Genomic DNA, 130790 nt, shown 5'->3' with positions numbered 1-130790 from the left:
TGAACAAGTTCATCACCTACGATTTCTCTGTATGCAGTGAGTGCTTTTCCATTATCTTTTCTAGTAAATGTTCCTACAAGTTTATTTCCTTATGTTCCAAGAACCCTATAATGGGAAAAAAAACCCAAATATTTTGCAATAGATATGACACTGATTTGATTTAAAGACTGCAGGAATGCTTTAAAAGTGAGAAGAGATTAAAACAGTGTCCTAATGCTTTTTTGGACATTGATGGAAAGGCTGTAAAAATGAAATTTTAATAAAACGACTAGTTTAATTACATAATAGGCAAGCTAGATTTTTTTAGTGCTCAATACACCTTATTTTAATTAATTGTATCAACAGAGGAAAAAGTAATTTCTTATAAATACCCACTCTGCACTCTGGGTGGTGTACTTGAGTATTATAAGAAGTAAAATTGCAATCACCTGGATTTCATCGTGTGAAAATTGCTACATACTCTGCTTTTTGGGCACCCTATGGAACCCTGAGTTTCACGGTACAGTGTTGACCACTAACAGTTAAGACTACCTTGTGTCTTTGTATAAAAGCTGCAAGCATTCCTGAACGGTCCTGAACACTTTAAAAGTAAAATTTAAATTAAAAATGAGGAAGACAAATCATTCATCTTAAAAGTGTACTTTATAAAGTTGTTATCATGTAATAAATATATAATTATATAGAAAGTCTCTTACAGTAAGTTCAGTCCCATCAGCCAGACTGTACTCAAAATTGACTCCCAGTGTGAATTCAATATCTATGGTACGGAAGTTGCTTGATTCTTTGACAGTAATTTTGTTTCCATCTTGTTGAATAGTCATCTTCAAGTTATCATGGGCTCCTAACTTCCTTTTCATCATGTTAACACCTAGGAAAAATCAATTAACATAAATCAGAAAAAAAAAAACCCTAGAGCATCATATTTGTCTCTTTTTAGTGACTTCTATGTGGTCAAGTGAGTTTATTCCAGCATTCTGACCCAAATTTTTATTCTTCCTCACTTTTTATTGAGGCCATATTCACCAGTACAGGTATAATACAAACCATTATCCAACAGGAATGGTTATGTTTATATCCATATAATGCACAGTTTGTACAAACTTAAAGTAAGTATTGGGATGTTAAAATGACTTGAATCATGTGTTTCTATACAATTGAAGAATGATGATTTCCTCCCTGTGTAATTTTTAAACTAGTTTCATGTTATCAAAATAATAGCCCTGCTATAGAATTCTGCTTAAAGTTTATCATTCAAATTCTCTGAGCCTTTTCCTCAAATGTAGACTTAGAGATTCTTTCCTCTGCCGAAATAAATCTGTTGGAATTAGTTAAGTTGCTTAAGATTAACATAATGTAATTAAAATCAGAAAATTTCTCAGTATCTTTCCCCTCTGTGGAATCTTTTGAAAATAAATGCAGTACACTATGGAAGGGCAGAGCAGCAAACACCAAAAGGACAGGCTAACCAGAAGGTAGTTCACAGACAGCTCGAGTTTGTATTCAGCCATAATGGTATTATTCTTGTAGAAGGCACTGAAAAAGTAAGACTTACCCATCACCTCCATGAACTTTTCATAGTTTTCACTTCTGTCTATTTTCCAAGTACCATTAAATGCCATGTTTCTGTCTGTAGGAGGACTGTTCTGAAGTAACAGATCTTTGCAAAGAGAATTTATGTATAAGCTGGCTTATCTTGAAAGCAATTTACTGGATGATGTGGCTGACTAAAGCTCAGCTGAGGCACTGATCTTTTCAAGAAGTTTACTGTAGTTTAATCAAACTTCCAATCGTGACCACACTGCTTGCTGAATCTCTCCCTTATTGCCCCCAGATCATGACAATATCTTTATTGCTTATCTTTAAATAAAGAATTGCTAATCCATTCATTTTATTCACCATATTTGAGTTGTAGTAAAAATCAGTTATCTAGTGAAAGCAATAATTAGACTAAGAAAATTGCTTGACATTTTCTATCTCTGTTGTATCTTCATGCTTGTGGGGAAGTCTTTATGCAACTGGAAGAAATATATTTACCCAACAGACCAAACAAAAATCTCTACTTTGTCTACTGTAATTTGGTAGAGATTTATTCTGCTCAACATAATAAGCATGGGGCAGAGGATTTCCTGAATGCAGGTTCTTTCAGAAAACTATCCACTTGCTTCTTGTTTAGTGCTGAGCTATGAAAATTGGGATGATGTTCTGTATTCATGTGCTCACTCTTTAATATATAGTTTAAATTCTGAGCAGTTTCTATGAATTTTCTTCATTATAACACATTCAGTGAATCCTATGTGCATCTAACCCATTCCTACGACAGAAAAAGATGTGCAGCTAAGTGAATTTACCTGATGTGGTTGATTTCCATAGGTCCCAGATTTTGTCTGTTCCAGGATAATTCAGAACATGAGTCTTCCCTGACTTAGCTGCTTCTTCCCTCACTCCCCTTCCCCTCTAATTGGTGCTACTTGAAACTGAGCAAAACTATTAACCCAGCTTTTGTTTTTGCTAAGTTTAGGGTTATAATTATTCTGTTCACATGGATGGCATCAGCTTTGCTATCTGTTAACTTCAAAATGTAAATGTAAATGCTGAACACAGAATTGGATTTTGCTTAGCACATGGATCGTGCTCTACTTACCAAGTTTTAACAGTGTCTCATGTTATCATGATCTTGTACATCTATGGATTGCAGGCTGGAACAAGAGGTTTTATTGAAGTGTGACTATAAATTTAGAACTTTGCTAGCGATACCAGAATGGTGTGGCTTTTCATTCCAGTTAGCTTCATTTTGAAATCAATAGTAATCTGGCTAACAGACTGGAAAGGAAAAAAAGCTCAACAGGTATTTCTCACTTGATGAAAAGAAAAGAAAAAAGAATGTAGGTTCATATTGTTGCAAGTGATGTAGGGAAAGGTGCCATACTTGCAGCCGAAACAGGGTGCTAGAAGCTGACCATGCATTAGAGTTAATTTTAACTTTTCCAGACTCTTTGGTCTTTTGAAAGATGGGATTTGGTGCAAGCTAGTCTGTTGTAGTTGTGAACACCTTGTGTTCCAACTACAGGTATTCCAGTTAAAGGAGACTCTCCCAGCAGTAATTTGCAGAGGTTATCTCAGATCTGCCAACAGAGCTCCTTTTATGAGTGTTTCCTAATTCATTTCATTTGAAGTGAGCCACCTCCTCTTACACAGCAGATGTTTCAAACCTGGGGGTTTTGCTTAAAGTGTGTGGGGAAGAGAGGGGAATATGAAGAAACTCATTTGCCAAATGAATGGTTGCTGTGAGGGAGCAGTACCCCCAGCATGGAGTCACGCTGAACATGTTGGAGCACTAACCTGGTGAGCCAGTACAGCCGCGGCTGGGAGAGAGCAGGAACCCACAGCCATGTCCCTGTTCTGTGCGGGAAGGTTCACCTGCAAGTGACAAGGATTGGGGTTGTGGACACATGTCCTCTTCAGGCTGCAGCTTGTCCTCTTGTCTTCCACTGTTCCAGCTGCTGTCATTCGCCTTCCTCAAAGCCATGGTCTTCCATCTTAGAAATGCCTTTTTTTTTTTCCTAAGGCTAGGAAGAAGCAGAGCCTGCCACTTTTCCTGTGCTAGCTACATGCTCTTTCCTCTTCCTACCTCTTATATTCCTGTCTTGCAGGGTAAAGAAGCCTGCCAGATGGAAGGCATTCAGGCTGTTTACTCTTAATGGCGGTGAGGGAAGTACATCACAATATCTATTTAACACCACCATTTAAGTCTCATTATGTAGTTTTTACATGCAGTTTCTTCCCACATTTTCATGTAGTTTTTTATCACCTTGACTTACATAAAAGTTCTAAAATAAAATTTGCAAAGAAGTAAGCATAATTTTGGTAGAAAAAAAATCCTGCCTCTATATAAATATTAGAATTCCAGAATTAACAACTTTTATGAAGGACAAAATTGAAATACTGCATCTCACTGTGAACTGGAGCATTGTCAGGTACAGGCAAGACATATGACTTAGGGAAATACATACATGCTAGCCCCTGTAATTGGAACTGGGTAAAAATCAGCCGACTATAAAATGGAACTTGAGTAGTTGTGTTAGCATGGTGCTGAATCCAAACTCAGTGTCTCAAAAAGCGTCATAGCCCATGCCCAGTGCTGTGCTAATCATCGATGCCCATCTTAGCCTTCAGCCAACTCAGAAAATGGGCAAAATGAGTTTCTATTAGAGTCAGATTATCTCTTTTTATTGCATTGGAGTGTATCTTGACCTTTGTAGTTATAATTGTCAGTCTATATTATTTATTTAGTATATATACATAAATAAAAAGACCTGGTGTCTGGTTATAGTTCATCCAATTTATTGTTGCGTAACAAAATTATTAACTCTCTTTACAGTCTTTGCAGAAGTGGTGTAGTGCAACTTTTGAACCACTTCTGTTGTATCCAATAGAAAACTGAGGCCTGAAATAATGTGAATTATTCACATTATTCCAGACATATATGAAATCTAACAAATAGGAAATGACCTTTCATTTTGAGCATTTCAAGAAAACTTTTCTATCTTTTACGTGGGTTCTGCGTTCTCTCCAAGAACCTGTTGATTCATTTCATTTAAGAAATGCTAAAGTATCTGAAGTAGTGTTTATATATTTAAACAAAACTAATGTTACTGATTACTTTTCTCATTTGAATCCAATCTATCTTCTTAACCTCTGAAAAAATAGCTGAGAGTAGTGATGTTCTGCAGGTTGAGTATGAATTCCTACATCAAACTTACTTCAGCAATTTTCTGAACCTTAAAAAAAGGGGGAGGATCTTCTGGAGTGAGTCTAGCAGGAAGATCTCTCAGATGTGCTTTTCTGGTCAGTTATCTCACTACTTGCCTTTCCCGCTTTTTGATTCTTTGGTCTCCCTCAGAAGTCAGGCTAACCAGCCAACTCCAAATCTTTTCACCATGGGAGCAGCAAGTAGCTGGGTCCTGAATTTCACATCAAAGCTTGTTGCTCCGTTTCTGTCCCATTTTTCCCTTCCTTAACATTTCTTTTCACTGGGCATGAATCTTTAGGATCCTGTTCAGATCGCCCCACAGATCTGAATCTCCAGTAAGAATCTCGACAGGTGGTCAATATTTATGAGTTTCATGGTGTCTCTACATTGGTGTAGTGCTGAGACAGCATAAAGAACTGTTCTTCTCTGATGTCTGATGGAATGTCAGTGCTAGAACAAGCAGCCGTCTTTTTAATCTCTCACAATTTACATGAGTTACTTAGGACTATTAACGCACTAAAATCTGGCTTCAGTTTTCTTACACGTACTAGAGTCATAGAATATATACTTTATTCAGAGTTCTTTTGAGTTCCTATAAAGGCTGGGTTTCCTTCTAATATAATAATTAAAATTGGTTTTATAGATTTTTTTTTTTTATGTTTGAATATTCCACAACCTTTTTCCTCCTTCTGTCTACCTCTTCCTTGTGTGGTTTTCAAAACTACAATTTTTGCTTAGGTGGTGCATTGAAAAACTTGTTTTTTAGTATTGCTGGTTGCATGAAACTCATGAAAGCTAAAGGTGTGTATTCTTGGCTTCGTGGCTTTCTTCAATGTGCCAGCTTCAGAACACTGAAAATGGACAAACTTATTAACTTTGAAGTTTGATCTTTAAATGAGGTGGATGGAAATAAATTATTAACTTATATGGTCCTGCCAATCTCATCCTGCCAGTCTGTGATAATCATACCAAGCTGTATTATGATAGTAATGGACAATGAGGTTCCAAAGATCAGGGTGACAAAAATGCTTTTGCAGTGGGTTTTATTTGTCTATCCTATTTATTATTTTGTGGCCTGTCTTCAAATTGTTCTGCCTAAAATTAGCTAGGACAGTAGAATTCAGCTTTACGATGGAGTGATAATGGCTTGGTGCCAGCATAAGCATAATATGCTTATATAAATATTATTATATATAATATTATATATTAAGAGAGAGATGAATCCCTGTTAAAACAAGGCAGATTAACTGGTTTCTGTCAGGTAGTTGTGAAATGATTTGGCAGTGTTTATACATGTTTTCTACTGCGTGATTCTTCTATATGTCTTGGGATGGATTGCAAAGATGGTTGGGCACTTAAATCATTTAAGTGCCCCTGGATCCCTTATTGTGAAGTTTTACTAAGCATTTAAACCACAATACTCAAATTTATATCAATATGGTAAATACATAATTCTATGCCAATAAAGCCAACTTTAGCATAACTATAGGTGGCCTAGCAACAAGGAGCTCAATGGAGCCTAACTAATGCCATCTTTTGGATAAATAATTTCAAAGTATGTATTGCAATTGGATGTTTTATTGCAGCAGGATTAGATCATACTTGAGCTAGATTTTGTCCTACTCCAGCTGCCTGTTTGCTAAGTGTCTGGTTTTATTTTGGTTCAAGGAGAATCTCTTGGATGCTGCTCATACGCAATCTGTTCAACCTGAAGATTCAACATTTGAAGATTACTTAGAAATTTCCAGTGAGTATAGATCCATTTTTCTGATTAGTTGGTAGTGGGCTGTGGATCTTAAAACTTACTCTTAAGTGTCTGTATACACTCCTCCTTAGTTTCTGTGTAATGGTTCTGATCCGTAAAGTGCTGCATGTTTTTGAGAGTTGATTATTGGAGAGAATTGAAGTGCATGAGCTAATAAGCTCCAGGTTAAAAAAATCTAGAAGCAAAATGCCAGATTTTCTTAAAGCAGTAACAGCTTCATCTGTTACTGCATGCTAAAATGAATTCTAGGATTACCTAGAATAGTAGAATCTAGCCTAGTTTCAATGAAGAGGGGGTGACAGTGAACAATTGCCAATAAAAGTAAGTGTGCTTTTCCAGTAAAGGTTATATGAATCTCTGAGTATTAATGCCATTTGTCACTTGTCACATACAGACTGATGTGTCAATTGACCCATAGGACTTTGTGCCAGGCTTATCTAAGGTATTTAAATGTATATCTTAATACTCTCTTCTTGTATTTTCCAGGCAAATACTTAATAGCAGGCAAATTTAGGGAAGTAGTTTCTTTTTGTTCAGAATATGAAATGTGATCAAAGGGTGGGGATGAGTTGTAGTCCAATGAGCTAACAATGTACAGTATTGAAAGTCTGCATCAGTCTTTACAGTTTCTCCAAAATTTGAACTGGACTTTTAGTTCATTTCAACATAGCTATTTGCTAATCGTACACTTTTGCTCTTGATTATGATATAGGTCCAAACTCCACCAAAGATTATTGTGATTATCTGGATTAGTGACTTGAATCTAATCTCATCTGTAAAATAGTGAGCTTCAGAGTTCTTCTGAGCTCAGCATAATAGAAGAGAGCACCCTGTATGGCTCAGATAATTAAATATTTATATATCCAAAAGGAAAAGATGGCATCAAGACAAAGTATTTTTTTCTTCGTGTCTCACATAAAAGCAGAGCGGACACCCAGATCCTGGTTCTATTTCCAGCTCAGAAATGGACTTTCTGTGTGACCTTGATCAAATTAACCCTGCTACTTATCTGTAAAATGAACTTCCTTTCCATTAAAAAGCCATATATATCATAAAATAATGTGCCGGTGACTTGATTAACTACTACAGAAAAGGATTCTGAAGAAATGCCTACATGTGAATGTATCGTGTAAACTAGTGGTATGATTTAACCATGGATTTTACTCTAGTTTTTGTTAAAGATCTTTGATGATGTTAAACAACAGAAACCTGTGTAAAGTATAGATCTATTTATCAGCCATTATGAACCACTGGGTGGGCAGTAGCAGGCTATGGCTGAATTGATTATCCTCATATTTCAGCAGGAAAGAGGATTTTATCTTTACTTGATAGTAGAGATTCAGAACAGAAAATAATGCAGCTGTTTGGAGAACAACGTTCAATTTCTCAGTACTTCTGTTGAAAACTGCGCCACTTCTCAGAAATGAATTCAAACATTCAGTAGGGCAGCGAAGACTAAGCAGGAGCATGACTAGGTTGGTGAGTGGGCTGGAAAGATTGTAGTCCCACCAGCAAATGGTTACCTGATATATGTAGGTATACATAGACAGTTGTTCAGTTGTACTCATAAACTGCAGTTGGTTCAAGCAAACAGTGCCTGTGTTTTGAGCTGAACTAAATCTGGCCCTTCATAACTTTTTGAATGAGACTGTTGTTTGTCAGGGATGTACATACTTTTTGGTTTTGCCTAGAGCTAAAAAAAGTCAAGCCAGAAATGTTGCTGTGGAGAACCTAATAGGCAAAGAACAGAAGTTGCCAAGAAGCCCATTGGTCTAGAATTATTTCTAGGATCAGCAGTTCGCACATGATGGGGCTTTTGTTGTCAAAAATAATTTTTTCACAGTTTTGTTTGAAGTCACTGGGTTGACTATTTCCATCTCTCTTAATGCTACCCCAGGAATTGATATTTGGGGGCAGAGGATGAGGATGGATCTGTATTGACAGTTGTATTTGCTGGTTCTACTTATCTAATAAATAAACTGGGTTCTGACAGCTCCTAGTAAGTGTAGCTGCAGTGCTCTCTAGTGGTTAGTAGCAGTGAATTATTTTTTGCTGTTCTTAAACGAGAAGTACTTTACCACTGGCTCTTCTCAGTAGTGCTTATGTTAGAAGTATCTTGATATTCATAGTGAAGTTTTTCTTTTCAGGATTTCTAGGACCTAGAGAAGTTACTATAAAATATAAATTTACAGAAGCAATGATTTGAATCAGGGAACAATCAGGTGTTGAAAATTCAACCTCAATAATATTAATTAACAAACAGTAAAATTTGACATCGTCCTTTTTATTTTAAAAAGCATGAAAACAGTACAAAGAGAAGAATGAGGAAGTAAGTAATAAGCAGCAGTTTGACCATAGAAAATAACTTGACTCTATATTCTCTATCAGCTGTACAGTAAGTAGGACTAATGATTCTCTTAAGTAATGTAACTAGTTTTACTAAGTAGTCATAGGACAGAAGCAAGCGAGAACACATAACATTCAGAAGACTTTAATACTGCTTAAAGGCAAAACATAATATACAGAGTAACCCCCTTAACCTAGTACAAAAATACTGTGCCCAGAAACTATATATTTGTTCAAATATTTTTAAAAGATAAAAGAATACAAATGGACAAACTCAGTGGCTAGTGACTGTGATTAAGATTTTTATTAACTATAATAGAAATGTATATTAAAACTATTTACAGTGCATTTCACACTACATTCTTTAAGAAACACATGCAGGTGTCTGCCATGTGAATACATAGAGGGCTCAAATTCTAACTTCAGTTACCTCTGTAATGTACCTTGAGCATCAGCAGGAATACCTGAATACAGCGAAGAGCAGGTGAGGCAGGTGTTACCAACGGTAAGAGTTTAGTCCCTCTTTATAGGTAAAAAAGGTGGATTTGACCCATTCTTTCACTTTCTATACAGCTCAATCCAACTCCCACTGAGGTAAATGGGAATTACATAATTGACTTCAAATGGGATTTGAGCATGCCTTAGGCCCTGGCATGATAAGCTCATGCTGTGAAAAGTTAGTGGAAACTAGCTATTATATAGCATTGTCACATAAATATACATTTACAAACAGTGGTACTTAGATATGAGTTTCTCTATGGAAACAAACTACTTTATGTGGAAAATAAACTTTTCCATGCAATTTTCATTCATCTAGCAATGACAAAAGATAAAATATCTTGCTGTCACAATTTGCTGTATTTAGCAAGTGTCACTAATTACGAGGCCAGATGCTGTGATGTTTCTTGTTCCTGTGAAAGTCCAAACCAAAAAATCCAGCCCTCATTATTTATCATACTCTGGCCAAACTAATTTTTTTATTCAACCTCCAATGTTCAAGCTTATCTTTCAAATTAGTGCAAGTCCCTGAAGAAGTACAGCAGGGAACTGTGATAAAGCTAAAACCTTGTGGAATGTAAACTGCATGTGATTTGGCAGGAAGAAGAAACTACAGCATCACAGAGACAAGACTCCTAACTAAAGCTAATGTATAAATTTGCCTGAAATACTAGGTCTCTATAAAACCTTTAAAAATGTATGAGTGAGGCATTTTTTCCATCAAAAGTCTCTACTATCTTCTCATGCATAACTTCAAGGGGCACCAACCAGATCACTCGGGCAACATCCCCTAATTTTAAGGCGCTAGATCTGACTCTTCATAATCTTTCTGTATAACGGGTTGGAAAATTCGCTACCTAGTAATTTTGAAAAATCTTATCTATGAATTAGGCAGTGTTCTGATTTTGTCAGTTCATGCCACTGCCAGATAAAATGCATTGGACTGGAGTTCAAAAGTTTATCTTTACATGCACGCAGTTGTCAGAGGGTGATGCAAAAAATCAGGTTTCAGTCCTCTCTTTTAAAGCGATATCAGCTGGTCATCAATGGAATAGATTATTCACTTTTATCACTAGCCCATTTGTACTTGTATTCTGTGAAGATACGAGAGTAATCTGCTCTTAACTTTAAACTGCTACAAATTAAAAATCAATACCATCTCCAAAATCAACATTACATTATTTTCCCCTCCTTTGTTTTATTGTGTGAGATAATAGAAAACCTAGACATTCTGCAGCTAATACAGGACGTGACTAACTTGTTGGAAAAGAAGTACCACCTACAGCTTAAGAGCCTCACTGTTATTTTTAATTAGAAGAGGTAGGGTTAATCAGTAATTTTATGTATGTCAATATGTACGACAAGTAATTTTTTCAGAAGGGGAACAAAAACAGAAAGAAAAGCATACTTTAAGCATTGAACTGTGCTGTGGAGTGAATTTAAAAGAAAATATGTCCGTGTCTGAGAACAAGTAGGATACTAACTTAGATGTCTTCATTCAGACAAGTATTAAAAATTAGTGGGACAAATTCTGTACCCAAAGACTTAAATAGCAAATTTCACAATGGCTTTAATGGACTTAAGACTGAACTGACAAAGTGATAAACTCCATTTCAGCTTGTTTCTTGTATAATCCACACTGACTGCTTTAGCTACAAGATGTAAGTTGGGGAGAATATGTTTGAGACCCGACTAGAATAATTAGATAAACAACTCATGAAATTAACGGCAGCTGCATGGCTGTAATCCACTAGCTGGGTTTGAAAATGTTGAATTCTGAAGGCAATGAATTTCAGGCAGAAAACAGCCTGGCTTTTTCCATATTGTCACCTATCTACATTATGAAAGGAACGAGCAATTTCTGCAAACAGTTCACACAAAGCTATGACACAAAACCAGCACACTCTGACTTTGCCTTCAGGCAGAGTAAAACACTATATAAACAATTTGATCAGTCTCTGAAATTTCATCAAGTACAGCAATCTATGCTTTTAAGGTTCTTAAGCCAGTAGTTTAAAGGGTTTGGTTTTGTAGAAATATATACAGATACAGGTGTATTATGACATTTAAACAGTTTGTTTACTAGGAACTGTATTTCTATATATGTTCCAATCTTTGTAGTGGAAGAGATTCTGTGGGATAAATGTGTACAGATATGTAATTAAATATATGCATATACTGTATAACTGTGTTCATTTTAAGTGAACCAGTGAAAAAATGCAGTCATGTCCATTTTTTTTTCTAATCAAAGGTATGAATCCATCACTCCTTTGTAGCAGTTATAAATTTATGTCATAATAAAGCTTTGCTGAACACAATATAGCAAAGAAATACCAGGATCTTAATGTAAATGATATGTCACTACACTGTAATATCACCGTAGTTGATTTGCTGTGTTGTCACCATGAATTACTAGTCTCAACCATACTAGCAAGAATACCCCTTTATATACATATACTTTATTCATATTTATATTAAATATGTATCTCATCAGTTAGCGTAATAATTATATTTCAGTATCTCAAGCATTCAAGGAAAAGAATATACAAGGACTATGCAAATCCTGAAGCAAAGTTTCCTATTTATCAAAAAGTACTAAAAACTTTTTTGTTGGGGGGGCAGGCTGCTGTCATTTTTCTGCATAGCTATGCCATGCTACATACATATATTGTAGTGTGTATGCATATAAATACACATATGGAGCACTGCATAACAGTAGCCCTAGAATTCTTATTGTTGAATTCCATACTTTTTTGAAAATCTGGAAAAAAAAGATCAGGAGAAATACTTTTGTAGAAAAATGTTTTCGAATTCAGCTGCAATAATATATTATTGGTAGTCATTAGAGAAGTTTGAGATGGGATTTAATCAGTGACAAATAATTTAGGTTGGCAAAAATGCTGCAGACTATCAGAATACCTTACTCTACATTTAAAAAAAATACCGACTATGAAACTCTGGATCGTCAAACATTTTGAAACATTTGCTTCATCTTTTGTTAGCTTCTGGTATGGTTTACATAAATGCAGAGACTGATTAAAAAAAGGTGGGTTTCAATGTCTTTCTGACCAGCTTTTACAAGAGAGGATTGATAATCTTCTGGGAAGAAGAATTTATTGCAGTTTCCAACTAGAATTTTCTGGATTACTGTGATAGAAATAAACTCCCACACTTCAAAGTACAATCCCAAATGTATTACTTTTGCGTAATACTATTGCTAATTTTAACTGAAAAATCATTACTACAGATTAAAAAAAAATAACATTTTCTGTGTCTCTGTGCAGCCAAAGTTACACCTACTGCTAACCAATCCTAGATTGCTGACATTAATCTCCTAATCCTTTCTACCCAAAGAATAGTACTCTCTTTGTATCACTCTTTTGGGGTTTGTCTAATGTGTATATTTTCTTGAATTGGTTCCCAATTCAAAACAATTTTTATTAGTCATCTTCATTTAAATAAAATATCAATGTTGCTTTTTTTACTAGTGCAAATTAATTGATTTCTTACTTTTCTGAATGTTAATGCCTCATATACAAATGGCAAATCCCTGAAGCATTCTCAGCTATTTTTGCTTTCAATATTTGTTTTTCCTATTCCTTTAAGACGTTGTGAATAATCATTGTTAACATTAAGTAATGGTAAAAACGATTTCTAAAAGATGTTAACATAAAACTTTCTTCTAAGTGGTCATAGCCATTTCATAATAGCACTGGCCTAAAGAATCAGTCATTGATGGTCACCAGAAGTGTGCCATTCCTGCGTCATTCTGATTCAGATTTTCCTCTTGCTCTTGCAGTCACATTCTCTTCTACTCTTCCTGCCCATGATTCAGTCCGTTGGTTATGATGATGTTAAATTCAACTTCCAAACGAAGTTAAAACCAGCATATAAAAATGATCCTGTTTAGCTTCCATTTCTCTGTGTGCTTCTTGCAGCTTTCTATGGGAGCCATTCTTCCATGGCAGCCTGTCAGTTATGTTGTGACATTTCATCAATCTTCAAGCAGTTTTAATTATTCATGGATAATTATGACACTTCTATCACAAAACTCCTAAGACCCCCATTGACTAGTAATTCACAGGGTTTTTAAAAATTTCTCCAAATGTAAGATTTTTGCTAAGACATTCCTCTAATATGGAAAAAACTACTGGGTGCACAGATTCTGGGGCTTTTTCATTTCAAAGTTCTGTCTCCTGGAAGAGGTTAGCATAGTATATGCTGGACTAGGCTCCTCGGAGTTAGTCCCAATCTTTCCTCTGAACCTCTGGGAAGAGAACAGGCAAGACTGCTCATTACTTTTATAACATAACACAGCAAGATTGTAAGAGGAAAAAAGGTGCGAAATGCAGTAGTCTTTAAGATACTGGCCACAACATGATCACTAAACAACTATATACATCTATGAAGTAATAGGCTCTCGGAGACAGTTGAGTAACTGCACTCGTACCTTCTTGTGGAATAGGGTAGCAAAAACTACCCTTGCAGATCTTTTTCCATCTCAATCAGATGCAATAAAAGAAACATACTATCTTCATATAACCTTGGCATATACATGGTCATGCTATATCTTGAAATGTGGAAAAATAATACAGCAGTGGCAAAACATAAGCCAAATTCATACAGTGTTTAGCAAAATGAAGTACTCCCCTATTACTAGGTCTTCTATGTGAACTTAAGCTTGTGGTTGTTAAATCAGCATCTCAGTTCCATTTGGCTTGATTGCTTTCTCTGTTAATCAGATTCTTCTCTTGTTGTTCAGCTAAGGATTGCCATTTCTGTCTGTTTTTTCTACAGCCATCCAGTAAAGGGTAGCAGGCCTCCGACACATGCGTTAGGGCCTGAAATAAATTAAGAACATGTAAAACAGATTACATGTAACAACAAAATGTGTTCTTAAAGATGACCATGAGACAGAGCAGAATGACTGAAATACGAGGTCTATTATAATTGAAATTGAACTTGTATTTTGAACTTCAAGGAAGGCTTCCTGCTGCACATCACAATTAGTGGTCATGCTTGATTACACAAATTACATTTGACACTTGGTGCCTTTTAGGCATAACTGTGACTGAAGTCAATCAAGTATTTTTCACAATGTGGCTGTGTTACTATATCAGAAGGAAGGAAAACTGGATTCTGATATTTAAATATAGAATTGAAAAAATAAATAAAAGAACAATTCATAAGCATTTTTGTATGGTTTTCTTTCCTGGTGGAAGTGATGAAAATGTATCCACACACAGTGGTACAGTCAGTCCTTACTTGCATAAAAGGTTCTGTTGGCTTTTGGAATGAAGTCATACTATTCAGAAGTGTAAAGTGGGAGTTTAATAGTTCAGACAGTGCGGGACAACAAGGTATGGGAAAGTGTGTTTGAGCCCACTGATTCTGTAAACTACTACGCCCGACTGCAAAGTACACAGAGAAGAATCCTGGCCCCTCTGCTGGTTGCTATACAAAATGTAAAATCAATCAGAATTTCACATAGAATTCAGGTCTCATTCAAATAATGTGAGGTAGCAATGTCTAATTCTCCTGTAACTTTACATAGGGACCCTACTGAATTATCAGCTTGTATAAATCTTCATAGTTCCTTTTGGCTTTATAGGCTGCTTTATTAGTTCCAGTAGACTTAATCGAATTATTCTTGATTTATACCACTATAATAAGAATGGGGCTGTCAAATATCTCTGGAGTTTTCCTGTTTTTTTTATCTGAATATATCTAAACAACATTTAAAACTGCTAAATGGTACTTTTTTCAATTAAAAAAAATGAAGAGAATGAAACACATTTCTCTTATTTTTTCAGATTTCTGAACTTAAAGGGAAGACTTGTAGATCATTCCGTTTAACTGCCCTGGTTATCTAGCTAACACAAGCCACAAAGCTTCAGTTCATTGGGATCTGACCTACTCTGAGTAACGTGGTAAGTCAACATACTTGCAGTGCTGTACTGGGAACCATCTCTGTTCGCATTGTGTGTCAAATTCCTACTGACTGGATGAAAGCTAAGAAAACAGTGAAAAGGCTGTCATTACAACCGTGTTTATTGTTTGCTTTTATAGCATTAGAACATTGGAGAGTGAACTGTGCACTTGTTCATTTTCAAGGTAACACTGAAGTTGTTTATATGTTTTACTCACTGAAGAAAACAAAAATCTGTGTAAGCAGGTAATATCCCCTACTTGTACTCCAGTCAAAACAAACAAACACTGGATGAGCTCAAACCATAGCCCCTTCCTTGGATTTACCAGTACTGTTATGGGTGTTGTCACTTCCTTATAGGCTCCCCATCCTCTTTAGTGCTCTCCACCCCTGCAGGTAAGTCACTCTCACTTATCTGTCAGGTTAGGACACATGCTGGCATACTCTGAGTCTATATGAAGTCCCAGGCAGCCTCCTATGTGCTGTTCCAGTTCAGGTCAGACTTTGAGACAAGATGACAAGTAAGAGTGATACAATGAAAGCTGTAAGAGGCAACATGTTCTGAACAAAAAGATGCTGCTTAGACCCCCTCCTGTGAATGTAGCATCTCCTCCTCTCTTCCCAATTAAAGAGAAGGGAGAAGACTCCAAACATTTGAGGGTCCTTTTGACTGCTAACCAGGAATGGCTTTGTATTCACTGTGGCATAACAAAGCTGCAGTTACAAAGCAGGGGCACAGTAGCTAGAAATTACTCATGCACTTCATTTCCTTGCAGGAACTGTACAGGAGCTGGGTACAGTTTGGACTAGTATTAGTTGGTAACTGTTGATGTGCATATTTCAGAGTAAATAATTGAAAATTTTCTGGTCTTTTTATAAATGGAAAGGTAAAGCCCTCCCCTAATGAGAAAAAATATAGAAGTTCAGGCTCTGGAGCTGTAGGCATTCAAACCTGCTTAGGTGTTCTGTTCAAAGAATTTTCTGTTTGTATAGTCTGTACCTTTCCACAGATACTCAGCCTTCTTTCAATGGCCTACCTCCTACTGGAGACAGTTTTCTGAGGCTTCCCAGCAAAGGCTGCCTTATTTTCCTGACAAACAGTTTCTACAGTACAGAAACATGTGAGTTTCAGGGGCAGCAGCTAGTAGCTCCCTCTCCTTCCTCTATCCTTGTTTCCTTCCAACTGGTGGATGTGGATTCCTTTTAGAAAAGTTTACTGTGTAAGAGGGAAAAAATTGAGTAATCACCTTGTTCCTCCCACTGTAAAGTTCTTAAGAGTTAGGCTATCTGTTCTTCACCTTTCTTTTTCTCACCTCAGTTTCTGTAAAATACTTGCTACAGACAGTCTCAACGAACAGCCTTTCACTCTAGTGCTTTACCAGTTTAAAAAAATCAGAAGTCATTATGTTTTGTTTCACACTATATCTGACCAAGCATCTGCTTATACAGTTTGTGACCAGGATGAAAAACATTTCAATGGATTCTCTCATGCACTGCTTTTGTGTGTGATGAAAGAGAAAGAAAAAAATGGGATGGGAAATGTTAAACTCGGGTAAATTTCCTGTACATAGCATATCACCTTTTGCATGAAGAATTCTGAATTCTTTAAAACTCTTAAACAACACTTTTTATTAGTGTATTACATGGATACCATTCTTTTCCTAGATAACAAAACATTAGTTTTGTGACTTTCCCTGATGATCACAGCAGCTCACTGGAGCTGCTGGAATCCAGAATATAGGGGATATTCTATAGGGATCTAACACCAGTGCACAGAGCACAGCAATTACCACCAGGTTTTAAAAATTGTAACAAAATACATTAATCAGACAAACATACCATTAATGAAAAATACCAAAATAATCATTTTTTTAACTGAATAATGAACCATATGTAATACATTACAAAAAAATCTTTTTTAACTAATGGACTAGTTTTTTATTTTATTTTTATTAATTTTAAATCTGCTTCTATTAGAGGCTACAGTTCTGATTTTAAGTATTTGCAATTCTTTCTTAGGCACCATACCTCATACAGCTGCAAACAAACAGCATCTATGAATCCAACCTGCATGCTGGGAATTTTATTTTTCTTCTCTCTGTTCATTAGATCCTGCAGATAAGAAGTAAACAAGCTCTGTGTTTAAATGCATTAAATAAAAAACCCAACCAAAACCAAAGAGACAGGCTGGAATTAAAAAGCAGCACCTTAAAAAGCACAGCAAGCTCAGCACAGCAGGGTATCGGTACATAGGTTACAATGCAGGGGTTTTGACTGCATGACTTGCCTTAGGAGATTGTCTTTGGACTGACAGAGCCCAAATAGTTAGACAAATAGACAAGCTTACTGCTTTTGGATAGGTTGCAAATAGGTACCAACTTAGGAGTGTATTTCCTAGACAATTTAGTAATACCGATTTAGAAGAAATAATGCTGTCTGTGCTTCTGGCTCAGAGACACTGATACGCTGTTGGTGTTTGGGAACCACAGAAGAAAACTGACTAGTAGGAAGACAGGGAAGGAGTTGGTCCTATATTCTGGTCAGTGGGAGAAATTGTGGTTTTTGAAAGGAATGTGAAGTGCTGTTTGTAGAAGCCATTTTGAAAGAGGTGATTCTGCATGATTCTGCCACTTACTGTTGGTTCTATGTTGAGTTCCTTCCGCTCTTTATCTCCTTGATCAAAGAACTCAGTAGCTACAAGCTCAGCAATCTGTAAGAGATTTCACACATTGAGAGCTCTAAAAGTGTGCTTGCTACCTACAATCAAAACTGTTTCCTGTGATTCCTGTCTCTCCTTAGGATATATTGAATTGGGACCCCCCATAATGAGACTCTCCAGCTTAACAGCTAGCTTTCAGAATTCTTCATGCGCACATCTGTGTACAAACAAAACACCTGCGTGTGCTGATACTTACTCTGACAAAGCAAAGTGAATAAAATGGCACACAGGCATCTTGCCACTGATAACAGTTGGAATGATCAATACATAGAAAAAGGTCAGCTGATACTATTGTGTTGTATCAATTGACTGCCTTGTAGTGACAGAATTGTTGGGAAGAACAAAGATTCCTGATTTACCTTCAGATTACTGCTAACATGGTGACATAGCTAAATGCACAGATCTTGCTACAAAGACCTGAGAAAGTCTTCAATCCACATACAGCACTTTGAAGGATTGCTTCCTAAGGCTCTGCATTCCACCACTGCCTTTGCAATAAGGACTGGATGGAGGAAGCAGAAGCTGTTACATGGAGTTTGTATTTAGCAAATCTTAAAATTAAGCATATACCCGTTGCTGAACTGGCCATGGTTTGGTTATGGCTGATAAATCACAAGCAGTCATCAGCATTGCTCTGTAGAAAGAACAGAAAGAAATCTATAAATTACTGTATTGTGAAATGTATGTAGCCACCAAGTTAAGTGATCAGTAAAATAGAATATAAAATTCCAACGAGCATCGAAGTCAGGAAAACAAGTGAAATTAAAGCAAGGTTATAAAGGTATCCAAGGCTCGATGGTGTGGTAGGCTTTCACCTGTGTGAAATGAGCACACAGAAATTAGCAAATCTGGACTGGCTCATTTGGTGGATTCATGTCAAATGAACTGTTTCATTCTATTTGGTACTGGACAGACAGCACATTTATTTAGTTCTGACATTAGCAGTGACTGCCATCTTTATTGACAGGATGAGGGCCAAGGACTGAAATAGAAATAGACATAGAACATGACTAAATTAAGACTGATTTTTAAAGGCACTGAATTTGAAATATAGCATCCTTCCTTTCTGAGACAGCCTATGTAAGCCTGGTTTTCTGTCTCTGTGCATTACAATATGTGTTTCTATTCTAAATCTTCTTTTTCCTTCACTGCCAGTAAGGAATCAGCTTCAAAACAAACTGCCTGTCCTGAACCTTTAGTTATTGGTTTCAGCAATTCAATATTTAAGTATAAAGTATCAACAGCAAAAGAACATGCTACCTAGACAGGAACCCTACACTCTCTAGGAAGAACAGAAATGCTTATATAACTCCATGTGCTACTTAACAAAGTTTATTGTACAGGTTGCAGACTTAGTTATTCAGACACAGGCAGTCATTCAGTGACCTATGTGCCAGTGCCAGTTTTTACAGGCCCAGAGCACACAGATCTGCTGGTTTTAATGAAATTCACAGCAACATGGCATGGAAAATTGGGTACCTAATAATATTAACTGACTTCTTAATCATTCTGCTTTTACTTACAAAAATAGTTCCTTCTGTGTAGGATCTTCCCAATTAAATTGCTTCTTCCTTAGAAGTTCAAAAAATTCTCCTCTCCTCCTTTAACAGAAGTTAAAACAAAAGGTTTTGCAGCATGCTGACACAATGCAAACATCCAGCAATGACTGTCCAGCTAAACCTGCCTCTGACTTACTTTATGTATAGTGCTAGGTCTGTGGCAAGAATGGCTTGTTTTATCATTTTCAGTGTGGCCTTGTATTCTTCAATGGAAAGGCTGCTGAGAATCTGATTTCCCTTTACAAAAAAAACAAAACCAGTGTTATCAGTAAAATGGGCAACAGCACACCAGTTTGCTAAAATGGCTCTTGGATACTAAATCATTATGAGTTGCTTGCTGATATCTGATGTCATTCTTTTACCCTGTTTCCTTTCGCAGATTCCCCAATTTAGAAGTAAAAATTCCAGTCTTCTTGAGTAATGGCAGAAAGCCACACAGCAACAGCATTATAATTGACTATTACAAAATGAAACTGCAAGCAGAGCAGTATCAAAGCCTTTAAGTCCACTTCATTCATCAAAATTAAATCTGCCACTAGCTGTATCATAGCATTTCTCTTTCCTCTCCCGCCCCCTCCCGGAGCAGAGGAATGATAATAGATTCCAGTACCTGCCTATACACCTCACGAAAATATTTTCCTTTTATGAAGCGACATAAATAACAAGCTATTACATAGAAATATAAGCTCAGCAGCCGACCGTTAGACCAAAGCACTATGGAGCTGGTGAAATGGCAAACTTGGCTCCACTTTTTTTCCATATTTTCCTGTCTGAATAGGAAAGAATCATTACAACACAAAGGATGCCGGAAGTACCATACCTGTGATATGAAATGAGCAGTGAAAATACACTGCTTTGAAATGATTGTGCATGCTGAATAACTGGTCTTAGAATTAGTTAATCATATAAAAGAAGAAGAATGTAGTTTTATTTGCATATTTACTTAACTTAGGTTTGGCTTCACTTTGGAATGTCAACATTAGCAGTGTTTGGTTTGGTCTCATCAGGACTGCTTTGTATATGTGTAGGCCCGAATGTTTTTTGAAATGAGAGCAAGGACTTGGGTTTGTTTGGTGGTTCATAAGAGGTCATGCAAATGGCCACAAAGTCTTTTGTTTCCTTTGGTCCAAGGAAGCAGGTAGTCAAAAGGATATTAGCAAGGCTTCCCTTATCAGGCAACTTGGAAAGGTTTGGTGGCACTCAGCAATGGAACTGTGATTTCAAAACTGCTGCATTTGCTTTCTTTACCCAAAAAGGAATAAAGATCACTTAGGAATGTATAAGGGTGGGAATCTATCCAAAAGCTAAAAATAAAAAGTAAAATAGGGAATAGTTTCCTTCAGCATACACAAAAATGTGGCACTCACTGGACTATTCAGGATCATAAGGCATTGATCAAAATGATGATGCTCCATGATTGAGTGGCAATACAGTTGAGCCAGCGGATGTTCGCTTCTGAGGAGTAAAAAGACCCATCAGATGGAGAAATCAAATTAAACATACTACTAATTCAGAAATAACTTCCCTTTTAATGTCCTCTTCTCATTATCTTCTCATTACCTCCACCCACCCATGCTTGTTCTTAACCAGTTCTTTTCCCCCTTCTGTGTAACAGAAATGAATACATTTGGAAGGATGCAGGGGGAGTACAGATAAAAACACAATACAGTTACTTTGTCAGATTACTGACAACTCTATAGTTTTCTGCCTTCCGTTACCTGTAGAGACTAGCTGCACGCAAGGAGTGAGAATGTAATACAAGGTTTTACAAAGAGTGAAAGTTCTTGTATGAAAAGGAAAGGCAACAAGAAAGGCTCATCCACAAGCAAAATTTAAGTGACAGTTTTGGGTTTTGTAACATTTTAAACACCTGCCTGGCGTATTTAGTCAGCTCAACTACTGAGCTTGTAAGTAATAATGCAGGTCTAATCGGAAGCCCACCGATACCACGGGAAGAATTCCTGCTGACCTCAGTGGACTCTGGTGCAGGGCCCAAAATGTTGATCAAGTAATTTCCCAGTGTTAGTAACTGTATTGGTACTTCATTCATCACCACTCTCTTCATGACCAAACTACTGCAATATCGTTACCTACCCTTTGCCTGGGGTAAAATCCAGAAGGGAAACAAGATGTTGGTTGTACTACAGGCAGTGAAAAACAGCGTGAAACCAACTGTGTGGATGGAGAATTTAAAGCTATCTTAGTCTAGAAAATAGAATTTACTGTTTGAGTAGCTTTAGACAAAATACAGAAACTCCTCCTCTCTGAGGATTTCTAATTTCCCCTGTTCCTCATTGCATAATACAGTTCTTAGCTTTTGCTACTGTGTCTTAATTTTCAGCCCCTGGTCCCATGTTGCTTATGTCATCTCTTCAACTAAATTGGGATTCTTTTGGAAGTCTGTTTTGCTGCTGATCCTGAATCTATTACTCTAATTATAATCTGACCCACAAATGTTTAATCATCTCAGAAATTCTTTTTTAGCATATAGTTCCATGGGACTTTTTGTATGGTTAAGGATCATTCACATGAATTAGTGGTTGCAGGATTGTGTCCCTATATAAGTGCACACAGAGACTCAAATAAAAGTCCTAAGAGGAGACTCCAGGGATTTAAGAAGCACAAAAATGTGGAGAGAAAGATGGAAAGACAAACAAAAATGCGGAAAGGGAGATTAAAGGATGCAAGCCCCTGAGGATTATGGGCTGGCTGCCCAGCACCTCCTCTGAGACCACTGCAAAAGGAGTATAGAGCAAATACGCTTGCGTATTTCTGTAAGGAAACAAGCTGTAGGATGGTGCCAACACATGCTGGGTGAAATTCCCATTAAGTGGGATGCATACTGTGTCCCCTAAAGTTCATCCTGACTGAAGAGAGAAATATGTGAGAAATATCTTAGGTTATCTTCCCAAGTACTGCACCAAACTACAGCTTGCTCAGTACTTACAGACCTTAGCTGTCTGGGAAGACACAAGTGCTGGAAATAAACCCGGGTCCTACTTCTGTAGTACACAGCATTTCTGTTAACCACCATGCCAGGCCAAAGGACACCATTGCTTTCTGAACACAGTGGTTTGGTTATGCAGTTTTCATACTCTGTGCTTGCCTACTTTACGTGTGGGTTTAGAAGAAAAAGAAAATAAAACCCCTGCATATCTACCAAAAGACCTTTAAGCAGTTCATTTCCTGTCATTTCTACTACCAGGACCGTTTTGATTTTTGAAACCCTGTTGCTTAAGAAAAGAATCATGTGCTAAGTATCCACTGTCCCTGCTTCCAAGGAAGAAACACAAGGGATCCGTTCCTGGAAAAAATAACTTTTCATTTAGATTTAAAGGAGGGATTTAAAAACAAAATTCATGGAACTTTCTATTGAAAAAGAATTATTAAGCTGTAATCATCTCCACTTCACAGCATGTGCGAATGTTAGATTTTGCTGTCTATGACACTTTCCCAGGACATTTTTGAGAGGAGATGACGCATCTCCAGATGTCTTCCAGGAAATTTATTTTTAAATAAATAAAGCAAAAAATAGCTAACCGGTTCCAATCACTGCAAGGCTACAGTTACTGCTGGAATCCCCTATTAGGGAACTAGAAAAAGGTTACTCTTTCAGTTTGTGGGGCTTGGGGGTTTGTGGTTTTTTTTGCTTTACACATCAGTGTTAGTGTTATTCTGAACATATATCTGAAAGGCAGGAATTCTGCATCAGCTTACTTATTTTCTGCTTTTCAGTATTCTCTGCCTCAAACAAACTTTTCCTCCGCTAGTATCTTACTTTACACACAGCGAGAACAGCAGACCACTTCTTCCAAAGGTAGCTTCAAAACCACTCTCCAACTCTGCCAGAAAAAGATACAAGTATACGTTTCTGCGTATCTTTTCCCCATCTCTGGTCAGATCAGGACACATTGCCATATCACAGTAATCACATTATACCATGTTTTAAGTCAAGCTATTTATTTAATTGAAGAATCATATACTGTCATTTGAAGTGAATACTAAATTCACTGAAAAACACGTTTTGGTCAGATCTGAAATTATTAATAAATTCTAAAAAACCAAGTATTTTTGGTTAAAAAATAAAATATGGAGAAAATTTTAGAAGAGATCAGATGCTTCATTTTGATAACATTTTGTTTAGTAAAAATATTTTGTTTCACGCTTTTAAAACATACTTTGACTTTTTGCGTTGTAAAGGTTTTTCTGTAATTCCAGAATTGATTAAAGAGTACAGATAACCCAAAATCAATGCAAAACAGTCATACATTTTTAATGTGATTTTAAATATGTATCTTATCCAAATCAACTTAGAATTCACGGCTAACTCATGAGTTAAACTATCAGAGTTCAAAATGGTAGGGAGACACCTTTGTATCAGCTGGCTGCAGATCTCAGCTCTGTGCTGTCCCAGGCTAGACGGGGAACAGCTGGTTGGGCAGGGAGCAATCTGAAAAGCTGCATGTTTCCTACATGCTGTCCCTTAGAAGCTGGGAGCTTTCGCTGTCACTGTATGGGAAATGGGGGATGGGACATCTGGAACAGGAGCAGGAAAACGCTGCCCCTGCACAGTCTACAAAGAGTTCACTTCATCTGCTGTCATAGTTAGTCAACAACTGAGGTTGTGCATCTTTGCTTTGGACTCTTGAATGTTTCTGGCTGTGCTTGCACTTAGTGCTTTGTAAAAACCTGCTTCTTTGCACAGCCTCACGTCATCAAATCAATTAGGTTGTACTTAATTTAGCTCTGTGATTTTGATATTCATTTGTTTTTATTTAACTTCTCTCAGACTTACTTACCTTTGTATGTAAGAGTTGTTCACTCCCCTGTGATCCAGATCATGGCTTAGAGTTGCTATCAGCAAAGCCAGTGTTTCTAAGTCAGTCAGTTTGCTCTATATGTGAAGAGTAATACAAGAAGTCAGTTAGCTTTGTGATGGGGATTTATTTTGCACAATGTGTTTTATATCTGCTGTCCTGTCTTTACCCACATAAGCAGATACAGTTCTGGCCCAAGGAGGACAAGGACATAAAATGGTATGCTGAGAATAAGGGGTATCTCTGAAGTTGTGATGCACAGTAATAATCTTCTCCATAGGCTCAATGCAGTTTTCAGAGGGAACATCATCTAGCCCTATATATACTGATGAGAAAACTGATACCGAAGAAGAGGAAGTGACTTGCATAATGTCACCTGGCAGCAAAGAGAGAGCATGAGGAATTTTTTTAAATTCTGGCCCCATGACTTTTAGCTCAGCTCCTCTATTACCTCAAGGGAGTTGCAATAGCAAGCAAGCTATCAGGATCATCAGAGATTGCTAGACCACACACAGAGCAAAACTACCACATCCATTTCAGTAGAGAAGGAATATGAAAGCCTTTGCCTTTGTCTCTTCCAGCACCTTTTGTCTTTTTTTTCAGTGAGACAAAGTTTGTAGAGGAAGGGAATGGCTCTTCATTATTGGTATTGGGTTTTGGTCTACAAATAGGATTTATTTATTCTCTCAGAAGTGCTTACTGTAAAATAGTATACACCAACTAATAACAATTGTCTGTAATCAAACTGAAGAAACACGCTAATTCAGGATGAACAGAAACATTTTGTTTTCTTCAAGAATATAAAAACAAAACCTAAAAACATATTTTGGACAAATCTTCAATCAATATCTTTCTTATTTTGGGTATCATCTAGCCCTTCAGTATTTGTAATAAGCATGATTAGGTTGTTTATTAAATTATTATGTGTCTTTTAAGTGGAAGGTTGAAACATTGTTCAAAAGCATTGAAATGAGCATTTAAATCTTTATTTCCAAAAAGTGTTCTATTGTTTATCTAAAGCTGTACCCAGCTCTGTGTTTGAATTTAAAAAAATTCCTGTTGAGTATTATAAGGAAATATCCTGAAATAGGGTCAGTCCTTTTCTTCTCCACCTTTTTGACTTGCTTGTAGCATAAGCATTTACTTTAAAAAAGGACATCATCATGTATGTGCCTTATTTGAGATATTCCCATTGGGAACATCCACCTGATCATTTCCAGAGGATTTAACTGAAACTGGGTACATAACAACATGACAACAATTTCACAAACCAAGCCCTTAAAGCCGGAAGTCTTCAGCAGAAATACTTTGATTTCACTAGCAATATCATGGAATGATGAACATTTTACTGACATGACAATCAGAAATATGCATCATTATAGAATTTCTTTAGCCAGAAGATTCTTAATGTAGAAACAGCAAAATGTACCTGAATTTTACCAGATTTTAAAGCAGCAAACATGCACTGCGCTGTATTAAAGGCATGTCTCCAATTGTGATAAGCAACATTTTTCCGATAATTTTTCTTTACACTTAAAATCCATCTGCAGAGAACCTTTAAGAAACAGCATCACATAGTTAACTGTAAATGTATTAGAAGTCTATTCTTTTTATGAAAACAAATCTTTCTCTTATCCCGCTTGAAAACTCTCTCTCTTACAGAAAAAATTTCCTTTTAACTCAATTAACCTCAAATATAACATACTTGTAACTGTGAACATAGATAAGAATATGCTTACAGCCACTAGTTCAGCCTCTCATTGAGTATACTTGTGGGTTTGGGTTTTTATTACTAATAGCTAAATGTTAGTGTCAGATGCACTGCTGTTAATTCAGAAACTGAGTTATGTTGAGCTAACTGGGAGGAAAAAATCCTTCTTTATAATGACATATTTGATAGAGAAAATTGATTTTTCTAATTACAGAGTTCTCTTAAGAGCTGTTTTGATAATGAACATGTGGCTTTTCCCTCATATCAGCTTGTCAAAAGACAAGCAGAAGTGGACTTTGGAAAGCAAATAAGTATGATAGAAAGAGAGCGATTACTATATTGCTGGGTAGTATTTTTTTATGCAGGAAGAAAGTATGTCCTGGATGTTTTACACAACAGTATTACAAATGGTGGGTTATACTTTAATTCTAAGAAAGTGAAAGGTATGAAGGTCAGATAGTAATTTGATGTGTACTAGAACAGGTTCCTTGGTTTAAATGGATACAGAATATTGCTCCGTGTTAAATACTGGCTGAGAATCTAGGCCTTGGTTTGTTCAAGAAAATTTTTAGTGTTCCTAGTGAAAGATGTTGTACTGACAGAAATGAAAATCCAGTATCATTCACCCACATAAACAATTCCACACAGACAAAAGCAGCAGTATTCTCTGTCTTTCCACTGTTAAAAAAGGAGTGCTAGGCTACTGCCAGTTTTCTTTAGCTGTAGTATAGAAAGTTGAAAGTGTAGCTTCAAAGCTGTCAATATTCTCTTGCTTCTATTGAGATGTGAAATTATGTGTCTATTGTCATGGTGTTATTTTGATTTTGCAAATCCATTTACAATTGTCCACTAGGAACTAGAAGCCCACCCATTACTGGGCTACCTGACTCCCTTTCTTCTGTTGGGACATATCCCTTAAGGAAGTACAAGTTCTTGGCCTTACTACAAAGGTGAAACTAAGTACTGGGATATTCAAGAGATCAGACTAGGTAATACATTACTCCTTTCGGCCCTTAAACACTACTAATCTAAATTGGTCTATAAACTGATGATCTAGAAAAAAAATACCTGTTCTCTTTTAATAATTTCTTTGCCTGTGAACTCCTCTCAATTAATCTTGCATCTTGACCCTGAATTTTGGAAGTTTTGTTGAAAAATATATAAAGAAAAAAATAAAGTATTTAAAAATGAAGGTTTTTACAAATAGAAATTGTGTGTATTGACTGGAAGAGGCCTAAGAGATTATCTAGTCTGCCTCCAGGGCCAGAAGCAAAATAAGAATACCTGTCTAGATCACCTCTGACAGATGCATATCTACAACTAGATCTATTGGTAAAAGCCTTCAGGGAAATTTCCACAGCCCACGTAAGTAATCTGTTTCAGTCTTTACTATCTCCATAACTATAAAGTTCCCCCTAAGCTCTAATTAATCTTTTGTGGGGGAAAGACTAAGCTAGTTACTTTTACTACCTTATATGGACATAGAGAACAATATTACTGTCCTCTTTATAACAGTCTCTCACTTACTGAGAAGTTGCTATCATCTCCCTCCTCAATACTCTGTTTTCTGGAGAAAACCAGCTTAATTAATTCAAACTTTGCTCAATCTCCTAAATTGTTATTTTTTAAAATTAATGTGTGTCTCTTCAAATATGAGCTACAATATAATTACTCCATGAGTCTTAAATACACTCTCTCAGTAAAGAATGAAATTTGTCCCTTTTTGCTACTATGGCCCATTATTGACTTTTACACAGTTTCTGATACTAGTAGCTGTGAAACGTTTTTTCTCTGTTACCACTGGCCATTCTTTTGTTTACCATTTTTAATTTATGTATTTGACTGTTTTCATTAGTTTTTACATATTTATTCTTGCTGGTTTTGAAATACTGCCACACATTTTCAAACTCATTTGAATTTTAACCAAGTCCACTCCCCAAGTTGTCTAAAAGCATTTTACAGTCCATTAACCAAATTATTAGTCATTCAGTAGAACCAAACTAAACCCCAGTACTGCCCACTTTATATACCTTCCTAGATGCTAACTACTCTAATACAGATTTCCAATTATATTTACTGTAGGCTCGTTTCACTATTCTCCTGATTTTCTAATAATTAAGTTGTCTCTTTATGTGAAGCAGCATTTGACAGCATTCATACCTCATATTTCATTTGGAAATTTTGCACCAGGTTGAGGTCTGTGAACATTCGAATTGTACACAGTGTTGTTTCAAAATCTGATAGCTCAAAATCACTGAAGTTGAAGTCAGTTAGGTTGAGAGATTGTGCGGATGGTACTACAGCAGCCTAGAGAAGAATAAGAGAACACAACTTAGCGCTTAGCTAACATAAATATCTGCTTTTTCAACAGAGAAGTAGTGAGATACTAAATTTTACCTTCACGTTATACTGAAACCTGATGATTACTTCTCATTTATCTTTCTTTAGCCTTTCTTGTTTAACATTACCTTATTTGTTTAGATTTAACACACACTTTTCTATAGATCAAGAGCATAAGGAAAGGATTACCTGGTCAGTCTGTTATCTAAATCATCTAAGGCAAATTGTAACCAAGAATATGTATGAAATTGAGAGATTGAGAAAATAAGGCAGTGGAGTTATATGTTTGTTTTTACGGACGTGCAGACATCAAAATCTGTAACTGTTGTCATTTTTCTAAAAATGGTGAGGAAGAGATGTCAGTAGAACAGAATTCCTAACAGAATCCACATTCAGCACTATGGTAGTCGGAATACGTCCACAGGCAGATCTTTCTGAGGGCTAGAAATCTGAAAAATTAGGGTTCACCTGTGATCAATAATCTTTAAAACCTTTGGACAATGTTTTTGATGTAATTTGAGTACAATCATAAACCTTCAATGTGAAATTTGAAATTATAAAGTAGACAAAAAAATCCAACTGTATACTTTTTAAAAATCTGTAACTTTTATTATCAGCAATATCTCCATGTATTGTATGTATTACAACTCTACATATTACAACTCTACTTTTTCTAATTATAAAATTCAGAGTATAGGTATTGGTTGCCCTTCAAAATACACGTTAAGGTTGCTAACAAAATAAATGGTAAGTCTTACACTATAGAAGAAAAATTAGTATCATTTTTTTCATAAAATAGAAGGTGGAGTTCTTAGTGCTACTTCTTTACAGTTGTTTCACCTCAATATGAGTGTGGTTTAAAAGAAAATCAGGTAAAACTGAAATGGTCAAAGAAATAAACCTATGTGTTTATCTTCCTCTTTGTAATTCTAGGGGAAAACATTTCTCCAGCATGGGGAACTGTGTCTTAGAAGGCTGAGACACTGAAAAGAAGCATGTGTCATAAACTACAGTATTATTACATGTAGCATGCAAATCAGCTCTCCCTATAACTATGTCTATCGATCTCTGTTCCATATAAGTTTGCTGTTATCTTTCCTGCGTGTCAGAATCAGAAAGTCATGAAAGATTATGAAAGATTATGTCAGAATCAGAAAGTCATGAAAGTATTTACACAGGAAAAAAATTCCAACATTCTTACACATTTCTTGTACCAGTAATTTTGTGTCCCTCAGTTTGGATTCATGTGGTTGGTATTTCACCTATAGGCATGTGAAAGAACCACCAGGCCTGTATGTTCAGTGGAAAATAATGCAACCATTCAGAAACTCTAATGACATAATTTTGAAAAACTGCAACTACAGTCTGGTATTTCATGAGGAAAGGGGCTGGAAGGACACAGTAGGAGCTCAACAGAACACCTCATGCCTGTGTTCTGACTTCATTCATAATTTATCTTTCCCTTCCTTGATCTCCTGCTCTTGACAGCCACAACAGTAAGTTTCATTTCAGCTGAGACATAAAAAACTGCACTCTATAGCTATTCAAGTGTTATTTAACTGGATTAGAGATTTCCTCTTTCACTTACTGAAGCCAGTAGGGCTATCTGCCCCCTGTTTTGCAGCATAAAAGTTAACCAGCTATTTTAATTTCAAGTTATTGAGCTATGGTCAGCTTCTGTAAGCACTGACCAAACTACAACCTCTTGCTCAATTCCTCCACCTCAGGAATATTATAAGGAGCATGAAATAGTCAAGAAAAGAAGAAAATGTGCCAATTAATTCCCCTCTTTGTGTAACTGTGACTTTTTAATTACTATTGCTTACTATAGGCATTGTATTAATAGTAATTAGTAGTGAATAATTAATTAGTGACTCCATTTCATTACCTGGTTAAGTATAGAAAATAATTTTAAAAACTTGTCTTCTATTATGGTTGAAAAACCTACAGATAAAGCTTATAACTTCATTTCATACACCAAGGCATTACCTTCAAGGAAAGCCTCAAGTACAAGAATAGTCCATTCTGGCATGCAGGAAGTCAAGCGAGCATGGTAAAAGGCCAGCATGGATGAACAGGGAATTCCTGAGGGAGCTCAAATGAAAAAATGAAGTACACAGAAGGAGGAAGTGGGGATGGGCTACCTGGGAAGAATATAGAGATATTACCAAAGTGTGCAGGGATGAAGATGGGAAAACGAAAGCTCAGCTTGAGTTGGAACTGGCGACGGATGGGAAGGGCAACAAAAATGGTTTCTATAAATACACTGGCAGCAAAAGGAAGGCTAAGGAAAATGTGGGACCACTGTGGTAACTGAGTGGCAACTATAAACAGTTTCGCTTTGTTTCATTTGCTTTATACGATAAAACACAGGTTGCAAACAGTATCCAGACTTAAAGGAGGTGACTGATGCAATATGACATTCTGTAGTATGTGGAAATGATGATGAAAGTGAAAAATTTGACTACCTTTATCAATGCGCAGAAACAGCAAATAGTTTCAGAAAAAAAATGACAGAGGTTGATAGTTGCAACATTTAATTGTGTTCTACTTTGTGTGTACAAAGACAAAGGAAAAAAGGCAGCAATGATCCTGTATCTGAAAGGGTATGTGTTAACAACAGATATTTAAAGAGCAAGATTTGTCTCTTTTCCTTGTTTTAGGAATAAGGTTTTAATTGATTCAACTAAAAGACTGCAGTGCAGGAGTATTAACCATGTGACTGTACCACGTGGGTAAGGGTCTGTAATCGCGTCTCATCATAGGGTAATTAAGAAGAAAACCAAGGCTATTGTCAGTAGGTTGAAATTCTGTCTGTAAGGTTTTGCTCCTCCATTCTAAACCTTTCAGGAGTCCACAAATTAAATGTATTTGAAAGCTATAGTTTTAAATTAGAGAAACCACTTGCTGATAAGTCACAAATTTTACTTGCACACTGCAGTAATTTCTGTTGCCAATGCCATGTCTCACTAATAAAGTATATATTAACTGTAATGATTCAAAGATAGTAAGTACAAGTATCAATTCCAATATTATGCTATAAAGCTCAAGTCCTGTATCGATTTTGATATACCATTGATTCTGCTGAGTAACTTTGCGACAGCATGTGTCCTAGGTAGGGGAAAGCTCTTATACTAAATTTTACACTGTGTTTAGTTACAAAATAATAAAAAGAACTACATTTTTTTTTGTACTACAAAGCTGTACATCTGAAAAGACAAGAGCGTCTTTAGATTTTTAGAGAAGAACAACATAAACATTCAAGGGCTAAGGAGTGCTCTATCCTCAAGGGTCAAGAGCGGCTTCCAAAACTAAATTGAGTTCTGTGATGCCCACTGAAATACTTGAGGATAAATTTTGCCTCATTGCTTTGTGAATTTATGGTCTTCATTGCTCCTAAAACCAATGGGAACTGCCATTAATACAGGTTCTGTCTCTCAGTTGGGGAAGATACATGTTTTGTGGCCATCATTCATCAGTAATTGAGATTCAGTCAGTAATTGAGAAAAAAAAAAAATCAAGGATCAGTGTTTTCTTTTGTGCAACAGACATCACAAATTTCACGTTGAAATCTAAGCTGCTCTCTGTTCTTGAGAAGAAAGAGGAATGACAACTATGAAGAAATTAAATCATTGCAATTTACAAAGAAAAATAAACTGGAAAAAAGCAGAAGAGAACTACTTTCATAAAAGACAACACAATTAGAAAGTCTATATGCCATAAGGGAAGTTCTGAGTAATGAAAGTAGTGGAATGTGGCACCAAAGAAAGAAATTAAGCTTTCTAAAGAAAAGAATAATGCCTAAAGGAGCAATTTTAGGAATGGTCACTGAATTAGGTATCTTGTACACAAAAGCACAAAGAAGAAACCAAATAATCAATGAGGTGGTTAGATCTATACTGCTATATAAAACAGGACAGGGATCATTCTCTAGCAATGAGGTGAAATGCCACAAACTGATATGTCCATACTACATAGCACTTGGTCCATGGTTTGCTTTGGGCTCCGTGTGGTGCCCTGAAGTTGTAATATACCCTTATTTTTAGTGCCTGTTTTCTTTTTTCAGCTCAAATTATCTGAACTAATCTGATTGCTCTGTTAAAATTCAGAGTGATGGCTTCATAGCATGAAAATAAGGGTATTTGTTTCATGCCCTGGGATGTGACGTGAGGATATGTGGAATATCTGAGGGTGCAAAACCTGCTCGAAGAGCGCTGCAAGACCTCAGAGGAAGCCAAATCTGGTGCACTTACCCACTCTGCCTATTGGAGATGGCCTGTGCTATGTGCTCTGGTATCGCCTTAGAAAGTGGTGGCTGACATGGGTCGAGATTGTTCTAGGAAGCACGTGGACAGTTAAGCAGTAGAGGTGGACACTGGTTCAGTGCTAGGTTTATCGTGGTTCTATTTTATTTAGCAGTCTACTTTCCTCTCCATCCCTCCCATTTTTTTTTTGTACAGCAAGGGTGATGCTATTTCCCCAAAATGTCTGCTCCAACAGAGAGAACTGGAGAGACTAAGCACAGGCTGTGCTTTGAACTACGCTTGAAATCATAGCTATAGTTATTCCTTAGGCAGTGGTTTCCAAAAACAGAATTAAACATGAGCGGAACAGGACACTGCACAGAAAAGTAATCATAAAAATAAAAAAATTGTTGCATTAACAATTAAATAGAGAATTTCTGTGTAAGGCCATAAAGCTGCACCCATACTTGGGATGCTTGAAAGGTACCAAAGATATAAAATATTCAACATTCAGACTTAGCTGCAGTAAGAAGAGTTCTCAACATTTTGCTTCTGAAATACTTCATCATTGTGAGTTGATACTAACATTGCATCAGCTGTTACTGTCCCTTAAACTCATGAGAAAGGTGGTCAGTATACTTCTGGTTCGCCTGTAATTGCAGCTCTCTGGCCAACCTGTGTCTCTCATTGTAGGCATTGTAATGTCTCCCTTTTATGTGATGTATTGATTCAACTCAGGAACCGATCAGTTTAAGCTTCACTGTAATTTTTATTTCTGGAAGATGCACTTCTGCGTGTTTAGGGATCACATCTGTGTAAAGGACGCCTGCCCTTTGTTCTATTAATGGAATATTTCTAAAGTAATAGTAAAAAATTCAATTACCGCTGTTACCTGCAGCTCCCTCGTTTCCTCCTCAGCAGCAGAAGCATGGTATGAGAGAACCTACAGAAAGACAAAAGCAGCCCTTACACAAACAAAAGAGCAATGTGATAAAAAGGTACTTTTCCTAAAGCAGAATTTTCAGCTTGCAGTTGCACTGCATTGCATTGCATTGCATTTGCTGATGAAATCTAATGTCCGTGCAGGGCCTGCACTGGTATTAAGGGAGCCCTCTGAAAGCATATGGGGAGATATCTGCAGCTTTCACAAATCTCCCACAGCACAGAATCTTCTTGAGATAATTAGGCCAAGAAAATGTAAATAGTTTCTATAAAAGAGCAAAGAACTCTGATTTTCTCTTTGGAAAGTTTTCATGCCCCACTTTCAAACATAAATAATACATGAAACAGCTATAATTATGAGCCTGACATTGTTGCCATAATAATCCTTTCAGGAGTTTATTCAGACATGAAAGAAAGTTTTGCCTTAACTGAAACTTGGCAAAAAAGTCTGAAAGACAATATGTTTGTTTTAAATTAACAAAATTTAAGCTCATATTTTTTAGCTGTTGAGAACACAGGACGTGAAAATGTTATGGAGTTTTTTTAGCAACTAGAGACCGATTTTTTTGGTAAAGAAGCCATCTTATATACTAACCTGTAATCTGTCTGGACTTCCTGTATTATCTATAAAGTGTTATAGTAGGAGAGAGAATTGCTAATTTGCCATATAAACAAACAGCTCTTTTTTTTAAAGCACTGAAAGTATTTTTACAATAATGTTACCACCTTTTTATTTAACATGACTTAATACAGGTTTATTTGAGAGTTGTAACATTTCTTTTAGAGGCTATGGGGTACAAAATCCCCATTTTAGCAATTCTGCAAATACTCTGTTTACATAATAAATGTTAGAGGAGATCCAAAGGCTACAAAGTTTTCACTTTGAGCTTCAAGTTATCACCTCTGAGTAATTCAGCTTCTCAGACTAAAGCCCTCTTTAGCTATTAAACTTAACAGTAACCAATTCAAAGGCTGAGACCAGATGACATTCATCTTGATATGGTTTGATGGAGCCTGAGGAAATTGCTGAAAACCTACAATAATGCTGCTGTTACTCCAAAAACTGGTTTGTCTAAAAGACTGAGCCAAAATCATCACAGAAAACCTCAGACAAGAAAAGGAAGCCCCCTAATCCCCCAAACCATTTCCTCTTCCTACGCAACAGAACAAACCTGCTATGTTGCCAATGTGTAGCCTCGTGTAGAGGAAAAGATGCCTTCAGCTCACCACTAAATCTCATAAGTAAAGTTAAAATACAATACCAAATCAAATAGTCTGCTGGCAGATACAGAAACAAGCAGAAAAATCCCTGTGCAACTCCACAGGCCAAATGCTGTTCTCCTGGGGGAGAACAATTTCTGTTCAGTATCCATGTGAGTAGCTGCACTTATGTGTAGCACAGACAGGGTCTGCAGAAAATTAGGATCTGTTTTGGGCTAATTAAGGACCACCTAGATTTTGAGCTCACCTCTAATGTCACCATCTGTTTGGCCATGGCTCTTTCTACAGCTTCGTACATCTGTGTGTTCTGGATCCCCAAGCCACAAAAGATGACAAATGCTTCCAGGAACTGTTCATCATTTCTGTTGAAAGCCTTGATTTTGCCCGAGTTTTCTTCCATCTTATTCACAAGCTGGCAAACCCCTATGCCAGGATATGCCAGAAATTAAAAGAAATAATACAGAGAACTGCCAACATATGACGTATTGTTTGGAACATGAGGAGAAAAATTAAGTCTAGGACAGTTTAGCCTACAGTATAAACCACCATAAAAGTGACATACAGGAGTGCTGTACGATTCTCCCTGAAGTTTTTTAGAGTAATTTTACTGTATTATAGAATAAATGCTAAAACGTTATCTATTACTTAGTAGACTCAGAAGTATTTATTAGGATTTGTAAAACAAATATGTAGGGCTTTACAGACTTGATTATCTTGTGAAATTCTGGGGTCGTTTTCATCCTAACTTTTATTATTAATAGTATTCTAGATTGATTTAATCCCTAAAGACAATTTGTCCTTTGGAGGCTAATTAAATTTTTGTAACCATGCCAAAAGAACATTTATGAAAGTCAGAACAGTGGTACACAGAGTTTTCACTTCCTTATTTGAGTCAGTACTGGAAATTTTTTTAAATAAATGAACTAAACAGAGAATACCCAAGTTGAGGCTCAAAGCTGAAGTATACTCGCTGATTCTATGAGGATGTGATTGAATTACAACCTGCTCCAAGAACTACTGAACTCATTGAAAAGCATCTTACTGAATTCAGTTTGTTAGGTTCGAACTTGTTGATAGTTGCATCTGTTTATTTTCTGTTAAGAATTTCTGGACTTTTCTGTGCACGTGCCATTGAAAGGTCTGACATGTAACTTCTACCAAACCTTGCTGCAGCTTAAATCTCTGAGACCATTTTAAGCAGAGGGAAATTCACATATACCTCACTTTAGTTTTACCTACTGGATGGCAGTTTCTGCTAAGAAATCAGAATATTAATTAAAGCAGCTGCATAGTAAGAATACGTTGTCTTTGGCCAAAACTGCTTTGGGGGTGAATATTGTCTTAAATGAGTCCAAATGTCTTCTCACTCATAATCATCCCAGTGAAAATAATAGTTGCAAATTAAAAATTCTGAAAAAAATTACTAAATGAAAAAGTCTTAATTTTCTATACATTGCTATTGCGTCCCAGTTTGTATACTTTATGAAGAACATTTTGCAGCAGAAAGAGTAAAATATTAAATATGTATTTAACTAGCAAAAGAGAAGATAACTATTTAGCATGGTGTTTCCAGAACACTCTTAACAATTTTTAGGTTTTCTTGTGTCAGGAGAGGTACTCCTAATTTACAGAGGACATATGAACAAAATCTGAAGGCCTTACACTTTGCCACCGTAAGGTCAGGGAGGCCAGATTTGCTCTCTGCTTATGGGTAGGGAAGAAATTATAATGAATACTATTTTACAGCAGTACCAACAGTGAACATAATCAGCAGCTACTGTAAGGTCTTGTCAGCGCTAATAATTTTTTATATGAAAGTATTTCCAGCATTTTAGTACTCCATATTTACAGACTAAAAATCTCATTGAGGTTTTTAATTAAAAGGAAAAAAAGTCTTTGAGGGAGCAAGTGTGCATCTTCCCTGTTACAGTAGGTAGAAAAACTGAGGAAAAGAATGTAGCACACACGTGCAAACTGTGTTTTTAGAAGAACACTGGCCTTGCACATAGAGGTTTTAATGTCTGGTGACAATGTAACATTGTCCTGTTTCCAAATTACATTCTGTTTGGGGAACTTACTTTAATATCAGTCTCCTCTAAAGAGATCAGTAAGAATATTATAACTGTAGCTGTAAACTATTGTGGCAGGGATTGTGGTATCTGAATATTGCAGACAGGATTCTGAACCTTAACGGAATGAAATTACTAGATACTTGAATGATAGTAAAAATATATAATCCCAGCAAATAAGGATTCACTAAGAACAAGATTAACTTTCCCTGGAAAAAAGAAGCTGACTTATAAAACTCTATAGGAAAATCTCATGAAACTCACTTTCAGATCTCTGTTTAGTACTGTTTATGACATTATAATTATTTCCATAGCAACTGTGATGTAATGAACACAAGATTAAGACTCAACAGTGAATCAGCCACAAAAGCAAATAAATTCTTAGAAGACACAGCATTTGGATGCACGTAAATGTCTCTTAAAAAAATGAAAGAACTGCAGTAAATATACTATGTACTTACTTAAGACTCTTTAACTGTAACCTTTTTCAAAAGCTTCCCCAAAGCACTGAGGGGTCCATACATTACAGTTAAAGGAACTCAAAAGTCTTTTATTGGGACATAGTTATAAAACCACAGAAAGTTTCTGTAAAGCTTTCACCACATATCTGAAAAATGCACAGGTCAAGAGAATAAAAAAGTTCTTTTCATCTTTCTTGCCAGTAAGATTTGCTTGGTTTTGCTGTGGACAGTTTTTCCCACCCCATGCCCATCTGCTCACCCTACTTCCCAAATTCTGATTTTGGGTATACTAATCTTAAAAATAAAACAGTATAGTTATAATAATAGTCTTACATAGTATATAGTATGCTAAAGGAACTTCTGGGTGTTGTCTCAAAGGCAACTTCTTGACCTTGCCCTATTAAAGATCTGAACATTAGGCAGGCTGTGAAACCTTAAAAGACTTCAAAGAACATTTCCCGAGAATTACTCAGATTTGAAAAACCCATCTAAATGGGTGGCCTGACTGAAACTTTCAGTTTGAACTTCCACAGAAAATAAGAATAGAAAAAACCTGTGAGATCAGATGCAACTGTTTTATCAGTAGCTAACAGCATAGTGAAATATCTCTAATTAAAGCTCACAGTTCAATCTTCATCTTGGTCTTCTAGGGTCTGGTAGAATATTTAAAACAAAGTAATAAAAGAACTCATTAAAGAAGCTGATATCAAAATAAATTTCAGAGAACTCCATTAGGTAAAAATGATGCTTCTCTTTCTGCTTCAGGAGTTAAAAAAAAAGATCTGTCTTCATGGGAAAGGGACCTCATATTTACTATATACATTGGGTTATGCGGTTTTGCCATAATTCTCAAGGAAAATTATTTGAAGACCATTAAAAAAAATGCATTCTTGGAATTCTTAACATTTACTTGCCAAATTTTGTAAAGCTGAGGAAGTTGGATTCATGCTGCTATCTAGGAATCAGTATATTTTATGTTCTGTTTGCTTGTGGAACTTATGATGCCGGGAAAGCAGGCTGACACTCATTCTACTCCTTATGGGTCAGGAAAGTCCTGGTAATTTCCAAAAGCACCATCATCCCTTTCACTGCCTTGTAAAAGATCTATACAAGCAAGAGTGGTAACTGACTCTCTGAACAGGAAGCAATGAAAATAATTTTACGTACAGAAAATTTTCAAATGCAAAGAAGCTATAAAAATGGTGAAGTATCACAAGAGTGTTGCAGACACTTGGTAACTTATTAGGTAAGCAATTTACAGTCAAAGTTGTAGTGGAATTATTAGTTGAAAACATGATAATTAAGGATCTTTTCTCCTGGGTTGAGATTCCATGTTGCTGAGATTTTACTGTGGAGCACAGAAATATTTCTATGAAATGTATAAAAATATTTTTTGTAGAGATACCTACCTATCACTTTATTCTTTTTCCCATTTTTTATTGGTGTACACAGCAAACTCTTTATGTGTTGACTTACATTTTCTGCATTGTCATTCTGTTAAACAAACAAAAAAATACAGTTACAATTTTAAAGACTAATGTTGAAGTGGCTGAAGTGAAAAAGCTGTAGAGCTATTCTTGGCTTACGTACTCCTTCAAAAAGCAACCAGTCTTCAAAGAGTTTGCACATCTTTGGCTGGATGGTATAATAAACACTGTATCTGATACAAGCTTTGGTGAATAATAATACAGGTAATGATGATAATTTTCATTCAGTAGGAGTTTACAGTGACTTGTGTAATTGTGCTAAAAATGTGCTAATTTTATAATAGGTTCTTTCATTAGAAGGTACCACTTCCATGAAAATGACAGCTTTGCACCAAGACAAAGTGTTCCACTCAGTGCAGCTGAAAAGAGATCAGATGGGCTTAGGGCACCTTTTTACTCTCATCAGGTGATAAGCTGTAAAAGGAACTGACCTCTCCCCTTTCCAGCATATCCCCTCACTTGCAGTATGGCAATGTAAAGAACAGATGTCATAAAACAAGAGTAACTACCTGACATTAAGCTAACTGTGCATTTTGTGCCACTAAAATTTTCATAAACTCTTCTGGTTTGTTTGAGATGCCTTGATTAATCCACCAATGCAATGAAAGGGGGCTTAGTGGAGACCAAATTATGATCCAAAGAACAACAGGCCGGAAAACTACTACCAACTAGGTCAACATTCTGCAGTATTCCAAAGACCTTTTATCATGTCTCATGCTCCAAGAGAAGGAAACTGAATTTATTTGGGGGGTGAAAGAGTGGAAGGGTGGAACAAAAAGACAATACATCTTTTTCAAACACCTGGTGAGAAAAGGACCTAGTTCTGCTCTGACTGCTCCCGGAATAACGTAGCAGTTGCCGAGAAGTACATTTGGTCCAATCTTTAATTGTATGTGACACAAAAAAATGGGTACACACTAATATTTCAAAAGGTTATTTTTGGGTTTTTTTACTATTGTTGCTCTGCTCTCTGGTGCTGTGCAAGGATTGTAGACAGTTTCTTTGCAGGCAAATACACAAACACTATAATGCTTACAAGTGGCAATAAGAAATGTGATTCTTTAAAGAAAACATTAAAGGATACATCATGCCAGATACTTTACATATACTTTACATGACTTCAGGAACTTAAGTACTACTACTTAATAGTAGCCCATTATCAAGAGGGTATATGGAATAACTCAAGAGTAGGATTTGCTGTTTTCTGAACTGTGACATACCTGTGAAATCAGCTGTAAAAAGAGATATAAGAATCAGCATCTCTCCCTAGACCTCTCCAGCAAAGGCAGCTGAGAAACACAAAGTCAAGCTTGCATGAAAATTGGTTTGTGGCTACCCTGAAAAGAACCTGCTGTTTCATGGTAAAGTTCAGATGCATTGAAAGTCAAACTGGATTGGAGTGGAGATAAGACCATAGTGCACAGTGCTTAATAAAAATGCCTGACCCAGTATTAATGAACAAGAAGGAGATTAAGAAAAACAGGCTTAAATGCCTTTAAGGAGTCTTGTAGGTATTTGCACTTTGTCTCCACTGCACTAACTTTGTTGGTTCACATACATATGACTGTTGAAGCTTAGCATTTGGCTTCCGTACTGTCCTTGTAAGTGGCCTGAACCTGAGGCAGGCAACATCACGGCTCTTCCACGAATAAACCCAAGCTGTTGTTCTGCCTCATGTCACGATCTAGGTAGCTGAGGCCACCAACACATTTAGAAAGCACAAAGTTATTTTCATAAGGTAAGTATGCTGTTGAATGTCCTCCAAAGAAAGAAGGAAGCCAGGGTTTCTAGGGCACTAGGTACACCTGGGATTTCCTTCATTTCAGGGTTCATCAGATTTCAAAACATTTAGCCTACAGCCCTGCCTTGAGACTGCTCCTACACAGTGGTAGAGATGCAGCCATTGTGTGTTGAAAAACATCTAAAATTCCTTCGAGCAGTACGATTATTTTCTTTTTATGAGTTTCTTTTACATGCATAAGGTGTAAGTCATCTAGGTTCCAGGGCAAAATGCAAAAGAACTCTAACCCTACTGACAAAGTGAAAGGCCTGTTTCAGACAAACAGTTGTTTGGATGACTCTCAACGTATTAATTTTAAAATAAAATGTCTTCAAAATAATCACCTCTTTATTGATCTAATACAGTATATCCGTCTGATTCTGGTTTTACTTCCACTCCTGCAGTAAAGATAGCTTTGGGCCCTGTCCTGCAAAGTGGTGAGCACTCCATTCCTGTGTTGCTCAATCCTTCATAGAAACCCACTCCCGAGCATGCATAAACCCTGCACAGAGAAAAAGGGAAGCAACACAGCTCCCCACCATGAGCCTGCCCCTTCTTTCCAGTCAGTGGAACAATCACATTGAACACTGTATTTTCTGACCTTTTCATTGTGCATCTCAGAACAGAGTTTGGTAAAAACCTATCTGCTGATCATAATAACTCCTCTCTCTCTTATTACCCTCTCCCTGAGCCCCTCTAGCCAACACACTTAAATATAATAAGAAGAGCAGACATCTTTCTAGTTTCTGCATTGACAGGAAAATACAGAATTACAAGTTTGCTTTTTGTTGATGATGACTTTGAAGGCAACCTGACTGTAATCTGAGTCTTGCCAAGTGACCTTCCCTCCTAATTCTCCACTATCTGTATGTTCAGTAGTACGCCATACCAGAAGCTTATGCTTGATGAAGTGTGAAGCAAAAGCTCCAAAAGAAAAGTGAAGTTGTTCCTTCCCCAAAACAGCAAAGAACTTGCATCTATAACATTAATCTTTGCCAGAACAAGAAGGGAAAGGAGAGGATAAAAGGGAAGGAACTTCTGAGACCCTCCTAACACTCACAGTAAACTACTGAGGATTACTATGAAAACCTCCAACTGTTCTTCACTTAAATGTTTTCCATAGAACATATTGCAAGCTCTCCACATTGCATTTTCTATTTACTGACAAATTAATGTTAGGCTTTTTTAATAATGGCTGTAGGGATAAATCCCTCCCCTGGCCACCCAGCTCACTGTGTGAGTATTGTACCATTTCTTCACTGGTAATGAATTTTATCAAGCAAATGTACCTTTCTTTTTGTTTGCATAATTCTAACTGTGACCATTAAATTAGTAGAAATAATAGGGGGGAAACAAAAAAGGTTTGAAAGGTAAACAGAAAAACATTTTCCATTTCTGAATTTCAAATCTAAGCTTATTTTTACTTACTGTCCAGGGAAATCTTCTGTCTTTGCAGACATCTGGGATGTTGAGAGGCTCCATCGTATTCTTGACATACTGAGCATACATGTAATTGATTTTGTTTGTATCATAGTCTCTGAAGGATACAACATTATTATTACGTGCTTAGTATGAAAATGGGTCATTTCATTATGCAAAGCAGGTAATTGTAGTACCTTTCCTGTATGAGGAAAGCATATAACCAATAGATATATAATGGAGTTGAGATCAAATCCTGTATCCTAATCCAGCTGTCATCACAAAACTGCAGAGTGGATTGACTTACACGTTTCACCATTTCTTTAATATTCAACAACGTTAACACTGAACACGAAACTGAAGAAATAAACAAATTTATAGTACAGTTTATGCAGATGACAGATAAAGAATCAACAACTGGGTTTATATTGAAATAAACAGAACTTTTTGAAAACAAACTCCATTCACAAATCTGATACACTTGAAAAATCAATACTGGATGAAATTCACCTGTTCTTTAAACGGAGTGCAGCAGGTAACATTTCTGAATTTTCTGCTTCTAAGTTCATTTCAAACTTGTTTTAAAAGTAAAGGCACAATCCGTTGCATAGGAATTCTGTTACTGAAATAGAACTGTTTATTCCAAATCAGGACAGAAAATATCTTTACAGAATCAATCATCTCCTCCTTTTTTAGCCACGATGTATTTAATTAAGGCATTTCAATTCTCTTGGACCTTTTGCCTGCTTTGGAGCAGGACATATGTCCTAATAATAAACCTACTCCCATCAAGCTCCTGTAGTTTCCCTCTGACATTTGACTTGACTTTAGTTATCCTTCTGGTGTAAAGATGTTCACAGTGCTGGACGAAGGGAATTATTATTTCGCTATTTCGCAAACTTGGTTATACAAGGCAATGTCCCACAATTCTGAAAACCAGTCTGATTTGGGGTTTGATTCAGGGTCCTTGATTACATAATAAGCCTGAAATTTTATTATGTAAAGTAATACTTCCCATCTAATCCATGTTACCATATTTCTGCTATTGCCCAAAATCGTGCCCTTCAAGCACAGCAGAAGTTCTAACTCCAATGGTTGACTCATAGTACAGTCCTTGGCGTATAATTGTGCTGTCTCATGAACAAGATTCAGATAGGTAATTAAGCCTCCAAGATTCCTTCTCTATCAGTTATGAGAAATAATTTACTGATGGCCCATGCAAGCAATAAATTATATTTTGAGTCCATTAACCAGTAACCATGAAAGGGATAATGAATAGGAAGGGTAAATTCTCTTTACCATTCCCATAGTGTAGAAGAGGAAGTAAACAGGAACTTTCTCTTTCACCTTGTGATCTTACTAGCCTGTAGTACCTCTGTACTGTCTGGTTGTACATTGTCTAAAATCATAATACAGCTCAACAGTTTTTATTTGCTCAAGCCACACACTTTGGACATAATTTTCTAATATATGGAATTAAATTTAATATAATAAATGCTCACTGCAAAAAAGATCAAAGGGGTACAGAAATCTCTCTGCACACTGTATCTATAGTAGTGCATTTTATATACAACTGTGTCTCACTCTTTTGACATTATGTGAAACAACTTTTTGATGACAGGGAAAGGTAACCGAGACAGTAATTTTCAAACTTCAATACAGAGGTTCAGACTAAATTTGGAAACTATTTAATCTGGGTATTTTAATTCAACTATTTCTACATTTTTTCCCTTCTTCCCAGTTGAACTTCTTAATGGTTTCTCAAAGATGACTGAAAGTTAGAACTTTAGGACTTTATTCTTGATTTAATCAGTCATGCTCTTTGAGTCAGCTTGCCTATCTATGAAATAAGAATAATGATTAAAGTAATTTATTAAAATCCTAAATAGGATTAGTATCTACTAATGTGGATATGTCTACGCTACAACATAGTCATCTATGCAGATTTCTTACAGATCAGTTTTGGAGTAGACTTTTACTTCAATTTTTACTTCTCACATTTTGTACATTTCCAAAGCTTAGCCTTGCGATACAACTATGCTTAGACCTGACAAAGTGAAGAGATCAGGCCCCACTCCCCTATTCTGCTCAGTGTGACCTTTTTAAGGCAATAGAGTTTGTCTATGTACATTTCAGGGCAAAACCTGCTCTATAAAAATAGCAGTAATACATGGGACCCAGTGGAAATAAGGTCTGTTATTATGAAAAAGAATATTAAAAGCATAGTTTCTTCAACATTCTCCTGGGATGAAAAAAGGTTTGAATTCATTGTTTTACCTCTTCAGATTTTCAGCTGAATGTTCTAATTCCTCAGATTCCATGTGAAACACACTAGAAAATGAATCCTGGAATACCGAGAAGATATTTTAATATATAGGTGTATAAGGTTGCCATAAGTTAGAATAGTAGTATGCATGAAAAGCTTGTTCCAGTTATCAAAACCTATTCTGTAATAAAGACAAGTGTAAATTTATATAACTTCATTTCACATCTAGCAGCAAGCGTACAGGATGCTACCACAAAAATATCTTTTGATACAACTTTAAATATATCATTGAAGTGTCTTGAATCTTTACTGATCACTCTGAAAAGAAATGCCTGTATTTACAAGTTGTGCCAAATTTATCTGTCAGCACAGAACTTCTTTATTTTAACATTCATCCAATTCTAGACCTGCTTTGCTTGGATAAGTGAGAGGACATCAAAACTTTTTAAATATATTGACTGATCTCTGTGTTGCTTTTCACGCAGCTTTTTTTAACAGTTGAGAAGCCTAAATGTAGAGAGAAATTAGATTCTCTCTGTATTAAAGATTCAAACTACAGACTGCAAACTAGGTGCTGGAATTTATCTAACTTGCAAGGACAGTGTGAATATATGAATACAAAAATTATGTCAATTCCTCTTCTGTATTCTTATGTGCAGGAGTGACTCTTTTAAATGCAGTGGGAGTTGGGATTGTGGCAGATGATCATGACTGCTGTGTGTTATTTCTGTGCTACAGAACCTGGAAATGCTTCCTCACTTCCAGATCTTAGTACACCCATATCTGTAACGAGTAGTAAAGGTAAAACTAACAATGCCAGTACAAGACTGAAGCATCCAACATAATATCCTGCTCCTTGTTCTGCAGCCTATTTTCAATAGGAAGGAATTACAGATGGGTAGATTGGAAAGGAGTTGTGCTTTGCTTCAGTGAGCCAGGATCTTGGGACAGGCCATGATTCTGTTTAGATACCTTGTTTAGATTCTCCCTGCTTAGATATACTCAAGAAATAAAAAAGTGCCATCAAAACTGATTCTGCATAGGAAGCAAAGGCCACACTGTTTTTCTCCCAGCCTTTTCCTTTTTTCTGTCCTACACCAGTAGCCAAGAAAATGAGTTATGAAAGAGTTCAACATTCAAGATCCATGCCATAGGAGAGAGCTTAGAGCCATAGTTTACCAACAAGTAATGCAAAAAGGCTGCATAAAATGGCAGTCTGGCCTACACAGAGCTTGAAGACTCCCAAGTCAACACCTAACCTGAGTACACGCCCTAAAAAAAAGGCAGAGGACGAAAATGCAACAGAACATACTATGGGTTGAAAAACTTTTGAGTCAGAATGGAGGGAAGCCCACACTCCTCCCAGGGAATAAGCACTTCTGCCTTTAGACAAAAAACATACTCACAGTACAATCTTCATCCACTATGAAGATGGTACACCTCTGCACTTGCATGAAGGATATTATAGTGGCAGCTATCTTCTTCAGAATTACTTCCAAAGACTGCTGCTCTTCAAAAATCAGGCTGGCAAGATCAAGAAGCACCTGAGGAAAAAGTCTTTTGTGAATTTTTGACTGTGATTTAAGCAATAATTTTCATTACCAGTGTCTTTGATTCTTCCCCTCTTCCCTGAATCAAGGAAGTCATCATGTATGTCTGTGACCAAAATTAAGTTTTGGCTCTCACACAGACTGCAAGGTAACAGTAAATAACAGCCAGTTTGGCACTTTTCATGGAAGAAATAAACAGCATAGTTAGCTGTCTGATGTTTTCAGTCAGAGAGACAGAATAGATTTAGGCATTAACAGTACGTCAAATGAAACCTAAGAAATCCAGACAACACAGTTATCTGTCCTTAGGGAACCTAATAGTTTCCTATGGCTCATGTGTGCATTCTAAAAACAGTGATATTTACATTTCTTACAACTTTTGAACACAATTATTATCTGTTGTAATTCTAACAGATCCTAATGAACTCATTTGGTGAAAACATCATTTAGATACAGTCTGCTGTATTTCAAAGCTGCTGCTGAAGGACTTAGGGGCTCAGATGTGCTCATACTATATTCCTTTTTTCCTCACAAGAAGCATGGAGCCAATCTGAAAAGATTATCCAAATTTGTACCAATTTACAAACACTGATAGTCATTTGGAAACTCAGACCTACCAGAAACTTTTTAAAACAACTGCTGCCAGTTGTTTCTCCAAAACCTTTTCATACCATATATGGCAGACATATTCACCCGTAAAGGCCATGGCATTAATAAGCCATCATTTATAAAGATGGCTGCAAAATACAGTTACATTAATCAGAAGGAAATTCAGTTTTCCATCTGATCACTGCAAATATGGTTAGTGACATTTATAGTTGTAGTAGACTTAAAGAGCAATCTGTATAACCTCTACCATTCTGTAGGGATAATTCTATCTGAAATTTCTGGAGTATGTACACCTTTGGTTGTATAATATATACAGTGAGCCACAGGATAACTTCAGGCAATATCGAGTATATTGACATGGAATGCATTTTCTGACATGTAGCTTTACCTTCTTCCCCTAGACGGTCCATTTCTCGCAGCCCAAGCTGGAATGTGCCCAGCTACTTCTCAATGCAGTTAGAGCTTTATCAGAGATGCACAGCATTCAATTAGAGTAATTAAAAATAGCCAAGGAATAATACCATGTGAGAAATATCAGGAGCAGGCACTGATTACTAGCTAACCATCGTAATTTCTGTATTCTTGGGACAAAACTGTTGACCATACCTGATTACGCCTGTTCTCAAGCAAAGATGTCTCATACAATTGAGCGTTGTGAAGAACAATTCCACAAAATGCCAAATACGCGGCAAAATCCTGAAGACAAATGAACGTCAACACCTCATGAAGATAATGTCTTACAGCATCTTAACTCTATTCAAAGATAAGCTACTGCAATTTTTTATTTTCACTTTGAAGTATTAATTGATATTTTTAAGTTATTTTTGGCAACCTGGTAAAAGAAGCAGCTCAGAGGAATCAACTCATTTTGCAGCAATGCATATTTTATCTAGAAAAACTGAGTGCAGACAATCAGCCTCTCTTATTTTGGGGAATTCAATCTCTTGGAAAGTGGAAATAAAATTCTGCTAACATAGCAAAACCACATTTTTTTTCCCTTTTGGAATGGGATTAATTCTGATATCCTGCAGATACTCAGTATGCGTTTTGTTTTAAAGGGGAAGTTTTCAAAGGGAAAGGGTGAATTCTGATTTTTTTATTGCTGAGGGTTAAGTTAACTTCTTCAGCCTGAGCGCAGCCAGTTTTTTGCTATACCAATCTGAATGTGAAGTCTGGAAATATTTGGAAAGCAACTGCAGTGTGAGAATTAGGAATCAAGGTGCTGCCTGCTCTACTGATTATCTCATATATTGTTCATAATTTATCCAAAGCTTTTTTTTGTCCTGCAATTGCTATATTGAGAAGTGATACAGTATTTAAAAAAAAATCACTACACAAATTTTAATATTCAAAATATATTTGTTGGGGATGCCAGGAGAGTTAGAACCAATTAGTAAAAGTGATGTCTATTAAAAGTTATAAAACTGTTTTACAACATATTTCAGTAGAGTAAGCCTGTGTTTCAGAGACGTATGAGAGATACCATGCTGATCCAGAAATCAAACTATTTCACATCCACATTTCTCATGGCCTCATATAGAAAGAAATTTGCAGTATTACCAGGAATTTTTACTTTTTCAGAGGTGTTTAATTTTTAATAAATTTAAAATTTTTGAACAGTGTGAAAAGTAACAACATATTCATCCCCCGTTCCCCTATGAAAAGACATAAATGTCCAGCTTTCATACCTTTTCATCTTGTTCAGTGAAAGTGCCACCAATTCCGGATTTCTTATTGATTGCTTGAGCCACACCAACAACCTAGCATATTCAAAATGGAGTAATTAGATAATTTTTAGGGGTCTGTCATTGGATTCTATTTCTAGACATACTTATAGAAGATAATAAATGATCACTACAGGTATTCATTTGGTTGACCTTTGGATAACAGAAGATATTTAAGCCTGTTTTTTCCTAATTTATTCGTATTACAAATAGCTGAGCATGAACCTGAAATATCCAAAAAAAAAAAGTGGCATGAATCCTGGATGCTCTTATGAAGAGGGGTTGATTTGATCCAAAATTGATCCTATAAATTGGAACAATCATCTCCCAGAAAGACAACAACAGTTCACGCTTCTGCAGCCATAAGCCAGACCACGCAACAGCTCTCTCTAAAGTTCATCTGCTTGTGTGTGTAGAAAATACCCTTCCTGCTAGCTCTGACAAAATTTCCAAAACATAGCCTCCTTACCGAATCTGAAGTTTGGCTACAGTGATCTTTTTGCATTTTGTATCTTTCTGAATCTGACCAGATTAATTTTCATCTGCTGAAAAATAATATACGGGGGGGTGTTCCTGCCAGACTCAAGTTTGTTGATCAAACTTAATACGTTTTAAAGGTAGGCTTTTACTAAGACCATATTAAACCAAGACTGAGAAGAGATATTTTGTTATGTTTCAGCTTGTAGTTAGACTGTCGTTCTTGCCAAGATAGGCTGGTATCTCGCCATTTTTAATTATTTTCCCTATGGAGCAACTCAGAAGGTAGGGAAGAATCCTGGTTTACAGGTAAGGAAGCTAAGAGTAAAAAGTCATTCACAGGTCCTGCAGGACATCCGCGATGGACCTCAGAAGCAAACCCATATGCCCTGGTCAACATTAAAGGCTTTCCGTTAAGTAGTTCTTTCTGCTCTTGGTATGTGGCTTAAGTCCTAGCTTTCAAATGGACTATGTATTAAGATCACCAGCCAAGAGGCTTCATAAATTAAGGCTGCCCACATAAGTAAATCCGTGCACAGATAGTAACAAGGGGGGTTTACTTGAACTAGAAAAAAACTACTATGATTTATGAAATAAAGACATCAACAGATCAGCTCCGTTTACTTCCTTTGTTGCCTTGTCTCCTTTTGGATTTAAGTGGAAGAAAATGGAATCCGTGTAACAATAAACCAAGCCAGATTACATATCTAGTTTTATTCTTTTAAAGTTCTGTCTAAGTTATGTTAAATTTCAGATGATGCTTTTTTAGTATAGAAATAATCTGTGGTAAAATTTGATTTCAAGTTTTTGGACATAATTCCATGAATTGGGAGATTAAAACATGATTTCTTATAAAATAGAAAACAGTCCCTTTAAGGACAGTCAATTAAAATCCAAGCCTCTGGTGCTTTTGTAACTTTTGACATAGAGTTAGCCAATAAACACGATTTCTCGATACAGGATGTTGGTTTAGATTTTTAAAAAAATGTAAAATTAATGTGAGAGAACAACACAGCTGTTTTAAGCATGACGCTTTTGTTACTGCCAGTCTTTGTGGCGTTCAATTCTGCATGCTGGTGAGAGCCTCCCAGGAAACCAATCTGCTCTGCAAACAGCAGAACTCCTTATAAAAATGAAAGTGAATTCAGATCTTTGCTTAGTAACGATTCCAGTTTCTAACACAGGCTCTAACTCTGACATCTGGGGAGAAATGATATTGGGTGGTTGCTTTGGACTTACTCTTACATACTTAACATAGATGTCTTCTCTGGTAACTTGGATCTGTTTTTCAGAGCCCAAGGAAACCAAGAGAATTTAAAGAGACCTTCATACAAATCAGTATGAAGAGAAAGTGAGCATTTCTTTAAAAAATTAATTCACTGGGATAGTATTTCTGTAGATTCCCCACTGCAGTTATTCAAGCTGTGTACTGGCAGTGATCATTCTGTCCTGTAAACTAGTTTAAACAACTTCTGGATTCTGCGCTTATCCTTGTACTTCTGTGCTTCTACTCTTCTGAGTCATAAATTAACCACATAATTTCACAGCACACTAAAATTGGAAGGCTTTCAGAAGGAGACACAGGTTAATTTCAATTGAGATGCTTCTGACTTTCACTGTCGATAAGGTGAAAATGAGAGGTTTTCTAACTCAAATATTTTGTCATTCCATTAAAAAAGTTTATTTATTTTTATTATTATACTACACATTACTAATGCACACTCTTGTCCTCTATTAAATCAAATTGTTACTACAATAAATGTTTCTCTCTGATGCATAAACATTTCCTAGATTATAGGATTTCAAGGCCTTAGCCTTTCCCTAATACAATTCAGTATGTTTACACTCCTTTTGAGACTTTGCAAATTATTACTAATCTGACTTTAGGCTTAAAAGAATTGGAGAAAGTATAGTTTCCTTGATTTGTGAAGTAAACAAAAAGAAGTTCTGACTGTTAGTGAGTAATGACAGGTTTTTGTAATTGATATCAAGAGTGGGAGCTATAAGGTGGTGAACCCAATGCTGTTTTATTACAATGGATGAGAAAGATACCAAAGCGGATGACCTTCTGAGGAAGGTGCCAAGTGGAGGGTGGGGACTATTTTATCTGAGCCATTACTTACACTGGTACCCAGAACTGAAGCCCACAGTTTATGGTATCAAGCTGAATAGTCACTAGCAGCACCTGGAATGGATTTAGGTTAAGGCAGAGCTGAAAGGGAGGAGTAGCACCAGAGCAAAAGGTAGGAGAGGGAGGCTGGAAACTGGGAAGAGCTGGAAGTCACTTACTAAAACCCTGCACTTCCTTACAGTTAGACTGTTCATCTATTTAAATGGCTGGATCTCATCTTCTGCTAAACTCAACAAATCTGCTGTGCAGTAAACTCAGAGGCTAGAATGTGCTAGCACAGACAAAGCCCACCTAGCTGAGTACAGTAACATGAAAAAGTATGTGGTAAGAAGCCATGAAGTATATGCAAAGCTTTTGATTCTTTTCAGATTTTTTGGCATGCTTACAACAAATGATTGACAAAGCTGCAAAGAACTTCCTTTCTTTGAGATCCAAGTAGTGAAAGACCAGTGCAAGGTGTTCATGATGGTATTTTTTTCATGTTACTTTTTTGGAATAAACAATATCAGAAGAAAACTCTGTGGTGTGCACGTTTAAAAAGTTGTACTTAACTGTTAATCGTTAAATTTATAATTGCTAAACTGATGGAAGGCATACAGTTTTATTTTTGTAATGGAAAAGAAGACAATTTACTATCTCTCAGCCTAGCCTTCCCAAAATATTGATGTTACAAATAAGGTCATTGTTCTGCAGCATGAATCACTGCCAACTGTGGGCTCAAAAATGTTTGTCTGAAATAAAGCTTAACTGTCAGCTCCATTCCATACAACCCAGTTCTTCCCACAGTCAACCTCTCGTTTACTTCAGTGAGGAATATTTCTTATCCAGTGAACTTTCTTACTGTAATAACAATGTACAACTAGCCTTATATACTTCTATAGCAGACTGTGAATAGTATGCAAATCCTTTAACCAGTCAGTATGCTTTTATGTTAACCTACATGTGCAGAGATTAATGGTTAGCACTTTTCTCTTACCACTGTCTTCTGGGGGTATTTATTTAATTTATTTTATTTTTTTTCAGTTTTGATCCAGCATGAGCTAAGACAACTTTAATGAAGTCAGAGGCTTTTTAAGGCATCCAAAAGGTGAGTACTTTCATCTTGTGTAAACACATCCCCTCCATGAAAGGAAAGTCTGTGGTGCTTAAAAAAGCTATAAGAAAACAGTAAAAGGACCATATTAATATAGCAAAAAGACTATTTAGGCTCCCTTTATTAGCACTGCAGGTTTCTGATACATTAACAAAGGCATGTCTTCCAAGAGATTTGGTCATTTTTAGATCTTTGTTAATAGATAACAATAAAAGTTTTTAACTGAAGAGGGAGGGAGTAATGAGGAAAATAAACCTGCTAAAAACTCACGGTTGTCTTGATGATGATAAAAATTCTCTGCAGATGCAAACGTTGTTGTTGTTGTTGTTTCAGTGGCATTCTGAGCTTTTAAAGACAACTTTGTAGTATGTGCCATTTTTTTCATACAAAATAACAGTTTTAAAAATTAAACTGGTCCGAATTCTGGCCTCATTTATATCAGTACAAATTCCAGTGAATTTCACGAAATTCTGTCGAATGTGGTGTAGAGACAGTAATGAGAAAAACCTCAGATGGATATTATTTAGCCATTGGAGTCTTGCCTGCAACCAGGTAATTAGAAGAAGATGTAGGAAACTCAAGAGGATCTGTTCCTGTTACTAAAGTAATTATGTAATTAGGCCAAAAGTAAATCATGTGGTAGCATTTGAGGCCATGGAGAACATATGCTTGCATTTTAGAGAATATTAAGCACAGTATGAAACCCAAATCCTCATTTTTAAAACTTACTATAAACAAATCTGAAATAACAATAGGCCTGATCTGTGATCTCCAGCTGGGAGTTATGTTTGCACCAGCAGAAAAATGGAATCAAAGGTGACTAACTGCTCTGAGCTTAGCTATACAGAAAACTTATTCAGGTAACAGGTACATTAAAAGTGTGAAATCTTTGTGGCGATAAACAAGACATATCTGAAATAAAGCTAATTCTCTGTAAAGCTTGGAAAATATCATAAAAAAAAGTCAGTCCACTCAAACACTTGTTCATGAAAGCACTGTTCCGGTCTAACAAAAAAATGTTTTTTAAGTTACTTAGGCACAATATTTTATATGTCTTTAATTCTCTAACAGGCAGGCACCAAGTATACTTTTTTGGAAGTTGAGTCCTGTAACAATAAAGCAAAGATATGTGTATTTGATTTCTTGTCATTCTCCTACTATGCCTACAGAATTATCCTGAATATTTCTTGGTCACCCAAGACAAAACTAGTAGGAAAGAAAGGGGTTAAAAACAGCTATGAAAGGGAACGACCACTAGAAAAGCTTCAGGTAGTACTCTGGACTGAAGAAAACCAAGAGTAAGGGAGAAGAACGACTGAAGTAATTAGTATCTGCTTACACTTTGGTACCTGTGAGTTTATGCCCTAATCCTTAAACTAACCAGTGAGCTGTTGAGTGCTACACACTCTTTTTCATGAGCTTTACCCCCAGTCTGACTAGATAGGTGGGGTTATAGAACAAGGTATATCTATAGTAGTCATGCAGTTCCTAGCAAGAGCTTTGATCTGGGTTTGTTGTATTGAAAGTGCATAAGGGGTGGGCAGAAAGGAACAAGCTGTATATAAAGGATCTTAGTGGTCCAGCTTTCTTTAAGGTCAGTTGGAAAAATTCCCCTTGGATCAGAAACCAAGTACTGTGTTACTTTCCATTCAGATCACATAAGATAGACATACACCATGAAGACAAAAAGCAATTTTGATGATGAAATTGTTCTCTTACTTTCAGTCCCAAAAAGGGGGGAAAAAACCCTCCAACGATTACTGAATCAATATCCACACCTGTTTTACCACATCTGAACACAGCTTTTCTAATTGTATTCTTGCTGGCAACACAGGTAATCTTCCACTGCTGCTACTTATTCTTTAACCTTTCTTCTCGATCTGTACCAGTTATCCCATTTAATAAAGACTGATCCACATTACAAGGAGAGATTTCTTCTAATTATAGAGCTTTATTTTTACTATTTGCTTGCAATAGCTGACTCCTGCCTCTAAAAGTAGCAGTCTACCCAGAGTATTTCCCAGTAGATGACAACTGATGAATTCAGCGCTGATGACTGTGCTCTGAATTTTATCTGGATTGTTTCATGCCACAATTTTGTGTGCATTAAGATTACAGGCCTAACTCTGTGAAAGCTGTTCCAGCTCTACAGGCAGATAGTGCCCTTTTTAGTTGGTTCTTACTTCAGCTGACTTAAAAATATAATTAATATAATTTTGCTTCCTAAGAAGATATATTTTTTATTTACTTTGCTGGCACCCGAAGAAAAATTACATTAAGCCAAAGTATGGTAATAGGACGAGGGAAACTCAACTTTTATCTCATTTTAAAGATGGGAACATATCCACTTGAGAAGACAGACTAAATGGTTTTAACCTTACTTTGCTCTCCTGGTCTTGTAGAGGTTTGACTGAGTCTTATAAAATTATCCTGCAGGGACAGAACTGTATTTACAGACTTTCATTTTTAATCCACAAAACTTTCACATCCTCTTCTATCATTCGTGCCAGCAGCAGCCTGCATGATTTCCAGCAGTCTAGCTACTGTAACACGTCTCAGCATAAGCTGAAAATCCACCCAAGAAGCAAATTACTCCATAATCCTGCAGCAAGACTGCTACTGGAACTTGAGTTTGTTTGTTTAAAGTCAGCTTGCCTAGATCTACACTATACTGCAGTGACTGTGATGTATTATACCTGAAGTGTTCACTGTGGGAGAAAATAACTTAGCTGGCTAACAGTAACATGCCTGGTCACATTTTATATAATAAAATTCAACAGGATATTTTCAAAGGCTGTTGTAAATAGAGTAGCACCCCTGATTTGTTGGGAAGAACTTCCCAGTGACAGGAGATAGGGCAAAGTAAACAACAAACTAAACAATTGGAGTGAGCATTGCTAGAATAAAACATTTCCCTAGCCAATTAGTAGGAACTTCAATCTTACATATTCAGAGCCTGGGAGACAGGTCTCAGTTAATTCTGCTAAAAGTTCCCATATGAGAAAATCCTACAGATTTTAGTAGAAATTAAACTGAAATAGAATTTTATGGAAATTATTTTGCACAGCTGAAAGAAAAAAATGCAGAAGTAACAGAAAATTGTGTCATTCCTGTAGATGTTCTACAGCAGCTGTGATGACTCCATGCATCAGAGACCATCCATTCTACAGATATTCCAAACCACTTAGAGAGCTGTACCGAGTCTTGTATCAGTTCTGGATAACTCCGCAAGTTGGTTTACGCTAAGGACTTCCATTCCCTATTCAGTTTTGTCAAATTTTGTCGAAACGACTGATGTTTACAAATGTCTGCAAAACCAGATGGAGAAATTCAAGGTGCTAATTATTTGCAACAACTTCTGTAGTCCTTTTTCTGGGTCTCTGAATCAGAAAAAAGTGCCAAAATCAGAAGAAAGTGCCACTGCATTTACTGACTTTATTACAGGAGCTCTAGAAGGCAAATCAGTACCATCTGAAGCTTCTGAAAAATTAGGACGCACCAGGAATGAAAAGCTGCCTTTTGAGATACACAATGCTGGACTGCCACAACCTTAGGTCTTCTTCCAGTAGTGGTAAAACCCTGATCTCTGTATAAGCACTGTAGCACTGAAATGGTTCGCATTAATAGCTACATCTAAAGCCTGTGGCCAGCAATACCAGTTTCCTCTTGCAAAAGAAATAACCATGGTAACTTTGTGGTACAAGCTGGCTAATACTAACTTTTCATTGGTGGCTTTTGTACTACTGAGGATAAAAATTCAGTCTGTTTTGAAGGTTTTATTGTGTTCTCTGATACATGTCAATAATCCAAGTAGCAAGTCTGACATACTGATGTCTAAGTAACTGTAGAGAGTTATCTGCTCTTACAGAAGAATCATCAGAAGAGAAAATCTTTCAGGATCAAAATGGAATCTTTGCTATGGCTTCACATTCACCTTACGACAAATTTGAATACAGGAATAGATGATTAAATTATTTGACTTAGAACCATTTTGTTTTTCTTTTTAAGTAGAATACAATTCAGGTTACCCAAGACCCTTCCCTCCTCGTTTTCTTCAATGGTGATAACCAGCAAATGATACAGCCTTGCATGCCAGAAAGCATCATGTGGCAATACTTTTGTCATATGATGGGATGGAAAGGATTTCTGTTTAGTTATTAGAGATTGTGCAGCAGGGGTTTACAGGTATCAGAACTTTGTTCAAAGCCCCTGAAGTCAGATGCAAAGCTCGGTCAGTTTGCATTTGTAATTTTTCACGGGGAAAATGAGAACTCTTCATAAAGTTAGCACTATACAAGCCTCTATGATCTGATCTTGAAGGACATAATCAGCAGAATTTTCTGCATCTGAAATACTGTGTTTCTGTGGCATTTCTGTCAGCAAGAATAGGTTGAGTAGGTGATTGAGAAAAGTTTTTACTATTAAGTGAACGTAATTCCATTCTTCACACACATCTGTGCAGAGGTAAAGTCCTCTTATTGCACTGCTTTTTTCTCATTGTTACTAGTTCCTGGGTCCTTTTTATGAGCTCTTCTGTGAATCAAACTGTTTTCTTCTTTTCATCTATGGAATTTCTTACTAGCTGTTATTTTTAAGTGAGACTTTGGTTTCTCACATGCCTCATGGAAATATAGGCAAATGTGAAAAACATCTACTGGAAAAATCTCCATACTTCAGCAGGCCCAGAGGATTTAATAATCAGCATGAGATTTTCTTCCTCTCAGTTACTGACTCTTTTTGTTTTTAAAAAATAATACTAATACTAAACAAATAAATAGAAAACCCCAGTTGCTTTTCTTTCTCAGTGTTTATTTTTGGATGTCTTCCAGAATCGTCTTTTGACTGTGGTTGCTGACATCCTGGGCTAACACAGCATTCACTAGCCTCAATATTACTAGAGGGGCTTTGAGGATTTTTTAATTTTTTTTTTTTTTTTAACAGGGAGGAGTCACTATTCTGGTTTTGTTGTTTTGGGTTTTTTTTAAACAAAAAAAGCAGTAGAATGGAAATAGCAAATTAAGGACTGATTCACTGACTCCAGCATTTCTCTTGAAACATGTCAGCCATGTGTTATAGTGAGAGGGAGAAAAACCTTCTGGTAGAGACTTTAAAATCAGAAAAAATTTAAAAGTGCCATCCTTTCCTATAAGAAATCTTAAAGTTTAGCCACTTGAAATTATTGCATATGAGTAGAGTGTAACACTCTCCTCAAACTTCAGGTTGGCTGAACTTTTCAAAATAAACAAATTCCTGCTTCATTTCCACTTGCCGATGCACTTAGGAGTAGAAAGCTAGCTGAAGATACGGCTAATTGCAGGTTTACTCAGCCTGTAAGTCATGGTGTATTGGACTGACAGACTACAGCTCTTATTCCTTCCCCCACCTACCATCAGGACCCAGTGAAAAGTAAGCACTTTCACGCTCCCCGGCCAGCAAGATTTTGTAATTCATTTCTGATCCCAATTACATAGCGCATCACATTTTTTCCATTCAACAAAAAGAAAATGGGATGGCTTGGGTGAAATTTAAAGCCTTGCATCCGCCTGACATGGACCACTGGTCCCTGACAGCTCTTCGCACAACATCTGTTCTGCTCATCAGCTGGCCCAGGGCCAGCAATGGCTGCTGCCAGTTAGAAAGGGGAAGACTTTTAAGCAGGAGTGGGAGTAGGAGAGGATCAAGTGCTGTCCTTGGAAGAACTGAAAAAAACATTAAAACCAAAATTAGCAGTAGGTGAAGAAAGGAAATCCTGGCTGATCATCTGGGTCAGCTAGCGTAAGATTCAAGAAACAAGTTAAATCAAGAGTTTAATCAATTTATTTAATGAAAAAAAGGTTCAGTGCAGTAAGAGTCAAGGTGACGCATTCCATAAGAGGAGTAAAAGATGGAAGAGCAAGAAAAAGAAGGTATGATGTCTTCAAACCAATCTTGGCAGCATTTCTTTTTGGAGTTTGAGCTTTCTGGAAGCAAACTATAAATACTCTGGAAAATAAAGGAATTACAGGAGAGAAAAGCGTCGTCTTAAAGCTCTGACACACTTTATAGAGAGCCTTACACTTTGTGAGTATTCTAAGAACTGGTGATGTGGCTGAAAGCTACCACCTTCAGGATCAAAAAACCCCAAACTTACTTTACTTACTCCCTAAGTAAAATAGTGGACCTGACGTTTTTTCCATTCATTGGCTTTCATTGACTTTACTGAATTCACTCTTCAACTACTCAGTGCAGGAAGACATCATTAGTCCATAATAAGAATTTTCCTACTGCAATAGCATCAGACAGGAAGAGAGAACTTCTGTGAGGAGTAGCATGGACAGGAAATATGTACAAGAGTTCAGTGAGCAGATTCACATTGTTTTAAATTAGGAGTGATTTAAGTTATACGACTTGTGGATGACTTTTCTGAATCACATCAACACCATGTGTTTTTCAATGCCTGATGTTAAGCACTTGACATGTTTCTTAATTTATTACTTATGACCTGAGTTAATAGAATGTAACAGCCTTTTAGACAATGATAAAACCCAATTTGTGTCCTCTGAAGAAAATAATGTAGATACAAGCTAAGCTGAAGTACAGTAACTCTTAATTGCAATCTGAGCGTGCACTGAGATAGACCAATAAGTGTGCAGAGAACTTTAATGCTGACAGATACTTGGTACAGGAACCAGGAACAGCACTTCTAGAGTTAAATACATATATTCTACTTCTGCATCTGGGATTAAACTCTTCTTGACAATTCCCTTTGGCTTACATTACTGTACTAGATAAAATTAAAGTCCAAGCAAACATAAGCAGTCTTTTTAAAAAAGAGATGATCTTATACTGTAAGATAATGATTGCCAGCTAATAAAAGTTTAAAGCATTAGCATAGCTGGAAACAGTATTACATGGAGTGATCCCAGTACTGCAACTTACCTCTTCCCTATGATTCTTTATTGGCATACAGAGAATACTCTGAGTCTTATACCCTGTGATCTGGTCAACTTCTGCATTGAATCTTGGATCCTGATACAAGAAAAAAATACAATTATTTGACTGCTTGCCTAAAGACCAGGTCTTTTTCCTCCCTGGTTTAAAGGTTAAGAAAAGTACGATATTTGACTTAACTATTACCCAGGATAAAAAAGGTTCCATTACTAGCTAATAATTATATAAAGTTGTTACTATCAGTGTATTAAAATAACAACAAAAAAGCATTTATGTGGAACATGAGTGCCTGTGGATAAATACAACTGCCAGAAAGAACAAAACCCTAAAACCCTAAAAGAAGCTTTTCTTGAGCCTATACCATCATTATAATAAATTTATATGTGCACTAACCATCCCTAGTATAGCTTTTATCATCAAGAAGAAATTACAGAAATATACTGAAAGACATATGGCCACAGAGGAACAAAGTTTCATGAATGTGGTTAGTGTTTTTGCTTTTACTAGAGATTGCTTGTTTCATTTTTGCAGCTGAATAGTGTTATAAAACTCTGATTTTTTAAAAATCTTACTAAAATAAATCAGACTATTTTTAAAGGCTGCTGTTCTTTCTCTAGTAATTCATTTCAAGCTGAGCATGATAGACTCAATTCAAGAATGAACTATTAAACTATAAGGACAGGTGATGTCCTGCTGGAAACATACTTAGCAAATGTTTAGACAGTTTCTGAGGCAGCAAACAAGTGTTTGTTAAAAATGAAACCATATGAAATCACACTGCTGTTTTTGCTTCTGAAAAAGTCTACTCAGTAATGTTACCTAATTCTGTAAACATGCTCAAATTAACTGAGAGATGATCAATCAGAAGCGGTAATTTTCAGCTCTGTATGCCTTTATTAATTAGTTAATTAAACAGTTAAGTAATTCATTAAAATTTCCATCATCCCTAAATTCAAAGCACAAAATCAGCATATCCAAAGAGCCTGGAATGAAGAGATGTTCAGCTCCTACTCTTTGTGCCTCAGGTATGATAAAATTCTCCAAAGTATTTTTAGTCATAGCACTCCAGTTTTGCAGACAATTACACTCACAATTTCATTAATTTTGGTGCAGAAGTATCTATACAAGCAGAAATGTAAACATTTAAGTGTCCAAAGCTAGAAATGCAAATACTGGTGTGCACATAGCTGGTTAAGATGGGGCTGATATCTGACTGCTAACGTCAAACTTACTTATTTTGATGTTAGCATTCCTCCACCATTATTCATAGCTACATGTTTCTGTATATGCATGTATCTCTAATACATGTATTATAACCAAAAACACTGTGTCAGGTTTGCATCTTGACTGGTTTAAGTCAATATAGCTCCAAATACATATATTAAAATCGCAGTATTACAGCAGCTGATAATATGGCTTTTTCTTTTTTCAAGAATTGTTCAAGATAAATTTTCTTGGCTTACCTCATACGCATTCTTGATGTTCAGAGGCTGGCCTATAGCTGCTACATGACCCACAATGCCCTTGTTCCACTCCAGGCGAATGCAGTTGTTGGAAGCTTCTTCCAGGGTGGAGCCTTCTGCCACGTCAAACAGCCTGCTTACAAGAAACTTCTCATTAGAGCTATCCTCACAGACCAAGAACAGGGAATAGCGATCAGCTGCTATAAGCTCATGGATATGTAGGAAAATTTTATGGCAAAGTGCTGTGACATCTAAGTGACTAGAAATATCTTTCACAAGTTCTAATAGTCTTGAGCACTGATCCCCTGCACTGGTCTCAATCCTTGGAGATTGCAGAGGCATCTGTTCCTTCTTTTCAGACCCGGAGAGGAAGCTCACTGCTCCCACTGAGTCCTTGACGAAAATAGGCCTTAAGGGTCTGTCGAATTCAGAAGCAGAGATTTTCCTCGCTGGCGTCCCAGAGTTGGTGGTCTCAGCACAGGCAGGCTGGTGACAAGCACAGGATTCACTCTGGGACTTGGTTCCCTCCTTGCAGACTGGGATGGTATGAACTCTCTCAGCAAACCATGCATTAACCATTTCTCTGTAAAACAAAAATAAAAATACAGTGAATGATGTAAGTTAAAAATCCTCAGGAACTAATACATATTTGAAGAGGACACTGCAAAGAGGATAACTTTAAACCTTTTTATACAGTGGACATGAGTGCACCTTTAGTGCTCCTCTGTATCAATATTCTTCAATTTTACGCAGCACTTAGCCTAGATGAAGCAGTAATGTTTTATGTCCCATAAAAAGGAAGCTATTTCTGCCTAAAGGAAATACCTGAATAGGGCAGAGGAAGACTGCTTACGCTGTGGCTTTCAGACTATAGAAGATTACAGTTTACACCGTAATTTTGTGCTTGAAAAGTTCTGGTCCTTCCCATTCCTAAGATTTGGATTTCTGTAGAAGATGTATATATATTCATGTGAAGACAAAACTTTCTGTTTTAATTCTGTTTTTTTAGATAATTCCTAACTTTTAAAAAGATTATTTTGAACTTTAATTCTCTCTGTCAAATCACCTACAGCCCCTCCTATTTTTATGTCGCCTATACGCTATTTTTAAGTTAACTTCCCCTGCTCTCTCCAAGTTAATGAAAAACGCTGTTTTGACTCAAAGCACAAAAGTTTTGCTTAAAAACCGTCAGAAAGAAACATGAATATTTCCAAGTCAACTCCCTTGAAAATAATGAAAAGACGGACTGTTTTCATGCATCTCTCCTATTTCGTTTCCTTGCAGATGAAACTCATTGCCTAACTCAACCCAAAATACTGAATAGCCCCAAAATTATATTTTTGAAGAGTTTACCATTAATTAAAAAATGTCACGCATCTCTAGTATTTAACTGTGTGTCTCAAATTAACTTAGCACTAGAATGCCAACCCTAATAATGTCTTCACTAAATACAGTATATCTTGAATTATCCATAAGCACATGTATCATCAATAACATGAGTATACTTTTTCTTATCACTATAATATTTCCTTGTCCAAAATCTGTTGTGGTTTTTTTTTTAAATACAGGGCTTTTTATTTCATTTACTCAGTGTCAAGGATTCCTCACAGCACATGATCTACTCTCAGAAGAAATATTTTTTTCTGAATTACATAATGTATGGGCCTATGAACAGCAAAAACCCTATTAAAAAGTCTGATCTTTTGGAAGCCTTTCATGGTGGTCATGTTTTAAATTTGGGATATTTTTTATTTGCTCAGCAGACCACAGGAATTTCGAGAGTGAAGCTGAATGAAACCATGGAAATTAGTCAGGTTAGTCAGCCGCTGATCGGTTACATGCATCAGTATATGTTAAATATGAAAAGCACTGTACATAGCCTTTTTTTCCTTACAGAACAGCTTCACCTATGTTGTAAAATGTAATACTGCAAGTGTAATTAACCATTAATTCAAAGTAAAGCAATTATTTAAAATCTAAAGTCCACCAATATTATTTTTAATAGCAAGCAATCCACAACAGGAAACTTATTTGTCTTCTATTAGGAAGTTTTGAAAAAGTTTTTCAGATTTTGCCATCACATATCATTTGGAGACCTCAATTGTAGGCAAACATGCTATGAAAAATTGAATTGATTTAGGAAATAGTGCGAGTGTAAAGGGAGCACCTGGGCAAAAGAAAGTCATTATGTTACTGTACCCATTCCACTTGAGAGTGAGCTACCTGGTAATTTTTTTCCCCTCAAAAAACTATGTCTGACTGAGGTAAGTATCACTCAATGTAGCACTGTAAAACCAAATTCTTCTCTTATTCACACCAGTGCAACTCCAAATAAACGGATGATAGGCTATTCTTTATTTTGGCTTCTGTCTGTGTACTGTGGTCCTGATCATGCAAAACCTTACATACATGGTTAATATCATTTATAGCTCCGGTCATCTTCAAGGCTGAATGGTCAATGTGGTTCACAGGATTCACAGGACATTTGTGAATCTTTTGACGATGAGAGTCCAAAACCACTGAATGAAAAGTTGGACACAATTAAGGTGGCGGGAATTTTGCCTCTGAGTTCCACAGAGCTAGGATTTCATTCCATGTTTTTACATTTTTCCATGAAGCTCCTGGAACAGGGCTTGCTGTAGCAATAATACACCTCAATCAACATCTATTATAAATTTCCCAGCAATCTAAAGCTAGTCCAATTACTGGAAACATGGTGCCAGAGAACACAATGAAATTCCATTGTTATTCTGAAAGAGTTTTGGTTCATTGCTTAGCTACTTATTTTTAAAGGAAGTAAGCTCTGCTTTTTAAGTATATTAATAAAAATTACCAATGATCCTTCTTTACTATAGCAGTGATACGTATTTTTTGGTGGAGTTACCTGATCCAAATGTTTCTTGCAGTGAAGAAGCATAAAGAACAATTAATGTATTATTAGAACTTTGACTTTAATAAGATTACTTTATAGTACTTAAACAGGATAAATATTAAATGTGGGAGCCGTGACTATGTATTACTGAAATGCATAATATAGTTTGCATAGGGCAATATCACATCTGCAAAAGCTGTTTCTATGAGAGTCAAAACAAGAAGCTAGCATTTGATAACATTTAGAATTTTCATTTATTAAACTGAATGAGAAAACAGAATAAAAATTTGTGATGAAAATGACCAAAAGTATCCTTAAGATATATAAAAAGCTTAAAATGCAAAAATTTGTAAGTAAACACAGTACAACCTCTAAAATCACTGCTGACAACTCTTGTCATCATGTGTTATGTTATATGTGGATTGTTTTTGTTTTACTCTAATGTTCTCAAGAAAAGAAATTACCTGGAAATTCTAGCTTTTTCTAAGCAAAATTTAGCATCTAGCACTAAGACTGCAGAAGAGAACCTGAAAATGTGAACTGGATGCATTTAAAGCCTCAGACACAAGAAGGTAAATACAGAAAAATCAATAGTTTTAAAAGAAGGCTTGTGACTTGACCCAGTTTCATGATTGTGTGTGCTGACTTGATTTTTGAACATGGAGGACTGGCATTAATGTAAAATAAGATTTAAAAGTAACTGTAATAACCTAGTATCAGATGGAGAGCATTTTTAAACTAGCAAGTGATTAGGCGTGGGAAGCTGTGTACTTTGTCTAGCATGTTTGAAAATGCACAGGCGTGAACCTGTACTATTGCTGAGTGACAGCAATTTGTAGAGCAATTTGATTCACTGCTTATTTACACATCAGGAAAGGAGAATATAAAATGCTATCATTTCACCTAGCTCTGTTTTACACTGAATTTACATACGTGGATGTGTTGATGTAAGATACAAGGCACAGAAAGAATCAGGTACCCTTTGTGGACAAAGCAAAAGCTAAAGCAGAAATCTGGTTTATCAGTTGAAACTTGCCATTTTATTTATTCTGGGGTGTTGTGTAATGATGTCCCCTGGCCTTAATGGTGTAGTAATAGTAATCAGTAAGAACAATGTATTCTGAATTCTAATACCAGTTCTCAAACTGTGGCCATGACATAATTTAGTTTTTACCTTCTTGCCTTTTTTACTATGTAAAGTAAGCATTAATTTATCTATCTCATGGAGATTATTGAGGCATGTGGAACACAACTGTAAAATCTTTCACATGAAAGTAAGTACATTTCTTTAATAAGAACTGACTACTTATTAAGTATCTGCACTATTTATGAAGCACTTTGACATTGAACAGAACTATATGTGGAGCTGCATAATTATGAGTAACATATTCCTGTTCCCCTTTAATGTCTCTTAGATGATGATCTAATAACTTGCCAACATAGTGTGCGATTCTCAAAAAGCTCTGTAGGTTAACAAAACAACAAATCCTTAACTATACTGTTTAAAGCATGGTTTTGAACTTCAAACCATTTAGGCATTTTTATTTGGGCAACAGGAAAGCCGTTCAAATTCAGCTGGAATAAGAACAGTGTTCACTGACCTTTACTAAATGCCTCTTCTAACAAGGAAACTATTTAGCTCCTTCTACTCACACAGTTATACACATGGTGGAAGAACTAGCATTTCACATTAACCAATGTATTCTATTTAAAATGTAGCCGACAAAGTCTTGACATGCATTGGCTTGTTGACACTCAATCCTATTTAACAATGCATGACAAGAAGAGTATTCTTACTAACACAACTACCTTCTCAGCACAGAATTAGCTCAACAGATATCTGATACCAGACTCATAGTGAACCACAAGTGAGGTTACTGGAAATTAGTAAGAAGTGCTATGTATGATTAAGATGTCACTTTGAAAGGACTACAGGAAGAAACAAACACTTGTGACTACTCTATTCATGTGAATAGTCTTCAGTAAGCATTGGCATTGTCAAGAGCTGATTGTAAGGACAAGACCCTTGCTGTAGAAATAAGTTTAGAAGTTGCAGGAGTGTATTAAACAGGAGCAGATACTCATCTGTAGTGATCTACGCAGATAGTTAAAACCAATGCAATGTCTCCATCCCAGCATAGCAATCACTGCATGTTGAGGAGTTACAGGCATCGGCATCCATTCCTCACGAGCTCCATGAATCCTTTACTGCACTATGATCCTTTACTGCAGTATGACCCTCCACTCAAGAAAGCTATAATTTATCCCAGAGTTCATAAACAGGAATAGTTGAATGTGAAGTTACCATTTTTCAGTCACTTCTATCAGCCAAATCCAGTCTTTCCTCTATAAAACACAATTTCAAAGGAGCATGACAATAGCAACTGCTGAATTTGGCTGGTGACATCTCATCAGCAGATGACAAAATTGGAGAGGAATTTTGAAGAGATAGGGATGAGAAAGGAATGAAAATACAATGGCAGGTAAAACATCTGGAGAAAAAAAAAGATTGTGTGATCCTTCCCTCTATAATCACTTGTACACAAGTACACATTATCTGCATTACATGAAAACTCAGGAACTTCAGAGGAATTAAGACTCTTTGGCCCTGATCTGTTAAACACCATACAGAAAGTAGACCTGTCCCTAAAGCAAGAAGTTTTCAATATGAATAGGCAACAAAAATAGAAAATCACTGGGTGAGAAAACAGAGGCACAAAGAAGCGACATGGCTTGAGCCAGGTCATGCAGAAGGGCACAAGTAGACCTGAAGACAACCTCAGGTCTAAGACCTGAAGAGAACCTTGCTGTATTTCCTGTGCCATATGTATCAAACCATGCTGACCTAACACTAATTACTATTCTGCTTATACACTGGGAATATTAAATAATTTATTGTACCCCTCTTTGCCTCATTGTGATTATCTTCAAAATACATAGCATACTTCTCAAAAAAAAAAACGTACCAGTGAAGATGTTTAAAGATGTTAAACAGCCAGATTATAATTGTCTTGCTAACCATGTAACCATGTTATATATGTAAGACCATACTAATGTCAGCATTCAGCAAGTATTTGCTATCTTTGGTCAAAATGTGCAAAAACAGAGCACAAAAGTAATACCGAGATGCAACAATGATAGTATACTGCATCTTACTTATCTTGCACAAAGAATGCATAATAATTACTGTACCATAAAAGTACCGAGTGATGAGTAGCTTTCAGTGAAACAACAAATAATTCCCCATTTTCTCTGTTGCTTATGAATCTTTCATATATACAATGTGTAATGTTTCAGTAGTTGTGTGGACTGTTTTGCTAATTTTTCATTCAAACCAGCAATTACTGATAACACACTTCAGGAGAAGGATTCAATCCAAACTTGCCTACTAAAGAATGCCAGCTTTCAAGTATCTGAATTCCTGTGGCCTAATCCTGCTAGTGTTGTAATCAACAATATTTCAAGCCAAGCTTTGTAACTATTTTCTCAATTGCTTTCCTTCAAATAACCACTAGATGTCTTCAAATTTCTTTCCCGCATCTTGACATAATTTAGACATAGAAATCATTTAAAGCATTAGCAACAAATGAGTTTGAAAGTCGAAGTCACTTGGATATTATACTTGTCTTCACATTTTCTTTCCAGTACTTCCTATTTCATCATCATGTTCTAAGTGTTTTTGTCTCCTTTCTGGGCATGGAAAGATTTAAATAAATGGTATAAAGCCTGATTAGATGGAAACAGTAAACTGACTGTGTTTTCAAACTAACTAAAAAAGTAGAGTGACAAAGACAAAAGGGTTTTTTTTCCTTAAACCCTTTCCAATTATAGTTACTAGAGATGCAATTTCTAACAGTGGTAGGCAAACAGTTTTTGAAGACGAAAAATTACTTAAAGTCGGTGCCAATTTTTTGGCACAACTCAGTCAGATATATCAGCATACATTTAACTTGAAACATGTTAAGTGGCCCCACTGACTTCTGTTTGAATACACATCTAAATTAATCACTGTAATTCTTGATTCAAACCATGCTCATGAAGGAGTGAAGTAACAACTTTTTAGAACTATGAAATCATGTAAATCTTGTCTGAATGCTTATATTATTTTTTAAAACAGGAGGCAGAGGTTGCTTTATTATTTGAAGCAAAAGTATTCAAAATGGAGGACTAACACTAACAGCCTATTCTTGGCTATTTTCAAGTTTTCTTTAACAACCAAACTGCAAGCTTAACTTTTCAGAAGAAAGCTTTCCTCCGTAGAAGGGACTTTCTATTCACACTATAAAGAAAGATAGAATAAATCCTCAGGGACTGAAGGTCAAATTCTAAAACATGACCTTTATTTCTCCTCCAAATGTTTACTTCTTGTTCCAAGCTCAAAAAAAAAAAAAATAACTATGTACCCAACGATTTTGTTGTGAAAGCAACAGGACAATACCAGTGACTTTGGTGAAAGATGGATTAAAAGTTAAGTTCACACCTGCCTGGAGACCTCGTGTAAGTCTTAGGCACCACTTCAGTTCCACTTAAATTCCTAAAATAGGGGTTAAGTAGGACTTAAGTGGTGCAGAGGCTTTGGGATGGCTCTCTGTGCTGGGATGAGTTCACCATAATGCACAAATAAATGGGAAAATATATATCTTTTACTAAGCAAATGTATTTTGTGGCTATATTTTCAGTGCCAGACCTAATGTGAAATTACAACCATTGAGTTATTCACAAGGGCCATTTGAGTAGGGCTTATTTTCTGGCACTTTTAAATAGCTCCTTTTGTATTTAATGCTTTTCTTTTTTCTTTCTTCAAGTAAATCACATAAATGAGAATGCATTCCATACAAATTATGTGTTTCTTTGCCAGTAAGGGAGAGAAAGACCTGTATTCTGTGGTTTTATTAATTATATTTCTTCATGACAAAAGCAAAATGCTTCCTCTTTAATGGTGAAAATGAAAATAAGCGGTAGCATATTAGTTCAGGTCAAGAATGTATTTTCTAAAATTGCTTTGTTTGTAAATCTTGATGCGAATCATATATTCCCACACAATTCAGCTTTAATCTAGCATTCCAATAAGCATGAACATAGAGTACAATGTACTTTATTTGATCTGAAGACATCGTAGGTGATGTATCATGAATGTTACCCCTGTGCAGAGAGCTAGCACAATGTCTACACGCTACGGAAGTCTCACTTCAGCTTCAAAATTAGACTGATTGGTATTTTTATTTTATATATGTAGTCTTTGTCCTAATCCTGTACAAAGACATGAATTTCCTCCTCACATGATGATTCTTCAAGAGATGCCCAACACAAAACTTCCCTGAACTACTGCAATTTAGAAATAAAAGGAAGGTATCTAACTTTTTTGTCTCCCACAGAGGCAATGTATGCCTCAGCCCCACTTTTCTTCCCAGTTGCCAGAAATTTGACCCTGCTCTCTAAAGTCTTCCTGGTAAGAGCAAAAAAAATGGAAATGAGATTTCAAATGCCTATTGGCATTATCAAGAGTACTGTAATATGATAAGAAAGTTACCCTGAAACAAAAGAAGGCAAAAAGGGATGTTAACTGTTAAAGTAGTTCACCCTGTCTTATTTTCTACCTGTCCTCTAAGGTTTTTAATTAATGTATTGTGCATGCCTAGGCCAAACGGTACGTAGTAAAAGCACGTTCTCCTTGTAGCTGCTCAGTACTATCTACTGACTAGTTTATCTTCACACCAAAGACTCTGTGTAGGAGTTCAGGTTATAGGTTTTGGGGAATTAAAGATGTAAATTGCTAGTAGGTGATTTCTTATCGTTTCTCAAATGACAGTTTCTTCCGTCTACACTAATTGCTGTTTTAGACATTGTTTCCAGAATACTCTGGCACACACCTAGCTTTATTTCCAAGAATAAATGCCAAAAATACTTAATCACATTTACAACTTCATGAATGTGGGTAACATTCCTTACCTTCCTGAGTGCTTTTTGAATCAGGAGTTTAAAATATTTTGGGAAGATCTTAATACTTTGCAATTATCAAGAAAGGCATAAGGATATGGATACATCATTTATAAGTGGGACAACTATGGAGATCATTAGACCAACAAGAAAACTTTCCAAGATTTCATAGAAATCGATTTTTTTTCTGTACTTCATTCTCAGAAAAGCTCTGTAAACATCTAATAAAACCAAGTAAGTGGGAGACAATGTTCTGATCCCTGCATTAACACCACTACTTCCTGTGGTTTTCAAGCCATGGTCCAAAGAATCAGTGGGTCTGCAGTCCTGTTGTAAATGCTTCACATACAATAACTTAGAACACCAAGTCCCCTTTCAGCACATTCGAACAATTTGCATAGGATTCTGTGCCGCCACTGGAAAACTGTTAGGAGTCCTTCAATCATCAAAGTTTAAAACCCACTGCCTACTTACCGAGGTCATGTTAGGGATGAATATGGCTCATACCTGTATATTTTTAGGATTTTTTTTTGTATGTCAGTAATATCTTTTTAAGAAAAAACACAGGCCAAAGCACATTTCAATGCAGAAAATCTTCAATAGCTCTATCTTTGATAATCTGAATTTTCATACACTTGCTCCAAAAATTAATTTTCTTTCAATCAGAAAAAATTAAGCACATATATATTACCAAACAAAACAATGACATAATGCATATGACATATAATATTTATGAGATTAAACATCAAATAGCCAGCTCAAAATGAAAGACATTTTTAAAAAGCCCTCTAGACACAGATATTAGAAGGCAAATGTCCTAAGTAATTTAGTACTGCAGGCAGCCCCTTACAAACTGATTGTCCACCAGCCATCAAGAAGAAAAAAAACGAAACAACTGTACTTGAGTTTTTTCAAAGTAATAAATGTAATTGATATATCCAAGTTGTGCAATCTCTGGATTCTAGCAAAGTACAGTTTCCCAGTAAACGCCACTTCTGGAATCCTCAGTGAAGTGCTATGAAGTACCATGCTGTTAAGGACATTTATTTTTCCAAATACAACCCCACCTTAATTCATTTGTAAATATTTCCCAACCCTGCTAATAAGCCAAGATGTATTTATAACAAAATAATCTTATTTCTAATGAAAGGCATACAAGACTTGGGTTAATAATTTGTATCTATCATGCCATACATTTAGGAAACCAGACAAAATCTGCCTGGAACAATGCAGTTGCCTCTAACCGAGAGGAGAATTTTTACTTTGGCTGTTTTGGCAGTCTGCGGCTTCTGATTGCAAAGAGCACTAAGAGAGAATCACTCCTGTATTTTTAAGAGTAAGGAGAAACAGGAAGTCAGAAATACAGAAGTATTCCATAGGGGGTTAAAATAAGTATGATGTTTGAACATGACAATGAATGGATTTTTTTTAAAAGGAACATAAAAAGATAAAACTTCAGGAAGACAAAAAGGGTAACGAATCAGCCGTAAATGCAGTACAGTTTTGTGACAAAAAATGCTGCAGATTATGCCTTTATAACGTCTAGCTAGAACAATTATATTTGTAGCAGCAGCTACAAAGAGCCTTTAACAACAGTATGGGTAAACATAAGACACAATCTAAAAGAATCATTTTACTTCAACATGTTTCTACTTTCTGGGAAGCCAGAATATGATAGGCAATTCTAAAACTTTGAAAGGGGAAGAATAACAAGAGGAGCTGAAAAAAAAGGAATAAAATAAATAGCTTAAATTTAGTAGGAGCTAGGCATTTAGAAACTCTTGAACGCGTAAGACAAAGTCTCCAGCCAGAAGGTTTGTCAACCAGCACGCTGTATCACTAAGTGAACCAAATTCATCTCGTCACTGAGTGTGCTGGTGACACACTTCCTCTTTGTTGTTCTGCACTTTGATCATACTGTAGCAACATTTCATGGATAATAGCTATTTATATTATCTCTGTATGCCACTTGTCTCCCTTGGTACAAAATAAAGTAATAAATAACTGATTCTGTAGCTTCCTACTCATGGGATCACAGTTTATTCACATACTCGGAGGGAGCAATTTAAAGGTATTCACCTGGATTACATGCTTGTAGGATAGCAACCTTGCGCTGTACAGGTGGAAGTCAATCAAAATAGCTTTATCACAGAATATGTCACTCCACCTAGCCATCAAAGACTTGAGGAAGGCAGTAATGTGGCCTGCCCGTAGATGCTATCAACCTCGAGGCGTTGCAGGATCAAAATACAAGGTGTAAGCCATTTGTATATACTTATCTTCTACAACACATTTTAGGGAAGAGTAGGAAAGCAGGTGCAAATTTGTTAAGTAGATGACCTGCAGCCCTTCTCCCCAAGAATCCAGAGTATGGTTTGGGGAGCCTAGTGACTCTAACAGTTGCCACGTTATGAACAATAGTTAATACAAACTAATTGTGAATAAAAAGAAATGTTTTCTTTTAAAGTTTTAAATGTTTTCTTTTTTTTTCACCTTGCCAGAAAATATAATTTTTATTTAAAACATGAAAACAGATACTAATATCAGTGACCTATGCAAAATGGAACAAGAGATAATTCAATGACTATATGAGATGATGTGACTCCCATGCTTAAAAAAACCCAACAAAACAAATCTGCAGGCATAAGACCACTCAAAGTATTTATTTCATAAGTATTATTTAGACATATAATTAAAACATTTTTTGTGGGAATCACCAAAAGAACTATTGTATAAAACACTATGGGAATTAATTAATTGCAGGAAAAAAAAATATTTAATACCTATCATAAAATTGCTAAATTAGGTTCTGATTCAAAGCTCATTACTTTGTGGAAAGGGCTTGTATTACTCTGTAATAAATGGTTGAGCTGGTTATCTTTTCCTATTCCTGTGTATAAGTATTTGAGAAACAGCTACAGAAACTATCTTTATCCATTAGCAATTGTGCCTCGCAATGTGAAGTAGAATATGCCTCTGTGCGCCACAAAATACCAAGTTAACTAACTTCTTGGTCTATTGCTTTTAGGACCTGTGAGGACTTTGGCATAATATGAAGCAAAACAAAAAATCAGAAGCAGTAAATTAAGATTAGAAAACAGTTGAAACTAGTTCAAGGAACGCTGCTTTACTTGACAGAGTAAATATAATGCTAAGTAACAAAACAACAGCATAGTCTTTGTTCAATGTATTGCTGTTGTACAAATATTCAACTAAAACAAAGCATGGCATTAAATTTTAGGGTTTTTCTCTTTTCAAGTTCTAAATAACACTACAATGTAGAACGTTAAACCTTTTTACAAAGTACATTAGTTCTTTCAAACTGCTCAGCTTTACAGGATATCATTTTAGTGACTAAAATTTGAACCAACATATAGTCAAGTAACTTGTCATTTGTTTTTTCAAATACAAACTTACATATAAAAGAGGTATTCCTTATGACATAGTTATAGTTTTCTATTTATATGGTAAAGACAAAAAAAAACATTCCATGCAAGACAGCAGAGAAAAGAGTTTTGAGACAAATGCAATGTTTCCTTCACTTCAAAAACATGACAGAATTGTTGCCAAGCCAGAACTCAAAGTCAACAGTTTTTCTGCAAAACCCTCACTAAATGCAGAGGCATTGCCGTCATAGAGACATGACTGAATTGTATTTTGTGAACTACTGCTCATTTCAGACCCACACAAACACGAAACTGTCTCAGCATTGGGGGGGGGGGGGGGAGACTAACCAAACCTCTCCATGGGGAAAACAAATCTGACACAGCGGTTACTATTAATTAGCATTCCTATTTGTTCAATACTACTTCCAGTTTCCAAAGGAAGTGTGACATGCTGAACTAATAAAATGCTACTTCTCAAAGCTGCTAACACCCTGTTTCCTGGTCAAACAAGCTACCCTTCAGTTACACACCATGCACTAGTGTTCTGGAGAGTATCAAGGTTAACTACTTCCATCTATGCATCCTACACCTAGGCACAGCCTTTTTTTTAAAAATCAACATTTAAAAGACATTTTTAAAGGCATTTTTATTATTCTTCTGTTAAATGAAGCTAAGGAAGAAGCAGCAGAAGAAAGGGGACTGCATGACAGATGGTCACAAGAAAGCAGGTGACCCCTGAAGCTTTCTAGCTTGCTGCGAGTCAATTATTAATGGGGATTTCTCTTCTTACCGCCCCATCCCATGCAGAGAGGAGCAGCAGCAAAACCTCATTCAGAATGCATCCATCCCAGCTAAGTGACTTGAGAAAGAAGTAGATCGGCAGCGGTGAGCAGATGGTGCAAGCGGCTCAGGAACAGGAAAGGAGCGGAGAGAAGCGAGCCCGCAGAGACGGCGTGTCCGAGGAACAAACCGCAGGACTTACTAACCCGAGCTCTCCACTAAGATATACCGTGGGAGTTGCAGATCGCCTGTGCTCTGCATCCCCACTGCTTTGTTTATCGGAAAATATTCAAAATGGAAACCTGACTCCACTTCTAAAAATAGCCGAATTTACTCGATTTCAACTTGAAGTCCCACTGCTGAAGTGTGACAACGGTGAGCAAATACCTCGTCTTATCTCCAAAAGGCAGCATGTCAAGCCAGGGGAAAAAAAGCCCAGACGAGCTCTTCAGGTCTTTACATCAGGTTCCCGGCAAGAACTACCACCAAGGAAAGACGAGCGCGGAGAAGCCGCCCCCGGCGCGGGGCGCCCGCCCGCGCTGCCGGCCCCGCGCTGCCCCCTGCCGGGGCGCCTGCCCCCGCGCTGCGGCCCTCCGCGCCTGCCGCCGCGCTTTCTGCCCCCGCCCGCAGCCATCCCCTGCCTGCTGACCTTCCACGGGGGCTTCAGCCCCGCTTCCCGCCCTCCCGCAGCCCCGGGGCGGCACGGCGTCCCCAGCTGCGGGAGCCCGCTCCCCTCAGCGTCTGCGCTCCGGTTACGGCACCCTGAGGTGCTCGCCCCACAGGACAGACCCCCGCGTCCCCCTCCTCGGGCGGAGCTCTGGTCTCGAATGCACCGCGTACGGCTTCAGCGGCCGCTCACGGCTCGTCAGCTCCCTTGGCACTTGACCCACTGCCCGCTCCGTCCGGTGGCCGCCGAGTTGTCAAAAAGGTGACAAGCCCACAGGGCGACTGAGCTCTTCAAGAGCAGCGCTTTGTTTTGAGATTACTAAGTAATGACATAACCCGCCCTCCCGAAGAGATTAGATGTTATCTGAGGCTTCGACATATTTCTATCTAGTTTGCAGGGTAGGGAAAAAATACATTGCTTGCTACTCACGAGAAGTTGACTATGTCTGTTTTAAACCAAGGAGAACACAAAGCAAATAAAAGCCCCGGGCAGGGAGCTCCGCGGCTGGGACAGCCTCATAGATCTGCGAGCGCTCGGCTGGCGTTGCCGGGCTGAAGCTACCCCGCAGCAAAGCGGCGGCGGGCCGGGGGAAGAATGCGAAAGCCCGCGGCGCTCCGCGGAGAAGCGCCTGCATGTGCACTGCGGAGCTGCTCCTGCTGCTTGGTTTCAGTTTTTGCTGTTTCGAGAGTGGGGGCGGCGGGGGGGGTCGCTTTTTTCTTTTATTTTCTCTGGAGACAGCAACGGGAAATGAAAGAGCGACCTTTTGCTGGGAAGAAAGGATCTGCCTTTACCCGCCGCCGCTCCGGTCTTACCTTGTAGCTTTCCTAACAAAGTAAGAGCGCGTAAAGTCGCCGTGATCGTCCAGCCACGCTTCCACCGCTTCCTGCTCCGGCGGGGGGGGGCAGCTGCGCTCCATGCTCCGCGCGGCCGCTCCCGCCGCCGCTCTGCCTCCTCCTGCCGCTGCTGTCGTTGATTTCCCCCCTCCCGGCCCTCCTCCTGCTGCCGATGCCCTCGGCCCGGCGCGGGGCCGGCTCCTCCCCGCCGCCTTCGCCCCGCTCCCAGGTGCGCGGGCGGCAGGAAGCCCGGCGTCCGGCCCCAGCGCCGCGCCGGCGGCACCTCAGCGCATCCCCGGCCCGGCCGCCTGTCCCGCAGCGCACAGCCGGCTCCACCTCCACCGCGGCCCCGCAGCGCCCCGGGGGGCTGCCGCGCCCCGGCCCCGCCCCGCCCCGCCCGGCCCGGCCCCGCCGCGGGGGCACTGGCGGGAGCCCCCGGGCCCGGCGCTGGCGATGCCCAGCGCGGCGGTGGTGGAGGGCAGGCGGGAGGGAGGCAGAAGGAGGCGTTTGTGTGCGCGGCCCGGGGCTGGCGGCTCTTCTGCGCCGAGGCTGACCTGGAGCAGTTGGCCCAGGCAGTCCCCGCGGGGCTGGGGAAAAAAAGAAAAGCCATGAAAAAGTAAATTGTTCTCCCGGAGTCAGGCAAAGGGATTTTTCTCCCCCGGCCCCACTTCACAGTTACTTTCTTTTCAAGGTATGGCCTGTTTCAGCTTGCTTTTCGAAAAAGTGGTAATTGGATGGCACTTCGGAGTATTTCACTGTTGGGTGTCAATATATGGTCTTTGATAGACCTCAGCCTGGATACAAGTACTAAAGCCCTGTTTTTTCAATCCTTCATGCCTACAGGGAGGCTTTCAGATCCATTTTAGACATTTAATAAGCACAGCCTAGCTTTAAAGATGCTCCAGACTCACAGCTCCTACTTTCTCTAATATTAGACAGCTAGGATTGAAATTTTGGTTAATGCTGAGCATCGCTTTCATGTATTGTAGTTCCATTTTAAGATATGCATGTGCACACATTTATAATTATTGATAATCTGCATTCATAAAAGACCATGCACAAAGTGTGATGCACACGTAGGGTTTCCTGTGTCGTCACATGCAGTATCTCTGAGGGCAAGATATGAGTAACAAATAGCAGCATGTTTCAGGGGAAAGGGATATACAGGGTCTTTAAAATTATTCTCCTGTGTAATCAGTTGAGAAATACCATATAAGATATTTTCTCCTACTCTTAAACCCCTTTCAGTGTGTGCAAGGCAGCGCGCTTCAGATGATAGAGCAGACATCCTTGCACACCTTAGCAATTTTTTTACACTGCTTATGTAGACTCGACTTAGAGACTCGACTTGCAGAGAGGTGGGATTCTGCAGCCTGAGAAGGGGCAGCAGCAGGAACTTCACAGCAAAGAGATTAAGAGCCTGTCCATGAGCTTGGGGGAAAAATTTTCTCTTCTGTGTCTTTGTGTCACATCTGTGCATAACACTCACTTAGACATATGTGTCATTTGGCTATAAGAATTTGTGTGTAATATGAGGCACGCAGAAAAGGAAGTTTTACATGAACATTACTCTATTATAAAAGGAATCTCAGGATAAATGTGCATGGTGACCAAAGAGCAAATGTGAAGATGAAGTATAAACCAGTTAAGACATGCTGCAAGAGTCCAGCCGCTATTCAAGGCAAAGAGAAATCTTTCAGCAGGGAAATAGAGAATTACCAAGCAAACTGCATAAACAGACAACATAGCAATAAATTAAACCGATGTTTAGTGTCCAAACCTGGAAAGTGTGGTATATTAGAAAAAAGAAAATAAACCTGTCATAGATTTCTAAATTAACCGTTTCATTTCAGGAAAAGGGTTTTGAGGCTCCAATAGACATGGCAATAAAAGCTTCTAAGCTAGGCAAAGCTTTTGGAAAATAACACTATGTTAGAATGCTTCAGAAGTATAACAGAAACGTAAAACATACAATTCTAAAATACAGGTTTTATAAATATCTGAAATGCCGTTCCCTGAATGGTCTCATATGGAATATTGATTATAGTACTGCTCATCCCATCTCAAAAAGCAATTGCAGAATTATCAGAGGTGATCTAGACAGGAAAAACAAGAACAACCAAACACATGGAAATATCTTTTCTGTAAAGAGGCAGAAAGAGTTTGTTTACAAAAGGATGAATACAAACATATAATTTGATTACTGGTATTTAAAAAGTAAGACAGGATTTTCTCTCTGTCTCATACGAGAATAACAAGGTAATGGTCAATGAAATTATGTCAGCTGCAATACATAGCGTCTCATTTCATGTAATTAGGAGTAGCACTAATAGCAATAAGCATTTATACTGTAGTAACATCCAGTAAGCCCCAGTCAAGAACAGATATTGTACTGAGCACTGTAAACGTGTAATATTAAATACAGGGCTAGCTGAGAAGCAGGCAGTATCCCTGTACTTCATGCCACAAGGTACTGGGACCCTCGTGTGAAGCTGCCTTTACTGTGGGCAGCTGCCCAGGCTGGGCCAGTATACGTATGACAGTGTACCAAAGGAGGGGGAAGCTGGGCAGTGCAACAGCCTTGTGCGCTTTGCTCGGGGCTGACAGCCCTGCCATTATTTAGCCTACAGATAAGAATCAGTAAAGCCAATGCAAATTATTATCTTCCTGTGAATTCAATGGCAAAACAGCAGTTCAAAAGATTGCTACCCAAGCAAAGAATAGCACAGTCTTTCCCAAAAGAAATAAAAATGGAACAGTTGGGGGAAAAAGGGGATACTTTCTCCGTATCCGATGAATTTCCATGAATAATAATGAACATGTTGTTTTCATTTTTAAGGTGACAGGAGGGGATGAAGGCCAAGCATAACAAAGTGAATGGTAAAAGTGGAAAAAGTCTTCCATAATTTTGGCTTTGAAAGTGCTCTGAAAAAGCTCCCTGTATCTTAGCTCACGCCCAGCTTTCCAGTTTGTTTCCAGAACTCAGATGGCAGAATTGATGTGCAGTAGCTATAAACCTGAGAAGGATTTGTAGTAATGACATACAAATAAATATGTCCGGTTCAAGTTTAAAAGCTGCTTGTGGCAAAGCAGTATGCTTGAGAGTTCAGTATAGAAGCCAGGATGCTTTTCCAGCAGTAGGCCATTCTATAGCAGGACTGGTGACAGAAAAGCTTTTTAGCTGAAGCCTTTCATTTGTATGTTTTGCATTGTCATGTAAGGAGATAAGAAACGTGGGGGTTTTTTTATGTCCAAGGCACATAGATAAATTAGAAATGCTGCTAACTCATGATAATTAATAAGAACAAATATGGAAGTATGTAATCAGAGGAGAAGTATTTTTGTGATATTTTATGCTCAAAGAACTCTACATTTATTTAAACTTATTTGAAAGTAATTTATTTCTATAACGTCTCCCTTTAAAAGAGAAAATAAGGTTTCAAATGTCACCATAGTTGACTTATTTGTCTGACTTACTCATTACATGAATTGGAGCAGCATTTAGCTTTGCTAAGAAGTGGGAATTGGCTGTCTTTCTACCATCCCTTAAATCTGGAGCCATTTTGGCTCCTAAAACAAGTTTAGGGCTGTACTATATTGCCAGTGAGGCTAGAATATGATAAGGTAGAGGAAACTATTCCGCTTCTTTATTAGCCAGCACTTTGACACACACATGCAAACACACACGCAGTGGAAGAATTCTAATATTAGTAAAGCAAGTTTCCATTTCCCTTCCATTATTTAAGTTGCATAGAGAGAGTGAAATCAAAGAGAGCAACCCAAATCCAATTCATTTAAAATCTAATTGTTACTTTAGTGATGAAAATACTAAATCATGAGAATGTCTTATCAGTTTATTCTCTCAGTCTTTTCCAAATAATAACTGGAAATACTTCCCAAATAAACATAGCTATGCAGAGCTGCTCACTCATTGCATAACCTGCCTTCTCCTCTGGGATAACATTGCATATGTCCTACAGGAAGCGATGTAAAATAGTAGCTTCCTCCTATTTTGATTTGAATGTGATTGAGCATTTGCGTCAATCAAAGTACCATGTGAAATTATTGTTAACCTCAGGAAAGCAGCAGCTTCTCAAAGTTGTTTGTAATACACAGACATTTGTCTGGAAAATACTGTCTGACTCCTGAAAAATGTAATTTAGAATTTGAGTTTAGCATATTAACATTTAATATTTCAGCCGACCAGTATGCTGAAATTTTAACCTTTTCTACTTTGTATTGGAAGTCTCAGGATAAATTTGAAGACTGTACCAAGTCTCTCTCTTTCTCAGCCTTCTCTCCTTTAAGCTAAGTAGTGCCACGTCTTTCAACTCTTCTTTGAACTTCATGTTTTCCAGCCCTCTGATCATTTTTTTTCACTTTGGACGTTTCCCAGATTGTCTCTACCATTCCTGCAGTATCACACCAAGCTAGGATCAAGTCATCCAGTTGAATGCATATCAATATTAAATGAAGTAGAAGGGATATTTTGGGCACCTTGCAGGCTATATTCCTGCTAATACAGTCATCCTTGGATATGCCTTCTTGGCAACAGCCTGATATTGTTGACTTGTGACCGACTGTACTTTCTGTTCCCTTTTTCTAAATACTTGCTATGTAGTCAGGTGTTGCCTGTGTACCTGCTTACTTCTGCCTAACTATTTTCTTGCTTTTGAACCTTTTTAATTTCATCCTGTGCTTGCAATCCATTTCTCCAATTTATCAAGATTATTTTGAATTCTATGCCTGTCTTCCAATGTGTACTTGGCCTCACGAAGCTTAGTGCAAATTTGCCGAAGGGCCTAGGTCTGGGCAGTGATTGGGTATGGTGCAGGTAGGTGAAATTGTAGGTGGACTTCTCAGCGTCATTGCTGGTTTAGCTAGCTAGAGCTTCAGGTGCCTACGTGCTAGAAGCACATCTTCAGTGAACATGCAGACACAGCCCTGATCTAAGTAGGGAGATTACGACATGGTTGTATTATGTGGAATAACAACAAATGCAATGCATTGACTGGTTCAAATGGGCTATGATCCCCGGTAACTCTGTGCCCACGTAGTCCATTTTCAGTTGCATTCAGCAGAACCTTCTGGGCTTCTGACATGTTGAAAATTGAAGCTGTGATCAAGCTGTTCTTTCTTTTAATGTATACAGAGAGTTTGGCAGAGCTTAAATAGGAGGTAGTAGGTAAGTAGGAAACTTGTGTAGGCCAGATTTCATTCCAGGCCTTTCTCAAGTGCATAACAAACCCTTGTTTTATTTACATGATACATAGCTTACTTTTAAAGAGCTTTTTAGCAACTACTGGCTAGTTAGTTATTTTCAGTTAGCAGTTGCTCTTATTAGTACTTTTACTAGTAATTGTGATTTTGAATTGAAGTATCGGTTTTGTACTTAGATTTACACGTAATTATGAAGTGAAATTATAAGGGACTTTTTTCCCTAATTGTGATTGTTGAGAGAAGGAGACTCAGTGATGAGCTATATAAATCAAAGATTAGTCAGATGTTTTCAAGTACATATCCTTGCAATTTGGACCATACTGTTTAGGATTGTATGGGCTGCTTAAGCATGTGTGAGAAGGAGAACCCTGACTCCACTGGAGTAGTGCAATAGCTTTCACTCATGTCAATGGATCCAGAATTTAATTCAATTCACATCTTCAATCTCTCTCTGCATTCTCGATTGACAGTTATAAAGAGGTGCCCCAGTGCCCAGTAGCTAAAGGCATCTTTCCCACCACCATACAGCTCTATGCTATTCTTCTCTTTCATGTTTCTTAAACATAATGCTGCTTCACTTGAGGCTTTGCAGCTGATGAATTCTGTATCTGCAGAAGAGAGCAGGATACGTATCAAAATTTGTCGCGGATCTGACCAGCATTGGCACAGTGGGCAGCAGGATGTACAGCTCAATGTATTCTGCTGTGAGTATTTGCATAACACAGCATGCCAGAAATGGAACACAGAGGGAATACTCTTGTGGGGGAAAACAAGAAGTAAATCCACAGCAGTTTGAAATACATTACTCTTACGATGATCACCTCATGTTTTCCTAATAAAAGGCCATGGAATCTCACCCAGCAATTCAGCATTAATGCAAGGTTTTAGAAGGACTATTGGTTTTATATAGGGATTCAAATCCAACACGTCCCCGAGTATGTTGTTTACACAGTTAGTTTTCCTTGCTGGTGAACGTTTCTGCTGGTTTTCCTTTGCATTTATCTGCCTTCAGTAGCATGTATGGAGCCTATTGCATTTTTTTCCAACAGATTAGAAAGCCATCTACTATCCCATTTCTGTATTCGTAGACCATAATTCTTTGTTAAACTTCTCACATATGAACCTAACAATTGGAGTTTCTAAAGACTCCCTATCATCACAAACTATTAGTATTGTTTCTCTCAGTAGAGCCCTTGGTTTTCTGGAGATGTTTTTTTCAGCACATTTTCTCAGTAATGATCTCTCTGAAACCACAGAGAGGTGTAATAGCACAACAACGCCTACCAGCTATCCCCCATCTTGTACAGTAAGAATAACTTTTGCCTACAGTTTGCTCTGAGAACGCGTGTCTGCTTGGGTCTACTATTACTGTTTCTTTCTTTTCAGAGTCACTGCTTTTCACAAAATAATTTTCCATCTTGGACATCAGACCAATTTTCTTTGTTCTTTTAATAAACAACTTTGTCTTCTCTGTGTTAAAATGTAGTCCAGACCTTAGTAAGTGATCTTAGTTGGTCTATATTAGTGGCCTGTCCTTCCCATTATTTATCACTCTATAACTTTTTGTAATTTGCAGCTTTTTCCAGCAATAATTTTATATTTTTGTTCAGATCATTCAGTATGGTTTGGGTCCATTTGGTATGGACCACAGTGATATTATACATTGCTGGGGTTTTTACCAAAAGTGCTGTAAGGTTGTGAGCCAAAGCCCTACAGAAATCTTACAGAAGTTTCCTTTATCAAACTAATTCATAATCTCATGGGAAAATAGGAAGTTAGTTTTTTTTCTGACAAAACTCATTTTCTATGTTGACTGGCATTAATTGTACTATCATCCTTTAATTGTACACTGATTGCTTCCTGTACCAGCCTTTCCATCAGTTTTCCTGACATTGATGTCAGGCAAAATGATCTGCAATTTCCTTATTAAATAATGGAACAATGCTTGCTTCTCCTCTGTCTTACGGAATTCGCATGGGATTTCAAGACATGTTTTTCTTAGTTTGTTTCTTTTTAATTTTATCTTACTGAGGTTTAGGGTTAATACCTGTTAAACAGGTATTATTTTACTTCCTGATATTTTGGAATCTTAGTAGTGAACATAGGAATTTCTGCTTCAATAGATCACATGACGAATATTTGAGTGGCATAGAGCTGGTTAATCTTTCCGGTACTGTTTGTTACTATCACTATGAAATCTTCATAACCCAGGATATAACATTCACAAAAGTGTATATGCAGTTAATTTCGTTGTTTTCTGTCTTACCATAATGAGTAAAACTGCTGTTTAGTCATTGCCCTGGAAATTCTGTGAGGCATCTGCTGTACACTAAGGTGCCCAGAAAATTTGTATCACAGTGCAGTCCTGCTGCAAGTAGATAAAAGTAATAAATTTGGCTAGTGCCAAATTTAAAGCATTTTATGAATCTAAAATTATACTTTCTCACTGACATTATTTACTTCGAGTAATAGAAGACTTGATCTTGTCCAGACCCCAAAGTAATTAAACTGTTGAACATTTCCTATTGATCTATGTGGAAGACATTTTTGAAAGATGAGGTGTTCCTTTGACCCAGCTTGCACTGTACTTAACTGAATAAATTAATTCTTTTTGACCCATTAGGAAGAAACATACTTTAGTAAAACTGTGATCTGATTTACCCATGAGAACAAACATCATTGGTATTCTATATGCATCACTGGTTCTGGAAAAATAATTATGAATGAAAATGATCGCTATACTTTCTAAAGACCACAACTGGAGTCAGGACTTCTTTGTAGTGGAAGCTGTACCACAAATATATCTCTTGCTTGGGTGGGTATGTCATCAAATATTCACTTTTTTTTTTTAATTTATGGAAGGGGGGGGGGGAATGGAGGTTTGTACCCAGTCCAATACAGAGCCTACAAGTAAACACAGAATATATCACTGACGTATTATGCAGTGGGCATAAAAATTGTTTTCAGGGCATTTTAGGAATGCACAGGCCTATTCTGGTAATTAAGTAAAGCATTAATCTGTGATTGTGAAAGATCAACAAAAAATTGAACAGTAAACTAGGTGAATAGAGAGATTACTTAGGAATAACATTGATATTATAACCTAAAGGTATAACCACAAAATCTTCATTGTTCTGAAGAAGCAAGGAAACATGTAAGAGATTAGTTTGTAACTAAGGCTAATGGCAGCACTGCAAAATGAATATATTGGGCTTGTATGGCATTTTAATTACACTCAAGAACAAAATGTGTAAGAACAGTCAGATTGAAAAGAGGTTGTTATACTTGAGTGTGTGTCTATTTCTGGATCCCATTTCATTTTTTTCGGAGGGGTATGGCATACTCAGGATCCTTCCATTTTCTCCTTCAGTTTTCATGCCTATCGCTCAAGACATCTGTGGTGTAGACATTTGTTCAGCCAAGGGAGACTGAATGAGTGTATTCACAACGTACCATTGCTGATCCCAAATCAGCTGCAACCTGATGAAGAGGTGTTCCCCACAGTGGCTGTTCCTGCTGCCTCATCTCTTTTTTTTTAAGCTTTGGCTGACCTGAGGACCTGGAGACTTCAAAACCTTTTGATACTAGGTAACTAGTTTCTGTCTGGTAAATAAAAGAAGAAAACTATTAGAGCAAATCCGTGAAATGGATCTTTAGACTCTCCCATGAAATAGCTTGGGGTCAGCACTGCTCTGCCTTCCTGAAGAAGTGAAGCTGTATTTCTCAGGAAAATAGTGAGTGATCCAAGAGCTACCAGCTCCAAATTGTCATGGCTACCTATCTTTTCACACTCAGTGCCCCGTTTGTGAAATTGCTACTTACATTTCATCACTGGCAGGTTGCACACTGTTAGGTTTCTGAGGCAGGGGTTGTCCATGGCCATGTGTTTCTGCAGCATTTAGCATAGTCGGTACTTCCCGTGCTGCTGTAAAACCAATACAAATGACAAAGTAAAACAATTTTTGCTGGAACCCAAATACCATTTGCATTTCTTAAAAGCTTTTCTATTAACCAGTGTCCCCCCATTAGATCCGTGAGGACAGCAATAGTTGTCACTGGTCCTATACTACAAATGGCTATAACAAAGTGGAAAGATTATGTAATTTGACTTAGGCTGTAGAAAAAGTTTGTCATAGCTAAAATTACATCAGATGAGTCACTTGGTTTTAGTATTGCGTTTAGTCTTCTAAACTACTGGGGAGCTGATTTTTAATCTATCTGTGCTTTCTATAGCTATGGAGGTTACACAGCTACTTCTGGCAGCTTATACCATGCCTTAGGAGACACAGTTATGTCAACAGCGTGTTGCGGGCTGCAAGTGACACTGCCCGATTCTCAAACGTGGCAGACCTTGATTTGATGTCTTTGCTCCCAAATGGATAACGTGAGCATCTGAAAACAGCACATACCTCAGGTGACTGCCTGATCTGCTGGCCTGTGGGCTCGTGGTGAAGGAGAAACGCAGCCACTCAGCCCTGAAAACAGGTAGCTGGCTCATCCCTGAGCGGGGCCAAGCCCATAGGGGTACTCTGAGGGAGCTCGGCAATAGGCAGTTCTGGAGTATAACAGGGATTTAGTGTCTGAATGCGACACCGGTATGGATGTAGGTGACTCTGTTCATGTCTTTAAGCAGTCAGTTAGATACCTTGGGATTTAAAATGCCAGCAGTGCCGTATGTAAGTACTCCTGGAAGTTGCAGCCAAGCATCAGTGACAGCTACCTGGGATTTTTCACTTTAAAAATCTAGTCATAAATTTCTTTTGGTAGAATATGAAAATGTGAACTGTGGCTTTCATCCTTCAAAAGTAAAAAGTCTCACATCCAATAAAGGAGGCAAGTACCTGCATGTTAGCTGTTGTGGCACCACACTTTTAAGGCCTTCAGTGTAGATTTTAGACCAGGGGAGAATCAAACTGTGTGAGAACGAAGCTGCCAGAAAGAGCTAGGTACATGGGGACAGCAATACAGAAATAAGCACATAATTTTGCTAAACTGTTCCAGTTCGGAACAACAATATTAAGGAGACTCTTGATGAGCCTAAAACTCCATCCAGCTGCTTGCGAGCTACCGGCTGCACCTGACATTCCTGTTTTCCGGCTGCAAAGTGTGGTCTCTTTTTAGAAACACGAAGAAAAAACATTTAATTTTTATTTGAGCTTATTGAGTTTATTTTAATTTTATTTATTTCCCAAGTAAAATGGTTATGTGGAAACAGAAGTTCATGTGGTGTTCTCACGGCTTGAATAAGAATATAAGCACCCTTGAGGAAATGGAACGTGACGCAGCATGGGCCAGCCTGCGAGGACAGCTGAGTGCTTGCAGGCTACGGCCTGGCTTCTCCAGTTCATCATGCACCAAACACATACTTATCCCCTGCTATTTTCCTCCTGTCCATACGAGACTGGATAACAGAGGTGCAAAATGGACTGAAAGGCAGGATTTTTGTGTGTGTGGTACATGGCCTTTATCTGTTATTTTGTTTTCCTTTGTTAGTGATCTAGAAGAGGGACTTTCTGTGTTTTATAGGAATTTTATGCTACCTAGAGCGCATGGTAAACACTGCCAGTTCAGTGATATTAACACATAAAAGCATGTGCAGAAAAGTATTGCAGTACTGGACTTCAATACATTTATACAGACTTCGGATTCATTTATACTGTGTGATCTGAATTTGCAGTGCATACATTTTGATTATAACTGCCAAAATCTGTTTTATCTTTGACAGCTGACTTTATGGGTTTTGTGAAGAAAAACCACTGCTGATTAAATTTGCATTGGCAGGATTGGATTCTGTATTTACAGGAAAACGGCTACTGCAGCCCCCCTGAATCACATATCTTCCTCCAATCTTACTTTATGGTCCTGAAAACCCAGGATGAATTGGGAAACATTTGCCACTGTATGTTCTTTCAGTGTAAAGGAAATCCAATGTGTTATTGATAATTGACCAGAATAGTTCTTTTGATAAATTTACATCTTCTATCAATCTGCTGTTTAAGTGTCTTTCAGACGTGGATTGATTTATCTTTCCAGCATTTCTGTCTTAGGCAAAATCTTTTTGTTAGTTTATAGGAGATAAATCACAGCTATTCCCTTTAGTTTCTTAGTGGCTGACTCTTAATTTCTTGATCTCTGTCTGTGTGCGAATAAAAATACAACCTTGTTTTGCTACTTAAAAGCAGTTTGGGGAGATAAGAGAATACAGAGTTGTATGGAAGGAAAACTAGCAAAAGGGAAAAAAACCAAATCAGTCCTCTTGATGGTTTTGAATTTTTAGTGAGGTTGAAAGATACTCATTTTATAGGACTAATATTTAGTTTAACTGATGCATGGAGTTTAATATTACTACTAGGAAAAACAAATTTTGCCATTGCTGTAATCTTGTAATTCTATTGCTTGCTATAGTATGAATTATTTAGAATGGAAAATGTATAACAAAAAGGATATAAGTATATATATATAAACAAAAGGAGCAGGAATTGGAACTCTGTAATGCTTAACTAATAAGGGAAGAAAATAAAGAAATATAAGTTGTTCTTAAACTAGCCAGTAAAGTTGAAAGTGAACACTGCAAGTTCCCCCAAGACCTTTCCAGCCATAAAAACTTGTAGAATGTAGATTTTAACACTGATACAACCCTGCTGAGCATTGAGATGAAACATGCATGGTACTATTGTTTTCATTTGCTAACAGTCCTTACTTGCTGCAGTGGTCCTTGAAGGTTCAGGCTGTTTTTCATTCAGAGTGGCTCAAAGCATTAGGACAGTTTGGTCGCTTTACATCTCAGTAGGAAAGCTTCAGCTTGAAACAACCTCCCTCATTCAAAAATAGAGCTCCTTTCTCCCCACCCCCCCACCCCACCCCCCGATTCTTGCTGTTTCTGAAGAGCTATGCTCATGAATAGTAATATAAAATAATTTCTGAAGCTCTTATTGCAAGTTAATTAAAAAAAAATGTCTTTCAGTTTGTGTGTTTATTTCTGTCTTTGAATATCTGTCAGTTCCTTTAACTCCAGGATCCTTCAAATCCACTAGCCAGCATCAGGCAAATCTCGTAGAAAAACAAAGAATATAGAAATATAGAATATAGAATATAGAAATATAGAATAAAATAAAGAAAACAAAATAGGGTGAACATCTCAAAAAAACAAGAGCCCCATTGAAAAGACACACAGTGTTAATGCCCGCACTGAACATCTCAGGAGAAGACAGTACCCACGCAAGCAGAGAGCTTTATAGCCTGCCGGCGCTGGAGCTTCAGCTGGAGCTCTGTACGGTCCCAGATAGGTGTTAGACAGTGAGGTCTCTCCTGAACGGATTCTTCGCTAGTGTTAGTATAATTCAATTGAAAACCTGTCAGTCACAAAATACAAATAGAAAAAACGCAGCTGGATTTATTCTGATGCTCCCAGAACAAATGGCTCTTCTGCTTCAGGCTGGAATCTCCCTGCTCTCTTGCTTCTTTTGCTCTGCTAAGGTTGAGCTTAAACATTTCTTACCCACTTCTTACTTCAAAAAACAGTGTGGAGATAGCCTAACTTTCATTTGCCCTCCTATTTTTAGTTTCTTTTTGGAAGGAATCAGAGAAATGTCCCTCTGCATATTGCCCATCACTCTTCCAGGTCAAGAGTAAAGTTCTTTTCTGGTATGTCCAGTGTTCTCACCACATTTCACCATATTCCTTTTCATTTGCGCTCTTATCATCACCAGTGCTTGAAAATACCTTACACTCCAGTGCAAAAGCACAATATCGTCTCCTATTCAAATCTCCCTCAGAAAACTCTTCTTTCGTAGCATTTAGAAACACAAGTTAATAGCAATAGAGAGGCATCATGATCTGACCATGCACACTGGTGGTTCTGGTTTATTGCTGTCCTTTTGATCTCACTGTATACTGCTCACAGATCTGTGCTGCTTAGTAAAGGTCCTTGGGACACGGACCAGGCCTTTGTGTTTTGTACATAGTGTTGTTTCTGTTCTCTGGCTGAATGTCTTGACCTTTAAAAGGCAACTCTGAGCCTGTCAGAATGTGTTTTATTTAATCAAGAATCTAATTCAGAGATAGCAAATCTCTGTTACAGGCCTGAAATTCTCTCTGCGTACTGTTCATGCCAACCCAACTTTGCCCACACAAATGTTCATGAAGCTCAAATCAAAAGAGCTGTAAACACAGAAGAAAAGGCCTTCAAAAGGATGAGAAAAGCTTTTCTTAATATTTACTTCTTTCTTGTTGACAAAACGGGCTATTTGTGTACAGGTTAATCTGGTTTTATTCCAAAAAATGAGAAAAATATAACTGATATTTTATTCCTCAGCAGAGCAGATTAGTCAGCGAGCTAAGCACAACACAATGAAATGAAACAACTTAAAGAAAGCCATTAAAGGTAAAAACAATTGTGTAATCAACAACAATGTTCCCTTCAGTACAGGACATTACAACAAAGCTGGTTGTGCTGCAGCCCTTGTTGATTTTCACTGACTACGAAGCAGAATAGAAACTTTCCACATAAATCCTTGGGTGCTAATGCAGGAAGGTGGCTGTGTAACCTGAGCTGTCTGACCCTGGCAAAGTAGCAGACTGTAAGCTCACTGCCTAAAGAAATTATTAAAAAAATCAGTGCTGGGAGGAGAACTTACTGTTTTATTAATGTTTATCAGATTAAAGAAGTGAAATAACTGAAGCAATATGAGGAGTGCATAAAAGCAAGGGATTGAAAGGAAAAAATGCTTTTGAAGTGTGCCACGGCCTCTCTCAGAGAGCCTCTCATCGATCTCCCTTTCAATTCATCCTGTCAAACAGCTGGCATGGTGTGTGCTCCGCAGGCAGACGAGCAGCATCATTCATACAGCTGTGCTATCTGGAGCACAGATGCTTTCACTTGTGCTTGGTAGTTCTTAGCCAGCTTCCAGAGTTTTGGCAGAATCATTCACAGATGTTTGACACACAGAGATGAGACAGAAATTCATTGAAAAGGGATATGAAGTTAATACATAATGACTTGTCTTACTGTTGTCTTTATCAGACTCTATAAAGTCCATCTCTGTAGATCTGGTAGGAAATGATATATTCACATTGCATTAAAATTCCTTCTTGAAAGTTTTATGTCCCAGAAATTAAGGAAAGAAGCCTTTCTGCTTTATTTGTATGTATGAGTTCTGATGTGCTTGTGAAAGGCACTGATCTGTCACTGCTAGGGCCAAGGTCCTTATCCACAGAGCATGGTGCATGGCTCGCTCTTCAAAGAGCCTTTTAATGTGCCTGAACAGTGACTTAGATTTCCTTGTCCTAGATGAGTCTCTGCGTGTTCACATCCCTTGGCTCCCTTAGGTCACTGCAGTTTTGCCAATAGTGAAAGTAGTAATGACTTTCTTATGTTAACACTGGAAAGTGACTGGAATAAAAAAACCTCACTTCTCTCACACTGCCAAACAGCCTCCAGATGGGTGGTGGGCCTAGTTTCCACTAACTAGAAGATTTCATTGAAAGAAGAGAGCTTGAAGCAGCACATACATGCTATTTACTGAAGTGCGTGTTCTCTTACTAGTTGTGGTTTAACTCATTGCTATGCCTGGCTGCTCTGCAACCTCTGATTCTCTAATTCATTGCTGCTGCTGGATATCTCAGCAGCCTAGCAAAGGTGTGAGGCTGGAGTAGCATCCTTCTCTTCTTCTCAATACCACATATTTTCTGCCTATGACTAAACCTCCACATCAAGAGCTTTTGCCCTCAAGGCAGTTCCACAGAATACTGCCATGTCCCCGGTCCTCCTCAGCATTGCTGTCGGAGTGGTAGGAAAGTTGCTTGGGATTAATGCCAGTATGTGAGAGCGCAGAATTTAGACCAAATACCTTTCTCATTATTCCTAAGGACTAAACCTGTCCCTATAGAAGTCAGTGGAAACCGAGGTGGCCCTCAGTGTACATTTATAGGAAAAGAGAAAAACAAACTAGTGACAGACAACAAGCATTTTAACAAGAGAATCTGATTTTTCCCTTTTCACCACATTATGCAATGTACGGTGAGCACTGTATTTGCTGGCAAAGGAGGGAAGTCTGGGGAATCTATTCATTTTCCTCCCCATTTAAACAAACATGTTCTCATAACCATGACCAAGAAAGGAAGCAAAAGTACTTAGCAAACTTATATTAAGTGTTCTAACTCAATGTTTATATTTTGTTCCTGAAAAATATACTGACTGTATTGATAGCGTAGTACCATTCAGCTCCTGCAGTCTGATGTGGGAGAAGGCTCGGTGAATATTTTTAACCTTGTATGGAAACTCAATTTTGTTTTCAAAATACCTGCAGCTCAGAACAGTCTGAGCCATTCTGAAGCAAAAATTGTGGCCTTCAAAGTTCATATGACTCCCACAGGGTAATCATGACTGGGAGAAAAAAGCTAGTAGTGTCCAGAGATAGGACTCCCTCTGAGGAAATCTATCACTTCCCCTAACTTTCTAGTATTTTGGTAATGTGATTTTAAGATAGAGGTCTTACGAACACCAAGGATATTCCTGTAGGAAGATGATTTCTTTCAACCAGATAGCTGTCTTAGATTAATTCCAAAACACTATGTAATGCCACTACTAGCTAAGGTTTTATAGATTTGCATTTGATGGATAAACCTGTGATTTCACTTACTAATCTGGAAGCTTCTGAAGATAAACACCAATATTTATGAAATTGTACTCTATTCCCCTAAGTCTGTATTTTCAGGTATCGTGCCAGAAGTTCTTACTTTGGGAAATGTAAATCAGATTTTAAATATGTGATTGAAAAGATAATTTGGTCTTGAGAAGCAAAAATATTTAAATTTTGTTTACTTTTTATTCTCATCTCATTCATTTTGAACATTTCATGTGTCAGTTCCCTTGTGTGTAAGTAAACTTTTACTAGTTAAGGATGAGCTGCAGCTTCCAAATGCAATCTCCAAAGAAAAAGGAAAAATAATGAAGAACTATTGTTGTATTTTAAGAATATGTCTGAAAGATTTGGGTAAAAGATTTTGATTTCTTTCCAGAGCTTATCATCCCAATTATCAAAATAATGGCCCTCCTGCCACAGAAAGGATAAGTCATAAACTGCATGGTATGGCAGATCTTGTATTTTTAATGAAGAGCGTTGTCATTTTGTGGTTTAGTTTTTCTCAGGAAAGTCCCACATGTTTTGCAGAGTTGAAACAAAATGTTTTGCTTTTACTTCTTAGCGGCCTTGAAATAAATTAAATTAATTGTAATGACGAAAAAAGGAGAAATTGTGAAAGACAGGTATTTTATGGCAAGGAGTGGCTCATTGTTTCATATTTCTATGATAACGACAGGATATGATGCATAGATTCGTGCCCATCATTAACCTCACCAAAGGCAGTAATGCAGTAGAAACATCACAGGCTTAGGATGAGAAATGGCTGCAGTGCTACCTGGATTCAACTTTGCTGTCCACTTCACTGTCATATTCTCATCACTACTGCAAAACTAAATAAATTTGAGAAGTACAGTCACTCTTTATGCAGACTTCTCTTTACCCTGTACTGTATGTTTTGAGTGACTCATTTCACTAGGGTTTATCTAGATTTATGTCAATGTAATGAAAAGTAGAAGCTTATTCAAAATGACATTTTGTCCTCTTTGGGAGATTTGCACCTGAAGTGGCTTTTCTATCAGAACGGTAAGGAAGTGCCAAATCTGGATGATGGTAATGTGTTTATTTCATCTTGGTAATTTTGCTTTAAAAGCTGTTACTATTTTTCATTGCACTACTAAAAGATTCAGCTTTTTCTAAAATAACATTTTTATTCCTTGTGTATCACAATAGTTTACAGAAACGGTCTTGTTTCTGTCTCCAGTGCTGTCATGGGAATACTTGGTACCGTCCATCAGTCTGAATATCTCTGAGTGACTAATATAGTGGATGAGCCAGATCAGCCCTATGAACTTTGCTACCACATAGGAAGTACCATGATGTTCAGTAGAGCTCAGTGTAGATATAGGTTATCTGCATGATCAAATGAAATAAATAAATATTCTCTGGATTCAAGAATATTTGTTCTGATGCTTTAAGGACCTTATTCTCCATAACTCTGTGAGCTTAATTCAGACTTACAGTGGTAAGGAGAGGAAATTCAGGTCATTTTTGCTCAGAAATAACAGGTATAAAAAGGAAAACAACAAAAGGTCTTGACAATTATTTCTTGGCAATTCCAACTTCCCCTTAGAAGCAAACACACATGCTTTTTTTTCAAAATGACGCAGATGTCTCCACACGTCCATAGCTTGGGAAGACGCAGATGGACTCATGTTTTGAGAAAAAACAACAGGCAGTCAGTTTGGAGAGGAAAAACAGTCTTTGACATTTTGTGGCTGTTACTTTTTGATAGAGGCTTGCACACGCAGTCAGCCCTGCCGTAACAGAGGGGGAGCTGGGTAGCCCTGCACAAGTGCTTCACCCTGAATCTCCACAGCTGCCAGTGCTGGTCTGAGAGTCAGAGTGCGCTCTGCCATGCACGTGTGGGATGGCGGGAGTGTGCAGCGGGCACGGGCGGGCTGCGGTGAGACCTGGCCGTCAGCTCTGTCCCGACAGTTGTGCTGCCGGGATAGTGGGAGGCGATGCTCAGGCACAGCCAGAGGTATGCAACGTGGGGGGCTTAGCATGGGCCGGGAGCACACCAGTCTCACTCAGCCTGCTCTTGTGTTTGAATTGGCTTCTTCATGGAAAAGAAGAATTTCCATCTCACAAATTAATCTATGGCCGCAGTGCAGCGACCAGCAATAAAATACCAGTGGAAAGATGGGTGGAATGCTGGAGCTATGAACCAGAGAGAGACACTGAGTACCTTAGCGGCTCAAGTTCTCAGTTTCATGAGCAGGGCTTCCAGCAGTGCCATTTCTTCCCATATACAAGTAGGGTTTTAGTTATGCTTCCTTCTGATTTTCTGCCATTTTTAGTGGCTTGACATAGCAAAGAGTCAGAATTCCTTATCTCCATTTCTACCACTGTCACGATCTAGGATTATTTTTGTTATAAATGTTTATTTGTTATAACGAATTATTAATTTATTTCTGGACATAAATAAATAAAAAACAGTCCCTGACCAAAATAGATCATAATTTAACATGAGCAATAATTTACATTATTTAATTATCTTTGTCTCAGATTACTTCAGCTGCAAACCAGGTATAAAATACTTATTTTAATTTACAGGCATTGCGAGTTTTCCTTCATTAATACTTATAAAAATGTTTGCATAAGAGAAATAAGAGGTGCTATATCATGTCAAAGTATCACTGAGGAGAGGAGAAGGATGTGGTCAATTCACAATAAATATTCAGAATCCCATGTGCATCCCCATGAACATAGGCTTGAAACACCAGCCTGCCATTGTCATCTAACTGAATTTGGCCAGAAAGTACACTACAAATACGTGGGATCTACTTTGTCATAGGTTACATTTCACTTGCCTTCTACACTAGAGCATTGACCTCTGAGTTTGAATCATTAGTTTTCCATGTATCAAGTCATTTGGTATATGAAAGTATGTGACTGGAAGTGGAGAAAGTTGCCAATTTATCTTTTCTAAGAGATCGTATAGGAATCAGCAAACTGTCAAACAAGGGTTTATTCCTGTTGCTGAAGTAAGAAGGATTGTACTGCCTGCTTTGACATTTCCAGCCAGGACAATTAAAAGTCTACCATCCACCTACGGCTTATACAGGAAAGAATTTTGTCTCCTTTTGAAATTTCCTGTACTATAGGTGACACCAGGCAATGCTCTGGATTGACCAATGTAAAAGAGTATAAGGGAGCTCAGAGAAAGAGAGAAAGAGGTTTGGTCTGTTATAAACAGCAGGAGAAGAGAGGCTGTTATTTCATCACCGGAGTCTCGACCAGTGAGTGGATACTATTGCATGTGATCCCTGAAAGACTCCTTAAGTCTTTTATCCACCCAGACTGGAAAAACTCATATCAAAAGTTTTCACACACTACCATAAAGTACTCGGTTATTAGGGAAACTTCAAATTCCTTTTACCACTGCAAGAATAAAATTGTCACTTTGGAACTTGTCTTCTATTAAAAGGAAGAAAACTATAATTCTTTCCAGGAACTTAATCAGAAAAAGTTTTCAGGGAAAATTTTCTTTTTAGGAGAAAACACCCACTTAAAAGCTCCACGTGGCACAGATTCAGCATACGATTACATAGCAGTGGCTGTGCAGCAGTGGAGGGTGCTGGTGGGTACTCACAGGGACGTTGTTTGGCAAGGTAGAGCAGACAGTGTTTAGCTTTGGTTATGCCAGCTCTAGCCAATAAAATAATTGCCATTATTTAATAATCTTAATCTGTGATTAAGATTATGGGAAATTGCTGGGAAATAGCTACGGTGGTCAGGCATTTTGCCAAATGATAGTCTCTTGGGACAAATTGTGGCTGTCTTGTATGTCAACTAGGTTTCTGCCCTTTAAAAGGGGAGATGGTAAACTCCACTAATACCTTATCAGGGAACAAAATGGATCAGAGTACCTTAGTACTCCTTCCTTCAGTGTCCTAAGGGCTTTCTGTAGTATGGCAGGTCATCTTCCTAGTGGAAAAGAAGACTTGTTATGCCTTTGCTTGTCACAGGGCTTTCATTGTCCTGAGCAGTGACTTTACATTAAAATTATTTCCCCTGAAAAATGGGTAGATAATTCACAGCAGAAAGTGGTGGGTTGAACTGAAGTCTTCAATACTAATGAAATGGTTAATGATCTGAAATTATTCAGGGGAATAGGCCTTATTACATGCAGTGTTGTAGAGAAGGACACTTTCCTGACTCGTTTCACATCCCAGATGCAGGATTTGTTTCTGTCAGCCAGCTGTTTAGTGAGGCTGCTGAGCTGGGTCCTGTTCAGGCTCCAGCTAACTGGACTGATAAGGTTAATGCCCCCCAGAACAGATTAGTTAAAGTTTCTCATCAAGACTTGTCCTTCCTCCAGCAGAGGTTACTGATCCCTAAAATTTGGTGCCACAACTATTCACAAAATTTCTGCTAAACACCATTCATTTAGAGAAAAAAAAAGTAACTCAAACTACTCTTAGTAGTACCTAAACTAACCTGGATTCTTTTGAAATATCTGTCTTAAGGACTTAACTACCTGTGAATTATGTCAACAAATGTAAGGAGATGGTAATCTAGAAGTGTGATCATGACAGAAACTTTTTCATCCAGTTGATTTGCAGCCAAAAGAAGACAAGTGGCTTCTCCCTGTGTCTTCTCTTCCAAGGCCTTATGGTACTGTTTGTTTCAGAAGTAAGGCTTCTCTGAAACCAAAGATAGCCAGAAAAAAGAACAATTTAATTTACAATATAATTTAGAATTTAATTTAATGCTGAGAAGGCATTCTGAGAAGCATGGTAGTAATAGAGCTGAGGGAGAGTGACATAAATAAACTTGCACTAATGTCAGCACTAATAAGGATTCTGTTTTCAGCAGCTGAGGTAGTGTGGTCAGAACTAGCTCATTATGTCTGTGCTGTATTACAGCGTGCAGTGCAGATAAAACCAGGAAAACATTGCAGTGTCTGTGTTTGAAGGCTAGCTTTCATGGCAGCAAAATATTTGAGACTATTCCAGATGTGCTCATGGGGAATTTTCACAAATTCTTGTTTTCAACTTGCAAGGAGATACAAAGCTTTCTTTTAGTGACTTAGAAGAGAGTTTTAAAGAACGACACACCAGTATGTAAGTCTCACTTCAAAGGCTGCTACAGTTTTCATGGTAACTTAAGAGCCAGCATATTCTGTTGTGTAGTGCAGTGGATTGGAAGTCAATAGAGCTGGTTTCTAACATTTCATCTCTTGGAGCTTATTTCTCCTCCTACCTCTAGTCTGTTAGGAGCTAACAATCTGAATCTACAAGGCAGCCTCGTATTACAGGTATTGCACAGTTCTAAATACAGCGGGAACATGTCATTCAAGTTCTCAAGTGCTATTGTAAGACATATAATAAATAATATTAAACATTACCTTGAGAGGTCACTTTTCAGTTTTATGGTGAGAATAGAGATGCAAGTGTGGAATTCAGCTCTGTGGATGAAGACTTTGGGGGCTCTAGAAATGCTAGTCATTTTAAAGCTGTAACTTCATCCGTGAGCTTGCAGGCACTTCAAATAAAATGCTCTATTCTTTGAAGATGTGTGTGCATGGATATAATTGGTCAAGTATGTACAAAAACCTACCTACAGAACTTGCCTCTGTACATATTTAGGGAAACAGAGAGATTGTTTCTATAAATTATAATAAAATGTACAAATTGTATAGAAAATGACAAACATTGTAAAATGTTGACTGAAAAGTTCAACCAAGCATTAGATATAAATTGACTTTGAATTCCAAGATTCCAAATAAACATATTTTTGCCTCTCTAGATTTATATAAGCTGTTCTAGTTCTCCACTAATTTCCTCTTAGTTCTCAGAGCTGTGTTTATATTTGATTCATTTGGCCTACTTGAGCATCCTTTTCTACCGCTAGTCCCTGAGTTTGATTTTCAAGTTGAGTACTTTTCTGGGGGTGCTCAGCACATCAATCCCTAAATTTGGAAAGCATAGCATCAATTGTTATGATTAACTGCCTTTAGAGTACATTGTATAGTGAGTTAAATGATGGATTTCCCAAAGTTTCCTAAAGAACCATTTCCTTCTTTAGACCAGGGCACATGCTCTGCTATCTGTTTAATCAAGTGACAGAAGGAACAGCCGTAGTCAAAAGCCAGAAGAGGAACGATTATCTAGTCAGATAATTTGAACGTCTTTAAAAATTGACTCCACAGCGCAGTAAAGTGTAATTTCATTCTCCTCCAGACATTAAAAATATTAATGAGAAGTCAGTATGAATTATGAACAGTACAAAGTGTTCAAACCAACTCAACTGTAAATTTCTTTTGGCAAAATTCCAGAGGTCTAGTTTAGTCTTACAGAAAAGATTTTTGGCCTGATACTGTGCTGCTTTTGCAGTTCCTTTGTTTTGGTACTAGCAAAGAGAAGCAGAAGGCTGGACCAGCCATTCTTCTTTGGGGCAGAAGCTGAAAAGATCAAGAAGGACTCTTGATATTATCTTTAAAAAAGAAATAGGCTACTGGCTAAGGTCAGGAGTAATGGGAGATGAGTTATTTCATAACTAGTTTGGATATCTTCCACGAGTTGGTTAGAGAAAAATGATATAATTCTGAAACGATAGCAGAGAAAGCACAAATAGCAAATTATTCTAATGAAAGCTTTTGTAGGCAAAGCCTTTCATTATAGCTGTTCAAAATGTGCAAAAGGGCAAAGTAACAAGTGTAAATACATTTTGTTTTTTCTTTGAAGCAATGCCCAGTGTCACTTGAGCTTCATTTGTTCAAGTAGGAATATAGTGATACAAAACCAGATGGTGTTTGCTGTTATTGGATGACAGATGTTCTCTTATCCTTGAGATTATGCAGTTGAGTGTAATGCATTTATAGCTAGGTTATGCAAAATACTGAGCATCCTCAGCTCTCATTAACGCCAAGGCAGCTGGGGGGTCTCAGTACCTCTCAGGAGGTGCATAGCACTTAGCAGTCAGGGACCTTATTAGCTGAACTCTTCACCTAAACACTTGCTTTTGAGATTATCCTGATCATCAGTTCCATTGAAATCAGTGTTCAGCATCTTTGGGATCACTCCCCAGTGACCCTCTTTAGGCCCGAAATCAAAGACCTTCCCCTCTTTTCAGGAAATTCATCAAATGCCGAGGAACTGTGTCTAAAATGGTCACTTGATTGATGCAATTATGTGAATGTAGTAATCCCACTAAATGATAACCTTGTTGAAACACACATATATACGTTGGACAGAGGTAGTAAAGAGAGATAAGATAATCTTAGTGCTCAGTAGAAAACGCTCAGTAAAAACTAAACAGTTCCAGATGCTGGACAACCTCCCCTTGAACTTAATACTGCTGCAGTATAAAAGTATTGGGCGAGCCCTCTCGCCAGCCTGGATCCTAAATGCGTCTTGAACACGGCCATCCTAGAATTATTAAAGAGGTTTTTTTCTCCTTCAAAGGAGGTTTCTTTTGAAATGGCAACCAGCATTTTTGAATTTATTAATATGGACCCTGAGATGAGGCTGGCAAATGTATAAAAGTCAAAGTCAGATTTAAAGAGCCACTGTAGAGGTTTATAAAAGGGAAATACAAACATTGAGTGTGCATATAAATATACTCTTTATATATAATGCACAAATAAATGCATCTTGCAAAGTGGGGCGCTGGCGACCTGCATTTATTAAACACAGGCAGAGAAAATCAGGATCACATTGTGAGAAGCGTCTGTTAAAGTTACTGTTCCCACATTTTGTGATCTCAGTTTGAGGTGAATGGTTTCTTATTTTCAGGAATCGTGGATATCTACATCTTCTTTTGACAACACGTAGAGTTTTGATGGCTTTGGCAATCTGGATGTTGATCATTCTAATCCGAGTTGGGCACTCCAAAGGGAGGCACACAATTTTAGTGAATGCTTCTGAAGGTTCTGCTTCTTTTGTATTGTATTAAAATACAAAGGCACATTCCAGGGTTGTAGAATAACTCAGTTGTTTTTTTTTCAAATTAGCAAGAAAGACAATCCAATGAGCTAAATATTGGTTTGGGCTAATGTGTATAAAATGTTTTGGAGGTAACCTAGGAGCAAGTGAATCTTAATTTTATTTGTGACAAAATGAATGAAACAATAGTTGTAATCGAAGTAGCAAACCCCCAAAATTATCATATGGTGGGTTCTAGTAACCTATCTAGGTTAGTCAGGACTAAAGAGAACGATAAGGAATATCAGAGACATTTAAGAAAACTCAGTAAGTGGATAATGCAACTGAAAATTATATTAATTTGTTGATTAATGCAAATAATGTGTGTTAAAAAGTGATTTCTAGAATCAGGAATATGTCTAGACTGGCTTCAGACTATTTTGATGGCATATATAGAGACTTCAGCACACATATAGGTAGATGTCATCTTAAAGCCAGAAAATACTCTGTGTCTTTGTTACCTATTGCCACCCTGTCATTTCCAGGCACCGTTTCTCTGTAGCAAGGAACTGACACCTCTACTGCTGCTCCTTATCGTAGACTTTCCTCCCATGCCATTCGTATTACAGACACTGGGACCAGAGGGAGGTCGCTCCTTTAAAGTGCCAACAGAACTGTGACACGTAACATGATGCTTAGGTGCCTTCTCCAACTGCTAACGCCCTTGCAATCCCTCTAGCTAGCACTGAGTACTCCTGATCCCCACTGCCACAGCATGCAAGCACTGCACACTAAGCTCCATGTAAGAAATTCCCTACTAATGAAAATGTCATTAGCGTTCATTAGGAGGAGTTTCTCCATGGTCATCACTTACCAGTTTAAAGTCAGTGAGAAACTAACTTTGTTATTTCAGGGCTGGTTGTGTAGGCAAAGTACGATCACCCATTCTTAACTTCTGGATGTTACCGCATACTCTAGATGGATATAGTTACGGAGCAACTCCAACATAATTTAGGAAAACACGTCCTGGGGTTCATTCATTCTTGCCTTAAAAGTTTCTAGATTCCTGCTGAACCTCAGCTTTGGCCTTCTCTGAATAGAAACAGGATATAGTGACTTCAAAGTTAATACATTTCCTGGGTAACAGAGTATGCTACCAAGTTTATATTAGCACATATTAAAACAAATTTTCAACAGTTAATTCCAATATTATTTCATTTTATATTTTAGTGGTACAAATATGAGGATTCCTACATATAAAATTGTAAATTTGATTTCACTTGACTTGCATTTTGAAAAGCAGATTTTTCTTTGTAGCCTATGAAATACCATCATTTGAAAAAAATTAATCTCCAAGGAATTGCTGCTTTTAAAAAAGTGGGTATCTTATACCAGCTCCCTCTAAATTTTTCTCTTTTTTAAACAATGCTGTATTTTTATGTAAGCAATACGCATGCCAGACACTTGCATGAAAAATATGATGTGTATAGTGCACTTCATTTATTTCTTGACATACAACATATGTTGAAAAAGCACAGTGGTTTGTAGGAATTAAGCTATGACATAAAACAGACTATTTATGTCAAGAGAAGGAGACAATTTGCAATTAAAACCAGAGAGACGAGGACTGGCTACATAGTTCATGCAAATCTTATGTGAATTGTATAAAAGTATGAAAGTGACTCGCTGTGTCCATGTGACAAAGTGCAGAGCATTGTCATTCCAGGACAGATTACACTAACGGTACGGAGTAGTGTTTCATTACAGAGGAACCTAAATACTAAATTTAATAAGTGTACAAAACCCATTGCTTATGAAAGTCCTGGATGTGCAAATGCCTGATCACCTCCTGTGACCTGGGAAGAACTCAGTGGCAGCACACAGTTTCTTGCCCACTATCTGCAAAGGGAGGAAATCAGTTACTTTGGGACTTCAGCAGGCATTGGGAGGAGTTATAGCATCATGTTAAACAAACCATATTGTCTGACTGAAATTACAACATAATTTCAGGAGGAGCAGGCCGGCATGAAATAAATATTTGAGATTCAGTCCACTTTAGGCAATTTGCCCAAAATAATAGATGATGGTTAAAAATTCTATTTGGTTTCAAATACCCATCCAAATGCATTCCACTTGGCAGCTTGACAGAATAGTCAGTTTTTACAATTTTATGCCATTAAAATCAGAGGTCGCATAAAGTGTAACTATCCAAACGTTAGACTAATTATTACTACCCTGTGTCTGTAAAGGGCTTTGTTCCCTGTCAAGATGCCTTGATACTTTAGCATAAATACGGTAATTCTCCTCCCCTACCATCCCTCTCTTCCTCCACCCCAACCCACACACAAAGTGGCATTTAAATAAGACTCTTCACAGTATGTCATAAATATTAATGACATGAAACTCAGGGCTTGGCATTTTTCATTAATGGCCCTCTTCATCACTGTTTCACTCCTGGACTGCAGCCAGCCCCTATGTAACTGGCTGACATTTTTTTAAAACAATGTTAATATTGAAGTGAAACAACATACTGAGATAATTTTTCACAAATTAAAATTGTTGGCAAACCCTCTTTCCACATTGTGTGCTTGGGATGTCATTTGGCATGACTTCTTGAACAATGCCTTTGTTGGCTTGGCATGTTTTGACTTGTAATTACAGTTTATGCCTTTCAGCTACTTCCTACAATACCTCCAAATGAGCCGTGGATGGAAGTTTGATATAACACTTGGGCTGTTTTTGAAAAAATTAATACATTTTTCCCTACACTCCAACTTTTCTGGTCATCTCCATAGAAGGATTAATGCCATTGTTGGTAATACAAGAAAATTTCTTTCCTAGTTCCTGTGGTCACTTGCATCATTTCTGTCCTTTTGGTTTGAGCTGTACCAATTGTTTGAAGTTGTAAATTAAACAACAAACAATGTTTTGGAGATATTTATGACAGTGTTCAAGATTCAATTCTGTTTTCTATCTGCCTGAATGAAATACATACAGCTCAGTCTCCTGAACAACATTGACGGCTCAATCCTACAAGATAATGAGCCTTCTGAACAAGCTGCCAGATATTGACACACTTCCTTAAACAGCAAGTATGTGTTTGGCTTTTCTTACCCTTCATTGTTTATCTGAATAAGGACCACAATGTTCACGTCCCATAGGCTTGAGCCTTGAAGTTTCTAGGTCGTCACTGAGAAGCTGGCATTTCAGTAAAACAATTGGTTTGAATGAATACGATAATAATTTGTCTTTCGCCTTCAGTAGAAAGTGAGAGTAGAAGGTAGAGAAGCAGAAACATGTACTGGGCTCATTGAAATAAAATGTATTTTGCAGTGTGGTGTATGCCATGACCTTTAGTGCTTTGAATTAAGCAGCATAAAGAGCAAACAGAAACTGTAGGATCATAGGGCTAGAAGGAACATGAAGTCACCTAATTCAAGGCAAAAGCAACAACCTTTGGGTCCTTCATGACAGGTACTTGTCAGCCTGCCTTGAAATCTTCAGTAGGGATACACAAAACCTCAGTCAAACTCTTCTGCTGTTCATGGCCCTTTCATTATAAGATGTTTCTGAAGATGTAATCTGAATCTGCTTGCTTGAATTTTAGCCTGTTACTTCTGTAGACACATAAAGTAGTGTTCTACGTGTCTGAAAGACTGTTATCAAGCCTTGCTTGGGTCTTTTAGGCTGAAAATCCCACTTTTCCAATATTTTATCATAATTCATATTTTATAGACCATTTATCATTTTTATTGCTATCTTTGGGACTGTCTCTGACCGGTTCATAAATTTCTTGAAGTGTGGTCCCTGACCTAGGCACAATAATCCAGTTAAAGCCTTATCAGTGCTGAGTAGAGCAAAAGGGTTACTCCGCAAACTTGCATGCTATCTGCATTCCAGAATGATGTTTCTGTGTTAGCGGCAGCATGTCGTTAACTCATGTCCAGTCTGTGGTCAACTATAATTTCTATACCCTTTTCTACCTGAATTTCTTCCTCCTCAGCTTTTCCTCTGTGCAGGTTATTATTCCTGAGTGTGGTGCTTGCACTTGTACAAGTTGAAAAATACCTGAACTTTTCCATTCATATCTCCAGTTTATCACAACCATATTGAATCCTCTTCTTATCCTCCAAAGTACTTGCAATGTACCAGACTTCATTTGTCTCTAAATTTAATGAGCCTATTCTGTGATCTGCCATTTGATGTATCCTTCTATTTTGATAAGGCTTTGCACTCACATTTGAGACCCGTTTTCCCTAGCTGGCTTACGATGAGCCATGTGGTCACATGAGACAGTATTACAGACATAACACTAATGAATGCTAAATATTTAAGATTCATACTTTTACGTTCCTCTTTCCAGGGATAAAAAAAATCTTCGGCAAAGCATTCAAATCTGTTCTGACTTATTTTTCAGGATTTTTTTAAACTGAACACTGCAACTGTAGCATCGTTACAGGCTATGTATCTCCTCAAGAGCTTTATTTCTCAAGAATACAATTCTGAAAAATTTGGCTTTACATGCAGTTAACAGAGTAACCTTCGAAAGCACACATTAAAAATGACATATTTTGTATTGCTTTGTTTCTTCTTCAACATATAGAATTAAAATATCAAATATCCTTTCGATCTGAATGCTCTTGATATACTTACTGGAAGCCTGCACATTTTAAAAGTTTGCATAATTTAATGGATGTATACCAAATACAACATAAATTATCTGTACAGTACAAAGAGAAACTCGTGGCATATTTCAAATTCAGATAAGTTTTTGAGTTTTAGAAACTTTGAGCATTTGGTGACTGGATTTCATCCGCTCTGAAGTCTCCAGCCATTCAGTAAACTCAAAATCAGTGTGAGAATGCTTGGATCCAGGATGCAAGTTTTGTTAAGATCTCAAAGTTCTGAAAATTTACAGATGTTTGCATTTGGTGTTTTGGTTTGTCCCATGTTACTTACAGCTTTGTTTTAATATGCAAAGTGTTTTAAAAAAAAAGTACTGTTATGCAGGAGTGTTTTTCAGATGTATGCCCAACTATATGTAAAATCTTAATGGACCAGTCCAAAACTGTTTGTGGAATGGGCTGTGATGTCCTGCTGTTGTTCAAGGGCTTGAAGTATTTTATAAATGCTTACTTTTAATTTATACTTGTACTCAGAAATATGGAATGCTTTGATTCTTAATTTAGAACATTCATACTATGTTTCGACTCCAGAAAACAACGGCAGATGACCTAGAAGTTTACGATTCAGAAAGGCTGTTTCCTTTCATTGCTGTCACCATTCGTATTTTCTATACAACAGTAGCCAAAGTGTGAAGTGTAAAACTCAGTGTGTTCTGTGGTTTGAAAGAAGAACCATTACTGTACTCAAATTATTTCTAAGCAAAGGTGGAGAATTGTGGAGAATTGTCTAGCTGAAATAAAAAATGCAAGGAAAAACCTATGGTATCTGTTTTTAGGATATTATGGAATAACAGTGAAACAAAGTTTGACTTGTAAGGAAATTGCCACTTTTGGATGATAAAAGTAACTATTCTCTGGAAATGGTAAGTAGATATGGGTGTAGAGAACAAAATGTTGATAGGGATGCATGACACTTCAGAGATGCTAAGGCACAGACTAAAAGCCAAAGTTCTCAACTGCGTGCCAAATGCAAATATTCCACTATAAAGGGATCACAGCACCCTTCATTTCCTTGGCGCTTAGTTTTCTGAAGCCCTAAACCCTTTCTAAGTGTTAATTAGTTCACTTCGTAATGCTCCCTTTAGGGGAAAATAGTACTTTCAAACGTTTTTTTACAGGTGTTGAAACTTTGTCTCTGGAGGATTAAGTTGCTTACCCCAATTCAAAGTAGAAACAGAGATTTGAGCTGCAAGTTGTCTGCTATATGAATATCAGGTTTAGTCCTACAAGTTGGCAAGCACTTAGAATGGCCAAAAAGTGAAGGAGTCCCAGGCTTGTACAAGTAATACTTGAGGCCCTTTTACAAGTAGCCCTTTTACAAGTATTACTTGTCTTTCTGTCCTACAGGGAGATCTTGAAGTGATATTAGGTGACGTGAACTGCATACCTGTTGAAATCTGTGTAGAACTTGATCTACTCTCTTCACAACATATTTTCTTGGTGCTCACCCACCAAGAAAATGCTTATGCAAATATATAGATTAATAGTACTGTTCACATTACACAGGTCTCACAAGCTGAACTGGTGAGCTTCAAGCAGAAGTGAGCTGTGTGTGTTACTATCCTTCTTTTGATGCCCTTGCAAGGAAGAACTCTTTTAATCTGGATTTTTTTCGAAGCTGTTTGTCCAAACAACTTCAAAACTATTCTGGTGTGGAAGGGTAGGCTGTCAGCATGGAGTCCTGGTACCTCTGAAAATACATGTCTTCCCTACGAGTGTCTTGAGGGCCAGGCTATTCCAGTGAAATTCAAACCCGAAGCCAATAAGACTTATTTCTGTCAGCATTCAGCTAACTGCAATTTGTTTAGAATGAGCTGAAATCCGTGGGCTTCCAGAATGGCTGGAACGTACTTTGTTCTTGATAAGCGTATGTGGAGTTTTGGTGTTTGGGGTTGGTTCCAGTGACTGCTGTTACAGCCCAAGAGCCTTACAACAACTGTAAGCTTAAAAACACTGCTTTGAGGTCCACATAGATCTGGTTTCAGAGAAAGGTGTATGTGTAAGCTGCTATGGCTTGATATTATGCCAAATTTACTTTCACAAGTAGAAACTAAAGATGAGATCTTCTTGCGTGGCTGGATAAAAAACATATCCTCTCATACAACTGAGGACATATGCAAAGTCTTAGTCTCAAATCTTCACCACAAAATTGTTTCTAAATAAATGGATATGTGTTGGTCAATTGTTTATTACTTTTTTACTGCTAGTATGTTTTACAGAATACTGTATGATAGGAGCAAAGCAACAAAAACATTACAAGAAAATATTCACCGTTCTTCCAGCAAATGCTTGCACTCATTTTTATTTGCTTGTTGTGACAATATGTTTGCAGAAAGTGAATGTTGGACTTTAAATTGAGATTAATCTAATGATGAGATAGAGTTTGTTTCAAACAAATTTAGCCTGGAAGGCTATCCAGTCAGGAAGAGGAAACAATATCAAGGAACTAAGTTGAGCAAGCAGCTCAGATACTGAATTGTGAATATTGAGCACTCAGAAAAATTTCATATGGGTTGACATTGGTTATCTTGTTGAAATGAATAGTGAGTAACTTTTTGAATGGAGAAGGCTGGGTGGTATGTTGACCGACAATTCCTCAATATGAAATTCAGCTGACTCCACTGCCTCTCTGTTCTGTTCTTCTCACTCATGTTTACTAGTGTTATACTTCACAGGGTATTCCATTAAAACTAATTGTTTTTGTAAAACAAATTACTACCTAGCTAAGTAAACAAAAAAGAACGTGGTTTTGACACTACTTTCATTATTCATTGTCTCTGTCTAGCTCTAACTAACTATAGAAGTATCCCCTTTTCTCATTTTTATGTAGATGAAACTCAAGTAAGCAATGTTCATGTTGCATATTCCCTTGGCCTATCTTGCAAAAATCATTAGGGCCTGACTTTTCCACAAAAAGGAATGCAGAATGCTGTCTGCTTGTAAGTTTGTGATTCATGCCTCCTGTCAAGGCTACCAAACCAGTAAAAACACTGGAATGTAAAAAAAATAAGCATGATTATGTATTTCAGGAAAACAATTTTCTCAAGAATGTTTCTGGAACAAATCTTCAGTGTTTAGCTATTTCTAGTTGATATTTCAGTGATGGAATGCCTATTGGCACCAATTTGTACTATGGAATTGTCCCACAGGACAATGCTTTGCTTTAGTGTGTTTAAGGTGTCTTTTCTTCGGATTCTTGAGCAGCAAATCCTTTAGCAGCTCATTACTTAATGGAAACTAAACAAAGCTTCTTCCAGGAAAAAAAATGTTGATCTCTATCACCCCACAGTGAACTTCTTTTCTTAAATACATAACACATGCTTTTGGAAAATCTCTTCAGTTTAATCTGGACACTGTAAACTCCAAAGACAAGACTACGTCCTCATTCATCCATCTTGCATAGCTCAAAACACAAAACTTTCTGGGGAAAAGAAAAGAAAATGCAGAAGATACTTTTTGTGTATAGAAGTCTACTTGTATGATATGACCAAATTTTTGTCTGTCATTCCCATTAAAAATAGCAACCAACATAACTAAGAACTCAAGGGTAGGCTCTTACACGTAGGTCTCCTAAAGGCACTGATGGACCTGCTTTGCTCTCTACTAACAGATATTTCTTTAGGTGTTTTTTCCATTTCTTACGGAAACTCATTCTGCCTTTTATTGTCCAGAAAGCTCAGTGCTAGCTGATCCCTCCATACATGGTGACCTTATTGCTATGTCTGTTTCTGCCAGAGAAGCTTTTTCACAGCTTTTCCTTTCCACTAGAACTGCCACTGAAACACTAGTATTGATTGTGCAAAAAGTAGTATAGTGTGTAATTCAGACACAAAAGCCATGACTTTAGCAGCTGATAACTTAATCATCGGTTTTGGAAAATATATAATAATGACATGATCTTTGATCATGAATATTATATACTTCATATACAATCTTAATTCCCTTGGAGCAACACTGGATCAGGAGGAAAGATCTGTATCAGATTTTACTGCTGCTGTCATTTGCAAAGATGCAGTGCATCCGTGCTGGAGGTGTACTTCCACATTGGCTTTTGCTTATGCTTTTGCAAAAAAAATTGCCATTCTTTCTGCAGGAAAATGTTTTTGAATAGAGTTGAGCAACCATGAAGCATAATGCCCTGACTCTCATGGAAGCAATGAATAAAAGAAAATGACAAGCTATTTTGCAGATGTATTTTGGAAACATGCTTTCAAAATGTTTGTCCTTTCAAAGCATTAAATTATAAGATTTTATATCTAGTCATTACTATTCTGACTTTATGCTGTAGGAAGACATCTTGCTCCATTTGTCCTCACTGTATCAGTGAGCTATTCGCACTGGAGAAGTCTCAGTATGTGGACAAGAAAGTATTCCTGAAATCAGTGAACTCTATTTTAAACTGCCAAAGCAAGTTGCTCCTGTTTCTCCTCCCACTGAACTCATAATTCCTGAAAGTACACAGTTCCCAGATATAAATGTAGAAAACAGAAAATTAAAAACAGATCTCTTGCCTTTTCTTTTGAGGATTGTGAAATTGCATACTTTGTGTTTATAGAATAGCTACTATCTAAATGTAGAATATATAACAAAATACTCCTTATTCCTTACGCTAGGTTTATATTTGTGACTTTTTTACTTTAAAGTAATCACTTGTGATTTATAGCAATATTATAATAAAATAGGACACAATATTGTCTACTCTAAAGAATCTATGCTTTGAAATAAGTGATTAAATCAAGCAGTTAGATAATGCACACGATCTGCGATCTATCTGAAGTCTGCTGCATTCAATTCTGAAGTTCTGTACCGGTTCTTGGATTACGTTCAGATAACTGGAGGACAATTTTCTCAGTACCTCTAGCAACTGTTTGTTTTTTTAGAGGAGACAGTTTTCTTTTTTAAACATTACCACCATATAAGCCTAAGTTTCTCTAGAGGTTATGTAAATAATTGATGCTATTTTTGATTACACTTCTTTCATTGGTTTAATATTGATAGGTTTTGAGTTCATTAAATTTAACTATAACGTTTAAGTTTATGCTATGATTATTTGTAACTTGTGAGATGTACAGAGAGTAAATTAGTGCTCATTTTGGTTATATAGAATTATAAGATTTCATGAACGTGAAAGTCATGGTGACATGAATAGGATGACAAGCATTCAGCACACATGCACAAAGTAATAAAATATCCCCCCTAAACTCAGAGGATCTGATCTCTTTTCCATAATTTGTCTGTAACATCATTCATGAAGGTCTTATTACTGCTTATGCCATATTATCATTGGAAAAATCCTATGGGTAAAGGACCAGAAATAAACTCTTTTAGCTGAGTAGCTCTATTTTATAATTCATGCATAGTTGTTTTCTTTTTAATTCATATTCCTTCCTTATTTTCTCCCCTGGTTTTCTCATCCCTCACATTGCTTCTTTGGCCCTCTTGCCAATTTACGACACCAAAACAAATATCTACATGTAAGGTCTTTGCTAGTAGGACTATGGTATAGTGCATCATTGCAAGATCACTCTTACTGCCTTCTCGTTTAAAAGCAAAATCTTCCACAGGACACATTTACACTAAATCGCAAAGACAGCCCTTCCAGTTTAGCTGGAAATACCTAGTAAAAAAGAATATTACGCAGAAAACGGTAGCTTGTCTGGCAATGTCAAGGTTATAGCCATCTGCTAAGAGTATTAGAACTGAGTGTCCATACATATCTAATCTACCAGAACATAACTTAATAGTAACTGATGGCTTTTTTCGTAACTTTCAGTAATAGAAGGTGTTGAAAACTGTACTAAATTGGGTGCATTTCACATAGATTTCCTGCCTGGTCCTGTCCACTGACAAGACCTAGATTCATTATTTCATGCTCACTCTTATGGCCTTGGGCACAGATTTAATGCCATAGTTATGTGGACTAATGAGGCATGAAAACATGGGAAAATACCATGAAAAATTAACCAAATGGTCCTTAAGGTCAATTCTGTTTTATAATTTTTGTAGCTGTTTTGTATTCTATCTACCTGGCTTTCCAGAAATCTTAGGATCATCCCATAATTTATGATATAAGATTATCAGGTTGGGGTTATAGACTTTTTGGTATTATGGTGAACTATTTTGGATTTCTTTCAAAAGGGACTTAGAGTGCTGGTCAGGCACAAGTCTTGTCACTTAATCTTGCCTTAGTCTTATGAACCTCAGTATGATTCCACTAAGTTCAGGGAGATGTCTTCAATACAGAGGCCTTACAAAAAGAAACAACCAGAGATAGCCCCAACAGAATAATACCTGTTCAAAGCATCCAAAATGAAAGACATTTTTCACGGATATTTCAATAATTTTTCCAGATCTCTATATTGCCTTCATACCATTTCTCATATTTTCTCTAAAAAATAATACCAGTAATCAAACTCCATTACAATAATACATCTTAATAAAATGAGGGCATAGACTGCTTTTTACTATCACAAATAGCTTTTTGTAATTGTGAAGTTAGGTTGCTGAGTGCTCCCTGATAGCTGGTGATGAAGGACAAACTGACACGGATGTGTGCTTAGAAGATCACTTATCAAATCTAGGTCTAATTAGTTGGTGGCCTAAAATATAAAGAAAAATTATTAAACCAAAAAGAATAGAAACAGCTGATATTTCAAAAAGAGTAACAAATGGGTATTACTACAGAATGAAGTCCTTGTCTGTGCTTCAACATCTTTGATTCAAACCCATTCTTAAAAAAGGGCATCAAACTGCTCATATTTCAGCGCTTCATCTTCCCTATCAAAAGTCCAGATGCTGTTGTTTCTTAAAATGCATAAACGAATTGTTGTATAGCATCTGCACTGTTCTGCAGTGCTCACAATGTTGTTAGTCACACTTGACGTGCATGATCACCTCATTACTAAGCTTTAGGAAATCTGTTGCTAATTCTACAAGCGTTCCCCATTGGGCAGGCAATAACACAGTACATAAAGAGACTAAGATAGATTAATAAATAAATATCTAAAGAATTATTACTTTCCTGTTGATGATGCATGCCTTTTGTTTTTCCCAATACCATCCTTCCACAATGGTTTTTTTTTTCAGAATGTACTTAAGGTGGGTATGGAAACAATGCCATTCAGACACCATTATAGAGAAAAGCAAAAGCTGTAATGCTGCTTAGAGCTGTTACCTAAATGCCCCAATTACCCAACAGGCATCGCGTTGAAAAAAATGTCAGACTAGTCCAAGGAAAATAATGTAAGGAGAATATGATAATCGTTCTGTGCTATGGGGGTAAAGATGCACTACAGCCTTCACTATATTCTCTGGCTCTCTGAAGGACTTTGCAGCATGTCTTTCCCCAGTGCCATAATGCATTGCTGTGCCGCGGGTCAGGTAAGGACTGCAGAAACTCGGGTGATCCCTCTCTGTTCCATCACACTTCCTGGCAATGGCCAAAATTGGAGAAATTTAATTAAATCTCTGGAATGTCAGGTGAAAGTTAATAAAAACCACATGGCAGCTTACTGTTACGTTACTCTGTTTATTGTTTTCAGGTCTTTGCCAGATCTTAAAACTAGTGATTACTCAGACCCATCAGTAGCAAAGACAGAGAAACTACATTAAGGGTAGAGAGAATAAGGTTTGCTTAGGAAAGCCAGGACAATAGGTAGCAAACCATATTGCTCTCCTATATGCTCTTGAATCACTAAGGGGGCACCAGTCACCTGGCCTCAGGACCAGTCCTACTTTTTGAAAACAGCAATAAATAGAGAATACAAGTCTTATAATTTAAGCCCCAGTTTAGCCCGTTTTCCCTTCTTATATCCTGATAAAAAGAAGGAAGGAAGCAGAAGGGGGAAGAAAAAGCAGCAGAAGAACTGGGGGAGTTAGAGGGGAAAAGAGACTGATGCATAACTTATTTCTCTTTAAGAACTTGCTTAGCTCAAGCTTTGGTCCCGAAAGTATCTTCAACAACCCTTGATTCACAAAAAACCTAGTGTGGTTAGTGGTGAATATTTCTATTCTCGCATTCCCTGATTTTCAGGGTTTATGACCCCTTAAGGGCATTGTAATGTATCAAAGTTCAGCTCTACGTAAATAGTTCATGTATGTGGCTGGCTGGCTGTGGCTATGTCTAGCTTTTGTAGAAAAGCAGGGAAGAAACCTAAGGTGCTAGGTCACTTGTCTCATGATGTTTAGCCATGTCACTCATCCACTTCAATAATAAATACATTTAGGGTGTCATGAAATTGACACTACATTAGCAGCAAAAATGTTGATTCCAATTATTTGCAATTTTCTGTTTGCTGTAAAAATAAGCCTTCTTTAGTAGATAATCAAAGTGGTAACTAATCCTTTACCCAAATTTAATTTTATTGCAGAATTCTGTAGGTTTGTACTAGTTTAGATATTAAATTTCCACCTCAACAGCTTCTTTACACAGGCTAGGCCAGATGTGCATCTGGTATAAATTAACATTGCTCTGTTGATGCTACGAGAGACAGGAAGATTTCTATCAAGCAGTGGTCAGTTCCTGTATGATTAAACATACATTATGTCATATAATGCTTTTGAATCAGGATTGCATTGCAACCACTCTTGCACTTTATTTGCCCTGTATGTAGTAATGGTTATAGAAGGGGTAAAGCACTGACCAGTGAGGCCTGTATGACCTTAGTGATACATACTCAGCTGGAATGAGGGGAAAAAAACCAGAGGGTGGCTGTGTCACAGGGTGCTCTAAAGGCATCTCAATGGGGAGGGGACATTAGAAAGGCAAATAGGTAGCTAAGAAACTGGGGGACCAGTTATTTACTGTTTATGATGAGAACTAGCACAGATTCAATGAAAACATTAAACAGCTGGTTAAAAATATATAAAAAGGAGCTGTTTTTCACACAGCTGTGGGAGTCATTGCCACTGCATGTTTTGGAAGTCAAAAATAGAAAGGGCCTCATGAAGCATTAACAAACGTCATGAGGGTAGGACTATCAGTGGGTACAAAGTCTGGTGACTGGATGCAGACTGTGCACCCACTGGATGCAGACTGTGCCTCGAGAGGTCGCTAACTCACTAATTGCTTCCCGTAAAGCTGGAACCCTACAAGAGAAAACTCATGTGATACATTCGCAGCTTCTTATGCTTCTCTCCTAAGTACCCGTGACTGGCCACGGTTGGAGATGTGCTGTTGGGCCAGCTGTCCCTGCGACTCTTCTCAGGCTATGCTTTTAATGCCATTCATGATGCATGCTGCAGTGGTAGACGTATCTATATGGATGCAAATACATCAGAATATGATCCAGTGGAACAAATCGTTGGCTGATGTTAGTGTAATTGCATTGGTTTCAACAGAGCTGTGCTGGCACATAGCAGCTCGGGAACTGGCTCGTGACAAGCTTGTCTGTTCCAGAACTTAGCCACCGATGTGCTATTTAGTTACACGCTGGTGTAGTACTGTTAAAGTTAATGCAATTATAGTAATGTAATATTGGAACAATACAGTCATGAATTGCATTCTTTATGGATTATACTTTGTTCTTTATAGTAAGCTCAACTAAAATATGCCTTATTTAGCTTTAAATGCTATTGAAGCACCTAAAAGTAAAGTGAAACTAAACAGTTTGTTCGAAAAAGAGGGAAAATTGAGATTCAGGTTGACTCCTACCTGGAACAAGTCATGAATAATGCGAAATAAACAATGTTGCTTTCTGCCCTCTTCTATAGCACTTTTAAAACATACATTTATTGCAAATGTCTAGCACACGTCAAACTTAGTAGAATGAAAAGTCTGATGCATCGGGCTACGTAACTGAAAGCAGAGTTAAACATTAAAGTCACAGCCTTACGTATGATAAATTATTGTAAGTTAATTCATGTGTATTAATGCAAGCATGCTACTCTCAAAAGAGATGATCTGTCATAAAGTTTGTCCCTGTGGAAGTTTATTTATGACATTATATTCTTCCAAGTGTCTGATGCAAAGAAGAAAAAGGTCAAATAATTAATATTATTGTTTTAAGACAAGTAGTCTTTCCAGTGTTATTATTTCCCATTTTTATTAGTTTTTATTTCCAATTTAGGCCTTTTAATATGTTACTGTCAACATCTGTAATGTTCCGAACTGTCAGAAGAAGAAGCTAAAGTTGTGAATGCAATAATTATCTATTAGATCTGAGGTCTGTGCATAGAAATGTTACTCTGGAATTAGGACTGATAAATTAATTTGTATTTTTGTATTTTATGGGTTCTATGGACAATCCAACTATAGATGTTGTTTGGCTTAAAGAGTATGTAATAATTTTCACAATTTTGTTAGTGCTTCTGTGTAGGGTTCCTTGACCATTAAGCTTGTGTGAAGTACACAGTGTAGAGAAACAAATCCAAATAATCAAATACTTTTATAGACATTTCACACACTTTCAGACTTTACAGTTAACAATTTATAGTTTCTGTAATGGGTTTAGGGATTCTTAAGCAATATTCTATCTACAAATAATTTTCCTGCTGTATCTTTTTGCATTTTCTTTTTAGAACTACAATAGAAATATGTATTAAATGAATATTTTTTACCTATTCATGAGGCTTATTTCCCAGAAATACTCATGATTTTGGCAGGCAAATTCCCAAGTATGTTTACTGAACTTATTTATTAAAAAAGAAATTGTCAGACTTTTCTATCATTAAAAAAAATCTGCAGCAAGCTAGTAATATCTGATTGGTCCTTCCTTTCCCTTCAGTCGGTGAAAACGATTCCTGTTTTCAGACAAATTTGTTCAAGATAAAGAAAGAAAAGAATGGAGCTGACAAATAGTGAAGAAGAAAAAAGTTTCCTCATGGATTGGCTATGATGTTTGTGCTAGGTGCCCTTACATGAGGCACTGCTAAATGTGCAAGTAAAATAAGCTTCCTATAACTAATAGAAGATTATATACATATCTTTTTTCTCCTTCTTTTGTGACTAGTAGAACTGGGTTTTTCTTTGGCCTCTCCAAAGTATTGGACTGCAACCAATCACAATATTCAGTTGCAAGGCACCAGGACAATTATAAGAAGGAACAATGAAGAGGAAACTCTGTATTTATGACTTCTACTGTATAGTTTTTCTTTGTAGAAGATGCACGTCTAGGGCTTTAGAGCAATCAGAAGTAGAGGTTTGGAAATATTTTCATATGCCTTGTGCACCAGAAAAACTCAGTGCAAGGCAGTGAAACTATTAAATAACCTCAGGCTGTTTTTTCAAATAGTTTTCAGTTGAGAAAGTAGATTTCCTTGAGACTGGTCAAAATGTTTTGTTTCAAAATTTAGAAAGTGTAATTTTGAATTTGAAACTATGCTTGAGATTAAGTTTAACTATATTCACTTAATACTTCAGCGTGACATAAAGTCTGATTAGTTGGCCAAAAGTTCAATTATTTACACAGTTCTACTCAAGCTGTTCAAAAACTTGTTTACTTGATTTTAATTTCTACATCTTTTAAAGATTATCTACTCAGTGGATATAAATGGGCATTGCTCAGGTGAGCCCCTGACCCCGTAACTTTTGGTTCTGATCTAGAGCAGTGATTTCAATCCACAGCAGTTAGAGAAAGTCTTTGTTTAGGGTTCAGTTCACAAGGATTTTCGTACTACCTTGGGAACGGAGAAGATTACTGTAAAAAATGGCATATAAGATTGACAGATTTATTGGGATCTGATTTATAACAAATCCTGAAGTGAAGAAAGTTTCACCTGATTTCTGGATTAGTAAGAAAATACTGTGGAAGATCTACAATCGTCACCTTTCCACTGATTTAACATCAGACTTCTGAGGTCCCTTCAGAGCATCATTAGTCCTTTCCATTAAGCAATCTCTGGCAATAGTTCAGGTCTAAACTTTTCCTCTGAAATAACTAAATATAATTTTAATAAATAAATATTATAAATAAACATTTTTCCACTCTTCTGAAATACTCTTTAAAATGTTGTGTCTCTCCCTCTTTTTTATGCTTAATGGTCTTCTAGACCTTGATTTAATCTTTTCATGTTTTTCATTAAACAATACCTCTTTCTGTTTCATTTCTTGTTTTTCAACATGTGCCTGGTGCCATAGCACATTAAGGGTTCCCCTAGCAACACAAACACACGCTTTTCCTTGGAGCTGCATCTCTGTAGTTTAAAGCACTTAAATCATGACCTTTTAGCTACAGCTTGTTCTGAGATTAATTAAAAGCGTTTAAAAATAATAATGATAAAGTTTAGCACATTCTTTGATCTGCAGAAAACTGAACTAAATGCTTGTATTTATGCTTATGTAAGGGGGCCAGATCTTGAGCTTTCTACACCCAGATTAGCAATGAAATACTTGCATCCTGGGTTTATATAATACACATTAAAATGGAATTAGATCCTTGTTTTGGACTTTGCATTCAGTTTTGTTAAATCCTGTCTTTACTGAGGATGGCACTATGTGGGTACACACAAGTTTTATCTAAGGACTACCAATTGCAATGAAATCTGTTTATAGAGTTTTGTATTTATGCTCTGTCACAATACGTCAGCTCTTCCAGAGTCATTACACTCTCCATAAACAGAAGGATGTGTGTATGCACACACTTCAGTTTGCTGAAGTTTACCCAAGCCTAACTGCAATGAAACATAACAAAGAAAATGAGTTGACATTCAAGATCTGTTTAGCTTGCTACTAACCCTTTCCAACAGCAGAGCTTGAATGCCTGCACTAAATCCTTTTTGGGACATTTGTCTCTTTCTCCCTTAATGGAAAAAATTTCTGAAGAAAAAGATCTAATCTGAATCATTTTACCTTAAAATATTAAAACCACAATGAGAGAGTGCAAATAGGGGAATGTAGTTTTTCTTCATTATGAGAAATTCCTGAAAAGTACCTTCTCAAAACATTTTCAGCACAAAAAAAAAGCTCGCAGCTTTGCTTCTTGCAGCTTTGCTCGAGTTCGAAACAGGAGAACTTCACTGTGCTTGTGCCAATCTGCGATGGAACTCTCTAAATCCCAGTAGAAAACGTGTCTTTCATTACTTCCCTTCGTCATTCTTCCTGACATATATCATACTATTTATTTACAATAATCTATGCATATCCTACCCTTTAATTGGTTTTGCACCATTAAAATTTAAGTACCAGATTTGGCAAACTTCTTCAAACCAAATTGCAAACCACTGATTTCAGAATGAGGTCTCAAAACCGTAAAGTAATAAACAACAGTTGTTTGTTAAACTTTCCAGGATGGGCAAAAGGCACCGACCATCACATAGCTATGAACTGCGCTCTCCTTTTTTTTCTTCTTAGTCTTGTCCTGTGTTACTAGGCAGTAAATATTCAAAGCTCTGGATATAAATAGTCTCTGATTTACTCCCATAGTAAGGCAGATAGATTCGTGGTGATCTCATTGTTTGAGGCAGGTAGAGGTAGCTGAAAGATAAATTTTCTTACACCAAAAATGTAAAACCTCCCAATATGGTTAACTTTTATCTTTGGTCCCTTTCTGCAGATAAGCCCAGTTCATTCAAGGCCACCTGACAAAAAAGGCTCCTAATCTTACAAATTTGGGAGCTCTTTCAAATTTGGAGGAGTTATGTGTGTCTGAGTGCCTATGCACACAGGTCCAGTTGTAGAAAAGCACTCTTATTTGTGAACTTTTGGCGATTGAGTTTTTTATTTGCAAGCTTGTGTGCTAAAAGCAAAAGAGCTCTGGATTCCAGTTTGAACGGATGTGCAGGGAAGAGATCTGCAAAAGCAAACTTTCATCTTTTCTTGAAATGCTGTTTTATTTACACAATAGATTAATTGAACAGACATAGAGCTGCTGCTGAAGGATTTGTGAACAACCTATGGAAATCCTTCCTCTAAGAATGCTCAGCCCATTCAGTTAGAAAAGAGATGAGATATATAACTAAGAAACATAAAAGGGAAAATTACAAAATTATTTTCAATGAGTAAATGTTAAATGATTGTAAATAACAAAATAAATACAGACCACATACAGGCTGCTGAAAGTTATAGGTGATAATTAGATTTTATCTTTCTGGTAGCATTTAACTTGTAAATAGCCCTCGTGTTTCTGCTGTATATGATTTAATCTTAGAATAATCAATTACAATCACAAACAGAGAACTTTTTCTTTAAAAAAATAGATAACATTTGGTTTTGTTTTACCTTTCTGTAACAGTTTTTTTTCTACATGAAATTTTTAAACATAACTGACTGAATTGCAACAAAATTCATTCCTTTTGGAATAAATCTCTGAGAACTCTGTCTAGATTTAGGATTAGAGGAGTTAGTAGAAATAACTGAATGTATCTACTCATCTATGACAAATATGACAAATATTACTATTAAATCCTACATCTATTTCTGCTTACCATCCTTCAGACTCCCCAGTGAATGTTTTTATGATGTTCCGTTGCAATTTTGTTAAAAAAGGATGAATGACTACATTCTGAATAACTTCAAAGAAGAGTAAACTAAACTTTTTATTGTACTTAAAAATAAACAAGTTACCATGTTATGGAGACAGAAAAAATAAAATATTAATCTACCAAGTCTGTTCAACAGGCAAACAGCATTTCCAGTTTGATTCAATTTGTTATGGATATTTCCCAAATCACACTTTCATTATGATGCAGGGTGCTTCAAACATTAAAAGAGCAATGACAAATGGTAAAAAGCATGAGGGATCCCATCCGCTCATGGAAAGCAGTTCTATAAATTTGTGAGGTGGAGCGTGAACAAATCTTGGCATTTGTAGCTGGTGCTAATATATTGTAATCTGTAGACTTGATCCAAGGTCCACCTAAGTCAGGGAAGGTGCTCCACCGACTCGTGATTTCTGATACAGTTCCTATCATGAATTTTTATGTTGGTTAGTCTCCTTTCAGCTGGTTGGTGCATAGTGCCATTTTTGTGTTGTAAAATGGGCTTTCTTGCATTTTCTTTTGATATTTTTCCTATTCTTTGTGGGAAAGCACAGTTCTGGCCCTATGTCTGTGAAAGCTAGCTGCTCATTTCCTTCCAAAACACTGCCAGTGCTACAGGTGTGCAAAGCAACTTGTGCTTATGATCACCTGGCCATTCATAGTGTGGATTTAACTCAGCTCCCATAGTGTCTGACTTCTCACCCCCATTAGTATTGGTTTTGTATATGTAGAACTGATTATATGATTATGATTCTTTTCTTCAGCCTATACTATCTGTACAGCGGTGGGTTGTCGGCTCTAAAAATTAGTTCTACTTCCGCTCTTGTACACTTTAAGTCTTTTACAATGTGTGAATCTGAGGATGCTTTAAAATGTTACGCAAGTACCAAAGCAGGCCGTTTCATCTCTGAAAGAATAAACTGAAGTAGAACACGAGTCAAGAAAGTTTCCAGGAGAGGAAGCAAAAAACTGGCTGTTTATTCATAGCCAGATGTACTTGTCTCTTTCTGTGTCTGTTTGCATGAGTCCTGGCTCAGCTTTCTCCTTGTTTGTGGTTTGCGAGTATGAATGAATATTATGACATACTGTCTCCCAGTGGTTCCGTGTAAATAATTATGAGGAAAGCAGAGGTAGATGGAGTTACACACCCATTTTGCATTTTAGCAGATATTCTGAAATTTCATACCCAGACAAAACATGGCCTACTGCTTAGTATGTGTCACTGCCTTCGTTCATCCTGCTAAATTTCTGGTGTGTATAACAGGGGATTGTGGCAAGCCGTTCCCAGCTGGAGAGATTATATCCTGGTTGCCAGCATGAATGAATGAATTGTTTAGAAAAAAAAGAAGATGCAATTCCAGTTGCTCATTGCAAAAAGAAGGAAAGAAAGGCTATGATTAAGAAAAGACGAAGTTATGCAGAAGTTCATACTTAGACAATAAATATTTTAATGAATTAGTGGAGAATGTCAAGCTTTCCATTAGGAGCTCTGAAAGGTACTTGAGAGATAAATGGCCAAGCAGCACTGAACTTTAAACACCAACTGGCTCTTTACCTTCCTATAATACTCTGGAGTAGAAGCAGCTCCAATCAAAAGTGAAATGCCAACAGGCAATTACGGCCACATCGCATGACAGGGACTTTCAGTGGGGGCAAAAGGGACAATAACCCCTGCACACACCTGGTGAATTTGCGCAGGTAGCCCCTACATACCCCTTTCTTCAAAGTCTCTGACTACCTGGGAACTATTTGAATTCATGCTTCTCATACCTCTGTGATGTAAAGAAACACCATTTTGCAGATAAGAAATCTGAGTACAGCAAGTTCACAGCCTGGTCTTCAGAGTTAGTGGAAGAGTCCAGTCTAATCTGAAGAGAATAAGGTCCATGAATATTCAGGAACTTTGCAAACTGAGAGCCTGGGAGCGAGGAGCAATCCTCACGGGCTGGCCTGGGAACGGGATGTCGCTCTGGTAATACGCAGTGTTTTAATCACAAAGCATTTCCACTTAAACAAAATGAGATGCAGGGGGTGATCAGGAACAAAGACTGGCTCCTTTATTCAGCAGATTTCAAAATTGATTATGTTTATGTTTGACTGAATTATTTATCCACCTCTGGAAACTCAGGGAAGACTGAAGAAGAGCGCAGTAGATAGTGTGACTGAATGAATTCAGTGAGTTTTTCATTGAACTCAGGAACAGTTGGGTCATGTTCTCACAATCCAGTTTCCTCCAAAATTGCTTCCTGGGCCTAACGTCCCTGAAACTGAAATTGTTGAATGACAGGAAGATGAGTTAAAATCTCTTAGCAGATCTCAGAATTTCACCTAACAGTATTGGCAGGGATGGATCAGCTGCAAATGAAGGATGAATTGAAGTCAGGGGAAGAAATACTTTTTGCCCTTGCAAAGGCCAGTTTCAGTGTAAAACTTCAAAACTGCAGAGGCCTGTAGGGACACCGAGGTGGTGTTTACTGTACCCTGAGGAGGTGAGAACTTTGGTCAAGTGATACTTGTTTTGGCTGTAGTGCTAAATTTAACCAATGGTGTATCAGATGCCTATAAATGTGAAAACCATCTGGCTTTGATTACAGATACTTAACAATTTTGAATATTGGGACAAAACTCTGACAGCAAGCTAAACATCAGACAGGGGTGCCCAGAGCTTTGAAAGAGTACAAGTACAGACTTAATAGACAGGTCCCCTGTCTATTAAGAACTGTCCCACTGGAATGAGGTGGCAGACCTCTCTAATCACTCAGCGTAGTGGGCACGAGATCAACTGCTCTTCCTGCCCCTCCTCTTTGGATGGCCCGGCCTCCCTTGGATGCCATCTCTTCAGCCGATGTAAATGAGTGAAGTAATGATATTAGAAGAGTCTTGGCTGATTTCACAAGGTAAAAATATAGTTCCCAAAAGTCTTCTTATTGTTTGACGCAAGAACTGTGTTCTTTACACATTAGTACTTCACATCTGATGAATTATAAAATGTTTTTCCTCAGGAGAATTAGAGCTCAATTTTACACATTTGGAACAATAATAATTAAAAATATCACACACTGATTGCATTGCAGCAGCATGACGAACATGTTATATTACAGGGAGCAGCTGTGCATATTATTACGAGAATTTTTCACTTTCAGTACAGGGTAGCTGGATAATGTTAAATAGAGTGTATTTTGATGCAAACCTGTGCTGATTTTACCTTGTAACTGATTCATCAGGTAAAATTTAAAAAATGTTATTTTTTAAAGCTTGCTTATAGGAACTCAAGTATATCTGAACAACTCTAAAATATCTCTGTACACAAAAGGAACAAAAATATCCCTAGAGCATACCCAGACTTCATTTACTATGCCTCCAAACAAAACTTTTTCTCTGTGCACAGCTATGTAGCTGCAGATATTCATGTTAATAGTGTCATTAATCTTTCCTGCACTAATCTCTACCTCTCAGCTTTTACACATTCAGCACCTGGGTCAAATTTGACCTGACAAGTTTGTCCTTGAATACTATATTTACAAAGTCCATGTTAAAAAATCCCCATGTATTATCAGAACTGCTGCATTTTATCAAGTAACTGCCACCAGCTCTTGCCTGAAATAGTTCATTTGCAAAGCTGTTGCCACCGAACTGTGGAAACCAACCATCAGTCAAAGGCTCGTTTTGCTCTTTTTTTAATAGCAATAGCAAATGAACTGCAGATGGAGCACTGTTTACACTTTCCCATCATCTTTGGAGTGCCTGGAACGGTTGCTGTGATGTCATTACGTTTGGGCAGGATATAGAGAAAGCAGCAACACTGGAAATATTTATTTACTGGGTTAGGGCCAGTTTGACTTGTACTATGGGAAGAACATCAAGGTGCTTGAAATGGAAGGCTACGTGACCTCACTTTTCACATAGACTTACAGTGGAAACACCACATGGAAAAAAAAGTTTGATACATCTACTGATCAAATAGAAAATACGAAGAACTTTTTCTTAGATTTTATGTAGCTTCACATCAAAAGGAACTTTTGTTTGTTTGGGGTGTATATCTCAAATCTCTGTCACTGAAATATTGGCCTTTTTGGCTGTGACGGATTAGTTCTGTCAGATTAAGGCATATGGTTTTTTCCGTTCCCACTCTCAGGTGTCTACCCCATTTTTCTGCAGAAATTACATTGCAGGAATTACAGAAATGAATGATGGCTGCTAAATTTGCCAAAGTGCGAATTACAGAAGCTGCAGGACTGGCATGTGTTCGCCATGGGGCGATCACCTCTGGCAAAGAGGTGAGTGGACAGCTAAGAGTAGCAATGCCTTAAAACATTATAGCTAGATCTGTCAGTGCCCGTCTGTCCCAGATGGAGATGGAGGTAGCAGATGTAGATTCAAACGTGATCTTCTATTATTATTACAGTGTATTACTGGAGTATAAATGTCCAACAAAGCACTGTGATTGGCCTGTACAGGGGAGTAGGCAGTGAGGATAAAGCAGAACTAAACAGGCTGGTGCAGCAAATGAAACTGTCCAACCAGCCAGAATTGTGTAGCAACAGTTCTCTTCAGCACAGTGTCTGTGTTGGCCTCAGGGCAGGCATAAACTTCAGGCAGAAATTCACAGCAAGGCAGCGCAACGGCTTTGGCTTTGGGTGGATTGTTTCTTAGCATTGTATTGATAAAATGTAATTGGTTTTATGTCTTATCATAAAGTTTGATCCTAGGTACTGCACATACAGCAAAACAGTTTTGTCTTCCACATGGTGCTGCAGCACCTCTACTACCTTGTTTGTTCTCTTGCACTGTGCAGGGCATTGCTAACTTACACTTATTTGAACTGCGTACTTGCACTCATGAAATGGTGATCTTTGCTTGATAGAGAATATTGCGATAGGCTTACATGGTTTGTTTGCAACTTTTACAATTAGTAGTACAAAACACTTGCTAGACAATGAGGAAGTAATATTGTAAAGAAACGCTGTTTTCTCGCCAAGCAGACAAAGTTCCTTTTGTGATACCATAACCTTGATTTGTTTTCTTTATCATTGTTTGTGCGCTTTCCAACTCTGTTATCAGGCTTTCACAATGGCTGTCTCAGTCACTGATGTGACTTACAGAGTTTCTGCTGCACGTACAGATTAATGGATAAAGCCTGGTATAGAAAGCGAGCAAGTCTATGATTAATTTCCTGAATTAATGCTGCTTTGCTTCATGCACAACAAATGCCAGCTGGCTTAAATGACTACTTCCAAATTCTCCGAAGAGGGAAGAGTCCCCTCAAGATGTAGATCCAGGATGGCCAGTTCCATACAAGCCCATTTGCAATCCTGGCTTAAAGTGCTCCGGCTCAGTCCTGGGCAGGGTGCTAATGGATGGATTAGTGCCGGCTAAGATACCTAGCAGGTGTCTGTAATTTAGATTAACTATAAAGCTGATCTCTCTCCAGTCTCAAGGTTAGCAAGTCTGTGGGGATACAACTGGGTTAGCTGACCTGATTGGGGAGGTGCTGGTTGTTTTGCCTTTGAGCTACTGCAGCCAGTGGAGATGTGACCTCTGACAACAGCAGGTATTGTGGAAAGGCCTAATCCCAGGTAAGAAATTAAGGCTGGTCTAGTATGAACTGGTAAAATAGTGAAAGTTTAGGTAGGTTTCACTCCCTTCTTTCTAGTAACTTTCAAGAAGCTTTATTCTTGAAGCAGAATTATCTATATAATTCTACTCTCCCAAGCATAGAGTTCCTTTCAGCTCAGGTAAGCCAGTCTATAGTAGAAATGTGGGAATGAGTTCTTCATGTGGTGACCTATGTATGTTGGACAAATGTCCTTTGTTTTTATTTTAATAATGAGTTCTCAAGGCACCTATGCTAAATTATTCTGTTCTGACTGTAGTGCTTAGTATTCAGTTTCATTGCTGTCTGTAGGAAGGTGCATTATTATGTGTTTAATAGTCACTTAAGAGTCACTTAAAGGTTTTATTACAACATGCTTTTTAATAGCGCACAGCTTATTTCTGGAGAGGTTCTGTTCCTCTATTTGTGTTTAACTGATGCTTAAAAAAAAAAGGTGAAATTTTAAAGATGTTGGTAATATCTCTGAATATTTATGTTGGAAGGGATTTCAGGAAATCATTTAGTTCCATTCCTCTGCTCCAAGCAGGGCTAATGTCGATATTAGAGCAGGATGCTCGTGGCCTTTTGCAGTCATGTTCTTGGTGTCCGAGCCTTGAGGTTTCACAGCCTGTTCAATGCCTCTCAGCAGGAGCCACAGTGAAATGTGCTTAGTGCAGCCACTTAGTTAGGCTCCCAGGGAGCCTCAGAAAAATCTTGCTAGAGATCCTAGTGCCATGACCAGTGATTGTGGATCTGCCAGTCTGTTTCTGAAAACCTTTTTCAGCTTGCTTGGCTTTCCTGTATTGAACTCGTGCTTTAAGGCAGAGGAAAGTAAATGTTCAGTATGGCTCCATAGGGAGAAAGAACAGCGTGGGATATAATTTACTAAAGGTCAGGAGAGGGAGATAGGGGAAGATATTTTGGCAGCCAAATCCAATCATGAACTTGCTTTCTGTTCACTTGATCTAGTTTCTTCTGCTCCTACTTCATTATAATCCTTTCTGTCACTAATATAGTGTCTCCTTCCCTGAATAGTTTGACTTACATTATACATTAGTTCCTCTGGCCTGGGGCAGGGAGGGCGGGGAAAGCCTGTTTTTAAAGAACACCAAAGTATATACAACTTGTATTCTCTTCTCTCATGTTTTTTTACTCCAGAACTACCCATTGACTTTCCAGACTCAGAGAAAATGTAGGTTATCCTGCCCAGTGGGTTTTTTTGGTTCTGCCCAGCTGTAGATGTATGTAATTAGAAGAGAATGCAGATAAATGAGATCATATGAGAAGGCTGGGAAAGAAGTTCCCTTCACTGAGCAAAGTCCCATGATTAACTATGACCCTGAGAATCTCTCCTACACTGTTGTTAGAAGGAAACAATTAAATACTCCAAGTCATAGGAATAGGTGTTATGAGGAGAACAGCCACTGTGGTGCAGCTACAAACCTGCACAGGGGGAGGACTAGCCTGGGTAATTTAAAAGACGTTTTTACCCTTGGGCTAGATTCTAATTTTGGTTATGCTGGGGTAAATTAGGCATAACTTTACTGACATCAAAGGCTCTGGTCAAGATGATCTAGCTTCATGCTCTTGAAACTGAGGTCAAAACCACTAACTTTTCTAGGCAAGTTCTGCCCAAAATGAATGGGTGGAGCAAGGTCAAGCCTATGATTTTATTCTTTCCAGTGGGCACTTGCACAACTCGATATTCACAGCTGGCTTTGTCTTTTAAAGGGCCATTTCTTTTGGCATCTGAACTGGCAATTGTCTGGCCACAACTATTCAACTGCCCTGTTCTGATGGGATGGGGTAGGGGTAGGCAAGCTTGCAAAATAAAGATGCAAGGGGGGTATGAAGTGATTTTTATGACACTGTAAGAAAGCTATATTGGATTCTAGGGGTCGAGGTTCAGGCTATTATAAAAATGGAGCTTGTTTTTAGCTTGTACCAATTTTCTTCTTGCACTTTACTTTTAAGTTAGCGAGCCATATGCAGAGCAGAGATCAAAGTCTCAAAGTAAATGTCTGTGAACTTATTTTGAATAATCTCTAGCATTTTTCTTGATGGTAAAACATAGGCATCAGGCAACTGCTGAGATACAGATCCAACTTCAGGTGGTTGTGCTTAGCTACATGTCATTCTTAAGTTGGAAGCTTATACATGCACCAAGGATGCCTTTTCTCAAATTAACATTCACTGTTTTAACTTACAGTATTTCTGTTCATAATTGTATCACATCTTGTAGCCAGGAGAGAAGAACTGTGTCTTGCCTCAAGGCAAAACCAGCATTAGTGCAAGTAGCAACTTTCTATCTATGTGCACTTTAATTGTTCTGTACCACACATCTTTCTCAGGTCTCTCAAAGTCTGCCTGACTGCTGTGAGGAACTGTGCTAAAACTTTCAGGGGTTTCCTCATAGGAGTAATGCCCTCTGATATGTCTTATTTATGAGTGATTTCCTATTGCTTTAGAATCAGGGAATTGCTTTAGCAACATGCTACATAAGACATTTCTAATAAATAGAAATCTAGTTGCTGGCTTTGCTGTTTTTGTGTCTTACAGCTTTTTTGACTTTGGGAAAAAGAATGATTTTTTTCAGTCATGTTCACAAACGAATGAAAGTTAAAGTTGCTGGTGTAGGTGTTTACTGCATTCATGTGAAATGTTATGGTAAGGAACTGATCTGAAAAGGGCAAGTAAAATAAAAAAAATACCCTTCTGAAACTATTTACATCCCATGACTATAAGTTGAATGTATTAAATATTCTTAGCCACTAGGTGGCAATGAGATGCGGCATGTGGCATTGTAGCTGGAGACATGCAAGAACCATGTAACAGTAACCATCTACAGTAATATTAGGAATTGGATGTGAGAAGCCATATTCCTATTAAGTGACCAGCACCCTGCCTTGGGGCTTCTGACAGATCTCAGCTTACTGACAGTGACTGCAGTTTCATTTAAGAGCCCGGGTATGAATCAGTTTTCATTCCCTTGGTTGTCTTTTGTCATTTGCCACTTAGCAATGTCATCTGTAGATGTTTTAACATTCTTTGTGTCTTTTGGCAAGCAACTATGTTCTGTTATTTCAGCTGTGAGACTCATAGTCTATTGAAGTGATGATGGCTTTTTTTAAAGAAAAAAACAGTTATCTTGTGCAGTTATGCTGAGCTTGAAATCTGCTCAAGTTGGTGTATACGGTTTCCAGCAATAAGAAATAAGAGCATGTGGGGTACTCTGCTTACCTAGCAAAGAGCAGTGATAATTTAAGAATGAGTTCCGAGAGAAATATTTTCTTCTGGCCTATCCTGTGGTTGTAATGTTTACAAAGAAAAGGAGTAAAAACACTCTACCAGGATTTTTTCCTATTGAGGCAAGAAGATAACCTTCAAGAACACCAGCAGTGCTCAGCAGCAATTGTCCCAAGTTGCAGTAAGGTAAGCATTGGGAAATATTCATTTTAATGGATGGTCTGGGAACCCTTTATCTGTTTGTTGTAAGGCATTGCTCTGTAGGTATCACACTTCTACTAATGAAATCCCTTTAGTTTTAGAATACTGCTTCAACAGCAACAAGGGCTTCATAGGCATCTCCTTAACATCTAAGAAGAAACTGCTTCTGAAGCAACCCCAGGTTGTGGTCTTCACTTCATTCACCGCTTTTAGTTCCTAATGGGGCAATCTGAGTCAGCAGAATCGACAAACGTGTTCTGCATAAGGTATAGTGTTTGGTAGTATGTGCTGCAAAGGCTTGTTACAAAAATTATACTAAAAAGCAAGTTGCTGTAGCAAAGTCAAACACTACAGACATAAAGCAGCAGTGTTGTAGATGTTCATGCAAATTTAATTTTTTCCATGTCCATTATAGTATCAGTCTTTAGTTACATGATCAGTCCTATAGTTTTCTCTCATTTTCTGCTTATTTCTTTGTGCAGGAAACACAAGCAAATTCAGCTAAAGCTCTGACTAAAACATCTTGAGATAATGACACTTTTAAGAGCATAATTTCTTGTATGCTCAGGTTCAGTTCCAATCATCATTTTGTATGTGCATACAATAAAAATGTACTTTGGTAAAGTGATGGGATCTTAATGGGTAAAGAGGAGAAAACCCCATACAAAGTTCAAAAAGGGCAGGGAGATAGGAGCCAGAAAAAGGACATGGTAATAGTGAAAAGATTGAATTTCATATAATAAGAAGCAGCCTCAGCATGCACTTTGCCTAGCCAAGGTAAACCACGCAATAAGTTACTGTATAAACAGAGAATCATAAAGTGTATGATCCTTTAATCTTGAGGTGGCATCAGTGCAGTTCTGTTGTAATTACCTTTATTATGGATAGGAGAACCTAATGTGATTCCAATTCCTGAAGAGGTTTGGTAACTTCTAATTGTTGCAAAATACATAAAGACAATTCTACTGTTTCACATGCGTGCTTAAAATTCAGCTGTCAGATGTATTTCTATTTAGCTATGGTTTGGAAGGTGTTTAAGGAGAACAGCAGTTTAATAGAGCATCTGGATCTCATTGAAGACCTGTTTTTTGTTTTTGTGTTTCTTAATTTATTACTATGCTTTCCAGCTGGGCTGATAGAGGCACAAAGAGGACAAGACATTGCTCAAAGTTGCAAAGCAAATTTGTATCTCAGCTTGAATTTGAAAGTTTTCTGTTGCCTTTTGCTTTAAACATTAAATGTAAGAGCTTCCAATACTACTTGATAGTATTTTTGCTTGTCACTTGAAGTTTAACTTGTAAAATGTAATAACATCCCTCATTTTGGAAACAATTTTTAAAATGTTATAGAAGGCTTTATTTTTTCAGCTTTGTTTTGGTCCACTGATGCTGTTTTGTAGAAATAGTTGTATTCCATTTTCTTATTCAAGAGCATATGGGTGTGTGTGTCTTTTTGATAAGACTCCTGGCTGTATGCAGCACTGTTTGTGTCTAGCACATCAGCACGTGCTGGTGCCCCACTTCATTACAGATGTCCTTGTGCTGGAAATAAAAAATAAAAAACCAAACCTGGAGCTACACTGTAAAATGTGCTATATGTTAAAGGTAATCAATACTTGATTCTTAATATGGATAGAGAAATAGTGGAACATGCCAGCTATTGAGTGTATCGTGTTGTTTATCCTATTTATGAGTCTTCCTGCTGGCTGTTCATCCTCTCGGTATCCATTTTCCAATTATTTCTGACTGAAACTTTTGCTTTCAAAACAAAGCAAAGAGCTGCAGTCACATCCATGTTCTGATTGTTGCCTGCTGTATTCCTCCCTCACAGGACCATTTACATTTTTAATGAGTTTGTTGTCCTCCCACTCTGTTCAACTATGCCAAAATGCAGACTGTAATTCAGAAATAATGTATTAGTCCTCTTGTAAGGAAATCCAAAAGGAAATTCCACTTGTAAGCCCCTTTGATTATGTTAAGGCAAACTATATTTTTTGTTGTCTACTTGAAGGGGAAAATGCAAGCCTAGCCGTTTAGTTGAAGATGTGTGTAATCTTGGCTGTGCTGGCTGTTTATCGCTTAGGTAAGTTAATGCCATTTCTGACATCTGTGGACCATATCCTTTGGACTACTGCATAACCCAGCCAAATCATTTCAATGAGCATGAAGTGGAAAGACAAGAAACTTATCCTAGGGTTTAATTTGAATGCAATGCGTAATTTTACAAGAGATATGAAGAGGGCTCTTGAGACAGTAAATAAATACATCAAGAAGCAGCCATTTGGGTCTCAGATCTTCAGATTTATATTCATGCTCACAGATCTAATTACTGCTAGTGAACTGGAAAGATCCATATTGGCTCAACTCTTCTTTAATGTGCTGTTGATCACAGCTATATAAGCCAGTAAGTGAAAAAACAAAGAGCTTGGCAAACTTCAAACATTGTTTGGTCCAACCTTTTTGTTCATGATCTATGCAGAAAAAGGCATGGGTGATTCCAATTTATTTTTTATCACATAAATGAGATCAGACCATCTCTCTGAAAGATAGCTAGTACCTTATTGTAAAAGTGGTACATAACCTGTGGTTCTCCTAAGTGAAGCTGCAAGTGTGAGGGTTCCTCCTCAAATTCCTGTGTTTATTCAGAGGCGTCTATATTACTGCAGCTCTGAAAGCACCACAATATAATCCCTTTTGCCTGTATATCTTTGCTCTGTTGACTAAAATTCTCGTGCCCTAACCAAAGATTCATATGTTTCTCACTCACCTGGCAAAATTTAAAGCATTGTCAGGATTTGAAGCTCTCCAAGTCATTGGACAACCATCAGTAAATGCATAAGTTCTTGCTTTGGAGAACTCCTTGAACACTGTTGGGATGGATGTCAGCAATTCTACCCGTATCAGCCAAAAAACCAGTAGACAAATACAAAGATAAGAGCGTGCTAAGTAGTGTTGGAAAACAGTAGGCTTGGCAAATGAGAGCATGCAGAGCATAGTGCTTTATAGAGTGGTGGAATTTGTTGCTTTATTCTAATTTGCTGTGTTTTGAAGGTTTTTGTGAAGCTGTGATGGCACTGGAGACAGTAGTGATGGGGAGCTAGAGAAACGTAGTTTGCGTGCAGTCCCCAATCTCAGAAAATTTTGAAACCTGAATTGTTTTCTCGTGGCAAAACTTTAGTGCTAATTATGTTCCAACAGAATTTCTGAGGCAGCCTGCCCATCCAATTTCTCACTTTTCAAGCTTATAAAATAGCAAACTGATAGAATGCATCCATCCTTTTGACCCTGTAGAGCACCAGGCAATTGAAAAGTCATTGGGCTGCCCTGGAAGCTGGGTTATGGATTCTAGCCAAAAGCATGGAAGCTGTCATTGGTGTGGAAGATTTTTCTTCTCTTAATCATGTCTTCATATTTGATCTCTTTCCAGTCTTCCCAAGGAACAAGTCATTAGCCACTCCTTTGGAAGAAGAAAGGCTTGAGGCAGCATAGCTTGGTATTTGTTTGACCTTTCATCTCTGCTTTCCTTTGAAACCAGGATTACTTCTGCTGTATGCAATCTGGATTACATAGGGATTCCAAACATCTGAGAGAGTGAGGCAAATGATAATTTTAGGGTCAGATTTTCAAAGGAGCCTGGCTCCAATGACTGAGACAAGGAATGAGTCTTTTGGGGAATCGCCGTATGTTGGCTGGTATGTTTTTTCAGAAAGTTTGATAAGTGTTACCAGAGTAGTTACTGAAGCTACTTGCATGAAAACCTGAGGGGCTTGAATGGGAGGTGAAACTTTGAAAATTCTAGCTGCTAAGGACAGGTCTTACCCTGTGTTGCATGTTGAAGGCCTGCTCACATCAGGAAAACATTTGAGCAAAAATTCAGTATGTAAAAGGAAAGAGTTAAATGATCAAAAAACCTCAAGAAATGGGTTCTAGTTATCTGCTTTGACTGTCCAACAGAAAGAGCACACTGTTTTCGCCGGGCCCCAAAAGGGTTTGCAAGACTGACCTTTGAGAGAAGCTGACCCAATATGGCTAGAAACAAAAGATTTCTGAAGGAGTTGCCTTTGCCAGAAGAGCAGCTGTAAAGATGTTCCTCTTAAATGAAATGACACTTACCAGAGAAATCCAAGAAAACAGAAACCCTA

General features: G+C 37.5%; 2 protein-coding genes across 3 annotated transcripts in view; both read right to left on the bottom strand.

Moving 5' to 3' along the window:
• FABP2 (fatty acid binding protein 2) overlaps nucleotides 1-1619 on the bottom strand; it is a 2245-nt gene extending 626 nt beyond the window's left edge. Inside the window, 4 exon segments of the mRNA XM_075150635.1 lie at nucleotides 4-90; nucleotides 92-105; nucleotides 696-868; nucleotides 1553-1619. Of these exon segments, the coding sequence (XP_075006736.1) occupies nucleotides 4-90; nucleotides 92-105; nucleotides 696-868; nucleotides 1553-1619 (341 nt within the window).
• A 7520-nt stretch (nucleotides 1620-9139) lies between these two features.
• Nucleotides 9140-74930, bottom strand: PDE5A (phosphodiesterase 5A). 2 transcript variants are annotated; one of them, XM_075150255.1, is made up of 21 exons: nucleotides 74755-74930; nucleotides 60301-60883; nucleotides 58826-58915; nucleotides 48171-48242; nucleotides 47089-47178; nucleotides 45730-45867; nucleotides 44335-44402; nucleotides 42067-42175; nucleotides 38781-38865; nucleotides 35089-35264; nucleotides 33562-33621; nucleotides 28255-28401; nucleotides 25813-25938; nucleotides 24366-24460; nucleotides 20934-21021; nucleotides 19703-19803; nucleotides 19531-19608; nucleotides 18578-18641; nucleotides 17924-17998; nucleotides 17317-17400; nucleotides 9140-14200 (listed from the first exon to the last, which is right to left on the bottom strand). In XM_075150255.1, exons 1-21 carry the CDS (start codon nucleotides 74856-74858, stop codon nucleotides 14063-14065), a joined length of 2571 nt encoding a protein of 856 aa, XP_075006356.1. In that variant the 5' UTR covers nucleotides 74859-74930; the 3' UTR covers nucleotides 9140-14062. The 2 variants fall into 2 exon arrangements, with proteins under 2 accessions (XP_075006356.1, XP_075006359.1); XM_075150258.1 differs by having other exon boundaries at nucleotides 33571-33621.
• Between the last annotated feature and the right edge of the window lie 55860 nt (nucleotides 74931-130790).

Source organism: Calonectris borealis, chromosome 4 (assembly GCF_964195595.1).
Source record: "Calonectris borealis chromosome 4, bCalBor7.hap1.2, whole genome shotgun sequence".
Classification (NCBI taxonomy): domain Eukaryota; kingdom Metazoa; phylum Chordata; class Aves; order Procellariiformes; family Procellariidae; genus Calonectris; species Calonectris borealis.
The sequence above is the reverse complement of the archived record's forward strand: the minus strand, read 5'-3'. Positions and strand labels throughout refer to the sequence as shown.

Bases quoted from the DNA above. Each gene is read 5' to 3' on its own strand.
- PDE5A (XM_075150255.1), bottom strand. From the start codon at position 74,858: ATGGAGCGCAGCTGCCCCCCCCCGCCGGAGCAGGAAGCGGTGGAAGCG. The intron at 35,265-38,780 runs GTAGGTATCTCT...ATCCTGGCATAG, and splicing joins GAAAAAGAATAAAGTGATAG to GGGTTTGCCAGCTTGTGAAT. The intron at 24,461-25,812 runs GTACATTTTGCT...CTTCACATATAG, and splicing joins TAAAATCTGGTAAAATTCAG to AGCAAACTGACTGACTTAGA.